This window comes from Numenius arquata, chromosome 2 (genome assembly GCF_964106895.1).
Source record: "Numenius arquata chromosome 2, bNumArq3.hap1.1, whole genome shotgun sequence".
NCBI classification, from domain to species: domain Eukaryota; kingdom Metazoa; phylum Chordata; class Aves; order Charadriiformes; family Scolopacidae; genus Numenius; species Numenius arquata.
In genome coordinates this window covers 69,557,614-69,701,299 of record NC_133577.1, presented here as the reverse complement: position 1 = coordinate 69,701,299, position 143,686 = coordinate 69,557,614, and the positions used below count along the sequence as shown (strand labels likewise).

At 42.4% G+C, this 143,686-nt stretch overlaps 4 protein-coding genes across 7 annotated transcripts; 2 read left to right on the top strand and 2 right to left on the bottom strand.

The window, feature by feature from the left end:
* Positions 1-24,383: 24,383 nt before the first annotated feature.
* On the top strand, positions 24,384-36,009 carry ADCK2 (aarF domain containing kinase 2). The gene is made up of 8 exons (XM_074168729.1): positions 24,384-25,301; positions 26,037-26,183; positions 27,722-27,850; positions 28,471-28,566; positions 31,101-31,352; positions 32,831-32,959; positions 33,557-33,610; positions 34,895-36,009. The coding sequence occupies exons 1-8, from the start codon at positions 24,384-24,386 to the stop codon at positions 35,036-35,038; spliced, it is 1,869 nt and encodes a 622-aa protein (XP_074024830.1). The 3' UTR covers positions 35,039-36,009.
* A 1,795-nt stretch (positions 36,010-37,804) lies between these two features.
* LOC141478378 (uncharacterized) lies at positions 37,805-49,118 on the bottom strand. The gene is made up of 8 exons (XM_074167473.1): positions 48,946-49,118; positions 48,582-48,765; positions 44,745-44,973; positions 43,601-44,169; positions 42,557-42,692; positions 39,309-39,472; positions 38,347-38,596; positions 37,805-38,045 (listed from the first exon to the last, which is right to left on the bottom strand). Exons 1-6 carry the CDS (start codon positions 49,116-49,118, stop codon positions 39,459-39,461), a joined length of 1,305 nt encoding a protein of 434 aa, XP_074023574.1. The 3' UTR covers positions 37,805-38,045; positions 38,347-38,596; positions 39,309-39,458.
* A 557-nt stretch (positions 49,119-49,675) lies between these two features.
* NDUFB2 (NADH:ubiquinone oxidoreductase subunit B2) lies at positions 49,676-51,729 on the top strand. The gene is made up of 4 exons (XM_074168867.1): positions 49,676-49,780; positions 49,857-50,001; positions 50,088-50,203; positions 50,934-51,729. Exons 1-3 carry the CDS (start codon positions 49,710-49,712, stop codon positions 50,160-50,162), a joined length of 291 nt encoding a protein of 96 aa, XP_074024968.1. The 5' UTR covers positions 49,676-49,709; the 3' UTR covers positions 50,163-50,203; positions 50,934-51,729.
* An 8,099-nt stretch (positions 51,730-59,828) lies between these two features.
* Positions 59,829-139,310, bottom strand: BRAF (B-Raf proto-oncogene, serine/threonine kinase). Of its 4 annotated transcripts, XM_074144488.1 has the most exons (20): positions 139,174-139,310; positions 124,114-124,215; positions 113,363-113,626; positions 95,647-95,750; positions 94,812-94,914; positions 93,382-93,530; positions 92,094-92,213; positions 84,093-84,252; positions 82,399-82,435; positions 80,865-80,984; positions 78,042-78,178; positions 77,229-77,346; positions 76,423-76,507; positions 73,496-73,672; positions 71,956-72,002; positions 71,259-71,377; positions 70,348-70,479; positions 67,569-67,703; positions 66,536-66,689; positions 59,829-59,851 (listed from the first exon to the last, which is right to left on the bottom strand). In XM_074144488.1, exons 1-20 carry the CDS (start codon positions 139,306-139,308, stop codon positions 59,829-59,831), a joined length of 2,421 nt encoding a protein of 806 aa, XP_074000589.1. In that variant the 5' UTR covers positions 139,309-139,310. The 4 variants fall into 4 exon arrangements, with proteins under 4 accessions (XP_074000589.1, XP_074000590.1, XP_074000591.1 ...); XM_074144489.1 differs by lacking the exon at positions 80,865-80,984; XM_074144490.1 differs by lacking the exons at positions 80,865-80,984; positions 139,174-139,310 and having other exon boundaries at positions 95,638-95,750; positions 124,114-124,209.
* Positions 139,311-143,686: the final 4,376 nt, after the last annotated feature.

The following is a 143,686-nucleotide window of genomic DNA, read 5'->3' as shown; positions in this document are numbered from 1 at the left end:
AGCTCTCAAACCTGTCGACCAGACCCCTGGGAAGGATATGAAGTCTCCCAGCAGAAGACTCTCAGCCTATCTCCCACACGCACCCGGCCTCACGATTCCCAGGGCCATGTGATAGGGGCTTCCTGCTACCAAGCAAAGTGAGACCTACCCCGACCTCTCTCTTCCAAACAGAGTTCCTGCCTGCTTTGTGTTCGCAAAGAGGCGTTTGTTTACTGATCTATCATTGGCATGCAGGAAACAGCCTTGAAATGAGCTGTAATCATCTGTCTCCAGCAATAGCTGTTTGGCTTTCTTCTAATTTAAGTTTTCCTCCCCCCCCCTCCACCCCCATGCTCTCTTCCCCACTTCGATCAAAACGCTGGTTGGAGTGCGCACATCTGGTTCAGGGCACTAGATACAATGCGATGCTTCCAAAGCAACCGGTGAATAAAAAAGGGGCGCTGACAGTAGGCAGGCTCCCACCCCCAAAGGACAGAGAAGTCTTCCAGAGGAATATGAGCTAAACTCCTTCAGGGAGAGGAAAAAACCAGCTTTGCTCACAGAATCACAGAATGATACGGGGTTGGAAGGGACCTCCGGAGATCATCTAGTCCAACCCCCCCGCCAAAGCAGGTCCTCCTAGAGCAGGTTACACAGGAACTTGTCCAGGCAGGTTTTTAACGTCTCTAGAGATGGAGACTCCACCACCTCTCTGGGCAGCCTCTGGCACCCTCAAAGCGAAGAAGTTCCTCCTCATGTTTAGATAGAACTTCTTATGTACAAGTTTGTGCTCCTTTCCTCTTGGAAATGGGCTCACTGCACTTGGTGTAGCCATCAGATGATGACAAAAGCCAGAGGAGCACCCAATGCCCTGCAGCCCACATCCTCAGAAACGTATGCAGACAGCGTGTGGGTCACACACATGGAGTCTTGCCTCCACTAAGGTTAGACAGTGATGTCAGCAAGTCCCAGGCCTCCCTTCTTTGCTATTTCGTTTGTGGGGAATAAACCAAGGATACCTCAAAGGAGCTTGTGCTTTGGGGATGGGTATCACCATTGCCACATGCTGGAGGCCCTGTCTCAAGATTTTCTTTGCTCTGTTTACTTTGCACCTCGCACAAAAATCGGGTCCAAGTCTGTAACTGCATACTAGCTAGCCACACTGCTGGTGCATATAAACAATACAGTTTCACATCACCAGGAGCGACCCACAGCTGGTCAAACTCTTCTCCAAGAAGAAAAAAAAGACACGCTGCGTTTAAAGCCCATGCATGCTTTCTTCTCCTTGGTGGTCACAGAAATGGCCTCTCCAGTTACTTTCACGAGTAACCCTCAGCAGCCAGACAAAGCCTGCGAGTAACACCTCTCCACTCCCGTGCTTTACAGAACAAAGGATGCAACATACAGACAGCAACAATATATAACATATATATATAAAGAACAGGAAGGATGCCAAGAAGACAAAACAGTAACAGGAAAATCGTGAGTAAGGGGAAGCCAACAGTTAAAAACGTCAAGGCTCCCTCCCCCAGCCCTTGCTCTGTTTGGAGCCTGTTTCCCTTTGGGGGAAGAAGCAGGCACGAGGACGCCTGCTTGTGCACGAACGCACACGCACAGGCCACCGCGTGGGCTCCTGGGCACAGTCCCAGCACCAGTCAGCGTCCCCTGGGCCTGGGTATGAGCAAGCTGCCTTCCTGAGGTCCCCGGCAGGAGCACAACCTCAGGGGGTGAGTCCCCACAGAGTGAGGAGGACACCAGCCAAGTGGGGAAGAAGGGCAACAGGACCCAAGAGCAGGTTTCCTCGGTGAAACAAGGTGTTTGCAGTGGGGGGAGTCACTGACTTGAGGTGCCCAATGCCAGCCAAGCAGCAAGGCAAGGGTTTTCTGAAACTTGAGCTCAGGGTGTTGGACCCAAAGCTCCATGCCACGAGCCTTCCCTAGCTGACCACAGCAACAGTTTCTCCTCAGAGGACTTAGGCGCAGTCCACTTCTTTCCTGTCCCAGTCAGCCCTGTAGGTGAGCGTACCCCAAGCTCTGGGAGGACTGGCCACCTCCGCAACAGTAGGGCTTCTCAGTGACGTCCAGTGACAGGACAACTCAGCCTACGTGTAAGAAAAAACTTTTTTACCAAGAGGGTGACTAGGCACTAGAGAGGATGCGGAGGCTCTGCCCTTGGAGATGCTCAAAGCCTGACTGGACAATGTCCTGAGCAAGCTGCTCTACGTGACCCCATTCTGAGCCGGGGGCTGGACTTGCCCACCTCCAGAGGTGTCGTCCCACCTTAGCTACTCTGCCATTCTGTGCTGGGCACAGGTAGTTTGGGGCAAGGTGAGCTGTTACCTCTTTGCAGGCACTGATTGTCCTGGCCACACGAATCCCCGGCGGGCCATGGAGACTGACGACACTAACAGTAGGATTGTTCAGTTCATCGCACTAGTAATGGGATCCTAATTGTAGACAGTCAGGCCCAAGTCATTTATTAAAGAAAAAAAAGCAGGATAAACTTACGTAAACATATCCATGAAGAACCAATGACTGGGAAGCGATACGCTCCTATATTATCTTTTAGAGCCAGATCCCACACAGCCTCCTACCCTGCTTGCCCCACTCCATCCTAACTTTTCCCTTTGATCTATCATATCTTACACTACAGGGCTTACAAGAGGTTCAGGAGAATCCCATGTGTCAAAACAGACTGTATTTTCAAAAACCCCAAGTGGAATCAACGTACCGCAACCTCTTTCTTTGTGCGTGCGCCCCATGTCAAGAGGGACAACGCCGCAATGCAAGGAATGCAGAAACTCGCAGTGTCGGCGTTCAGCCTCCGTGCAGAAAAGCTGCGTTGTGTGTTATGATATGTCATTAATTTTATGATATAATTCATTCTGCTGACCTCCACAGAACAAACTCTGCCCCGCTTATATGTCACTAAACTGATTTGAAAGATTCCTATGGTTAAAGGGACTGCCCTGCTCCTCCCTTGGCTGCCTGCAACATGGTCTCATCCCTGTCCTCAATAAAAGACAGGCCTCATCAGATCTAGCAGTTGCCATTGACTAAGGATGTGCCTACTTTTTCCTCCCTTCTTGCTCCTGCTTCCTTTGTATCAGCTCCAATTCTTGTAAAGCACTTCCTTAGCTAGCAAGGACTAGCAAGCTAGCTAGTTAAATTCGTTAAACCAGTAAAGAAAGAAGGGAAAAGCAAAAAGTTGTCTGCTTGGATAATGATATCAGTCACCTGTTACGGAAAACCTGATGAGCACTGAAGTACATGGAAGGGAAGGGATGAAATCATATTGCTGGGACAGATTCATTGAATATTTTGCTTCCTCCTCACTGCTTTCCTTCAAGGACATTTGTTGCTCACCATATAACCATATAAATGGCAAACTGGGTTGTACAGACTACAGGCAAAATTACAATTTACTCTTAGGGCAAGACTTGATTTTTCAGGCTGTTCCAACTGCAAACCCCACTGCCTTCACAAGCAGATGTGAGGCCAGCGCCACCAGTCCAGGGAACACACAGCTGGCTGCAGCTGGCAAAAACTCTGCTTTCAGGGTTTGTCCGACACAGCAGCGAGCTCTGGGAAAGGCAGGTGAGGAAGTTCCTAACCATTTCTTCTTCATTACCTGTGAAATTAAGCAAGGAACCCCTGCAGGCACCCATTTCACTTGCTACATTACCCTGACTCGCCTCAGGAGCAGGCCCCTTCTGCTGTACTAAAGGAAACCACAGATGGACCAAACAGACACTTGTGACCACCCAGCTAAGCCTGACCACTGCAGCACACATGTGGAAGACACAACCGAAACTGCCTGGACAACCCCAAATGTGATGCTTCTCAGTTTTTGAGTGCTCCATTTCACACATACAGAAACTGCATTTGGAGAACACAAACCAAGTTTCAGTTTTGGGTTGGTTGGTTTGGTTTAAGGGCAAACTGAAAAAAAGAAAAAAAACCCACTGGAGTCCAACGGTGTGGGACAGTACAGTTACCAGTACAGCTGGATGCTTTGGCTCCACCACAGGGACCTCTGGCACCCGAGTTAGGGGAATAGCTGGTAACAGCAGCACCTCCTGGAAGAAGATGGGACAAATGTTCTACCAGGGATTTTGCACACACTTGGTGGGGCACAGGGACCTCCAGGAACCACAGGTTCCATTCCAGGCTTTGGAAGTAGAGCAGGTTTTGGGGGCATGTCGTTATTTTTAAGTTTGTTCTCTGTCCTTTCACCTCCTCACACTAGAACCTTATTACATACAGTCTTCCTCATCTACTCAATAGCAGACCCTGCTTCCCAGGTCTCCCCTTACCCAGATAGCCCAGGTTTAACTCTGAGGTCACTACTCCCCTCCCCACTTCCAGCTTCAGGGAGACTTCACCATTCAACCTATTACCTTAAAAGCTGCTTCCCTACAACTTCCAGGTTTTTGGGTTCTTTTTAGCTGCCCCCAGGTCTAGTCTTACCAAAACAAAGCCACCTGACACCAGATTGGCTTAAGCACCTCCTTTCTTGGCAAAACTTGAGAAGCTTGCACATTTCCCCAGGTTTTACATCCACTACAGCACTCTCCTGGCTACGAAACATCCCAAACTCCTGGATCCATGGTGCTTATCTGAGACAATGCTTACCCTACGTGGACAGTCTGCACCTACACATTGAAGACGCTGGACTCCATACGTGCATTTCCACTGTCAATATCCTGAGTGGGTCCCACATCTCTCCCTCGCTGCATACCCACACATGAACAGTGGAGCAATTATTTCTTTAGAAGCAGAATGACTGCATCTTTATGTCCAAATCATTGACCTTGACTAGGATGGAGGATCTTTTCCTTCCTTCCTGGTCCAGGCCTTGCCTCTTCTGGATACTCGTAAATCAAGATGTTTCTGCCTCTTTTCTGCTATGGTGCCAGTCGGATAATCAATGGTACAGGAGAGAAAAACTCCTGGTAGTTTAGTCCACTGTTCCTAGGCAGAGATTTACAGGGAAGTCCTACTAAACCCCAGAAATGTACTCTGTACCTCTGGTTAGAGGCAAGGCTTTGGCTCTGGGATGCAGATGGCACGAACCTCCCAGGCTGCGGCTTTATTATAGGAGCAGTATTAGGACTGGGCTGGCAACAAGGCTCTGCTTGGAAAGAAGCTAACCCTCAGCAACAAGAAGAGGGGAGACAGCAGGACCTGCCGTGGGAAACATTTGTGGGCCACCCCGAGTCACAATTACATCCTTAAGCTATCCTTGTTCTGTAGTAAAGCCACTGAAACTACTTTGAGAAACTACCCTCACCTCCTGTCCATTAATTTCCTCCACCACCCATTTGCTGAAGGTTGCAGGTGAAACTCCAGAGAGTCATACCAAGGTCACCTACCTGGCACAGGGAGCTGGAAGGACAGCCCATTCGGTAACAAGGTAACTACTGAAGATTTTAGCTACTAAAAATAAAAACCTCTGCTGAAGGTGTGCCAGCTGGAATTTTCTTCCCACAAGACCTTGGAAGAGTTAAGTTAGAGATGACACAGGAGTGGCAAAGGACAAATTTCCAGTCCAAACAGCACGCAACACTTCTGTTTCACAGCATAAGGTTAGTCTTAGCAAAAAATAAAAGCCTGATGCGCTTTCTAATGCAGGGGAAACAGCACATTTTTCTCCCCTAGCTTTGCTCTTTGAAACAGCTGAAACATTTTGGCTGAAGGCTTTCAAAAGTAATTCAGCCAGAGGCAAAAGCTCAGCATGGAAAACTGCAGACTGAAACAAAAAACATTTGACCTGAAGGCAGAAATCGAAAACAGGGTCTTCACAATGTGAATTGTCTTCTGTTAAAGGTGGGGCTCGCTGCACCCACTATTATTAAGCTTGTCCCATATTTCCCATTGTCTTATTTTCCCTTTGTTCCTCCCTCTAAACACATAACAAACAGCAGAAAAGCTCAACAACTCAAAGGGTATTCGACATCCCTCCAGTTTCCTTCAGGCAACCACACCCTCAGCTGAAAAACAGCATTTCCAGGGTTAGCGGTGGGATGTTACATGACCCTGTCAAACAAAACAGCGGGGCTCTTTTTCTAATTCACTGCTCATAAGCACAGATTAAGCCTTGCATGTACAGAAGGTAAATACTGTTATTCTTTGTGGTGGCAAGTATGGTTTGCATTACTGCTTAGGGACGTGATGAGTCTTCACTTCTGCAGGTAGGTTAACATATATTAAGAAAAAATTCACATGGGAAGGAAGAGAAAGATTCAGTATTTCCCAATCTGGCTGCTAAAATGAAGTCTAATTACAATGTTTAGTGGAATGACATGTTTCAGGCTAAACTTTCTACAAGGAAGTCATGAACAAAAGATTACAAAAACAATAATTCCAGATGGAGAAACCAAGACCCTGGGAAGTGAAGGTAGGAGCAGAGGATAGCTCTTCTTTGACGGTTCTTGGCAATACTAGATGATCTCCTTGTGCTTTACATCTTGCATTAGCGCATGTGTGCACACAGCGGGGTTGCTCAGCCCCTTTCAAAGTGGGATAATATTTACTTATGCTCTGCAGCCTAATAAATGAAAATTCAGTTACTTTAAGTCAAGGCTGAAGAAGACATTAGTGGTGAATCTTGCATTACTGAAGCGAACATGAGCTTGCTGATGACATCAGTGGAGTCGGCGCTTCATACCTGTTTTCTTTGGCTTTGAAACTACCCACATACAAGACGACTGTAGTCAATATGGAATAAAACAAAAGAAATATGGACCAGTTTTACACGAGCAGACATTTGCCTGAACATCGCAGATCCGTCTACCAGCCACACGAAGAGGCAGAATTCCTAGCAGATGCAGTGGAACTGGCTTCAGTCCCCAACAAAGGTGAAGCTACACTAGCAAATACGCATTTCTACCAGTGTAGCCAACTGGTGTAGATACTTTCCTTCCTTTGACAGGAATGCTGTATTACAAATATACCAGTCCTCCTACAACAGTAAATCACTTCCAGTGTAAAAAGAATTGGAAAGAATTCAGGGTTATTATTATGTTCATAAGAAACTCAAACATTTGACAGCATAGGAAACAACCTGCCACTAAAATATAGTGTTCAGCCCATGAACCACAATGGAATTCATTTTCAATGTGGTGAGATAACCTCTGCTATTCTAGCATAAACGGGACCCAAAGAGGTCCCTTCGAGGAGCAACTCTGCAAAGAGTTTCCTGGCAGGAAAACAAATTGTCTCACATTCAGAAAGGAAATGAAAGCATTGAAATGAAGAACCTCAACTTCTTCCAAAATAAGTTATCATCAGGGAAGACAAATGGAGCCTCAGCAAATCTCTCTTTTGGTGGCCTTCACCCTGCAGGATGCTGACTCTTACCCCTCCTGATGAGGATTTAGCACAGAGTTTCCTGAAGTGTCCATCACCACAACTTGGGGGCACCATCTGCCGAGCCCTGGTCACTGTGTGCTCCAGGAGGCCTTCCTGTACCAGCTCTGAGTCCATGACCTGTTGCTATATTCAGTCTCTATTAAGCATCATCTGAGTTCAAGCAAAAAGTCAGCTGTAGACTGCTGTTTTGGTTGCGGAGACCCCATTTCCCCCTACCTCGCTCAACCTCCTCTTTCCTCCCATCCTCACTCTTCCACATATCTCGGCCATCACAAATGCAGAATCTGCTTATTGCAGGTCTTATTTCTTATCAAAAATCTTTCAACCACAGTGCAGCACACCACCCTCTCCTTCAACCTTCCTCAGCAGAGAGGCAGGGCCAGGCAGCATGTAAGCTGCCAGAGATTTACCCACCACAAGGAGGGAACCCGCACAGCTCCAATGAAGAAAAAAACTCTGCAAAGAGGGTTTGCTTTTATTTATTTTTCCAGGAGAAAAGTTACTCTTCTGTGGGTGTGTGCGTGCGTGTGTTTGTCAGGACAATAGGAAAAAGGACACTGGAGCAGAGCTGCCAGGAAACAGTCGGCCATCTGCCCGCGGAGAGAGAAGTTTTTCCTTTTCTTTTGTACTAAGAGGAATGTAGCCGAGAGCCGCCATCCGCCCGCGCTGGGAGGAAATCTGAGAGTCTCTGCTCTGCCAGGGAGAGGAAGTGTGGGGGAGGGAGTGCGCCCAGTCCATGTGGTTAAGCGGTCATTACACTCACGGCCAATAAAAGTGGGAAAAAAACCACCACCCTAACCAAAAACCCCAAATCTTGGGGAAAAATCGCTCTTCCTCCTCCGCCCTTTCACTCTCACGTGCGGTTCAATACTCTCTCCCCTCCCGGGGTGATCCCCAGTGCAGGAACCGCTGAAGGGGCTCAGCAGAGGAGGGTGTCGGGATGGCAACGGCCTGGCCAAACGCAAGGGTTTCCCCTGTGCTGACACTGGCACCCCCGGACAAGAAAGCAACACAAACAGAAAATCACCTCGTGTCGCCGGGTTGCTCAGCTGCCCGCATCCCTCTCCGTAACCAGGCATTTAGCAACGCAAGTGCAAAACAGCTTGGGGAAGGAGCCTTTCCCTGACCCACCAGACAAGGGTGGAGTGTAAGGAGCAAGCCTGCTGCTTGTAACCATCCGTACATTCTTCCCCAGGGCCTTTGGTGTCACTTCCAACTATAAAAGAAACTACGTAACAGGAGAGGAAAAAGATCTGATCTTCTGGTACCATCAGGCAAAAATGCTGGCACAACCCCATGATGGCTTGGTAGCACATTCTTCTGTCACTTTGGTGGCAGAAAAGCCCCAAAAAATTAAGAACAGTAAAATTTTTAGAAGCGGCTACACAGCTTTGAAGTTTAAGACCCATTTTCAAAACCAACTGAGGATGAGATTTTTTTTTTAAACAAACATTGTAAAGGCAGCTAACATTTTCAAAGAATTGTATTCTTTTTCACTGGTTGCAACAGGAGACATTGTCTAGGTGTTGCTGGGAAACCTGAGAAACCACCTATCTTCATCTTCCTGCACCTACGTACCTTGCAAACTCTGGCACTTACCAGGTGCCAGATCCAGCTCCAGAGAGCCAGCAGAACTTGCTAATGTGGGAGATGACGGAGATAACAGGTCACAGTCCTGAAAAAGGTACTTCCTGAAGATGTGATTCATCCAGACATGGTCTAAAGAGCTTCCTCATGTCCTGGCAGCTCAGAAGATGGACAGACTGACCCATTGACGCTCTGCACCTAACCGTGTCCAAGTCAGATCTGGACTGCCACCCACACATCCCAGTTCCTTTCAGAAACGAGACTCAGGTTTCCACATTCTGTCATGACTTTTTGAACATTTTACTTCTTGTAAAAAGAAAGCCATTGGTGTAGCACATGTGACCTGAAGCCACTTCCTTGGATGCTTCTCTCTTCAGTGGATGAGAGACAACAGGAACAAGTATAAACAACATAGAGACTTGATATAAGGAATTTTATTTTTTTACCATAAGGATAATACAGCTCGGGAACATTGGTGGAGGTTTTCAAAACAAAGCCCTGAGCAACCTGGTCTGAGCTCAGACCTGAATCTCTCTGAGCAGGAGGCTGGAGTAGAGACCTCCTGCAATCCCTTCCAACCTGGATTATACCATGATGACCTGTTATTAATTACTCTAAAAGAGAGAATTCACTCTGATTTTCTCTGTGGAAAACAAAACAAAAACCCAAAAATCTGCAAAAAAAACCCCCAACCCTTTCAAAACACTGGTACTAAGTGGCTTTTCCTCCCCAAGAGGAATTTTTTGCCTTTCTCCAACTGACCAGCAAGAAAGCAGTAAAAAATGGCTGCTAAACCAAGATACACAATTATGCTACCCCTATCACACTTCCACAGTCTTTTGTCCCTAGTAATTCTGTAGTGCCTAACAAACTTCAACAGTTCGGTGGAAGCTATTAGGGAGGCCATGAATCCACCAGTAAGTCTGCCTTGGCAAATACTGATGAGTGCTGTAAATTCTCACTATGAGAAAAAGAAAATATGATCTTCCCAAATTCATTCCACTTTCAGAGATCAGGGTACAATTTCTTGGAAAGCTTAAAGTTATTTCATAACTAAATTAGAAAAAACAAAACAAAACAAAAACCCTGAGAAATGCTGAAAACATTTATTTGGGAGATTTGGGGTTTTTCTTTGCTGAAGCATTTCTTTGGGCTTCTTATGGCAGAAAACCTAGAAACCGGAGTTTCTAGGAGCACATATTGTTCACTACTCTCTTCCAAGGGATGCGATAAAGGCAATACGTACTCTAGAGGACTTTAATGTCCATTATTTACTTTCTTTCATATACATTGAACTGTCTGATAACAGAGCATCCATGTACAATTTCCTCTATCAAGCCCTTATCTCATGACCGAAGCAGAGCTATTCTAACAGAAGCTTCCAACCCAGAGAACATACATCCAAGTTTTGTATTCCAGGGTAACCACAAGGGCATACTCCACCCAAGATGTTTGAATCTTGTCCTGGACTGGGCCCCAATACTGTTTATTGTGCACAGGAAAAACTCATTACTACAAAGCAGCCGGCACTGAATGCATTTCACAAAGGCACATTTTACAGGACCCACAACAAAATATCAAAGTAGGAGTCTTCTGGAGTCAAACCCTTTGCGGAAGCCTCTATTCCCTGAATTATTCAATAAATATCATCCCCTTTCATGTTAAATGCTCATAAACATCTCATTTCCAGCCTGATGCTAGGTGAAATCCTAGCTCTACTGAAGCTATTGATTTGACTCCAGTGATTATGGTGTGGCTTACATTTCACCCTACAACCCCTCCACATTCACCTCCTTTCTGCTCCTCACCAACACAGGTCTACCTACAGAAACGCAAACATAGCCCCCTCAGTTCAAGTCCGTAAAACCTCTCTGGAGGGGACAGTTTTACAGGTTCTCATGTGACACTAAAAGAATACAAAGGTTTTCCGCAGGGTGAGAGATGAGATCTCCCTCAGCAGATGACCAGCACTAGGAGACAGGTGACCTACCCAATACAACACCCTGATGATGTGCAGGTTCCTCTGTGAAGTTCTCATCCCCCTGTCCCAAAAATATCATCATTACACACTCAGCTCTAAAGGTCTGGCTCAGGGAAGAGGCTCCCCATAAATGTTTTTCTCCCTGAAGAGGATGGTTATGTTAACAAATGCACATGTTCTCTAGATCAGATGTCCTATGAACAGGCCAGTTAGATATTCCTCACCAGAACCACCTTCTTTATGCAAACATAGAAGCTGCACTATGTTGCTTCAATTATCCATGGCTGAACACAATGGATCTTTTGATAACAACCAGATTTTCTTTATTGAAAAGGGAATATCTCCAGACATTACTGGCAAACTAAACCTAAACTCGATCTTTTAGGGGAAATTCCCCAAAACATTTTCTTCAATTAGAAGAGGCACAAGAAGAGCTTATGTAATGCTATACTTGATTTACTTCTTGGCTGGTAAGAAAAATGTTTGGCATTCCAGTAGGCATTCTTCTTCCCATCTCTTCCACATGCAATAACTCAAACATTCAGATTGGATAGCATTTACTTAATAAAAATCTGTCATCCACTTCTCCAAGTGGGTTCACTGCATTCATATTAAAAAGAAAAATAAGTCAGAAGAGAAATTACAACACTAGAAATAGGTTAGCAAGAAGCTATCTCTGATTATATGCCTTCCCAAGCAAAAGGCATATTAGAGATGCATAGAGTTTGTAAATACAGTTATCATATAAAACTAAGAAATCACTTTTCTTTAGACTTTCTTCACAGGAATTTGACTTTTGATGACAGGTAAAAATGATGATGAATAACAAATCAGTCCTAGTTCAGGTCATATGTTTGGCAGGAGTGACTTTTCAAAATATTGTACACTGAGATAAGAGTAAGCAGTTTATACAGCACATATGCTCCCAGATACCTCAGATTAATATAAGTTTATATGGAGGAACTACACTGGAACAATGGGCCAATCCATCTCAGCTAACTCAGCTAGCCTGTAAGCTACTCTTTTAGCCTCTTTAATACTTGCCCTTTTAATACTCACAAAGTCTGAACCATACTGTAAAAGTACCTGTTTCTTCTCTTATGTGATCAGAAAGGGTCCAGAAACTACATTATCTGGGCAAGATGCACTCATCTGAAATACAGCTGCATGGTCTCAGCAATTCTATTTGCATAAATCACAAACAGGTTTAAGTGTTTCTGGATGAGTAAATTAAGGTTTCTGATCAACTGAAAAAATTTTTTGCCAAGTTTTATCTAAATTCAGTATTCCAAAAAACCCCAACAGAGAGAGAAACTTTCAAGAAAATGCTTGATGTAATATGAAGGAAGCTTACAAGAGTCAGGTTCTTTATTGTGAAATGATATTACCTATCAAAATTTAGCTACATTGGATATGTGCGTGTTAAAACCTTCCCTTCAAAAGGAGCCAAAACTCTTTGTTTAGGCTTCCCCTCCTTCTCACCAAATTAGTTTTCTGGAGGGGAGAAAAGGGAAGAGATAGGGCTACCTGCCATCTTTCTCCAAATAGTCATTTATATATTTTTTTTATTCAACTACGAAACTGAAAAAGAAATACCACAAAATTTCCTCCAAAGCACCAAAAAGCCCCGAGCCTCGCTTCCAGGCCATTGCTCAGCTGAAGTTAACGGAGCAATGACAGTTGACATCATCTTGTTTTTCTGGTGATCTCATCCACATATGCTGATGAAGCAGAGTGAGATGTATCACCAAGTTATGCTGATCCTGTGAAGCAACTGCTTAAGAAAAGTTGCATTATACAATCTTCTGCTTAATTCTGCATTCAGGGATTTCATGGTAAGTCATACCAAAATCTCCTCTAGCACAAAACATTGCTCAAAAGTTTAAAAAAAGAAAAAAGAAAAAAGTTATATGTGTAACAGAGACAGGGAGCTGGCTGAACTTCTTAAATCCTTCAGGAAAAAAGACTGGGTTGGTGACTACCCATTTCCAGGCCTTTTTGAAAATTTATTTTTACTTCAAAATAAAAAGAAAGAAAAATCTATGTAATCCAAGGTCAGGATTGGTTTTTCAAAAATCAGATCTTTACCAGGAGCCTGAAATAAAAATAAAATGCTACTACTGAACGCATCCAGAGGAGGGCAACAAAGCTGGTGAAAGGGCTGGAAGGCATGTCCTATGAGGACTTTGGGCTTGTCTAGTTTGGAGACAAGGAGGCTGAGAGGTGACCTTATTGCTCTCTACAGCTTCCTGAGGAGAGGAAGTGGGGAGGGAAGTGCTGAGCTCTTCTCCCTGGTACCCAGTGATAGGACACAGAGGAACGGTTCAAAGGTGCGCCAGGGGTGGTTCAGACAGAACCCTTAACACGCTTTAACTTTTGGTCAGCCTTGAGTTGGTCAGGCAGTTGGACTAAATGATCATTGTAGGTCCCTTCCAATTGAAACAGTCTAGTCTATTCTACTAACAATAATAATAATAAAAATCTAATGGCAGGCTGTCTTGAGCATGAATGAGCAGACAGACTGAGATCAGCATATATGAAGTTTGGTTTAAAAAACAGAAAAGCTAGATTTTTTAATCCTGCAGTGAATGCTGGTCAGAGTTAAGCCCTTCATTGCTCTGACAGGGCAAGTTCTCCGTTTCTGATGTTTCCAGATTTCTTTGGATCAGAAAAATAATTTTTGCCCATGCAAGCAAACATTAAGCAAGAGGGACACAAAACAATATATTACATGTAAGAATAGGTTAGCTTAAAAATAATAACCTCATCAAAGTCTGACAACATTCTATGAAATTTGTACCTTTTAGAGGCAATACTATTTTTCCTTGAAACACACCCAAAAGTGTCTTTCTCTGACTAGTGGAGGAATTTAGGAATTTAACAGGGGAAACCTTGGTTTCCCACTGAATTTGTGCACGCTAAACCATCCTACAAGAAATGTTTCCTACTGTGCAAGCAAGAGGATACCGATGGGGTAAGCTTTAGCACAAACTAAGCAGCAATAGCCATCAGTATCCTTCACCAACACAAGTACAGGACTGTTGTATGTGAGCAAAACTTCATGGCAAGACTTCAACTTGGAGTCACTCATCATAATCTCAGGGGACAGAGACAGAAATTTGATGCAAAAAACAGTTACCATGTGTTGGTTTCCCAGTAGGAAACCTCTCAGTCCTCTCTCTGAGTTTGACAAAGCTGAAAAATGGCAGCCAAGCTAGATCAAGGCTTCTTACATCATTTGGAAAGAGCTCAATATCTTACACATCTCTTTTCAGTAAGAAATTCTCTTGCAGAATTTGACTGCAGATTGCTGCACATACAGCCTTGCACGTCAAGGCAGGGAAAAACAGATTCTCAATTACAGCCTGATCCCTAGCTCCCTGAATTCATGCAAAAGCTCCCATGGACTTCAGTGGACTGTGGAGGATGCTTCAGGGTCTGGTTTTGGCTAGATGTTGATTTCTGAAGTGCTACATGTGCTGGAGAAGACACCCTTCTCAACTTTAGTGAGAGGCATTTACTTCCTTTTGCTACTATGCTACTCTGAGCTCTGGATAACGCAAGACTCAATTCTTACCTAAAAGAAAATGGGAAGTCTGTAATATTCACAGCATGCTTTGCAGCTGAAACATGTCACATTTTTGTATGTGGAAAACATATCCATCTTTGGGGGGGGGGGAGGGCGGGGAGGTTAACGTTTTTAAAGAAAGAGCTCCAATAGTCTGAAAACTCTCTGGAAGCTCTTTCCTTTTCAATTTAGCAAGGTGGTGTTTGGCTGACACTGGCAAGCAAACTCCTATTTATGAAGTGCCCTCACAGTGCCCTGTGAAATTTGCCATTTCCCTCTATGACAGTCAGCGCAATCTATCACGAGAACATAATCCCCTAGGACAGGAGACCCAAGCCCCTTCACTGCTCTCCTCTGCAAACAGATGTGTGCATGTTCCCCAGCTCTGTAAGTCACGGCCGGCTTTTGGCAAAGAACTTCAGCAGCTGCACATCTGCAGAAGGGAAAAGCTTTCAGCAAAAAAATACAGAGGGGGGATCTCATCCTCCCCCCTGCCTGCAAAGCAAGCTCAGCATTTGTTTCTTTCCAGATGACACCCTGATGGGTTGATTTAATCATTCACATATGCATGCCTATTCACAGTGCTAGCAAAATACCAGGGCTGTGACAGCATCTCACCTGAACTGCTCACAGTAACACGGCTCGTCAGCACGTGCTTGGCAAGAAGTCTCGCAGGATATTAAGAGGAAAGCAACGTTCAAGGACATAGCTAATATATAAAAATGATTCTGCCGAACATAACTGGGGGTGTGAGAGACCACTTGTGATGAGGAAAACACCTCAGCAGGTGTTTAATAATTTTAAGCCGATGCTCAAAGCCCACTATCTTCAATTAGATTTAAGCTCGCGTTGCATGAACTCCAATCCAGACTTTCCTGAGCAGGAATGATGTACTGCACTGGGAGCCAAAGTGCTCTGCTGGGTGGATTTAAGCATGCGCTTAGACCTACAAGTCTGCTTAAACGATCTGCCAAACTGGGGGCACTGTTCAGAATATTTAACTGTAGCAGGATCACAGAAACACTTCACCACTTTGATTCCCAAAGGGAAATTTAATTAAAACACAGTGTATCTAGCCATTTAAAATTCTTCTGGTTACAAAGAGTCGTAAGTCCTTACCCCCTGAAATAGTCTCTCTGGTGGAATGCCAGAGGCCCCAGTAAGTTTCTGGAAACACAACTTACGTGCCTGAACTTGGTAAGGAGCCATCTGCTCTCACAGATCTGCAGGACCAGGAGTCTCAGTGCCTGGCAGGGTCCCACCCAGCACTTTTTCGTCCGCTTCCAAGTGAGGTGGCACCTTTCCCCACTCAAGCTGCCCCTAACCATCATCAGCTCTTGACGTTTTAAGTGTCTGGGCCAGATTTTCAAATGACCTCAGAGCCAAGCTTCTCTGACTGCTTCTCCAAAACCAGATTTTTCTCCCAGGCAGTCTCCTGCACACATATCTAACCAAGGCAAGACCCTTCCAAGCAAGGTCAGCACCTGATATGCCAAACTGTTCAGTAAATCTGATTACTTACCGTGATGCCTAATGAGGAGCTGGGCATAGGAAAATAGAGCTGCCAGCATCTACTTGCAGAACCTGTCTTTACACTAGTCTGAATCCAGATTGATAGCTCTCTGCTGTACAGGTGCTAGAAGGAACAAGACCAGTAAAACAAACCTCCATCAGCATTAGCAATACCATTTTACAGAGGAGACAAGGCTTGCTTCAGTTAAAGGATGCCACAGTTGAAAACAAAGTAATGCCCCTCCAACTGCTCATGCAGCAGCATCTACCTTTTCAGTGGCACAGCACCAGTAGCAACTCACAAACCCCACACCAGGCACCACAGATAGAGCCGAACAACAGCTAACTTACCCGTCTAGCTTCCTTCCTTTTGCCTTTTACTCTGATCTTCCATCACACATCTCAAAATGATCCAAGTCCCATACCCACACTCCTAGATGAAACCTCATCAGGACTGCACGTGAAGCCAACTGCGTGAAGGACCCAGGGGACAGCCAGGCCCATCTGTTAAGAGGTTTTTCTCTGCACGGGTTAGTGCTTTTATTTTAACTCCCTCTGCTTCTGGGCCCCTCTCTGTCTCTCGCCCCTCCCATCTCCCTCTCTCTGCTCATGAGGAGAGAGTTTCCATCCTGGCTCTGGGCCAACACATGTATGGGCAAAAGCAGTGCTCAGGAAAAGCCATCTTCTGCTCCCTTTCATCACATAAACACTGCCGGTTCCCAGCCCAGGAACACAGGGCTGAGCGAGAGCTTTGGCTGCAGCACGGGGTCTGAGGACCAGCGACTCCTGCCCAGGCTGAACATGGCAGCCTGACCACAGGGTAATCACCTCCTGTCCTGGCCCCCCTGCTCCCGATGAGCAATGCAAGGCTTTATCCCAGCCACCTATGAGTTGCTCGTCAGATGGCCAACATAGACTTACCTCATATTCAGCAAAGGACCACGTGTAACAGCACATAAAGATAACAGGTAACATTCAAGCCAAATTCTCGTTCACACAAGCAATTAAAAAAAGAAAACCAGAAGACCCCAAGCAAACCTGGCTGGCAGTGTCCCAGTGCCAGGATGATGACCTCACCCAAAATGTACAAGAAGGCCTCAAAGATGTACAAACTCCTAACAAGCTTAATTAGTAAAAACTGACCTTCAATCACTGCTGTAACTATTGAATCTGCCCTGCTAAATCCCTGGAACTAATAGTATGCCAGCTGCAGCTTCTTTCCCTAACCTGGGGACAAGACGAAGCACTGAAACAAAGGACAAAGATTATACCAGCACTCACAGAGCTCATTCCAACAGGACATTACTCTTTCGAGCCTCTGTCTTTCCAACTACGTTTGACTTCCTCTCAGCTTTACTGTGGGACAGTACTATTTGCAGAAAAGAGAGAAATAAGGTCCTCAATACACGTCACCTGATTTAAAGAAAGAAGTCCCAATGTTTCAAACTTCTTGCAAGGAAGATTTCGTGTGAACCCCCTTTTGTGGTCTATGTTGCACATACATGGCACCCCACACTTGACTAGCAAATGTTTAGGCAATGTATTTACCTTGGAGCAGTACAAACCCAGGAGGTTCACAATAGGAGTACCCTGGCCATCACACCAGGATTATCCCAAGAGCAACTTGTTAGCAACTGCAACAGTGACAGGCAGGAACTGATATGGTTTAGAGTTGCTCAGAGCCATGTTGAGACAGGAGGGACAGGACCATCATGATGGCAGAGCACTAAAGATGTTTCACAGAACAGTCTATGCTGTGAGTTGCCACTGAGCTCGTGGTTCACTGAAAGACATGAACTGGTGAAGACTCACGAGCAGCAGACAAGTATCCATTGATCTGATCAGGAACCGGACTGAGGACTTACGACTTTCACCTTATCAGTCCTATGTCTACAGACACAGAGTACCTTGACGAAGCTAGGTGGTGAACCACACAAAGGCTGGGACAGATCTTGAATAAGACTGACCTATAGGACCGTAAGTATTTACTTATGTAAGATAGTGATGATGCCTTCTAGTGCCATACTGACAATAGTGACCTTGAACTAATCCTCAGCCTGTTCTGTGCCAGGTTTCCACCCAAGGACACGGCCCTCAGTTGAAAAACCAGGTTGTAGAGGGTCAGCAGCTCCAGGGGCTCTAGCTTCTTTCTCTTGGGCACCCAACTTCAAGATCACCCATGGCCCCTGCAGAAGCCTACATTTCAAAAACACAGCCTTCACGAAGCCAGGAGCCTGGAGTTCAATCATATGGCGTACACATGGCTGACCACGGACACAGAGAATTAAAGCCTTGCTCTTTATTAGAACCTGTGCTGAAACCACCACAAAAGGGTATGCATATTCACAGATTTCAGCCTGTGCTTTCATTTCCAGTAGTTGGTAAAGCTGCTGACATGAAAGCCAGAGAAAAATCCCATAAGCAAGATAAGCATGCTATTGTCTTTTCCATTGCACTTCAGAGCTACAACCAAGAAAACATTGTCTCTTCTCCAGCCTTGTCTGGGTAAAACAGTGCTTACAGGTCGGTACCCCTCAGATGCAATGTTATTTGAGCTGTATCTAGGCAAATCCGGGCTCACTCATTTACTATCAGAACTCGGAAGGCAAAAAGGAATTTCTTTCTAGCTACATCCCACTCCCTTCTTCCCTGTGGAAAGTCTTCTCAGTCCTTTAGGAACTGCTATGCAAGTTCATTAAAAGTCCTATTTCAGCATTTCCTTCATAGTAGAGGCCTCTTCCAGCCAGCTCTTGGGATCCTGCCAAAAGACATATCAGCCACTAGTACTTAAATCCTTCCGCTAAAAAATGCTTCCCTAAAGAGCTTATACCCCAGTTCTGGATGCCTAAGAGAGCTGATCATCAAAATTAACCAGCCTCAACAAGAGCTTAAGAGAGGTTTTTCTCCACTCTCACAGGCTTAATGGTGCAGTACAGAGCCTTTTCTCCCCTTGGTCTGGCCTCCACTTAAGAAGGAGGAGCAACTTCAGCTCAGTTCCAATCAGGAAATAAATGTCAGGTGCCACAAAAGGAAGAGAGAACCCACTGCCTTGGATGATGCATTCAGGGGGATCCAAAAGAACACAACACTTATCGGGCACTTCTGAAATGCTGAGCATCTCTCCATGTTTAACACTGACTCTGTTTGAGTGAAGATCTGATTGGAGAATTTCTTTAACCTAGCGTACGGATTGCCTTTGCCTCTGTGTCCCCAGGGTGCCCAGCACAATAGAGGTTTTAATTACTGTCCATATGAATTAGTTGTTATGGCTGATATTCAGAAAAACTCAGTGGAAAAGCTCCTATTGAGCTAAGATGACCTCTGAAGACCACAGCCTTGCAGCTTATGTGGTCTTTATCATCTCCTTGTCAAAACGAACATTTCTAACACATAAACATACCAGGCATGGGAGAAAGACAAGCATATTGTAAGCAGTTGACAAAGGATCTAAATGCCCTTCTTGTTTTTGAAGACCAGAAAGCATCATGTGGTTGTGTCTGCAGACAAAATGTCCTAAAAGATTTCCCAAGGCAGTGAGCTGGGGACACTACTGAAAGCAGCACTTTGGGACACTCCACATGCACTTGTGGTCTACAAGGAGAATAGTGCTTGGGAATGTGAGCTGATGAACAGGGAGCGCTTCTGTGCTGCCTGTCAGGACAGGGAACATGCCAAAGGACAACCCAGGCTTCAGTACACAACCTTCTCACCCAGAGGCAGAGAGAGGTCCCAGCTGAGCCATAAATCTTTAGCCTGCTTTTTACATCCCGGGTCGCTCCAGTGCCCTTTGTTTTCAGTGCTTTCTCTTCCGTTTCTCAAAGAGACACTGTATTACCCTGGGAAATCCTGTGGCTTTCCTCTCTTTTCCATGCTTAAAAGAGTTTTCAGTTGTTTCCAAGTCTGTCCCAACACGGCAGATGTCCATTCTCACACGCAGAAACACTGTTTGTATTATTTAAAAAACCCCAACTAAACAACAACAACAACAAAAAACCAAAAAAACCCACCAACAAAAAAAAACCAAACCAATAACCACCAAACCCCACAAGCACTACCCCGATTACAACAATTCAGAATACAACACAAGGGTCGAGGAAACACATTCCTTTCCTCTGGCAGGATGCAGTAACAACTCCCTTTCTGGTGGTTCAGAAACAGAGCCAGTACACTTTATTGAACTTTGCTACCACACACCAAGAATGAGCAGTCAGTAAGGTGGTAGTAAACACAGAAAACAGGTTTTTAATCCACCAACACCAGCAGCTCCCCTCTCAGTAGCAAATGAAAGCCCTATGGAAATCTCTCTGCCCCTCTCTTTATCCTCCCTTCTGAGTTGCAGGCCAGAGACACTCCTCTCCAAAAGCAACAACCGTGCTTAAATGGAAAGAGCAAAGGTGGTTAGAAACACCTCAGGGTCAGGAACAGCTCCCATACAACTTGCTGACCTGTCCAGGAAACAAATTGTGGTCTTGTAAAGAGCAGGATTAACCACCCCATGCTTAGCACTTACTACCTGCTCCTGTGAGGCTCCAGTGCAGCCCTAAGCAGCCAGAAAGCCTCAATCTTCCCTAAACCATCCCTTTTCCAGCACCGACCATCAACAGCCAGGCTCCTTGGAGACTCAAAACCAAAACCTCTGAAAGTATCCCAAATACACCTTGCACAGCTTACCCTCCAGTTTGCATTTGATGCTCTGGGACCACGGCAGCAGACAGCTGTAAATTCTTCCTCGTGCCCTTCCCAACCACTGTTCCCCTTCCACCAACTCTATGCCTAATGCATCAGCACTCATCATCCCTAGGTACCACAGTGGGAAGGCAAGCTGGCGTTTTCCCAGTACAGGGGAATACTCTTATGGGTCCCAAGTGGGAGTCAGAAATGCCACTCTGTTAGCTATGGGCTGCACCCAAATGCAGATGTTTCCTCCTGCTGAAGGCAAAGCAAGAGAAAAGCAGGCTATCCAGGGCAAAAAGAGAGAAATGCAGCGCAGCGATCACAGAGGGAATCTGGGTTTTACTGAAATTGAGGGGGACTCTGCTGTTTGCTCCAGTAAGGGCCCGGGCTTTCCCCAGATAATTTACTCAGCGTTTCTTCATCTTCTCTGTTGCGGGAGACCGAGGCAGGGCTGAGTCCACCCAGGGGCCTCACGGTGGGCGGCTGGGCTGCCTCCGCTCCCCCGCCCCATCGCACCCGAACCACTTGGGCCGGCTGTTCAGCAGCGGGGCCGACGACCTCTCCGCATCCCCACGGCTCTTCTCCCACCCGCCCCCGGTCGAGAGCCGCTCCGGCAGCCGACCCGGCTCACTCGCAGCCGGTGGGGACGGAGGGAGCAGCAGCGCTCCCCGTCCCGGCGGGAAAGCAGCGGTGGCGAGCGCCGAGTACCCTCAGCGGCCGGCAGGGCTCAAGGGGGTTCGGCTCACGCTCCCCGGTTTTCTCCTCTGCAGCCAAACGCATTACGGGAGAAAGAAAAGCCAATTTGGGGGCTAAAGGGAAATAAAAGAGCTAGAGATTTTTTTGGAGCAGCACCGATCCCCCGCCGCGACAGACGACGGGCGGCGGAGGCTGCTTCCCGGTCCCTCTGCCCGCTCTCCCCCACCCCGCCACGGGCCCCTCCGCGCCCCCTTACCTTCCTCGGCGGCGGCAGGGGTGGGGGGCCGTGCCCCGGCATGGCGGTAGCGGCGGCGGCGCCCGGCGCCGGGCTGGCGGCGTGCGGACGCGCGGCTGGGGGCTCCCCGCCCGCCGCGCCATGCAGCGCAGCGCCGCTGCCGCCGCCCCCCGCCGGCACCAGCCCCGGCCCCGGCCCCGGCCGCCCTCCGGCGGGAGCACCGCCCCGCCCCACCGCCACGGCAACCGCGTCCGCCCCTCACGCCCGGGGGTGGGGCGGGAATACGGCGTTCTGTGCCGCGGCCGGCCCGGGCGGAGGGGCTGGGGTGCCCGGCGGGGAAGGGGTACACGGATGGGGAGGGCCTGCTGGTGGCAGGGCCAGAAATTAAAAAAAAAAAAAAAAAAAAAAAAAAAAAAAAGATGTGGTGCACAAGTCGCCTTTCTGGCTGCAAACAGGAATATCCGAGGGAAAGTAAAAAAGTCCTCACTTGCGGCCTAAACGGCACCGGGTACTCCCAGCAGCTTTCCGTCGTCGCTGGAGGAGTCTGTCGTCATATGGGAGCAGCTCCGGGACAGGCTTTCACGGGAAAGCGGCCGGCCAGGAAAGCCTCAAGCCCACAAGAGGTTTTCCATCGGCTGATCTGTTCACCTGCGTGGGGCCGAAATCCTGTTGGCACAGAGATTTGCTTGGTCAGACCCGAGCCACCCGTTAAAGCAAGGGAGGGATCTAGATTGGAAATGGGATTAATTCTTCCTACAGACATTTGGTTTAATTTAAAAATCTCAGAAAGGGGTTTTCTCCTGCGAGTTGAAATCCGCAGTTAGTAATGTACACTCAAAGCTGGGAAACAACCAAATTCCCAGTGTGAAAGGCCACAGCTGCCAACCCAAAGCCTCCCGGCACAAGACCGTAGCTTCGCTGAGCAGCCGTGACGGCAACACAACGTGCTGCATCACCTTTGAGGTAGCTGTCCCCTAAAACACAGTCTTTGATGAGTTGTGGTCACATACACAAAAGCTCCTGAAAGGGAGAGACGGATAATGTCGTCCTCAGCTGCATCCTCGGCAGTGGGTTCATTGGTTTCAATTTATAGAAGGCACACATCCTGTGCAAAGGAAAGGAGCAATCCCCTGTAGCCATTCAATTACAAATTAATACATTGCTGGTTGACTTGGGAATAAGCAGGAGACCCAGCGCTGCTGTCAGAGCAGAAAGCCCAAGGTTCAGAGCGAGCCTGGAAGATGAAACAACTCAGTAGCTCTACTGAAACACCATCATCACCTCAGAAGAATCGTAATTTTGATTTCTTTTACCAGCTGTCATGTGCCTTCAGATACTTCTATTACTCAAAGCACTAACTGTTTCATTAATACCCCACTAAGGAAGTCACTAATAATCACAACACTTCAACTGCCACAGTCAGGCTACCGCCAGAAAGCCTGGGCTTTTGTTTAAAAATAAAACCAGCACCACCAGCTTCTCTCACATCATGGAAACAGAGAAGGGGCAGCTGCCCCTGCAATGGCTGAAGTTCCTCCCACATGTGTCAGCCCCTCACATATCACCTGTAGCTTGATTCACCACACCGCTCCAAACCAAGGCGGGCTCAAAACCAAGACGGCAAGAGCCCATCTCAACTGTTGTCCCGGTTTGAAGTAAAACTGAACCAATTTTCTGTTCTGTAACTTTACATCCCAGCTAGGCCTCTTCTAACTCTCTGAAATTAACGGCATATTGTGGAGAAAACTGCTCGTTCTCAGAATGATAAGCCCAACGTTTGTGCTCCATGCCAAGGAATGGTATGCAGGGAGGCCCTTGCTTATACTTATTGCTATAACAACCAAGGTCAGCCAATTTCGTTATTTGCCCCCTTAGAGGGTCGGAAACGGAAAAAACGTAGAGGGGTCACATCGGTGGGGAGGAGTGGACAGGACAGGTGACCCAAACCTGACCAACAGGGGTATTCCATCCCATCTGCCCCATGCTCAGTATAAAAGCTGAGGGATCAAAGGGTCAGCCCCCTTCCTGCGATGGCCGACGTCCAGAGAGGACTCTGTCTGTTCATCTGCCTTTGATCCCGATCCGTGTGTTCCTGACTCCAGAGCTGGAATCCAGTTCCCATCCGTCGCTGAGTCCAGTCTGGGACTTCCCCAGTGCCTGCCCGTGATGTGACTGTCATCCTGGGAGCTTGATAAGGTTTTGTATATATTGTATCTATTTCATTATTTTCTTCTTTATTTTTATTTTGATATTATTTCTTCATTAAAGTAGTTTAGTTCATCCTAAACTTCTGAATCTCCTTATCTCTTTCTCCTCTTCTCTCCTCTTTTTGGGGGGGAGAAGGGGGGGGAAGGGCCATCTGTCGGTCTGGTTTTGGTAAATTCGGCCGAAACCACGACAACTGTCAAAATGGACCAAGACGCAAAGGCCCCCACCCAAGCGTGGGTCCCTTCCTTCTTGTCACTGGGCTCCCACAGGGCCACAGGTACCCAGTGACAAGAGGGAAGGTGCCTCTCATCCTCCTCCAACATGGCCCAAACCTGAGGGGACGCTCCTCCTCAGGAGGCTACCACTCGGCCAAGGGCTTGCCCTCACAGCACCCAGGTGCCATCCTTGAGGCGGAAAGAATCACCTCACCTTCCTTCCAGGCTCCCGCTCCTGCGCCTTTAAGGGGCGGGCCGCCATGGTTCGCCGACGCTGATTGGCTGGTTCCGCCCGCCTCCTCCCCCCCCCCTCCCCGGGCGGCCGTTAGAGGCCGTTAACGGCGGCGGGCGGGAGATGGTTGCGGGCGGCGCCGTGCGGTTGTTGCCGCTCCCGCGTCCCCTCCTCGGGCGGGCCGCCGGGGCGAGGGGTGTGCTGGCCGGTTGGGCGGTCACGGGGCGTGGCGGGCTGCGTACCGGACGCTGGGTCGCGGTGGCCTTGGCGGTGCCCGCTGGGACCGGTTGGAAGGAGAGGCCGGGACAGCGGGGGCCGGTGTGGGTAGGGGAGCGCGGCTTAGAGCGGCCGCCCCGGGGGCTGCTCCGGCGTTTGGGTCTGGTGTTCCGGTTGGGTCTGCGGGCCTGCGGGTTGCTGCTGCGCTTCGGTCCCCTGCTGCTGCTCTACCCGCTGAGCCGGCTATGGCCTGGCCTGGAAGCCTTGTGGTTGCGGCTGCTGCGGAGGGCGGCCGAGGCCGCTGGCCCCACCTGCGTCAAGCTGGGCCAGTGGGCCAGCACCCGGAGGGACCTTTTCTCTGAGGCCTTCTGTGATGAGTTTTCTAAGCTGCACGTTGAGGTGAGCCCGCACCCATGGGGCCACACTGATGAACTCCTGAGGAAGGCCTTCGGTGAGAACTGGACAAGGATCCTCAAGTTCCAAAGCCAGGAGCCGGTTGGCTCGGGCTGCGTTGCCCAGGTGTATAAAGCCTATGCTGACCTCACAGCTATCACTGGCTCCGAGGCCAAGGAGCTAGTGCAACGCTCGGAGTTACAGTCTGCTTTTGAAGCATGGGAAGTGTCAGGCTTTAGAGGCCTCCTCAGGTGGCTGAGGAAGAGGAAGAGCAAGAAGATGTGGGATGAGAGGAGCAGGGAGGAGCTGAGCCCAGCAGACTGTTCCTGGGGAAGCCCTTTGAGTGGGACACCCCTTATGGAGCAGATGGCCAAACCACTCCTGAATGCAAATCCTTCATCAGCCAGACATCTCACACCTGTAGCCATTAAAGTAAGTCATGCATCTGGCCAGTAGATGTATGAAAATGGAGGGTGCTGGACAAGGCCAACCAGATTTTGATTCCCAAAGAGATGAGTAGCTGGTGTGGGCCAGGTAGAGTAAGAGAAGTGATGTTTACCTCCCTCTGTGTCTTTTCTCAGTGCTTTGGTTCCAGCCAGCTGCAATCCAGGCTTGTGGTGGTCACAGCTCTTCCCAGCCCAGAGAGCCTGAGTACACTTACTGCCTATGGCACCTTTGATGTGGCACGCGGATACCAGAAATGCCTGCAAAGGCCCAGTTTTTATTTAAATAATGAGCATTAAGTTTGGTTTCACCTTCCAGAAAATGAAACCCCTTCTCTCCTCAAATGAAGAAATCTGGAATGGATAAGTTCTTTCCAGCAAAGTTTATTTAAAGAAATCTTACGTTTGAGCTGTTCCAAATACTAGTCAGTACTGCATGGCAGAAAGAGGGTGGGAGTGCAAAAGCAATGGAAAATGGCACTGGGTGAGACTGTAGGCTCCAGCACAGATCTATTCCATTTGAAGATTATAATGTATTTCTTTACAGCTTATTCCATGGCAAAATGTGAATTTTTCTGTGGACTAGCTGGGGAAGCCTTGATGGCTCCCAGTTTTACAGGCTGGTTTCTGTCTATTTGGAATACATCACTTTAGCTGATTGAAATGGACCGTCCTTTTTACAACGTCTGGAGAGTTGATCTTGCCCCTGTTCGTTCTTACACAGGTTCTGCACCCTGGGCTAGTCCACCAAGTCCAGATGGATCTCTTTCTCATGAAGATGGGTAGCCACATCATTGGACTTCTCCCTGGATTCAAGTGGCTCAGTTTGACAGAGATTGTGGATGAGTTTGAGAAGCTTATGATTCAGCAGGTGCGTGCCATGCCATGCTCCCCATGTACTGAAAAAAACCTGCCCTTTGTTTTGCTACTGGCTGGCTCTAACTCTGTTCATACTGCTACTTTTTAAAGGGTTAGATGAAGGCTTACTTGTTCTTTATTCTAATCAGTCACATAATGTACTGTAGGAAAGCTTATATGCTCACACAGTAAAAAAGCAAAGTGATTAAAAAATTTAACAATGTAGATATTTATTAGATTTAAAAATCTCTTCTAGACTTTGAGTTCGTTTTCTAGTGAACAGCCTGAACAGCTAGCTAGCCATAGTTGCAGTCCTTTTTGCAGCATTGTGAAAGACGACCACTGGTGAGAGATCTCTCCTTAGAAAAGAATCTCTCCAAACAAGTCCTCAGGCATGTGTTTTTTCTCTTTAATCCTACACATATGTTTGCAATCTGTACTCGCTGGTCATGTTTGTTAGCACTGAGGTATATATTTTGGCATAACTAATATACTTTCACATAAGTTAATAATACATTCTATATTGTATTATCATCAGACTCATAGTATTGGTGAAGTTAAGCTTTGTAAATTGATCTGAAAACATGTCCTGATTCACTGTCTTCTAAAGACATTGTTCTGAGATGTCCTTACTACCAAACTTGCGAAGATTCCACTACAGGCTTAATTAGGCTTATGTTTCTATTAAAACGAACCATTATCTGTGCATTTCATTTTTGTGTCTAGATTGCAGAGTCTGAAGTCTGTTACAAGCTCTTTGAAAGCCCTTTATTTTCTACTATTGTAAGAAAAAAAAAAAATCTACACAGTAAATCCATGTTGTAAACTGTTGACTGTATTCAGATGTGACTTGAGGTCATTAGTACCAGTTTCGTCTGGCAAGGCTTTGGGCGGATGTGCTGAAGACCAAGTATAAGGAGAGCATCTGATAGGCTTGTTGCAATTTCTTTTCATGTCTCTTTGAAAGAACAAGAAGTATTCCTGGGATATTTCCCATTGCCCGATGAGGGATGTGAGGCAAGGTTGTCCTGCCTCCTTGAGCAGCACAGTGGGCAGGAGAGATGCCCTTGTGTCAAGGCACTGGATCACTGAAGAGCTAGGGTCAGGACTTTGCATGGTGGATTATTTTGTACATGTTACATTAAGATTTTTCCTGCTATGGCTGCCTATCTGCAAAGTGAGGCTGGGGCTGCAGTTCTTCTACCCTGTCTGCCTGCCTTGCTATTTGGACAGTAAGCTTTGCTTCAGCATCTGTCTTACCCTTGAAAATAATGCAGTCCTGGTCTTCTTTGAGACACCGTGCCTATAGTAAGAGTCAGCCATGTTTTGAACGTGCTGGGTTGTGGACCATCCATTGCCTAGACTGTTCTACTCTTCCATCAGGAAAGCTATAAGCATATAAGAAACACCACCATTTTGTTTTCATTTTGGCTGACTAGTTTTGTTGGTATCAAGTATTGTACCATACAGTCATATCCTCTTACAGGATCCTGAAGATCTAATTCTAATTGAATCTAATTTCCAACATGCTTTTTCTTTTTCTCCCTTGAGATTGACTTGCGCTACGAAGCCAGAAATCTGGAACGCTTCCGACAAAATTTCCTAGATGTCGATTTTGTAAAGTTTCCAACTCCCCTTCGGCCTTTGGTAACGACAGATGTTCTAGTGGAAACATTTGAGGTAAGAATTGCAGGGTCTGGGAGTGATGGTAGCAGTGAGAAGACCCTTAAGAGAACATGCCAAGGAGGTGGTTTTTTTGAGGAGTGACCAGAGGCAGGAAGATGCTTTTCTCTTAATTGCTTAAAGAGGTCGGTGTCCTTCCTCAGTGTCTCTTCCACTCTCTTCGTTTGTAAGCAGTGCATCCCAGAAGACAGGTGGCAGGCAACTCCATATAGAAACGAACGCTTGGCCTGAAACCAAGCAGACCAGCAGTGTGTCCGTCCACCATGTGCTTGCCTGTGCTTTGCAAACCAACACCACGCTTCAACTCTCCTCTGTGTTGGGTCAAAGCAAGGAGCTTAGCAAACGGACACTTTCTGATGCCTCACTTCCCTTGTGGATGTTTGAGTTGCAGACCAAAGCTACTCTCAGCCTTATTTTTTGTGCATGTGATCCTGGCAAGAGTATTTCTACCAGAGGCTATATCACACCCTCCTTCCAAAGGAAAAACCCTTGTTTCTCTTATGTTCTCCATCACATTAGATACAGTCTCTACTGAGCAGGTCCTTTCTAGGGTATTCTCATTGCCTTCCCTGAGCTCTCAGTACCTGTGTTTGACTCCAGCTCCATCTTTATTTCAGGAGAGTGAGCCTATTTCGCACTACCTGCATGCAGAGATTGCTACAGAGCTGAGGCAGAGACTTGCAAAGATGGGCATGGACATGCTGCTAAAAATGGTAGGCACTTGGCTGAGGCTGGAAGTGAAGGTGGTTTTCCTGCAGAAGCTATTCAGTTGGGGTAATAAGACAATATGGCTAAAGAGAGAACCTGTTTGCTTCCCATGTCTCCTACCCTACTCCCCATGGACTCAAAGATACAGCTGTGCCTTTTGGAACCAGCCTGTGGATGCCAGGTATCTGCAGTAACCCAGGACTTGGGCTGCTAGGCCACTGTGCAGCTCCTCAGCTGGCAGAGGGAGGGTCTGTACTTCACGTGCAACGTAACACAAGGCCTGAGTAAAGCCTGGCTAGATACACCACTGCTATAGACTCTGACATGGAGCCTCTTCCACTGCAGAAGGGTGATCTGTTTACACAAAGTAGGGTCCTCCCATGCAAATTGATCAGTGTATTGCTTCAGAAACCTACTAATCCATTTAGTGAATATTCACATATTGCTCAAGTGCTATAAAGTGCAATGTAATTAGCAAATATCATGCCCTCTGCAGAGACTGTGGATGTGACTCATAGGGAATGCAGCTAGCTAGTTTCTTCATTTATTGACCTCTCCTCCAAAACTGCTTTTTTTTTAAAGGAAGAATTAAATACAGAGTAAAGAAAACAAACCTGGCCAGATTCAGCTTAATGAATCAGCTTCTGGGCATCTAGTTCTTTTGTGGGTGCAATGATCACAAATTATCTGGAAAAGAGTGTTGAGAAGTGACACAACTGGCTTGTGAGGAGCTGTGAGAACTAGCAGGGAAGAGTTGCAAAAGAACCTCACAGTAATGAGTGCGTGGGCAGTAAGTGTTAGATGCAATTCAGTTGATAACTGCAACACCATGTTAGGGTGGTGGCAAGGCCTGCAGTTTTGACTCCGTGTAATATGACAGACTCTGAAATACCTTCTACCACTCAGAAAAACAATGGTGGAACTAGAGTAGTTTTATGCTAACATTGGATTCAATGGTTAGGAGCAAAGCAAAAAGCCCAAATTTTAGGAGTAGAAAAGAATTAAAGAGCAAAGAAACAACATTATGGCTGTAAGTAAAACCAATACCTGTTTCTTTGGTACTCTGTGCAGTTCTAGTCCCTCGCTGTCTAGGACCCTCTGTTTCAAAGGCTGTAACAGAACTAGAAGAGGTGCAAAGGAAGGTAGCCGGGATGATTACTGGTGTGGAATAGCTTCCATACCCATACCAGAATGGTGAAATAGTTTAGACTCTTAACTCTGGAAAGCAGAGAAATGAGTAGCTTATGACAAAGATATATGCAGTCATGAGTGCATGAGTGCAAATATGGATCTACTGTGTTTGGTTTCTCAAAAGAGAACATAAAAATATCGGGTAATTTTTTCAGGCAATGCCTAAAAATCCCTTTTTTTTTCCACACAGCTCTAATTTTTTTATGTGGCAATTGCACAAATTTGTAGGAGAAATCCATGAAATACAAAGTAACCTCCTTGGGGCAGGAAGTCCTGCAGTCCCAGGTGGCCAGAAGGGTTAGTGGGGAAATACTGTCCTGTGCTTGCCCTCTTGCTGGTCCTTTCTGTTGCTAACTCCTAGCAGAGGCAGAGAAGTGCTACATACAATTGTTTCCTTTTCTCTTAACTTGTTTTCCTTGCTTTTCAATATAGTTGTAATGTGGGTTGATGTCCCAGCCTAGATAAACCTAAGCCATTACTATAACCCATGGTACTGAATGGCAAATGGCCTATTCTTCACAGAATCTTCATGGTTGGAAGGGACCTTTGAGTCCAACCATACACAAAAAAAACCCCAAAACAACAACAAAAACAAACAAACAAAAAAACCACACCACCAACACAACACCAACCAAAACACCCAACCCAACAATCTCGGGCACTAGAGCATGCCCTGAAGTACCACGTCTACGCGTTTCTTAAATACCTCCAGGGATGGCAACTCCACCACCTCCCTGGGCAGGCTGTTCCAGTCCTGATCACCCTCTCAGTAAAGTAATTCATTCTAATATCTAATCTAAACCTCCCCTGCTGCAACTTCATACCATTTCCTCTGGTCCTGTCATTATTCACTTGGGAGAAGAGGCCAACACCCACTTCTCTAAAACCTCCTTTCAGGTAGTTGTAGAGGGCAATGAGATCTCCCCTCAGCCTCCTCCAAACTAAACATACCTAGTTCCCTCAGCCTCTCCTCATATGACTTGTTCTTACTGCATTACTCTTTACCAGGGCCCACCAGTGCGCCCCCAGTTTAGGGTTAATTGCCAGAGAGTACTACTGTTCCATGTGGGGACTTCAGGTTGTCTTAAATGAACTCTATGAAACATGGGATTGCTTCACACAGCTCTGCTGACTCTGCTTCACTCTGCTGGCTAGAGTGAGTAGCACCCATGCCACTTCAGCACAGCTGGTCTCCAGCAGAAGCTATTTGCTGTGTTGCTGCCTAGGGTGATGCACATTAGTAATGACAGCAAACAGACCAGTAACAAACCTCTGCTGTTTGCCTTGGGGTTTTGGTGTCGGCAGATTTGCTTGGAACGAGCTGCTCTAAGACTTGCGTGTCCTCTAGGTCTTTGTTGACAACTTTGTCCATGCTGATCTACACCCTGGGAACATCCTGGTTCAAGGCACAGCCCACATCAGCACCAGCTGCAAGGAGCAGACAGCCATCGTGGACCTGTGTGACACGCTTGTGGTGGAAGTGCAGCCACCCCTCAGGCGGCTCTGCCTGGTGCTGCTGGACGCAGGGATCGTGGCAGAGCTGCAGAGAGCTGACATGCAGAACTTCCGGGCGGTTTTCACAGCTGTGGTCCAGGGGCAGGTGAGGCCTCTGTCATGGGGCTGGGGAGCTAAGGGTGGGGAAGAGAGGCAGCTGGAGAGTCTGATGGCCAAAGTGATGGTTTTTTCTCTATTTCCCCTTACAACCCTCCCTAACTGGGGAGAGGGGACTTGCTAGCGTGGAAGCTGTACCAGACACAGCTGGTGTCTGGATGTTCAGGGATAAGATGTTCAGCTACAGCAAAGAGGCTGCCGGAGTGGAGTGATTTCAGTGGCCCAAGAAACAGAAGGTGTTAAATGGGAAGCAGTGGCTGCCAATCCCTGGTTAGAAGTTCTTCTGATGGAATTTAGGACTACCTGGGAGCCACCTGTGTTTGACACTGTTGCAGAATCTGCCAGGTTTTGCTACAGAAGAGGAGGGAATGCATTAACATCTTGGTCTTCCACACGTGTTCCCTTCTGCAGCCTTGCTGCTGGAAAGCCCGTATGCCATCCTCTATTTTGCTGTTGTGTCAGTGTCTGCAGAGAAGAGGAAGCAAAATGGGTTGGGGTGGGTCTGACCTCTGCCAGGTTCCTCTGTATAAGGGGAACTACTCTATCCTCCTTCCCACTTACTTAAAACACACTCTCAGATGGACTGAAGAATCCAGTGCTGATGTCTCCTGTTCATTTCAAGAACAAGTATCTGCGCTCATACTTGCATGTTGCTGTTTCTCAGCTGTGGGTTGGATGGCTCACCTCCTGAGCATATCTCAGGAGGGATACATTTTAACTTGGTTAGTTTAATCTGCAGAGCATACTGAGAAGTCAGTGCTAAACTTTGTATTCAGGTGCCCGTCCTGTGCTGCCAAACTTACTTCTCAGCTACCAAGCAAGAAGGATAAACATTTGATTGCAAGTCCTTCATGGCTCAGGCTGGGTGAAGATCATCACCATGATCTACAGGTGAAAAACTTACACAGCAAGTCTTATTGCCAAACCTGTGGCCTCTGTTTCTGTACACTGCTGTCAGACGTGTCTTCCAAGAAAAGCTATAAAGGCTTTCACAAGTGAAGCTTGGGTATGGCACCCCTCCCAATTCTCACCAAGTATCTTGTAGTGTAGAATCAATCATCTTTCTCTTCCCCTGCAGCTTGCAAATGGAAGGTTGGACTTAGCCCTTAAGGGAGGTTACATGCCAGTCCTGTGGGTTTTATTTTTCCCCCTGAAACTTCTCCTCTCTGAGAGATGTCTTTGTTGTGCTCTACCCTACAAGGCCTGCAAGAAAAATAAGCAGGGTTTTGCCAAATACCAGCTAAGACTTTTGGACCAGTTCTGCTCTTTCTGCACCTGCTTCTGTTCATTTGTTGGGTCTCCATTACTGGAACGGGAAAACGTGGCCCTGGGAGTTCTCCCTACAGTATGCCTTCTCCAGTGAGGAGGAGCAGCAGAGGCCTTCCAGGGACAATGATGTACAGCTCCCTGTAGGCCTGCTGCCACCAGAGATCAAGTTCTGATTCTCCTTTTCAACTTGTTTCACAGGGGGAGAGAGTGGCAGAACTGATCCTTCATCACGCCCGTGCTAACCAGTGCCAGGACATCGAGCGATTCAAAGCTGAGATGGCGGAACTTGTGACCAAGGTCCGGGGGAACACCATTGCCCTAGGAAAGGCAAGTGCTCAAACAATGTCCCACCCTCACTTGCCTGTAATTCAGTGCAAACTGGCTTTCAGAATGATCCATGTGGAAAGGCCAGCTCTGATCTCATCCACACCACCAGCCAGTAATGGGCACTTTTAGTCTCTCAGGTGCAGCAAAAGTCCATAAAATCCTTTCACATTTCCTTCCAATTAAGAAACCATGTGTTTGGTTGTGGGGCTTTTTGGGGAGTTTCTTGTTGTGAGGAGTTGCTGAACCTGATGTTACAACTTGCATCCTGTTAGCCAAGGCCAGCCTGGCACTTCAGAGGGTGTAGTATGGTGCTATTGAGCAAATTAGTGCATGTTGTGTACTGCTGTAAGGTCAGACATTCTCAGTCTTCCTGGGCTGGCAGGGAAGCAGAACCATGGGTCACAGCTGAACTCCTTATCCTGGATAGAGTTGGGGGGACCATACCTTGATGTTGGCTGTTTTCAGCCCAATAATCTTGTCCCACCACCAGAACCAAATGCTAACAAACGCTGAGAAGAATCCTGCCTGTCGCTCACATGGCTCAGTCTTCTTGACCACAGTTTTTTTGATCAGTTGTTAACTTCTTTTGTATTCCAGCTTCAGGTGGCAAATCTCCTCTCGAATGTCTTTAAACTATTGATGACCCATAAGGTGAGGTCCTGTCACTGTCTGCCTTCAGTAGCTGGAAGTTCATTTTGGGAGGGAGAACTACCGGGGGACATGGAGGGCTGACAAGGAGGGGGACACTGACTTCTGAAATGAGCTGCTAGGAGGGGACTGCAGGAATGTATCCAGGTGCTGCAAGCATACTGTTTCTCAGGCCTTGATACGCACCCTACCAAGACTAATTTCTGTTTTGTTGAGTTTTGTCTTAATACTCCATTTAATGGTTCATATTCTTTACTAAAAGGAATTTTTATTTATTTACTAAAATGAATGTTGCTGTAACACATAGTTTTTTCTCTATCTTTTTTTTTTATAATCCCTTAGAAGCAGAAAATGAAATCTGTGTTCCCCTTGTGTCTCATTGCATGCTTTTGTCCCTGGACCTCTTTCTTAATACATGGCTATGTAACAGCACTAGGCCACTTTACTGCTTTGTCAGAGTCCTCAAAAATGAGGAGTTGCTCACAGAACAGAGATTCCTTCTTATAACTGATAGTATTTTGGGGGACAACTTTCCACTGTTGCAAACAACTTTGGAAATCAACAGATCTGTGGTGGCCTGAACTAAAGGAGATGAGAAAGTTGTCAGCCACCGGGCTGCCCAGCCTGCAAAGGGTCCCCCTAAACATTCCTTAGCTAGAGGTTTTTCTCATTAAGCCTCATTAAACGGGCTTCTAATAACATGAAATGTAATTTAGGCCCTTACAAAGCAAGTCCTCCCAACTTCATGAATTCTTAATGCCCTGGTATGCCTTGAAACAATCCTCGTGCCTGGTTGGGAACTGGGGAGTAGTTTCTTCACATGCAGAACAGGGGATCATTTCCTCTGTGATCTGTGGGGGTCTTTCGTGGCCATTTAGAAAGTGTGTTCCCCCTTACACAAGTGCATGCGTTCAAGGACATTGGATACTATTGCAACTTAAAACTACACTAGCAATAGTGAGCACTTCTAAGCTCCTGCTATTCCAATATGGAAGGAAAAAAAATAAATCCCATTCCCCATCTTGGAACTGAAAAACAACAAACTCTTGGGTTCCCTTGGGGCACTTACCCTGAAACTGTTGCCTTATTTCTGGGTCTGCTGCTGGATTTCAGTGTGTTCTGAAACTCAAGTGATGGAGTTGCAGTATGGTTTCAGATGTGTATATGCTCTCCCCAGCTTCTTCCCTTCCCTCTCAGCTTAGCTAGAGCTGGTACCTCTCTGGAATGGGCTCAAAAAAAAAAAAAAAAAGAGGTCCATTGAGTTGATTCAGTCACTTGTTGTTCTAGGTGAAGCTCGAGAGCAATTTTGCTTCCATCATCTTTGCCATCATGGTTCTGGAAGGTCTTGGTCGTTCACTGGACCCCGAACTGGACATCCTAGAGGCAGCTAAACCACTGCTCATTAAAACTGCAGCTTCCATCCTTGAATAGACTCTTGTGGCTGCTGCCCTCTCGCTGTGCAGGGTTACCTATGCCATCTGCGAGCTGACAAGCTGAAGGTGGGAAGTCACATGTATCTCAGGCAAGTTCCATGCAGTGGTTACTCTCCATGAATGTTGCCTTCAGTCATTTCAGCCAAGCACCAGGCATGGGATGATTAGGAGGTTTGTTCCAGAAACCAGGAAGACTTTGCACAGTTGGAGAATTCTGACTCATTACACTGTTCTAAGAGCTAACGTGCTCTGGCGGCTTTTAAACTGACATATCATGTAGTTTAGGTGCACAAGATCATTGCAGCCTGATGAGAAAAACAGTCTTACTTGTCTAAAAGTCTTTTAAAAGATGTTCATTGATCAAGTCTGTTTTGAAATATATCAGGGTAAATATTTAAAGTTAATTTACTGACTTACCTGTCACTGTGGTATGAGAAATGATGTTCTAACACCACTTAAGCAACTAATTCATGCTGAAAAAAGCCAATAAATCTTCTTGTCTTTTCTACTTTTAACTTCTGCTTTTATTGTAGAAGTGTCCCAAGATCCTGCGTGGAATGGTCTGTTCTTAGTCATTTTGGGTGATAAAAACAGACGAGTCAACCTGATTTTTCAAACTTCCATACTCTAGCACAATACTACAGGAGTTTGGATTACAAACAGCAAAAGAAAATATTTGCCTAGGCAGAAAAGCTAAATCCATAATAAAAACAACTTTTGAGAATATTTGTACTAGTTTATCTTTGGGTTTTTTTGAACCTTAAAAAAAGTTATCTTTTTTTTTTCTCTGCGTGTTTCCTTCCTACCACCTAGTCTCACTCTCGTCAACTCAAAACCTTAACTAATATGCAAATGCTTGGGTTTTGTTTCCAGTAGTTTGTAAAACAAAGAGTCCAAGCATTTTCCTAATGGATGGAAAATACATTGTGAATGTTTAAAATTAAATAAAGCCAGCAAATGCTTTAGATCATGCATGGCTTTTACCGTCAGTTATTTTAATAGTAGTATTAAAATGATTTTATGGCTGTTTTTAAGTAGTGAGAAACAGTCTATCAATATTTGGAAATACTGTAATATTAAATATATTCCCAGATATACTGTATGTGAAATGGCAGCAGCACAGGGTGTCTGCAGTGGTTTGGTTTCAGATGGTTAAGCAATGAAGAGAAAGTACATAAGCAGACAATGTGCTATTTTATGGTGATTATAAAATAATGATTAATGATACATAAATGAAGTCTGAAAAATAAGTTTAGATTCCGCTCAATGTATTTCATGTACTTTCCTTTAATCATTATGTATTCCATTTCCAAATGCTTAAGGATGAAAGCAGCAGTAGAGTTTAACATCTTTTAAGTTTTAGGCTTGTTTCTGCAAGTCTAGTTAGACTTGAACTCGTAACTAGGTACACCGTTGTCTTAACTAGCACATGATTTAAACAAACAAACAAACTGTAGAGCCTTCACGTTATATATAGGTTCACCAAAGAAACATCTTCCTTTTTGCATTTTGGGCTTCTACAAGTCATTCTTCCTCTAGGCAAGTGGCCTGTGTATTCCAAGCAGTACATACACCCTCACAGCAGAAGATCTACACTTAACCTGAGGCCCAAGCTGAAAGGTTTTCTGAAGCACTGCTCCTGTCAGTGGATCTCTATCCTGCCCCTGCAGCAGTTTTGGCTGGAAGTAGCACAACTGTGTCATGGATGGGGCCTACTTTCCTATGGAGCTCTGCAACTTGTGCAATGGGACACTTGCAAGAGTCAGTTTTTAATAACGGAAACTTCAGCAGATAATATACATTGTATTTTAGCATGTACATTTTCATTGCTGCAGGTTTGGGTTTTTTTAACATCCAGCTGGTGTCCAGCTCTCCTTCCCCATATTTCATATAACATTAATATAGCAAGGTAAGTCATATTAACAGCATTGCACAGCTACACTTCCTATTTTATGTGGTCCTTGACCTTAAAAAAAAAAAGTGCTTTTCTGGCATTGCTCTGGAAGAAACACAGCAGGGCAGAAAGTTCCTGGAATTCAGCAGCAGAAGCCTTTTCAGGCCTGTATTTAATTTCCCTGCAGGCTTGTATTAACAGGACATGACTTGTGCCTGCGCTTGCACCACTTTACTTGAGGGACTCGTTCCCAGGGCATTTCTCCTGGCCTTCATTCTCGTTCTTCACCTCCTGCTCTATTGTATGACCCATGCCCTCACTTAACTAATTCCTTTCTCTGTCACTGGCACCTTCAAAGCAGCTACAACCTGATGCCCCTCTGCCAGGCTCTAGATCTTGTGCCCTTGAATGACTTTTGTTATCTCCCAGGTCCTCTGGTGCTCCACTCTGGATTGCCCCGTGACACTTTCACCAGCCTCAGACTACAACACTCAGCACTATGGCTGCTGACTCCTTGGAGTCCTGTGGAAAGAGCTGGCCCCCTTCGGATGCCTTTGAGGCAGAAACTCAGAGCTGTGGCTGTGTTTCGTATTAAATACCAAGATAGCTCTTGGTTGCGGAGCTGGGTCTGTCAGTAGGGTCACAGAACAGTTTGGCAGAGGTGGACTAGAATAATAACCCCAGAAAGAAAGGCATGTAAAGGACAGAGCAGTGAAAATGCACTCTGGCTGCAATGAAAAGGACATTAAAGACTTCTCCAGGAATCGTAATTCCAATCGTCACAACTGCACTCAAGCACCCAAGCTCCAGCATGGACTCACACCTACAAGATACAGAGCAGACCTGTGAACTGCTCAAGGGCCTGCTTACCCACGCTGCAGCTTCCTTACGCTAGCAGTGATGCCCGGAGCATCAAAAGATTCTGTTCTCTGAGGTACTGCTGGAGGTCACAGAGTTTTTGGCCTTCTTTTTCCATCTTCCGGCATGAACGGTCTCTGCTCTGGAACACTCTCACTTTGGCAGCCTTGTCCTTTTTTTGTTTCCTGTCCTGCTCCTGTGATTCTTGTTCCAGCATTTCCTGCCGTGACTGCATTCTGCTCTTGAGGGAATCCTACATAAAAATAAAGACATTTACAGTTTTCCAGCCACAATTATCACTGGCAGAAGTCAGAAAAGGGTATAATCTATGGAAATTTATTCTTTGCACGCAGAAAGACTCTTGCCACAGAGATGGAGAATTTTACTTCCCATCTTTCATCTTTATACATGTTAAAAAATGTTACTCTTCATTTATTTATCTCTAAGTGATATAATTATATTGGATATAAAACAGGTGAAAGACAAATACTCTGGATGGTGTCACTGCTGGAAACATGGTAGTACAGGAGAAACATTTCTGGAATTGCCCTTACCAGCCGTTCTTTCTCTTGTTCAAAGCTCCTTTCATTGCGTTCTGCCTGCAACTCCTCTCTCTGCAAACGCTGTGTCTTTAAGAACTGCAGCCTCTCACTTGCTTTCCTCTTCTCCTCCTCTGACAAGAAGGATTCCTTCCTGCTCCTCTCTGCCCCAGCAGCCTGGAGCAGTGCCATGTGCTGCAAAGCTCTGTCTTTGTTCTCCAGCTGTTTCTCCAGCCCTTGCAATGTTCTCTGACGCAACCGCTGCCTGTTTCCAAAACAAAATTTCTCAAATTTCTCAGAAAGAAAGAGCAATAAAAGAAAAAGATGGTGCATAAGACACAAAGCAGATATTCTGGCAGTCTGTGCTCAGTTAATATCCCAGGACTCTTTGTTAGGTTACAAGGGTTAAACTTGTGTCCTACACAGAGGTGGCAAAACCCCCAACATGGGTTGGTGCCTGATCTCAGTGAATTGCAGTCATCTGTTCACCTAACTACATAACCCAATGCAGCTGTGGCCCTGAAGACCAGGAACCAAAGAAATTAATCATGTGGGCAGGGCTGTAGGACTAATCTGGAAAACTGGGTGGCTATGTGTATTGATGGTGGAGCCACAGGAGCAACAGAAGAGATGGAAGAAGGTAGATCATGGGGGCAAGGACCTGCTAAGCTTAAGTGGACTGTAGGACCAGAGGTAGGGAACAGGGATCTGGGAGGCAAAAGGACTTTGGGTCTGAGGAAAGACTGAAGGGAATTTGCCCTTGGAGGTAATGCTAAAAGCTACAGGTCCATGTATACCCACTTGCCCATACCCCAAGCATCAATTTTATTCCCATTAGTAAACCACCATGACCACTCTGCAGAGACAAGCATGAGGCACGATGTGTGATGTTCAGAGGCTGAATGAGAGCACTAGGGAGTAGACACTACCAATCTTCTGACATTTACTACAAAAACCAGTTAGGTTGTGGACATCACCTCTGGTTGTCCCGGCGCAGCTGGTGTCGGATGCCATCTGCCTCTTGCTGTTGCTCCCTCTTCAGCTGCCTCTGTTCCTCTTGCCGCCTTTTGTGCTCAATCTTAGCTCTGTTGAAGTCCACCTCTTTCCATCTCTCTTGAGATGCACCATTAAGGATTGATTTCTAAGAGAAAAAAACCAAACTGAACCCTTAATCTCATCAGTATATTTTTCTAATGCAAACTGTAAACCTACAAATCCAGAACAGCTTAGCCTTTTAATGTCACTCCTGAGCTCTGGAAGCCACACTGGCTCATGAATACTATAGTGTCACTTCCCATCCATGAAAACGCTGAGTAGGATGCTAAAACCTGTACAAAAGACTAGGCTTAACCAACAAAGGGGTGCCTGAAAATCCAATTTTAAGGGTTCTTCATAGAAGAACAGTAGGCCGTTCTGTTCTTGTTGTTCTGGTGTTGAGCCAGTGCTTAAAACTGCCTAATCTTTGTGTCAGCTTCTGGATTGGATGGAAAGTACAGGTTCTGACCACAAATAGTACTACAGATTTCTTACTAGATTTTATTAGAAAGAGAAATATCTGCCTCCCTCTGGTCAAACACAAAATTTTCCTGGAGTTCTGTGCAGGTGTACTAACTCTTCACTTCCTGTTGTCTGAGGTTTCTACCCATGATCGAGCAGTCTTTGTGTTTTCCTCAGTAGTAGCTGCATTTCAATGCTGGGCACTGTTCTTAATCTGCATTTTTAAGTGCACTGTGCTGTGTAAAGAGATGAAGGAGCACCTACAAGGCTTCTTTGCACAGCCATAGTGAAATATTTCTTTCTTTTGTACTCCTTACAGTGCCCTGTATGAGGGAAGGAGCAAGGAAACATCACCAAAACTTAAGACATGCATTCCAGTTTACATTGCCAGAGGTGTCTGGGGCTGGAACAGAGCTTCCACAAAATATTTTCCACTCAAATGAACTCTCCCTTCTCCTATTTCCAGCTGCAATTAGCACATTCCTGCTGTTAGCTGTTCCTCTGCAACCAGAATGTCTCCTTCCGGTCCTTTCCTGAGGACAGCTCTAATACCACAAGCTGGAAAACACTACAGGACCTTCAAATAATGTCCCTGCCGGTCTCATGTAGCATTTTGACTGATGTGTCTCAACACATTGATTTGTATGGCTTCCTAGGGGCAGTAAACACCTTTGTTCTCCAGTGTATTGCTATTCTTTGAAAAAAATGGACCTTGTGGGTGATTTGTGTTTAATGAAATACACTGGGAGAGATCAAAGAAAGAACTGAAGGTGTTTTATAGGTGGAAGGTGAACAAATGGTGTTTTCCAGCAGGCAAAGGACTGGCTTAAGAATTAGGAGACCTGAAGTTCCATCCCATCCCTGAAGTGCACTCTCTGCAATGGGATTCAGGTGACTACCTAGACTTTCTCTTTTTTACCTTCAGTATCTGTGAAAGAGGAATAATTTTTTTTTTTTTTTTTTTTGCTATCTGGTAGGGCTAGCTGAGAGGATTATTTAGAAAATATTAGATCTGAAATAAAAAACTCCATCAAAAGTGCTGAGTAAAAATACCAGAAGTGCCTTGTTCCTGTACAACACTGATTCCCAAGTGGAAACCTTACATTTCTATTTATGCATAGCCATTATTCTACATAGGCATAATTTTTGTTGCAGTAAAAACCTCTGAGAAAGAGATCAAAGGAGAGTATATTCTCACACGACATTAAAAAATCGCTTGACATTATAACTAACTCTGGTTTGGACCAAACACTTACTGTAATGCTTTTGTCTTTTAGAAGATTTAGGAGATTAGTGGATCTCCTAGCCTGCACATTGGAAGTACTGTGTGGTCTCTGTACACGTAGAGCTGATTTGATGGTCAGGCTGTCTTTCTCTAGTGATTGATTCACTCGATCAAAGAAGCTTTGGCGCCTGAAAGGAACCAAAGCACTGGTTCTCAGGGAAGGGCTCCTTTGGGAATGCTGGGTTGGAGCTTCTGCCACTCCGGACTCAAAAAGACCTTTCAAATAAATTAGGGCAGGGACATAAGAGGTTATAGACAGCTTATAAAAAAGAAAGCAAATTAAAAAGAAAAAAAAAAAAAAGAGGTCTTCTCATAAAATATTTTCAAGCAAGACTTTTATAACTTAGTACCAACATTTTCCTCTGAGGAAGTGGGACATTTTTTAGTCTCCACAAAACAGGTCCCAGCTTTCAAAAAACAAGCCCGTCATTGCAGTCAAGCAAGAGTTTTGCCCGGTAACACAAGATCACTGACTGCACTTAGGGCTACTCAGGCTAAGGGATTGTTTACATGGTATTTCGCAGGCAGACAGGAACTACTTCTGCCAATGCTCTGAGACAAGCAATAATTATAAATTTCTTGATAGTGCAAAGCCTGAGCTATACATCCTGCTGAGAGGCAGGATGAATTAGCTTGGACAAAACACTGTGCTAAGACAGCTTTTGGATAACTGAGAACATGGGCAGAGCTTGCTTGCACCTTTCTGCTAAAGACAGTGTGGATCTGAGTGGCAGTTGTTTCATGGAATGATGTTGGAACACCAGCTGGGAAGAAATGCGCACTTCTGTTTGACTTTTCATTCTCCCTCTACCGGCAGTGACACAGAGCAAAGCAGTAACACCTGGAGAAAGCTTTAGGCTTTCAGACTGCTCACTTAAATGGCTGCAATTGTCACAAAACTAGCTTAACTGAGAACAGCAACAATTTGATTAAAATAATGATCCAGCCCCTTTTGGACAATAAGGAAAAAAAAAAGTTTACCCTGTGACATTATGCAGCAATCCTTTCCAGCACAGATAAGAGAAGGAGTGTTCTGCAGACCAGTCCTGGTGAAATTTTTTTGCTCTAGGCAGTCATAGTTAATGTTATAGATTAATTTTTAAAGTAAGGAAATTTTAGAATAAATAATATTTATAGTAAGTATTATGATAAAGGTTAAGAAAACCCAAGGCTTCTACTGCAGTAGCTGTAAAAGCCAAAAAACCCCAGCTTCCATCTCAAAATACTTTGACCTTGAGAAGACTAACAGCTTCTCAAGCCTTGCTACCATTAATACCTACATACAATGATACTATATTATAGTGGCTATATTCAGCATGGCATTATGGCATTTTCTTTTGAAATGTCAAGAACTATGGCACCAGATCTTAGACATGATGACTTGCTGCACTGATATTGTGTGGCAAATCTTATGTTTGGATAAAACAGCTACAATTTCAATACCATGTTTGTGTTTAGCCTCAGTTTCAGCATCCTGCTGTCTGCTGTCTGCTTCTTCCTTGTGGACTGTCTCCATTAACCAGTGGTCTGTGTTGACAGCAGTATCGACCACAGCATGAGCCATCTCCCTCTGAGGACTCTAGAAATAACAAGAAATGCAATCATAATCCAGGCCTGATAAGGAAAAGAATAGGTTAGTTTCATGAATTTATAGTGTAAAATCTTAAGTTGCAACTGAAGTTTGAGAAAGATTAAAAAAAAAAACAACCTCTGGGGGAGTTCTTTACTGAAGAAACAACTCTTAAGTAGAGTAATTTCTAATCGCTTTGTGGGTTTCTCTACATCTTTAAATGACCTAAAACTGGCAGTACTTCTGCCTGGAAGGGTCCAAACTGGTACAAAAGAGATTAGGCCAGAGGAGCTCTGGCTGAAAGACAGTAGCTTTTCTGGCACATGCCAGAAATTAGGGTTCTAACCTTTGCAGAGCAATGGAGAAAAGTTTGGCAGTAGCTGGTGCCCATTAACTTCCTCCTTACTAGTCCTCGTCCAGTGCCCTGTTTACAAGCACCAAATCAACTACCAAGGATCACAAAAGTCTCTTTTGGTCTTTGGGAGGTGACGCCTCTACCATGGGTGGAGAAATACCTTAATAGCATTATGCCAGGGACTGCCTTGGTATGGAGCAATCCTTACTGTAACCCTTATCTGGTGTAAAGTCTTCTGACTGACACTTTTTCCTGCCTTTACTGCCTTCAAGCAGAGGCAGGATGAAGAGGAACTGGACTATGCGACATTTCTCATGTTTTCCATCTGTGGTAGAGGTTCTAGGAGTCAGCACCAGCTAGTGACAATGACAGCTTCTAGCTCCTTCCCAGGTCAAAGGAGCAGGAAGATAGTGCAGAGAAAAGTCTCTCCATTCTTTAGCCAGGCCTAAAACCTCTAGTAATTTTTTGGTACCAAGAGCAGAAAACTTAGGGTACCAAAGCAGACATTATGCAAATAGCAGACCACATGTTAACAGAAGAGCCAGAGTAAAGCATTTTTTACCTTCTTTGGTTCTATAACCTCATTGTCCTCTTCCAAACAAGACTGAACATCTTTTGGAGTGTTTTCTGTCTTCAATCTCTTATCTTCCTTTTTCTCTTCCTCTCTGGGAACACTTTCTGAAGAGGAAATCCTCACTTCAGACAGTTGCTCTTCTATTTTCTTGCTGAGCTCTTCTTTAGTTGAGCTTGTTCCTGGGATGAAGGCATCTTCCTGCTGCACTTCACACCCTGTAGGCCGTGTGGCTTCCCAGGCTGCAAGGCAGCAATGGGGAAACGAGGGGCACCTACAGCTGCACTTAGTGCATGGCTGAGTCAAATGCAGACCCCTTGGCCAGTAGTCCAGGTTTGAGTGACCCTCTCTGTAATAGCCTGAGGCTCTATAACCCGGCGTCACGATGTATGGGTAATCCAAGCTTGAATCTACCACCATCTGCCTGGCTGCTAAAGGCATCTGCAGTTCTAGGATGATGCGTTCACTTAAGGGCAGAGGGATCCGCAGAGCTTGGTCAGAAGACACCTCCTTAGTCTGCCCATTCCAGAAATTCACAAGCACTCCCCTTCTGTTGTGTGCTGTGCATATTAAAAAAAAAAAAAAAAAGGCAAAGAATATATTAGAAGCATATCAACTTGTGTGATTTATCTCTTAGAAAGCAGGAGACAAAAGTAACAGGTTGTCTTTCAGACAATTTTGTAACAACTTCCATGATTTTTTCTTTATAGGTTTAAAATTTGAACTTCTTTTGAACTTCCTCTGAAGACAGACCAGATTGCAAAATTCTCACTTGTCACAGTGAGCAGGGGTTTTACCCTGCGAAAGCTAGAAACTGAACTAACAGATAATCAGGTGAATACTCATGAGGGCCAGGAACATTTTTCTCCTCCTGTTAGGAGGATGTCCATGCCCCTGCCATTTTTAGGAAGTTTCCGCTCACAGAACAAAACAAAGGCTAATTCTGGGAGCTGCATTAATTCTGGCACTGAAAAAGAACAGGCTGCTTAGTATGAACAACAACAAAAAAAAAGATGATGAAGAGAACCCAAGCAGCAGGTGGTGAATTCTCCATGGTTGAGACCGTTCTCTTTTCTGTACAGTGACCAGCAACCGTGGCGAGTCTCTCGCTATTAAGAAATCCAATAGCCAGTACCTAAACGCGCCTCCTTGTTCTCCATAACCTTTAGCACAGTGGCTGGGCCAAAACGTTCAGCTCTAGCCTCCCATGGTGCCAAGACCCTGTCTCCTGGAGCAAGAGGCTGTTGCCTGGCATCTTCGTAGTGGAGAATGTCGTAGAGAGGTGTTTCCTGAATGCGAAGCTGTACCTTGCCTTTCTGAGTGCGACTTTTGTCAAACTCAATTAAAAAGCGTTCCCTGGAGCCCTACAAGAGTAAAACATGCGGTTTGCAAGACAGACATCTGGGTCCAATTAACAGCCAAACATAAGTGCTAAGAGGGAAGTGGCAGAAATCCCAGGAAGTGGAACATGATCTGTGAATGTAACTTTCCTATTCTACCAGCTTTTACGCTGTACCGTGTCCATATTAGACTTTAAAAGTCATTAAAAAGCTGGGGCTTAAGGACCTGACAGCCTTTCTCTTCCTTTCATTTTGAACTTAGATTTTAGTAGGCTCATCTGGCTCAGAAGAACACAATTAGCGTGCTAAGGCAGAACTTTACCAGGAAAACCTCCCATCAGAAAAAGAGTAGCCAAAAGAAACTGCTGTGTATGATGTGGTTTGTTATACAGCAATCAAAAGGATAACAAACCAGTAAAACGTCATAACTCTCATAAATTTAAATGCTTTAATTTAAGCCTCCAGCAATGGGCATGGGGCAGATCTAGTACTGAAATCTCAGCCTTCTCTGCAGATCTATGATTGCACTTACACAAATAATGCTGTCAGCCCCAAATCCAGCTAGTCACTCTTGCCTTTAGCTGTCCCCATCTGTTCCACCCTACGCTGGACTTACAGCCATCCTCAGCTATACTAGCATCATTATTTATTTAACTAACCTGTGAACTGGAAAATGCATTGGAGTTCTAAAGAAAGCCCGCAGAGAGGGATTTTCTGTCTGGCATCCAAAATTCCAGAAACACAGAAGGAAGAGAACAAGGAAAGCTCTCAGTTTGGTAAGGAGGAGGTGGTCCCTGGAGGCATTTTGGATGACTACTACTAATGCTGTTTAGCTAATTGACTTTGCTGCTGGACTGGGCGGAAGCAGACAACAGGGATAAGGGACCTGGTTTGATTGTCTCTGAATAACAACTTATCTTAACTACTAAAATGGACTGATTTCCAGGCTGCTTCTGCTTGCAGGACTCCTCACAGCATACAGCCAGTCATTATCAGGAAACGGATGAAAATAGGATGTGGGGAGAGAACAGTGGTTATGAAGTGCACTCTGTCACAGCAGAGCCACCCCACAGCCAGGGCATGGGTCTGATGGGGCATGGGAAAAACAGGGAAAAGACACACAGCTCCTCTTACAGCATACTTCCCAATTGATAGCTACCTTCACCTCTTGGGCAACGTGGCCCAGGTAGTAATAGCCATCAGCTTCTCTCCTGGCCAGCACACGAGTACCCCTCACAAAACTGGAAGCCACTGGGGATAAATCAATGAAATTCCTTTTTGCTGAGGATATCAAGGGCATACAAAGGCAATCTGGGTTCCATGCACAAACAGGAAAGCTGTAGAAAACAAAACCACAAGAAGTAATGAAGACCTTGGCAAGAGAACTTTTGCAACGAAAACAAAATAAATCCACGTGGGACACCCACCCACCCCGCAGGAACTGTCTTGTTTCTTAGCTTTTTTCTTCTCTGCATTTCCAGTGACCCAGCTAAAGACTTTGAACTTACTATGTTACTGGACATCTCGGCAGCAGAGAGCCAAAGGGATCTTTATTAGCTCTGTGACAACACTGGACATGCGAGATGGACATGGAGCTTCCCTGGAGGGGGAAGGAGGAGATAGAAGCAGAGGATGAGCATGATTTTTGAACATTTAAATACTTAAACAGGAATATTATTATGAAATTTACTTTCCAGTATATGCTCTCTTTGTTTTAATTCTTCCATCATATCTATGGTGCTATGCTATTTATCTATAAGCTCATCACAAATGGCTTTGATTTTAAGAAATCAAACTCGGAAAGAAGAAATTAAAAAAATAAAATATAAGAACTATATGATAAAAAATCCTTTGTGTTTCCCCTGCCTTCTATTTAGCTGTTAGATATGTAGCAGGTGTATCACCATTTCTTTGATCATGATGAGATGTGTTCTTCAAAGGACATGTCATTTCAAGTATACACAAAGCTACAGCAGATATCCATTTTGGTCCATCTCAGAACCTATCACAACTTTATTCTACTGTGAAGGAAGCACTATGCATATGATTCTTAAATCAGGACAGTTTTTCTTTCTTACTAATTCTTATGCCTTTTAGTTAATTGATTATTGATTTTAGTAAAGAGCTTTGAACCTGGAAAATGCACCAATTTCTCAGGACGAAGCACAGCTTGGAGACAGGCAGATGGAGGCAGGGTGGGGTTTCTGGAGCTGCCTCTCCCATCCCCAGGAGGAATGCAGGCCTATCAGCCCTGCTGGCTTCCTCCCACTCTGTCTGCCCCTGGTTCTCAAACGGTAGCTTATGGGCAGCCAGCAGCCCTGTGTGCATTGCCTCCTCTGGGACCATGTTTCTTACACAGCCATCCAAACTCTCCAAGCAAGGAAGAGCTAGCTGTAAGGTCAATGAAAGGAGCTGAAGTCAAGGAAGAATAAGGAAGGTGGGAACTGAGTGTAGAAGACAAAGTTGCCTTTGCAGGCCAAAGCCAGCAGTGGAGCCATCTGGCCTGAGCAGGAGGGAAAAAGTGAAACGTTTGAGAACAATGACACAGGGAACGATATGCGAGAGACCACAAGAAGGGAGAAAGACAAAATGCAAGGCAGTTGGGAGTCAACAACAAAACTATGAACCTTATATTAACGCATTCAGATTTTATGGAAAAAGATAAACTCAAGTTGCATTTATCGTGTGTTAAGTAAAAACAACAGTTGAGTAGTTTGCTGATATTCCCCATAAACTGTTGTTGAAAATGCATTAGGGCTGTTATGAGACCCAGAAGAGCAGGGAACTTAAAATCCCTTAACTACAAGGACATCCACAGGGTAGATATTGAAAACCTGTGCTGTTTCAACTGAGGACATCAGCTGTTTGGGGTGTTAACAGATTTAGAAGATAATGTTATTTATTTAAAAGACAGGTATTTGACCATCCTCGTCTAAGAGTAAAACAACATTGAATTCTGTCAATCAGGATACACTGGCTGTAGGCAAAGGTGTACAGTCACCTAGCAAAGAAAAAGTAAAATCAAAGTAAGGCATTTGTTCTTTTCTCCAGGATCTTCACCTGTCAGAGACACGTCTTTTCAAGTGCTGGTCTGTGGAGTTCAATGAAATCACTTTACAGGGAAAGTCTTTCCCTGCTAAAGTAAATGGAGCTAGACCAAGATGTTCCTGAACTTGACCCCAGGTGTTGGCGATGATGCCTTTTGCTCAGGGGCTATGTGAAGTGCTCTTTCATCACAAGCAAGAAAAGAATTAGTGAGTGTACGCTTAGGATGGTGGTTATGCCAGCTCGGGGTGTCAGGTACAGCCTGTACCAGAAATGCCAAAGCTATTTTAAATCTTTGTCCACAGATTGCTTTGCTTATAAGCTGCCAGGCAAAACAAGGTTACTCTTCCAGAGGATCACAGAAACTCTTCCCCAGTTCTACTTTGTGAAACATCATCCAATAAAGATTCAGGAGGAACTAATTAGTATGCACTAATCTTATATTAGTGGCATACCTTTTCAGAAGCAGTAGAAGGGGTTTGGATCACTTGAAAGGACCTCCCTGATTGTCTAGCTGCTTTCTCCATTATTTTTTGTTTGCTTCTTTCATTACCATCTGAATCTCTCAGCAGGCACAGAGCACGTACTGGATGCAACTTGTTCTCCATACGAAGTTGGCAGATTTCCTCTGACTCTTGCTCTGGGAGTTTGGCAGTGAACAGAGACACTGACTGGCAGGCCGGGTCCTCAAACGCTGCAGCCAAGCCACCCGCAGCATTTGTGCCGTTCCCAAACCGCAGGGATTGAATCCAGGCTGCTGCTTCAGTGACACTACCAAGAGAATATCCGACTGGGCAGCTGCAACATTTTAACACCTGTGGGGGGAAAAAAAAAAAACAAAACCAAAACCAAAGCCCACTCACACATGTAGGTGAGACAGGTGTGAGACTCTTTATCGGGTATTTCTGCGCTCAGGCGTCCCTGCCTTCCCGCCTCAGCAGCCGGCCTTACAGAGAGGGCCCTGCTGGCCCCCGGAAGCTGGCGCCCTCCTCCTCGCCCCCCTGCCCGCTCTCCGCCTCTCCGGAGAAAGCCACGACATTGAAGAGGGCGTCGGTATGGCCGCCGGAGGAGGCTCCGCACCAGCCGCTCCCACAGGAACGCCGCGGCGGAAGCCGCTCCCGCATCCCAACTAACCAAGGCCCGGCCCGGGGCCCGCCATGACCCTTCCCGGGCGCGTGCCCCGTTGCTACGCAACCGGACACTGCGGGCTGGACCAAGAGGGCCGCCCATAGGGGGGAGGAGAAGAGGGACAGGTTATTTCTGTAGCCCCTTCCTAAACGATGCAGCCGGCGTCGCTTTCTGCCCCAACTCCATAATGAACGTTTTGGCTGGTGAGATCTCCCCGCTCCCTCCCCCGCGGGCGACAGCAACTTTCGGGACTCAGGAAGAACCCCCCACGGGTGCGTTGGTGCCGTCCCGCTGCTCCCAAGTGCCGGAGGAGGGGGGGGGGCAGGGTTGCCCTCACAGTCACAGCGGGCCCCGCCGCGGGGCAGACGGCGGAGGCAGCGGCGTGGCGGTGCGCAGATACATCCGTGCGACGACGACGCCCGGGGCGGGCCGCTTTCCTTCGCTCCGGCCCACAGCTCCCTCACCCCTCCGCACCCGGAGTTGGTAGGCGCCGGGGCGGGCCAATCGCCGCCGCTGTTGTTGGGGAGGTGGCAGGGGTGACATTGGGGGAGAGGGGCGGGGTGGGGGAAGGCGGCGGAGCTGCCACCATGCTGGCCTCGCTGGGGCGGTCGGCGGGACGGCTGCTGCGGGCCGGGAGCGGCGCCACCGGGCTGCGGCAGTGAGTGGGGCGGGCGAGGGGGGGCGGGTGCCGGCCGGCGGTGCCGGGAGTATAAGCGGTGCCGGTGTCGTTGCAGCGCGGGCGGCGGGGTGCACATCCCGCCGCGGTACCGGCAGTTCCCGCAGCTGACGCGGAAGCAGGTGATCCAGAGCGAAATCCTCAGTGGCTTCATGTGGTTCTGGATCCTCTGGCATTTCTGGCACAGCTCGGACATGGTGCTGGTGAGGCCGGCGCGGCGGCGGGCGAATGGGCGGGCCAGGGGGGCGGCCGGGGCCTAGTCCGGGCTCTGACCGTCCCTCTCTGCCAGGGCCACTTCCCCTACCCCGACCCTGCGGCCTGGACGGACGAGGAGCTGGGGATCCCTCCGGACGACGCGGAATAGGCGCCTCCAGCCCTGGGTGCCGGCGCTGCGGCAGCACAGCGGTACGCCCCCCGCCCCTCCTGGCACCGGCCCGGCGGCCCCCGGGGTCTGCAGCCGGGCTGGGCTTTGCTTTGAACAGCGATAAACCCAGTCGGCAGCAGCTTACACCCAGCCTGGGGCGTGCTTTTAGCTTTGCTTCAAAGCTCCCGGCTGTGGTACAGTGCCAGGGCATCCTTCCTGGCTCTGCTTACTGGCCCTCTTCTCTGGGTATCACTACAAGTACCCTCTTTCCAGACATTATTTGAGCACTTCCAGAGGTAGATGTGCCTGATCTCTGTTGTACAGAATGCAAATATCTGCACTGTTTATTGCCTTCACACACTCTCTTCTTGGGTGCTTGAGTGCAGGTAGTCTACTTCTGGCAATATAAGCCTGCAGTGTAACAGTTTATTTTTTGATGAGTTGTAGCTTAAGTGCTACCAGTTCAAAATTATTTTCTTCATGCTGTTCTGTAGACCCAGCATTACCATATTAAGGATATGCTCTCTCTGTAACTAGAGAGACCTGTCCAATCCACCCCTTAAAGGTTTGGGGCTTTCCGCTTGTTTCCAGTTCCTTTAAATGCCGTGACCCAGCAGCTTAATAGAGAAACGTTATGGTTCTGTAAAACTGACAGCGTCAACTACTGCTGAAGGCAGCACAGAAACTTATTGAGGAGGTCCTTCCCCTCTTGTCAGTGGTGGGAAGAGGACGGGTGAAAAAGTTCTCAGGATTCTCTTCTGTTACTTGCAGGTCCCTGGAACTAAAGAGGCCCCTGGAAGCAAAGCTTTGGCTCCTTGGTCCTTATTTCAATAAAAGTTAACTGCAAACAACAACCTCTAAGGTGAATTGTACTTTTATTTTTGAGTGCTGTAGGATTTCTGGAGAATGAACATTACAGCTTTAGAGGTGGGGGATATTTGAGTCCACATGAGCTTCTGTAATGTTTGCTCTATATATAATGTGCTGCCCTTCAATAAATAAGGTGATGTATCCATGTTCAAAGAGTGATTTGAAACTTCCATGAATGTATAGTGGGTAAGAATCCCATCATTAAAGCTCCACCAAGTAACTGCTAAAGGAGGGGTGAGAATAAAACTTGTCCGTGTTAGAGCTACAGAAAGGCTAACTTAAAGACATGTTACTGAAGTCTTGTCGCCAAATAACAGTTGCCATAGAAGCAGGGGAAGTTACCCTGAAGGGAACCCACGCCAACTGGTGCCAAACTTTCCCTGGGGCGAGGGGCATCTCCCTTGGATATTATCAAAGTCCAGAATAATCCCTGTGAAGCGAAACCCTTTGCAGAGGTAAAAAATGCCTTAATGCTAAGCACAGCAGTCAAGTCCAGCAAAAGGAAGATGAAGGGAAGATGCTCCAGGCATCCCTCAGTTGGTTTTTTTGGGTTTTTTTTTTTTTTTTCCCTTCCAGTTGCATTCTAAAGCAACATCATCAAAGTAAATTTTTTGCTCCCATTAAACCACCGTAACTTGTACCTCTGGAACTTCATGGAGAGAAAGAGCTGTGAATTACACAATAAACAATCGCCTTCAGACTTTTCCATGCAGTCAATCTTTATTATAGCAGTATTCTCATATTCACATCAAGTACATAGAACTTTTTGCCTTTTATATAATACAGAGTTCTTTAAATAACTTTACACAGAAATAGTTTTCTTCAATCTGAATTCAGCTATCAAATTTTAATATGTTTTAAGTCTCCATGCTCTCTAACCAAACTGGACAATATTTCCCATTGTACAAATTTACATGAGAAAAAACTCCGAAGTACAAATGAAGGGACAACAAAATTAAAGGGGGAAGGAACAAACGAGAACAAAAAAAAAAGTTGTATTGGCAATTACAGGGGAAACTTGAGAAGGAAAGAAGGGGAGTTGCCATGACCTATGTAACAGGAAACCGAAAATAAACATTTTGTTATGAGTTAAAAAATAAATACAAGTTTCAAAACAATTACTCCATTGTAGATTTTAAAAAGCAGCTATGGAAATCTACTAACACAATTGTTTGTTTGTTTGTTTGTTTTAAGTAACCAGACTGGACCATCTACTTTGCAGTCATAAGCCCCTCGCAAACCTCTGGTGGTCAAAAAAAAAAAAAATTAGAGCTGAAAGGAATGTTGTGTTAGCACAGAGTTTAAATTGGTGGGACATACATTTCATTGCACTAAGGAACAAACGAACGAACAAAAAGAAATCAAATCTGTATATAAATTTCCCTTTCCTCTCCTTACTAGATACTTTGCCTCTCATAAACAAGCCTCTGTATTATGAGGTAATGCCATTGTCTTGACTATATATAAAAATAATCAAGTTTAAAGGATATAGATCTGCGTATCTATAAACTTTAAACAAGCCAGTCCTCTCTTACTCCCCCACAGGGTCCAACTACTGGGTGCTACACCTTCCATCACTTTTTAATGAAACGTATGAGTTGCGCCTTTGGTGGAAACTCGCCCCCAAGAGACCGGTGCGCCTTTCCTAATCTAGGAAAAGCAGCCTGCGCTCAAGTAAGAAAGAGACAGTGCAAGTAATGCACGGCAGATTACAAACACATATTCCTGCTCCTTCGAAACAAGGCAGCGTCACAGAAGGCAACAGTGGCCAGCCTGCATGTGTCTTTCGACGAAGGGTAAAAGGGATCCAGTTAGGCAGCTGATGACCGATTTGCGATTGCTTAAGAAAAAAACATCACCTGAAATGAGGCCGGGAGGGAAGTTACAACCTCAGGAGGACGAAGGGCCAGGAGGAGCACTGTGCTCGCCGTCAGGGCGACCGCAGCACAGGCGGGCTGGCTTCGTGCTTCCCGGAGAGCGGTAGACCCGGCTCTAGCGGCACAGGTCAGCACTGGATCCCAAAGGGATTCCACGGGTGGCAAGAAGTAGGGGGGCAGGACTTTCCCCAATCCCAACAAACAAGATGGGAAGAAAAGCAACGTTAATTTGGGTTGCCAACACATGCAAGTTGGCCACTGTCAGGTTTCTGTCAGTTGAGAAGTGTGGAGAGGGGGCAGGGAAGGGGAGGCAGGTAGGACACAAGGCTCATGAAGGAATGATGTGCATTTTTTTTTGTTGATTTTTTTTTGTGTTTTTTTTTTCTTTCTTTCCTAAAGGTTCACAGCTTTGAATAAAAAAAGCACATTTATTGCACTTACATTTTATTTTAGACAGAGTTAATTTAAATTATGCCCTCGGAACCCCCCACCGTCCCAAAATAACCCTACACCCAATTTTGGTCCATTTTGCCCGCTAGACCCAACATCCATGCCCAGAAGGTGGGCTTCATTTCTCCTCCTAACGTTCCACTGAACTCCCAAACACACAGACAGATTTTCTTTTCAACTAGGGTGAATACACAAATGCAACACAGAATGACATTTATCAAAACAAAAACCCAACCATTTCCCAAACCCAAACGAAAAAGAAAAGAAAAAATAGGGTGTTTTTTTGTGTTTTACTCACTCAAAAGTAAATGTCACACAAGGCTTATTCTAAAGTACAGCTGCTGCAAACGTGACAAACCAGACAAAATGACCGGAGGGGCCGCTGTTGGCTCTTAAGGAGACTGGATGAGCTGAACACGCTGCTGCTGTGATGGGATGAAGCAAATGCCTACGTGGTTCAGAAGTTTCTGAACACCCTCCATCAGGTCCCTTCTCTTAGGGAAATAGTTTCTTTGTGATTTTGTTTAAAACCAGACAAAACGCCACTTTCTCACATGTACTTTTAGTGCAGAATTTGGGGTAGGTAGAAAGATTCCAGATAGTTCCTGGTCCTGGAACATTCGTGAAAAGTTTTTTTACACTTTGCTTTCTAAAAGGAACAAAACCAAATGAAAATTGGTCTGATATTTTGTATGAACCGTGCATTTAGACATAACTTTACAATTATGCTCAAAAGTCTTGCCCCAAAGAAGAAAAGGAAAAGATCTGAAAAAGCACTAATTCCGAAACCCATTATTTTGTCCTTTATGGACAAGAAGGTTAAATATGACACTGGTACGTAGGTACTGCCAGAAGTCTACATAACTGGTTTGAAATTTGAACAAATCAAATTCAAACACGCTGGTTGTCCCTCAGCTGACAAGACACCTACCACCTCCCATGGTTCACGTGCAGTGACAGTGTGTGACCACTGAAGAGTAACTGCAGTGTTGGGAAAATGCAAGAGGCCTGAGGAGAACTAAGGAAACCTGCTGATATTGCAGAAAACAAAATTAATTGTGCTTTCTGGGCCAGGGAATTAATTGTATGCTCTGACAGATGTGGACTTCGATTACATGAGTACGAGACATCAATTTCTCCTCATCCAGCTCTCATTTTTCATCTACTGTCTCATTCCAAGATGCTGTGACAGTGTAACTTTGGGCCTCTTCGGAGCTTTCTATTCCCTTTCTTTAACAAGATCTTTGTGTCTTTCGAGGGGGAGGAGGGCTTATTTATTTTTAAATTAAATGAACCTCATTAAAGTTGCGATAGAGCAGATTTCAAGCAGCAGGTTTAACATGACCAAATTGGGTATCCTTCAATTCCTAGCTTTGAAATGATGGTAGGTATTTTGGGGAATGCTCTCTGCCCTCCTTTACAGAAGTTTACCAACTCCACACTACCTATTCTATAGTAATAGCTATATACAAAACTACTGCATCAGAAGTAAACCAAAGCCACTGCTCCAGTTACAAAGCACCTGGTTTACATTCTGTTGTACTTTTTAAGGTTGCGAAGGCACATGATCATTTGGCAAACTGCAAAGACTGTTTTGGGAGATCCCTATGTAACCCATTTAAGAGAGGGTCTTGGTAGCTCTCTTTTCTACAGAAAAGATATATGCGAGTTTTCACTGGAATTCACCCTTGGTGTACTCTATATTCTGCAGTTTGTTTTTTAAACAGTTTCCTCCTCCCACCGTTTCGTAGTTATTTACCGCTGTGTCACGGTGCCGACTTAGTAGCTTCTGTGTTAGGTAGCATCCTTCAACTTAAATGCAAGAAAAAGTTGTAACAACTTATCTCTGCTCTGCTCTCTTGATGATTTTATTTACTAGGTAAGAAGTAACGCAGCGACGAAGAAAGATATCTAAAATGCATGCCAAAACAAATACGAAGTGCAAACGCGTATTAAGGAGGCTGCAGTAAACAGAAAGTTCATTTCCTGAAGTTCTAGGTCAAATGCGTAACAGAAAACCAGAACACCCAGCACCTCCCGAGTGACACCGTAACAGTCCACTCATGCAACTGCTTTTGAACTGAACTCGACTGTACCTAGAAGCTTTGCCTGTCGCATTGTGCTACTGGTGATACTCTTTCCAACAGACAGAAGACGGGGTTGTCTACAGTACTATGAATAGTTTGTGCTACACATGCTGCACTCACAGTCCAGAAGGGAATGAAATCTATAGGCTGCGAAAGCGCGAAATGTCTACATGCTTCTTGCCTAAATTTAGCCCCTTCACCTACCAAAACTTCAACTTGTACTTGTTTGTGAGGTTTCTGGGGATCTGGCTTCCCCAAACGTTCTGCTGGATGCATTTACATCACCAGGCAAACACAGAAGAAAACCTATTTATGTGTGATCTTCAGCGTATTTTTTCCCCCCAATTTGGGCATTTGTGGAAAGACATGGTACTTATCAACAGTCAGCATTTCATTCTTTTTATGTCATGAAGGCCAAATTCTGCCTCTAATGAGCACATACTAATCAAAGTGATGTTGAGAGGCCACAATAAGATGGCAGTATTTGGCCTCAAACATTCTGCATCATCATCAGCTGCTAGAGCATTCAAGAAAAGATGATTTTAGATAAGCATAAAAAAGCAGAAGTGGATTCATTTAATGACCTGCATGAGTTTAGCAAAAAATGAAATGACTGAGTAATTGTATCTGGGGCCATGTAGGAGTTAATTCACACAGAAATTACTTTCAAAATAACTGGGTCTCTATGCTCATACCATTTGGTTTAAGCTCCACTACAATGTTCCAAGTTCCAGCAAATACGCTGCAGGAAAGAATCACGTACTGACAGGGAAGATGTAACAGGTAACAGGGTCTCGTCTAACTGTATGGAACAGGAAAGACAGAGGTGAAGGTGTATGTGTGGTTAATAAAGACATGAACAGTTGGGACTGGATACTGGTAGTTGTGAAAATAATAGTAGATGCTAGATACTGCAGAGCTAAAAGCAGTAAGACTCTCTGGATGTTTGTCCCAACACACGCAAACACACATAACATATGTACTAACATTTCCATACTATGGCATGTGCTTGTAGTTGGGACATCACAGCGAAGAAGCTTAAGAAATTTGGTGTAACGGACATGAATGTTATTGGTCATTTGAGTTCACTTCCTTCATCCCACTGCTATACAGGGCACTCAGTTCTCGACTACTCTTACCTCCCCCATTCACTAAACATCTACAGGGCACCTTGAAGACTGATTCTGATGGCATGCAAGACATCCAGAAAAACTGAAGATTAAAAAAAAAATAATAATCCCAATTATTTACAAACGAAATTTCTTCCAAAGTTTTGCATGAGTATTATGTGCGAGCTCTTAAAGACAAACACACATCACTACAGCTATCTGGAGGGAAACAAACAAATGTGAAAACCAGTAGAAATGCATCCTGAAAAGACTTCTCTAACAGCAGCCAAACAACTTGCACATTCCTCAGGGAAAAAAACAAAACAAAAACAAAACAGAAAAACAAAACTACAAACAAACAAACCCCAATAAAAAAAAAACCAACCCAACCCACCCCGAAGATCACATGTTACTTATAAAGTGCTTTGCATGGACAAGGATAGTAATTTTCCTTGTGCTTTTCCTATGGGCTCAAGAAGCATATCGTAGACTAATGGGTAATGAATCTTCACAAAAATAAGTTCATTTTAAGCAAAGATAGAATGAAATTCCTAACAGTTACATTTTAGCAGACAATCTTCTGCCAGCATGACCTTGTGGAAGGAAACTAGGGCTTTTAACAAGCTCTGTGAACAAATGACTGTTGAACCACCTGTACATACTTGCTCCGGTAACAGTTTCTTTCAAGAGAATATTAATTTCCAGTATGCCCGACATGTACAAATTCAGCCACAGCCCATACAAGGTCTGGAGCAACGCGAGGGGTGGAAGGAGAATGAGCAGTGACCACTTCACACCCCCTCTGGGAGTCTGTATCTGTAAATGGTCTCACCTGCCCGCTGGCCCCAGTGGCCCCAGGCTCCTTCCACCTCTCGGGGACTGGCCTCAGATGATCGCCACCGCCTGGTGCTCCATCAGCCGGGAGGCTATGATTTCACCGGTCTGCGCGCCACCGCTCGCTCACTGGCTTCTCCGCACTGGGAAGTGGCTATTGCTACTATTTTAACATTCCTGCCAACCTCAATAAGGAGAAAAACCTCACAGCATCTGAAGACCCACAGCAGACAAGAAAAAATTTGTGCTTTTTTTTTTTGTTTTGTTTTTAAAATGCATCCTGTACACAGAATCAATTCTATTCATGTACCAACATGAATCACTTCATTCTTGTAGTGACTATTAAGTCATTCACTATTGCTGTCTTGCTAATGTTTGCGGAATTAATATGAATACACAGTATTTCAGTTATAATTCCCACTTCAGATTAGTCCGGTCCCTATGACCCCAGTAAATATTTACTGACACACATAACAGACTACCAGCAACACCGCAGGACTCCAGGGTTTTAAAAGCATGTTCCACTACCGATGTGCGTTTCTCCCTTCACCTGGGAGCAACCTTCTGCAGACAGAAACAGTCCGACTCTCCTAGAGAGGGAAGGACAGTGTCCTCACCCAATACACCCATGTTTAGCACGGACATCACATTCACACACACTTAACTCCTTCATTTATTTGTCATGGTTTTGTTTAACAGCCCACCCCCCACCCCCCCTCCCACCCTCCAGCAAGAACCTTCCTGTTCCAGAGGGGTCAGTTCTCCTGCCTCACCTGGGGTTGCACAGGGCAGATAACAAATCGAATTCTGAAAACTTCTGCCTGAGCTTGAATCTCTCTCTAATGTGGTCTGACCTGCCTCTGTACAAATAATTTACATGTAATACCACATACCAGAGAACTCTGCAAACAGATCACATCACAAGATATTCTACTAGAGGTAAACAATGTGCAGAACTTTACGAGTTGTTTTGTCCCTGACTGGGTAGCTCGTCAAAACGCTACCAACCATTTGAAAACCAGGACTGGAGGACAGGAAAACAAAGCACTTTAATGGAGATACCGCCACCTTCATCCTAGTTTGCAAAGTGTACAAAAGGGAAAGACAAACGGAAGGGAAGAGATGACAGGGAAGAAAGCAATGGGAGGAGAAGTAGTCAGCGTGGATCCAGCAAGTACCGTTTTGTTTTGATCTAGCAACTTGCCGCTAGGACAAGATGCTCCACATTTACACACACACTTATCAGAGGATGTTCAGTTAACAGGATAAAAATCCTTTAAAAAAAGCTCTTGAAAGTACCAAAACATAATTTTCGGAATGTCTAATTCTAGGGGGGGGTTTGTATTTGTATTCAATTCAACCTGAGAACTTTTTTCCTCATTTATGAAAACATTACATATTGGTAAGGTACCTGGCATTAACCTGCACCCTCGTTTAAAATAAAACTTTTAAAGTAGGTACATACACCATTCACAGTCTGCATCAGGAATTCTACAGACTTCAGATGCTGTGGTAGCATCTTTGATAAATACATTGTATCAGATGATACAAAAGAAAAAAAAATAAAAGAGAGGACAATCTCGCTACATTTTTTTTTTTTAAAACTTCAGTTTGTTGCTGGACCAACAAAAGAAGAATCTACCTAATCCTTCTAAAAGATGTTGTATATGAACACACCAAGAAAATATGGGAAAAGGAAAAGGTTAAGGTTGGTGGTTGGTGGTTGATTTTTGAAGAAGTGATAAAGTAAATCTGAAAAAAGGTGCAGCAGCATCCCCTTTTCCTTCAGCTTCACCTCTTTGCCTTCAGAGTAACATCTTCTCCAGCTCCCATCACCCCATACTTTGAATTTTTCTGGAATAAAACCCAATAATAGAGACAAATTTAGGTGTTTGACGTTGTAATAGAGTGAAAAGGGGATACTGCATTGTCCATAAATCAGTGAGTACACCAGGAAAAAAAAAAAAAGGTCAGAACGGAGGACGATTCTTTTAAATTAGCACCCATCAGAGGTTCAGCCTCTGATGGCACATTGTTAGAAGGAGAAAGCCCACCGGCAGACCATCCAAAGCAAGTCTCCTAAGTTGCAGCAGCAGTTCCATCCCCTCATGCCCGAGCACCACAGTCAAACCACGAGCGCCCTCTCCTCTCTCCTGGGAATGATGCCAACGGCACAGGCAGCCACTGCGGGTCTCCGAATGCACGTGGTGTGGTTTGTGTTGAAGGAGAAACACTGGCAGCAGAGGATTCTGGTTCCCAAAAAGGTACTTTTTCCCATTTGTGTTGGACTGGCAGTTCCATTCTGCTCCACTTTTAAGCTTATGGATATCTTTTTCTAAATTACTTTAGGTTTTGCGGAGCAGAATAGAGTTTTGATGTTAATAAACTGTAGGAACACAAGACTTAAATAACAGAGTGGGTGCTGCCATGGTGCTGTGGCTACTTGAACGCTGCAAATTCTCCTGTAGAGGGAGGACAAGAGCTTGGTTTAAATAGGTGATTTCAGTTACTAGGTGGTCAGAGATTTTCTTCAGACTAGTTGAACATTAGGTTGAATATAAAAGATGTTAAAAAATGCAAACTGTTAAAATTAAAGCACAAAAGAATATACAGTGTAAGAACATTGCATACAGACCCAGCGTATTTTACCGAAAAAGAATTTCTTGAAAGCAAGCTGTACCCATTCTTCCCAAGACAGAGGTATGAAAGTTCAAGCAAAGTTTAATTCATCATGCATTTGAAAATAAAACGTGTCAGTTTAATTTCACTTTAAACTCCTTATTGCACATATATCCTCCTGAAAAGCAACAATTGCAAATAATGCATCAGATTGCAAACTAATTTCTATTCTGGTGTAAAACCGGTTTAATAGCAAAGAACTATTTGACACACCCGTTAACCTTAAAGACTATATACCGTAAAGTGCCTGAATATTGAACCAGTATTAAAGAATGCCAGAATCTGGTTTAGAGACCAACGTAGCAACCTACTCTGAGAAAAGTAAGAATGGTGAGATTGTCTACTCACTCCCAGACCAGAAATTAGTCCTCACTGTTAGGGAGCACAACAAATAAAGCAACCCCATGCTTCCTTCGGAATGACTGGATAAACAACAATCCTATGCAATGCTTTCACATGCAGCGATCTCCTGAAATTCTACCTAGTTTATTTAGTGTCAGCATATTGGAAATAATATTGGAAAAAACCCAGAAATATCCCTGCAAAGAGAATTTTAGGCTGATGGCATTAATTCCATGGAGTGTCTTGCTCTATAAAGAAGAGAACCAAGGAGAGTGATCAGCAGTCTCCACGGGGAAGAGGAAGAAAAGGCATCTTCAGGACCTGGTAGGAATAGCTGATCCAACTGATCTAAGGGAACATAAAGAAAGCGGGGAGAGGGCTCTGTGTGTCATAGGAAATGAGAAGGGAGCACACCTGAGGTCTAAAGGAAGGGTGGCTGGCACAGGGGGCTGTGACAGACCCTCAAGCTCTATGTGTCTTCATAGACTGTAATGGTAGGTTTAAGTTGTAACAACAAAAGAATAAAAACTTTACAATGGATCTAATTGCCTATTTTGCTAGTTCTACCAACAGAGAAAACCCTTGCTCCAAAACACTCTATAAATATTTGGTAATTTTTCTTGCTTCTCTCTGGCACATTTCACCAATTTCATAGATTCATAGGTTAGTCCAGGCCAGAAGGGACCTCCAAAGGTCATCTAGCCCGACCTCCCCGCAGTCAGCAGGGACACCCCCAACTAGACCAGGTTGCCCAGGGCCTCGTCGAGCTTCACCTTGAATATCTCAAGGGAAGGGGCCTCAACCACCTCCCTGGGCAACCTGTTCCAGTGTTCCACCACCCTCATGGTAAAGAACTTTTTCCTAATATCCAATCTAAATCTCCCCTTCTCCAACTTAAAACCATTGCCCCTCGTCCTGTCACTGCAGGCCTTTGTAAACAGACCCTCCCCAGCCTTCCTGTAGGCCCCCCTCAGGTACTGGAAGGCCGCTATTAGGTCTCCTCGGAGCCTCCTCTTCTCCAGGCTGAACAACCCCAGCTCCCTCAGCCTGTCCTCATAGCAGAGGTGCTCCAGCCCCCTGATCATTTTAGTGGCCCTCCTCTGGACCCGCTCCATCAAGTCCATGTCCTTTCTATATTGAGGGCTCCAGACCTGCACACAGTACTCCAGGTGAGGTCTCACCAGAGCAGAGTAAAGTGGCAGAATCACCTCTCTGGATCTGCTGATTTCTGATTTCCCAACTGATTTCCCAATCTGATTTCCCAACTCTATTCACAGTATCTTCTAGAAACACCTAAATTTTTGTACTTTTTTTTTTTTCTTTTAAGAGAAGGACAAAAAAGTCATCAAGTATTGCCTGCGAGGCTAATTTTTAAGAATGACATTCATGCTTAGCTACACTTTCAAAACATGCTCTACTTAATTTATTTCTCAGTCTGCTTTCCTAAACTGCTGATTAAAGATCAATTTATAAACAAGAGATTGCTCCCTCATTACTCATCTTGTCCTTCTGCCCATTTCTGGTAATAATTCAGCTTTTAATAGTCGTACAGGGATTTTGGAAGATAAAAGATGAACCATTAATTGGGAAAGGGCAATGGAAAAACAGGATCAGAAGCTAAGAAGCGTTTCAGATAGAATGGCAGCTATAAAAAGGCGATTTTTCAGACTTTTCTGCCATTTAAATAAAACCTTAGCAAAGACATTTTCTTTGACAAGCTAATGCTAAATCTCCCCTTTCAAAATTCAGGTGCTAATCTGATCTGATATCAACGAGAGACCAAAATAGTTAACATGTTCATCTAATAACAGGATTATGCTGACTGAACACATATAAAATGCGGTTACCAGTAACAGCTTTCCCTACATGAGGAACGTAGACAACTACACCTATCCACACACAGGAATCCTCCATCCTGCTAGGTGTTGACTAGACTTCCCGAGGAGTAGCTAAAAAGCTTTCTGTCGCCCTTTCTTCTGAAGATGCAAAATATCTGTAGCTGGTTCTTTTATCTTCTGAAAGAAACCCCATTTGTAGGGGAGGGAGAGAGAACACTGGCGACCTCTTCCTGAGGCTTAGATGCATACAGGTAAGTGAAGTAACCTGAAATGTGAATTCATTGTAGCAACGTTTTGTAGAATTCAATGTAGAATTGTTTTGTAGCAAGACAAGAAGGTCTTGCCTGAGAGCAATGAACGGACAAAACAAAGACAGTTTTTAGGAATTTGCTCTGATATGCCCTGTCCTGCAGGAACAGGATCACCCTGATTCTGCCCTGCTAAGTCTTTGGATGCCATTCTATAACAGCCAATGCTAATCTAAACTGGGACTATTGCAGTGCCACTCTCCCTCCTGACCGGAGCTGTAGAACAATGACCTGCCCGTTGTGCCACACCAGCACTACCTGGCCCTGAGGCAAGGTGGCTCAAGGAGCTGACCTAGCAAATGCTAGCTCAGGCTGGTGGGCAAGGAGAGATTTCTAACCAGGTTTTGGAGAGATGATTTGCTGGTAGTGGGAGGAACCCACCCAACTGCTTGGAACAGACTCGTGGAACTGGAGAGCACCTGCCAGTGGCAGGGTAAGGAGATGGGCCATGGCTGCTCCAAATGAGATCATCTTACCATGAAGCTATGAAAGCACGTACTTAGTGATTTGGGATGTGAAAAAAAACAACAGACATTTTTATTCATTGTGAGCCAGATATCTGACGTGCTTTTCACCAAGTAAAACTTCAGATACTTGCTTTGACTGAAAGAATCAAATCATCCTTTTCAAAGGATGGACAACGTTTGAAAATCTACACTTCTTACAGAACCCTTTCAAGTTAGTTGCTACTGTCTTTTCACGCTTGTCACATGCAAAGCAAGAGGAAACTATGTGAAATGCACACTTTCAAAAAATCTGTACTAAAAAGATGATCCCGTTCTTTCATGTTGTGTCCAAATAATATATTATGAGGGCATGTTCTGAGTGAACCTGCTGCCCCTGATTCCTGGAAGGATTTAAGATGAAGTTACCAATCTCTGCTCTCACAAATTTATAAATTATCTGGATTCACAAGGTTACTAAGGTATATACACAACATCTTAACTCTACTCCTTATCCTGGGGTAGATGCCATGTTTCTCAGAAGAATTGTAAGGAGAAGAATGGCTCCCTCCCAGGTCTGTGCCAGCCTTGTCTACTGAAGTAGAGAGTAACAGACTTGTCAAAGGGAAACACCAAATTCCAACACCTTGCCTGGATTACATTCACAGACACAGAAAAAAGTATGACAAAGAAGCAGTCTTCTGTTGGATCTTGTGCTGATCTTTTAGTATGGATACCACCCATTGGCTCAATAACAATTTGGAACATACACTGATGTGGATAATTAATATCCTTAGAAGAATATACAGCAGCATTTATGAGGATCTGGTCCTTCCAGAAGGTACCAAGACTGAAGGTACCAAGATTGAAGGTACCAAGATTTTGTTTCTATACTGAGATGCAGGGAAGTAAAGAAAAAATGAATCTCACCTAGTATAAACTCCCTCTGCAGAAAAAGCCTGGGATTCTACAGACCTGTTTTCAGGACCAGTAGGTATCTGCTTCTAAACAATATAGCTGAGTTGCACTTTTGAGAACACTGACCCAAATCCACAGGTGTATTTAGACATCTTCTTCTGACATATGTTCCCAAATCTCATTTGAAGCAGCAATTACAAACTACAGAAGTTAAACCCCTAAATGCCTTTGTGCCAGATAAAGTTAATGATCCACAAAAACCAGCCTCCTTGTAGGCTTCATAAAATGTTTAGTGAGAAGCTAAGCTCACGTTATGGCCATAGATCCCAAACTGTGCTCGACATAAGAACAGGCGACATAGGAAGAATTCTAATGCGCTGACCATACAGCAGGAAATGGGGCCAAATGTGTCTAAGAATGGCAGCATTTTTTCCTTCCCATAACTGTAGTTCCTATAGCACAGAAGAACAATCTTAACAACAAGGAGGATAACACTACTCCTGGGAAAAACTTGTTTGAACTGATCTGGCAGACCTGGAAAAGAGTAAGCCTGGGCAGGGCAGTGATGATGGTTCTGCACTCTCTGTAACTCCCTGTGTGGTTAAGCCTTTTCCGCCTGGGATGGAGCATTTCTAGATTCTGCAGGAGACCCAGCAGCATCCTCTTGCTCTTACTGAGATGGGCATTGTAGCCTGTACTGAATACCATACCCCAGGGCTTAAGAAGCATTCCTCATCACTAACTAGAATAAAAAAAAAAAAAAACAAACAACAAATAAGAGGGGAAAAAAAACACTTAAACCCTGTTTTCATTTCAAGACAAGCCTGCCAAAATGAGGTGAAGCTACCAGAAAGATGGGAAACAGATTTTTCTAAAACAGTAACAACTTTTGTCCTCCATAACTATTTCCATAGAGATAGATTTCAACAACTGAATTTTCTTGACTAACAAAAAGAGAAGTTAGTTTCCAAACTGTTCTAACAGCAGAAGTCAAAAAGACCATTAGAATCTGGCCAGAAAATGTAGAAATTACCTACATCTCTTCACGTCCTCTAACTCTGCTTCCTGTTTTAAAAGGCTCAGTTGCCAGACAGCAGAAACCAAAACCCTTTTTGAATCCTGATCTATTTCAAAAACCTATCACTAGCAACATACAAACTTCTCTATAAGTATGAAAATCAGAAGCCACTAAGAACACTCCTGGCCCTTGAAGTCCTAACAAGAGCAGCAATGTCTTGTTTCCGATGCAGAAGAATCTGTGGAAATTAATAGCTTAGCAGTTTAAAATGAACAAAACCACATAACTAGTTCCAAAATATGCCAGAACACAGCCAATGACATTACTGTTTTCATATCTGACACCAAAGACTGATATAACCTGAACGACTACTCTAATTCACCTGTTCCAGAAGAATGCTCCAGAGAAAAATACCATCTTTAAAGTGAGCTGACAGGATCTTAGTAAGGTGTCTAGGTTTCTCAGTTAGACATCTAGTCTAACTGATTCACTTCTAGTCAAACTAGCAGCTTTTATATGAAAGAGAAAAAAACCAATTCGTCACTGAATAGAAGCATGTTTAGTAGTATTCTTAACAATATTAAAGTAAGTTAAACATTTTATCTCAACAGAATTCATGGTATAATACTGATTTCCATGAAAACAACTGCTTTTTCAAATCCTCTTTTCCTATTATGGGTGCTAGCAGCCTTTTTCTCTTAAACTATTTGGTTACGCTCGAGATCCAAAATGTGTTTTTTTTTTTTAAATTTTTAAATCCCTGCTAACTGAAAGATACAGGCACCGTCACTAGTAATATTGTTGCAGTTCAACAAAAGCAGATTCAGAATTTCTTTTCTGTTGCATTGTAATAGAGTATTTTCAGATGGTCTAAATTGTAGCAGGTCAGAGTATGTAGGCGAAAAAAAAACAAAACACGGCACCACTCCTCTGTAGGAAGAGATGTTCTCTAAACAGCACTATTTTAAACTTCAACTTTCAAAGTAAGAGTCACACGTCACAAAGGTCTTTTTTTTTGGATTCTGTGTTGTATCTGCTCACTTCTGCTGACCACAAGAAGTTTTGACTGTGCTCAGCCTTGAAGCTCAGTTTATTTTTCCAGTTCTTTCCCATATATGAGTAGCATTACTAACTGAGGAATCTAAAGCCTATTGCTCAAATATAATGACCTCAACCGAAGTAAAAACCAGACCAAATCAAAACACCATAGCTTGAGTAGATTAAAATCAAATACGCCCCTGAGTAACTAAATCCAATCAATAAACTAGGCAAAAATGACACAGGCAAGCAAAAATGACACCCAATGACCTTAAGAGGATTTTTGCTTGTTCTGAAGTGGCTTTTCCCATTTCTCTTATGTGACCTTATAATTCTTCTTGTGCCAGCTGTTCCCAGAGCATTCCTTACCAACACGGACTTTGTGCTCGGGATATTCAATGCCCAGTGTTAGGAAGCGAGTCTTCATTCCCTCAGTAAACCTTAAAAACGTAGCTGGTAGGAACCGAGAACGTACACGTGTGTTGCACACACAGGAACACACCAGCACACAGACACACAGGCACATGCTTTCACACTTCTTTTCAGTGTACTGGAAACCCACCGTATCCCCCTGCTTGGATGGGTGTTTTTGGAGAAGCACAAGCATATAGACTAAAATCCTCTGTCTGGAAGCCAGCCCGGTTTAACGAGGGTTCAGATGCACTGCGGTGAATTTTTGGCAATGACCGGGCCAGAAGCTCAATGGAGGCAAGAATCTAAAACCAAGTAGAAAATAAGTGATCAAATCTGTTGTTCCAAAGTTGTAACAGTCGCTTAAAACCAAAGGTAGAACATCAATTAACTACAGAAAAATATTTATACACCAATTTAAACAGAAACGTTTAAAAATAGATTACTGCATTGCACTCTGATGTTTATATCCTCAAAAAGCTGAAAAGGACATTTTGGGAAGAAACTGTCTCATTTTCCCCTTTAAGACGGCATACTGATTTCCCTCTGTGAGCACAATGAATATAGTTGCCTTTTATTTATCTCCTTGTTTATGCACTAGAATCTATACCTACTGTCGCTGCAAATAAACACAGCTTGGCAGCAGTTTGCTTAATACCATTTACCATAGAGCCAGCAGGGGGAGCTCTTTATTTTTCTTGAAAATGCTTTGGTTATATTCAAAATGAAAAAAAATAAGGCTGGCCTCCCCTCCAAGTTTATAGAATCCAGACCAGGAGGCATGATAAATCAAGTTTTGTAACAAAACTATCAGTTTCCCTTCATAAAGCTTGGGGGAGAGCAAGGAGGGGAGGTATAAAGATTTCTGAGAGCATACACAGCAAGTTCTAATTTGTGTGTCTAATCACAATTATTAATTTCACTGTCTTCCACTTGAAACTTTCTCCAACACATAAATGCTTTTCCAACTACACAAGTCATATTAATACCTGCTTTTGGAATTGAAAACAACCACTTTATTTAATTAAACAACACTAATCAGGTACCAAGCTGGTACTCTCACGAAATCATGCTATAGCACTAATCAAAAAATTTTTGAACTGGCTCGTGAGTTCATAACTGATCTTTATTTTTAATATTCAAATTGTAAAGTCTACTAAGAACTAAAGGGGAACACTTCTCACCTGTGGAAAAAGGGGTCTCTCATCTCTCTTCTTTTTTAAGCATTCGGCCATTAATCTCTTCATAGCTTTTGGACAGTTGCTCCGTACTTTGCTGAGGTCTGGAGATAGGTATCCTCGTCCCACCATAAAAATTATCTTTATTTAAAGGGAAAAAAGATGAAAGGGGAAGAAGATGAGTCCATAAAACAAAGAGTAACAAAAGATGAACACTTTGCTAGACACTTTTGGTCCCAGCAGCAAGTTTTCTGCTCCCTGGAAACACTATCTGGTATTGAAACTGCCAGGTTTCTTGGAGTAATGCTTGCTAACCTATTCAGTACAAAGAAAAAAATAGATTTTTCCTCCTCCTAAGAGAGATTTCTGTGAAACTTGAACATGAGTAAATGGTTATCATTTGTAGCAATGACCATCAAAGAAATAGTTCTTCGGTGTCAAAAACTGTTATAAAACCAAGAATAAGCAACCTTGTGGCATTAATAGAATGCCTAAAAATAAATATTCTGTTTTATATTATAAGTCAACAGAAAGTTCACACTGAAAGGTATTTTAAGAACCACATGGACTTCAGATACTAAAAACCTTTACCTTTCAAGAACAAATTCCTTCATGTACTTTTCCACCACAAAAGCTTATTCTTGCCATTTGACCACTTTTCCCACCCCACAAAAAAACCTCACCAAAGCAAAAGAGAAACTAACACTCCTCTGTAGAAGAGGAGACAGGCAGGCTTTGTATTTTCACAGTAATTCCTTTAACATGGAAGGCTTTTATTTCACCTAAGAATAAAACTTAGGCATAAACCAAAGTAAAGTAATAGAAAGCAGGAAAGCAAAGCATAAATATGGTTAATGTTCTCTTGGATATATAAAAAACCTCATCAAACATCATCATGTCAGGCCAAGGTCAAATGCAATGTGGTTTGAGTACTGCAGTTGCGCTGCCACTAAAAAGCCCTTTCAAACTAGCTAATCAAAGATTCATTCATGCTGCAGCGGATAATCGCTACCTTTTCTGAATACTCAGACAGACACAGCAGGTGTATCCTACCTTATATTTAATGAAGTGTAACTATTTCGTATCTGGACACTGGCAAAAAAAACCCAACAAACCAAAACAACAGAAAGACCCCACATCTCAAGCAAGCTATATACGTTATTTATACTAACACAATCCTGGTCCTTTTTCAACTTTCTGATTCAGTCGCATCTGTGTTGGCATCAAGGACTATAAAACTCCCATATGGTTTCTTTAGAAATCCCCATGTGCCAGAGCAGCATTTCATAGTAAAGACCTGCCTACCCTGTCCCCTACCTCTGCCGAAATGAGACTTAGCATCATCTAGAAGTTACCCTTTTCTAAACAACTGCACTGCCTAAGTTGAAACTACCCAAAACTTGTTATTATTTATGTTTCCAGTACTCTCTTTGCAAATGATATTATGAATAATAAATAATTAAACTTTGATTTTAACTAGAGAAAAGAGAATATCAGTACAAGAACAGTCCTAGTGTGTCTAGAAAAACAATCTGAAGAATGATGCCTTGCTCACTAAGATTCTTAGTTATGTCATAGCAACAGATATAGATGCACCAACACAGAGCAAGCAATATTTCTGTCTTTTTGGACTGGGAATGTTAAAACTAAAGACATTAGAACACATTTTATATGTTGGCTTCACTTGCAATTCAAAATTTGTTTCAGCACTCAATCGTGAGCACCCACATCACTGGGTCCATCTTTCAAATCTCAAAAGGTAAAAACAAAACAACGTCGGAATAGTCCTTTTAGAAGGCTACATCCATCTGGCCAAAAACCTGGACATTTCCCATCTTTCAAAAAGGCAAAAACAATTAAAAATAAAAATTATAATAAAAAAAAGGAGTGACTCCAAATTTGATGAATTGGGATGAAGTGTTCTGACAAATACGGAAGCAGCCTTATAAAATGGCATTCACAGATGAAGGTTGCTATGGTTGCAATTCTCAAGTACTGACAGTGAAAAAACAAGGGATGCAGACACAGAAACAACATAAATATATCACCACCCAGACATGGAATAGTTTACACCAAAGATCTTGATGCATAGATACTATTTTCTGATTAGACAGAGAAATAATGAATCAGATATGCCTTCGCGAATGTGCCTACCCTGTGGAGATATATTACAGGCGTGCGGTATCATTAGACTTAGGGAATATTTGTTCACAATTAAGTAATCTTCTTAAAGGATTCACACACTCTGGAAAGTCATATACTCCATCAAGCAGGATTTGAGAAATGCTGATATCCTGAAATTCAATTAGATGGTGCATGCATTTCTCAAGACTGAAATGAATATAAAACATTCAGCGAGATGATTGCTGTTCCATTCTGTCGATCCTGCTGCTGAACCATTTTTCAGCGCGGGGCAGGGCTGGGGGGAAGAGGAATAACTGAACATATGGAGGATCATTTTGCCTTTGCAGAACTGTTCTAAACTAGATTCCTATTAAGTAACCTTCTCTCTCCCTAATAAGTATCCTGGCAACCAGATCAGAAGCTGAAAATCTATTCTTAAATTAAAAAAAAAAAAAAAACAAAACTAAAATACCTCAAGAGAAGTAAGTAAATCGGTGCTACGTGGCTGAGGCAGATCTAAAAAAATGTAGAAACGTCATCTCGTAACATCAGAATCAGAAACACAAAATCAAACACACAAAACATCAGAATGTGCACTTCACAAGGCTGAATCGATCTCTGTTTCAGGCCACAGCTGCCTGAAGTCAATCCCTTCCCTTACCTGGTCCCTGTTGTTGATGTTTGAGTATGGTAACTGCCCAGTCATCAGTTCATAAAGAACAATCCCAAACGCATATACATCCGACTGAAAGCTATACGGGTTTTTATCTTGCATCCTAATAACTTCTGGCGCCTGTACCATAAAAGAAAAGAATTCGCTTTTATTTCACCACATCAGGCTGCGCCTCACACACCAGAAACAAAACATGGACTTGTCCAGAGTATAAGAGGTGCAAGGCCCACCCTCGCCTGCAGATGTTACTGGGTCCTAATATAGAGTGGATGTTGACATGAATCTCAAAATCCATTGGCTCTTTTTAGCTTGGTGATCCCTTTATTCCTCTGCGATGAAACAGACTGACCTTGTCAAGACCAAGAAGCTATTTTGAAACTAGAATTATAACAACACTGAAAATAATGCCAACTAACAGAGCCTTCAGATTTTTTCAGGGAGAAAAGGAGAAAGCAGAGTTGCACAGGAGGTCATAACTATACTTCTTATTAAGACTCAAACGAGTTGTACAACCTCTTGAGAGTAACCATGCTTAAATCCTTAAAACTTAATACCATCTTACTTTTGGCTGAGCTAGTTCCTTTGCAGGATATTTTTCATGGCTTTTCTCACCTTTTCCTCAAGCCTGAATTAATCATACCCTTTTCCCTTAGCCATCATTTTCTTTTCAGTTTAAGTGTCAGAATAAGGGATGAAGACACTAAAGTTTTCCTGACCACTGGAAAACTTATGCTTGAGGAAGAACTGAAAAGCCTTGAATTAGTACTTCATATTACTGCTTTTTTTTTCCAGCTTAAGACAGTTTGTATAAGCCAGCGTGCTGGAGGGGCTGTCTTAGAAACTTTGGCCAAAGGCAATTAAATTTGTTGAAACAAACACACCACTTCCCCCTTGCTTACCATCCATAGAATAGATCCAGACAACTGTTCAAACTGATGGGATCCACTCCATCGTGATTTCACTGTGGCTAGACCAAAATCACCTATTTTTACTGTGAGGTCTTCATGAAGAAAAATATCTAAGGGGAAAATGTTAAGGGAAAACAAACAAACGGTACTGGTCCTCTCCTACAAGAACAATAAACAGCTACAAATTTGCAATATTAGACATAAAAGTTTTAATCAACCAGCACCACTGAAGAAGGTCTTCATGTAATATAGATTCTAAGCAGCCAGCATATTGAATTATGGTACCTAAGGGTTACATAAATAATGACTGGGCCAGTGCCAAACAGACCACGGCCCAGGTGGCTGTCTTGAAATGCCAAGTACTTTCTTGAAATGCCAAGGATAAGAAGCTGAAAACATTCCATGAGTGAACTGGCATAATCTTTCATTACATGTAGAAACCAAATAATTCAAAAATCTTTGTGATACCACAACAAAACTTGCTACGTTATTGCAATCACCTTAATAAGACACAGTAAGTATTCCTTACTTTGCTACTAGTGATATTATCACTTCTTAACAAAATTTCAACTCAGCAAATATTGACACATGAACAGCCTTTCACATCAGTAAGTACTTTTCTGGCAATAAAAGAAATCCAGCCAGGAATGCTGTCACGTTCCACAATGACATCTCCGGGGAAGGATACTATTACTCTTGAGGTCCCTGTGGATGATTGACTTGGCATGCAAATAACTGAAAAGAAAAATCATAGATTAGAAGGGTTAAATGATATTTCACTAACCAACAACTCAAAATTCACTGTATTACCGAAACACAAATTCTGTAGATATTCAAACTGCACATATTTATCAAGGTGATAAAACTTCAGTTACCCATGACAGTTCCTGTAACAGTCACAGGAAAAAAAACCAAAAAATAAAATAAAGCTTAGATTTCCAGCTCAAACCTGATGCTACTAAAGAATGTAATAACAATTATGCATCAACTTCCACTTTTCAGTTGTAACTCAATATTCAGAATAAAAATTAAAAAACTTCAGAAGTTTTTGACACGCCATTCAGTGCTGAAGGTTCTGCCACCCAGCCTTAATGGTGACTGTCAAGACACTTTGTCACAGCTTTAGGTAACGTGTTCCTAAATTGCGGGAGCTAAACGTGCTTCCCAGTCTCAGTGTGTACTCAAGTATGCTGAATGCTTTTTAATATGAGACTGGAAAGAAAGATCCCCTGATTGCAGACTGGCTAAACAGATCGCGAGGAATACAGAAGGGAGTACTTGCCCCACAGCACATATATAGAGCCTAAATTAGGCAACTAGTCTCCCATGGCTCTTTGTTTAGTCAATGAGATTGGCACAGACCTGCTGGAAAAGCCCCAATTTATGTCTCTGCTTTGAGTGACGCTCATAAAACAGCTTCTGCATCTCCACTACCTACGGAGGGAGCCTGGGGAGATGAGCAGGCTAACAGAAGGCTGAGGCTGGTTGCTGCAAACACCTCCCTCCCCACCTCTTGACTGAAAGTGTAATAGAATACTTAGTAGAAAAATGGCACAAATAACTGCAATCATCTTAGTGGTTTTCCAGCTGGAGGGCGATTTCTCTGATCTTACATCAGTGTTCCAATTTTGACACACAATATTGGGCTAGTTTTGTAAATTCTAACTCACTCAATTGCCCTCTATGGGAGTAAGGATTGCTTACAGTCCTTAGAACAAAATAGGTATGTTTTCTTCAAATGCTGAAATCTATTATTTAGAGAGCTACAATACTTATAAGAAAAGAAAAAAAAAATCAATTCTTTTTGCTAACAGGGCTGTCTGTCTTCTGCATTATCTTACATGATCGTGTTCTTTTGTTCACAGTGTGTTTCATTTTAAACTATGTTTTACCTCCTACCGTAAGATGATCTGCACTGTGAAGATCATAAAGCCTGGAACAGAAATCTTCGTGCACAAGACTAAAAGTTTAACTACACTGTAATTATCCTTATTCTACTATCTAAGACTATATTTCCTCGATGATTTGTATTTCCCTACATTCCAAAAAAAGAACACAAAGTCTATTTTACTAATTAAAACAATAAAGACTTCACCCAATGCTTTTATCATCAAGGCAGGACCCTTGGGCTTGGCAAAGTGAGCAGAGAGCTGGCTGTCAGTCTGTGTGGAGGGGATAAGTAAACATTGCCCCAGTACTCATCTGCAGACAAGTAATACAATACTTACTCCATGCCTTGTGCAGTCTGTCGTGCAATATCAATTAGTTTGATCATTTCAAATTTGGTCTCAATGATGTGTAGATGGTGATATAAACTGGACCCCTCACACCATTGCGTAACAATAGCCAACTGGGGTTTTGTTGAATAACCCATGAAAAGCAGGATATTCACATGTCGTGTTTTCCTGTTGAAAAAAACCAAAAACATCAGGAGGAAATCAGGAAGATCAGGAAATCAAGAAAAACCCAGGCAGGACTATCACAGTCTAAATATGTATTTCCAAACAGAAGTTGTTGGGTCAATCTCAACTTTTACTAAGATAAGGTATCTGGAGAACAAGTCCTATGAGGAGCAGCTGAGGGAGCTGGGATTGTTTAGCCTGGAGAAAAGGAGGCTGAGGGGAGACCTTATCACTCTCTGAAAGGAGGCTGTAGTGAGGTGGGAGTCGGTCTCTTCTCCCAAGTAACAAGTGATAGGAAAAGAGGAAATGGCCCCAACTTGCACCAGGGAAGGTTTAGATTAGATATTAGGAACATTTTTTACATGGAAAGGGTTATATTAAGCATTGGAATAGGCTGCCCAGAGAAGCGGTGGAATCCTCATCCCTGGAGGTACTTAAAAGATGGGTAGACGTAGCGCTTAGCAACATGGTTTAGTGATGGTTTTTGTCAGTATTACGTTGATGGTTGGACTTGATGATCTTAAAGGTCCCTTCCAACCTGGACAATTCTATGATTCTATGACAACCTGTTGATAGATTTAATATAATGAATTATTCCAGCAGTTAGCCTCTCTTATCATAATGACATGGAATAGCTATTCTGGGGTAATCACCACTTCTTCTTGCTTTTGCAAGCAACTTGGCACAGGACTGCTCAGAAGATGCTGTTACCACTAGGTCCCCACAGGATAGTGATGGTTTGCAGGCAGGTCTGCTGTTGTGTAAGCCCAGTCCAGCTATAAGATGTAGATGTTGACGCCCATAAGGAGGACTTCCAAAATGAAATTCCAGTCTCAGAGGCTTCCAGAAAGGACAATCCTTTCATTCAGAAACCATCAATACATTTCCTTGGCAAGGCTTCAGTTTTTCTTAGTGCTTTATGTGACGAGAATTTTGTAGTCTCCATGGAGCCAGCACACAAGAAAGGATGGGAACAGGTATGAAAACTGTACTTCTAAAAGGCTATGATATGAACTTGCTCCCAAACAGCACAGGGAGAGACTGGAGTTCACGACAGAGATTTGGCCAGATTAAATCAAACCTATTTCAAAGATGGAGCAACTCCAGACAGAAAAACTTCACAACAAACAAGGCAGAGAAGATTATCTCAGTAGATACACCCATAGATTCAAGGCCTGAAAGAATCTACTGACACACTGTGAAATCTGAAAGATTCTCCTCAGCCTCCAGGAAAAGTCAATCACATTCTTACTGTCATCAAATGGACAAGAAGAACTAGATACTTCCAAACATATCAATTATATATTAAGAAGACGAGGCACCTAAGAATTGTGGAGTATTTCCTAGCTCTCCCATGGGCTGAGGAAAAATTAAGGCAATCGTTTTCCAACACAGCTTGGTACCGAAGGCAGTCAGCTCACTGTTGATGAAACCTGACACACGAAGCTTAAAACCCACAGTAGCTTCTTAAACCTATGCTGTTGCTGAAGATGGCAGAGCTCTTTATGTTTTCTTATATTAAAAAACTAACCTGGTAGCCTAGAGCGTGAACCCCTCTGTCCTCTCAGCAATGCAGACTAGGACAGTTCTACACTATGCGACTCTGCCTTTTTCAGGTTCAAGGATTTGTCAAGTAATGCTGAGAGTAACTGCTGAGTGAACAAAAAAATAAGTGGTTTCTTGCAAATTCTACCTCAAAGCTATGAAAGTAATGATGAAGCATAATGGAAAAGGCACAACTACAGGTAAATCTGGCTTGTCTGTGTCAAAGGATAGGACAATTGACTATTTACTATAAGTGCTGCAACGATCAACAACAGAGAAAGGCCAGACTCCAGCTATGGGACTGCTAGCAGAAATACAAGATTTTTGATTTCATTAAGTTCTCCTGAGTAGGTATGCCAAAAATATGAAGAGATACACAAAGTAGCATACCCCAGAAAGCCTCTACCTCCACAACTATGGGCTCAGAGTTTTCAGAACTAACATATTCTGGGGAAAAAGGCTGACCATCCCCTTTTCACCGTGGAGCTTATTGGAGATGCTCCTCCAGCACAGGTGCCCAGCTCAACACATTACATTTCCAGAGGCAAATCCCTTCTTTCTATTTTTTTTCTTAAAACAGAATTATGCTTGAGACTGCTCAAGATTGTACTTGGATGCTAATGGTCTTCTCCAATAAATATTCTATTGTATTGTGTTGATGGGTCCTCTTTTAAGAGCTGAGCCCAAGACAAATACTTCCTCTGAGAAAGTACAAGCAATAGACATGAGAAAAGGAAATCAAGAAGTGACTTTATGAGAAATATATTTAAAAATAAATCTCAAAGAGAAGTCAGTGCTACTGAACAGAAACTATTAAACAATTGATAATACGAGCAGTGCTGCCGCTCAAAATGAACAATTAATCATGCTCTCCTTCAATCTTAAAACATGGATGAGAGGAAAGAAAGTCCTACAGTTCCCACTTAGGCTTGACTGTGCCCTGGGGGTAGTATAATAGCAAAACCCAGACCCATCTTGAGCGTTTGGACCATGTATTCACAACATAGGTGTATAGACAAACACATTCAGGGGAAGGAAGAAGTAGCAGTGGGTATAAAGAAATATTTTTAAACAGCAAGTTATATTTTCTACCCAAAGTATCGTCATGAAGGAATAAGAAAAATGTGTTATAATAGAAATCTAAAATTAAATTATTAATAAAGCATAAATCTACACGCATTATTTTATGCCAGTAAAAATATTCTTACCTGAGCACTCCTACTTCATTTTTGAAAGCCTGTAGCTGTTGAGGTGTGGGTGCCGTAACATTCAACATTTTCACTGCCACATCACCTTTAAAATAGAACTTTTTAGTAAGTGTCATTGATACATATTCCTCTATTGAGAAAATGCTCTATAGAGCATCAGAAATATTAAGATACCCTATTTTCTAGCTTTCATGAAATAAACCACTACAATATTAAAATAAGTAAATATTCTGTAAAATGTATAAACACTATTCTTATTTTACTGTGAGAAATCTTAGCTAGGTCAAAGCTTTTCAAATACACATTTGAAATCCTCATTCGTCAACATGAATACTTCAGCCTTTCTAGTAACTATGTTTCATCTTTATCCTAATAATTAGAATCCAGAATTCAGAAGAACATACAAGAGTTAAGTTTCTAAATAGTCTGAAGTTCTAACATTACCTATTTAGCACAATACTAATTAATTTAAAAATCATCTTTATGGCCCTTCAGTGGACTCTCCCCAGTGTGTCAATGTCTCTCTTATACTGAGGAGTCCAGAACTGGAACCAGCACTCCAGGTGTGGCCTCACCAGCGCTGAGGGGAAGGATCACCTCTCTTAACCTGCTGGCAATGCTTTGCCTATTAATGCAGGATATCATTAGCCTTCTTTGAGGCACGGGCACACTGCTGGGTCATGTTCAACTTGGTGTCCAACCAGAACCCCCAGGCGCTTTTCTGTGAAGCTGCTTTCCAGCTGGGTGGCCCCCAGCAGGCAACGTTACTTGCTTAAGAATAACTGTTTGACATGACAGCCACATACCGTGCCACTTTCCTTTGTAGACTGTTCCAAATGATCCAGATCCTATCCTTTGTCCAACTGTGATCTGTCCATCTGGTATCTCCCAATCATCACTTGAATCCCGTCGACCAAGGGTTTTCTTTATATATACACATAAACAATAAAAAGGAAGAAAGCAAGTGCATTAGTGCCTGTGAAAACCACTCCTTTGTTATAGATTTGGTATCAGCATTTCATATCATTAAAGTCCTAAAAGAACTTTCTTTTTCAGATACTGTATTTGACTTTTCAAGCCAGCCATATGCAAAACCTTTAGTATACTAAATTATTTCCTGATATGAAATAGTTGCCACAGGTTTTGGCAGTATTAAAACCAGTAAATATTAAGAAACTCTTACCAAAAAGAAAGTCTCATTTATTTTTCAATTCTTACTCAATGATAATGCTAAATTGTGAAATAAGAAAAAACTGCACACATTTTGATGTATTTTTACATTTGAGAATCACTAGAGAACTTTCCAAGTTCATGAATCGTGGTGGGAACAGTTAAGCTGTTATTTGAAAGGAAACTGGCATTATAATATGAAGCACACCAAAATATTTGGGTGCAATGGAGTAAGAGTATAGTGAATTATTTAAATGATTTATGTATCAGTCCCACCATTTCAATATTCCATTATTAATTGGTTTAAAGCCCTTGATCATTACCATACTTATCTCCAAAATAATTCAGAAGGCTTTGATGAAAGACAAGTGAGAGGAACACGGTTGTGCAGTATTTCTATACTATGAATACACCATAATACGAATGAAAATAGCCGATCTTTTTCTTACCATTCTATTTCTGTCTTCTGAGGATGAGGATGATTTCCTTTCCCGCTGGGGTCCTGGTGATTTCTGTAACGCTTTCACATTGGTGAGTGACCCAGGCAAAGAGGCGGGAGGTGTTGCAGACAAACCTGCAGTTGAACCTAGATTTCAGAAACAGGATAATTTTATCTATAAGAAGCCAGCTTACAGGAATGTATTGATATTAGGTGCAAGAATTGTGTTTAAGATGCAGTATCTCCAAACATCAATGTAAATGTTAAAAGGGGACAAACATATACCAGGAATATTGTCCTAATATTACATTAGTGTTCGTCTTGGATTTCAGGAAGAGACAAGTCTATAGCAAACATCCCTGTACACCAGATAGTTCCCGGTCTCTTGTTCATGAATTACCAGAAGGACAACGTCTCTTTAAATAGAAATATTTTTTTAAAGTATTTTTTAATTCCACCAGTTTCTTGGAGAAGAAAAGTAGTAGCATTTTAGTCAGCAGTAGCTATCTCTCAGATTTCTTGTAGCTGACCTTTTAGGGACTCAATAAATAGCCAAAATAGTGTACTTTAGAATCAAAATAGACTAAACGCAAAAAAATTAAAATATTTTCTAGTTGAGTCTCCAAGTGCCACCTGAAAACCATTTGGCTGTTTTAAAGCTATCTGTTAGCAGAGAGCTCTTATTTAAAGGTAAATATTAGACTGCAGAAAGGATTAAAAAAGCATAAATGCTTTAGTTAGCTATTTGAAGCATATTCTATTAAATACAAAAAGAACAGTACATCTGTAGCCTATACATTATCTAAACAAATCGATGCAGGAAAATGTCACTAACAGAGCTGTGTTTCAGAGCCCCAATGGCTCTTTACAAATAGAGCACTTCAACTAGACACTGCTTTTAAAATACACCGTAATTATTTGTAACAAGGTTATGCTGACCTTCCCAATGCAAAGGACATGAAATAGGGTCAACTGTTAATTAAATTCATGCTGCTTTGCTAAACAATGTATGTCACTGTACAAGACCTCCAACATTCCAACGCTTTCTCTCCCATCAGTGCTCTGAGAAGTGGTAGAAGACAATATCCCTCCTCATACTCCTTCAGAAGCCCCCTGCTTACCAAAAAAGTATCTCCTAAGGCCAACTTGACTTGAAAAAATTGACTTTGTGACTTTTAAAACTGTTGCTCAGGTTCAGTCACTCAGTGTGTGCTAATTTATCCATCACTGCCTGTCCTCACTGAGCTAAAATCCATACGTTTACAAGTGGAAGCTCAAAATAATGCCACACCAACATCCCAAATGGGACGCAGCACCCATAAACTTTGTCCCACCTGCTAAAGTAACAATAATGATGCATATTGGGCAACATAACTACATTTACAAGCAGCTGGAGGCCAGTGACCTGACGGATGGACTTTTGTTCATATTCCTGTTAATGGTCACTATGCTGTCATTTATTTATTATATTATTTGTCTGAAATCACACATATATGGAATTAAGTACATGATGTTCCCAGAACATGAGCAATTTTCCAGAAAAATTACTGGATTACAGACTTACTCTGTAATAGCAAAGCTCTGCTAAAATGCATTTTCTTTAGAGGTAACTAAAGTCTCCTATTTAGAATTTAATACCACGATATAGAAACACTAGCACAATATTCACCCTTCGCCAAGAATGCTTACAGATCGTGGTAGAACATTACAGTTAATCTGTTCATAATAATGCCAGATGGCCTGTTTTCCAAGTTATTACAGTAATGTAATGTTCAGGTGATGTTGGCCGTAAGTCATTAGCTTGGACTCTGAAGCTGTACATAACATATTCCATTCTGTAGCCAGTTCGCTTGTTGGGAACACCTATCTTCTTACAAAGACTTCTGGAAGAACTTTACAAGTTCCTAAGGTGAACTGCTCTTGATATATTCTGAAACAAAAAGTCTTTGAAACAGCCAAGATGGTAGCATTTGAAAACCACACTACATGCACTGAACTACCGATTCGTACATGTACATGTATAGACATAAATATCGACATTTCATGCTATTGCTCAATAGTTGGGTTTCTCCAGCATATGAAATCCCACAGAGTTTTGGGGGATTTTGTGCAATACAACAGATCCATTGACAGCTTTAGGCCCGAGTTATCCCCAGAGTCAATGACATGAAAATGAGTCTTATTTTACATGGTACAGGGCACAAACAAATACTGTTGTTTCACTGGAAATTTACTAACTAAATAAAAACTACAGGGTCTAAAGCATCTAGGGCCCCAATGTGGTATCAACAGCACATTCTCGAAATGAAGTATTTGTTGAAAGCTGACATGACACATTACTTGAAAAGCTTGAGACCTAACAAGGTATCAATGGAAATGTTTGTAATTTACATTTGATTTCCTAGATTACTTTTCAAAACAAAGAATATTCAATATAGAAAACTGTTAAAGCACTGAACTGACTTAAACTGACCAGTCAAGGAAATTCTAAGTTAAGGGCATCACTTTTTCTTTAAAATCACTGCAATGCAATCCAAGGACCTTTGCTTACAAAAGCTATGCTAAGGTCCACATTAAAACCTCAACTATGAAATTCCTTGCTTTTGAAGATTTAAGTCAGACTTTATTTATAGTCATTTTCAAGCGTGTAAAGGTGAAAGTGAGTATGTGTGAAAAGCACATTCAAAGCATTCCAGCCAGGCCAAGCAAAAAACAGAGGTGTTCTGATAAACTCACACACTTACATACACACGGTGTGAGGGTGAGGCACAAACAGCATCTGTGGTTTTACTTATTTTGTTTGGGTGAAAACAAGAAAGAAGAGCCCAACTACCTCTGAACACTGGGCCAGGCTCAAAATCAAACACTATTTCACTGGGGACAGAATGAAGGAGGGGACTGGGAGTCCGGGATTGGTATTTCCGAAGACAGCGCATCAGCTGGTTCAAAGGGGCTGTTAGAGAGAAAGAGACGGGCAGGCAGAGACAGAAAGACAGACACATAGAAGAAATGAAAGAAGTCATGGGAAATAACTAGGATGCTTTGACTCCTATTCATAGATTGCTTCTGTACTTTGAAGGAAAAAAAAAAAGTCAATTACTAATAACACTGTGTCAGGACTGGGAATAGCCAATTGTTTTCAGATGCCAAGCAGACAGTTTATGATCAAAAGTTAAAACCAACATGATAGCACAACATTTAAATGCTGGACAAAATGGGCAAAACTGTGGAGAGCCACACCTATCAACACATACAAAAATAGCTAAAACTGGCAACTTCAAATTAGTCAGCTTGCAGGATTAAAGGAAATATTCTTTTTAAAAAGCATTCTATTGCTGGCATAAGAAAAAAACAGCTCCATCAAACACAATGCAGTAGATAGGTACTGTCCTACCAACTACTAGATTTGGATGGGACAAAGTCAGTGACAGCCCACAGTACAAAACCTTAGAGATCAGGGTAGAGTGCGCTAGGGTCATTCAGACTTTACTTATGGCCAAAGAAGTTATAATTAGTAGGAGACGACCGTGTTAATGATTTGGAGTTGGAAACTGTCATATGCCTGCCCTACTTACTATTTCTTTATTTCTGTTATTTCTATATTATTGATATATTCACAGGAATAAATACAGCACATAAGAAGCCCTCTCAGGGCCTTGACAGCCAGTGGGAGAAGTGACTTAACAGGCCCGTGCATAACGTGAGGAAAAATAAATCTTCTGGCACTAGTTCTGACTTAACTGTGAATTAGGGCTGTGTCTTATTGACGGAAAAAAGATCCGGCTTCAGCATAAGGTCCTAACAACCTGGTTCCAAGAGTTAGCACAGGCATGCAGTGCAGCAAAGCAGCATCTTCAGCAGGGGTAGAGGGGGAGAAGAACCGGAGCATTTCATGCTGCTTTAGGATGCAGCAGTTCGCATGGAAGTTCCATCTACCGTGTTGACGGTTTTCAATGAAAACCCCTGTTGTTTCCATGGGTGGAAAAGTAACAACAGGCATAATAAAAATCTTGGAGAGAGAGTTGGGAAGTTGTAAAATATCTGTGTGCGGCCACGTGAGTGAATGACTGTGTGCATGTGAGAGCAAAAAAAGTGACAGTGCAAAATAATTTTAAAACTAAAAAACTAGATACCACTTCAAAACTTTTTCTCCTTCTGTCTCCCCCACTCCCAGAATGACCAGCAAATGACTCTAACCTTTGTCAGACAAATATTAAGTTCATGAACAAGCAAATGCAAATTCATTTTTCGTTCTAGTCATATTTTCCTTTGTGCCTGTCTTTTTTAGAAGGAAGTAGAACAAAGGGAAGGGACAGAGCGGTTGTGTAATAAAATAGAGCACAGTAGCTGGTTTAGACCCTACTTACCTCCCTCTCCTCGTAAACCCTGGTCTCTAATCAAGTCCTACAAATAAGAAAATAAATTGTGTTTAGTTTAGGTATGATCATTTACATTCCAGAATCAATTAAGACTGATCAAATTGAGAATCCATAACCTCATATGTTGTCCATGAAATGAAAGTTGTTTGTTACCCTGGCTTACTAATAGCAGCGACTCCAACAAACCATTTATAACAACTACTAAACTTTTCAAAATTAATTGCCTTAAAACAGCATCTCTCAGTAGTAAAGTGAAATGTACAACACCCAAAATAGATGCTGACATGAAAATATTGATTTAAGCACATAGTTGGCCAAAATGCATGAAGAAATATTGAACCAAACGTTCTAGTTACAGTTTGTGGCACAAATTATTTGAACCGTCATATCAGAAGCCGGGACGCCCATTTCCTGTACTGAGGTACATCAGTCAAATGAGTTCTGCTTCATTTTATCTTGTTACAAAGCACCTCATTTGCATAGCCAGGCGCACTGTGTTCTCAGAAATGACTCACTGCAAAAGGTTTTCTTCACTTGTAACCCACTGTGAACTGAGAGTTTCTTTTACAACATACCCAGACTAAAAGCAAACTACACCAAGGATTTTTTTTCTTAACAGAAGAGAATTAGAAAATTCTAGCAATTCCCTCTGTATGTCCATTTTCATCATGAAGCTTTTTTTTTTGTTGGTTTTTTTGTTGTTGTTTTGTTTTGTTTTTTGTTTTTTTTTTTTTTACACAATTACTTTATTGCTTTATACACCTGGCACTGCTGCCGAAAGCACTGGTCCTGCCTGTCAGCTGCACCACTGCCATATACCACATGCAAATCTCTACGCAGCCCCACTCTTAATACACAGCTAACGTTTCACCTTTCACTCGGTTCACTTGCAAAACACATTTTGTGCCTCAGCGGCCAGCCAGACTTTCAAGACTGCTCACCTGTCAAATGACTAATTTCTAGAGAACAGACTTAAGGGTAAAATACAAGCTATATACGTTAGCAAAATTAGAAAGAGGTTGTTGTGACCAATATTTTGAAAGGTCCTAGCTGGCCTTGTACCTAGTATCAACTATTATTATTATTATTATTTATGATTCAGCATGCAGAAATTTCAAAAATGTGGAAAACAAGTTAAGTGTAGCCATTTCTGAGCACTACAAAAGAATGCTCAGACCAATATACACTGGGCTCTTGAAATCCTAAGGAACATTCAGTAAATCTGAACTCAGCCTACTGCAATAATTTAATTTTCTTCAATGCCAGAAATATTACTTGAATTACAAACACTAAAAATCCCTATCTTGCATGTGAAGAAATATGCTTAACACATACAATGGTTTGTGAGAGTGGCTTTCATATTCTTAACGCTGTGGTACAGCTAGCAGCATGAGCCTTGGGACGAATGGCAAAAAAAGAGAGCAGTGGTTTATGGTAGAACGTGTCTTTGAAAATGAAAGGAGAGGACTGTCAAAAGGCAGTTTCTGCTTTTGTAGAATAGGTCATTTGCATTCTTACAGCTCTCGATAGCAAAAATGTCTTACATATGAAGATTCTGACAGACCACCAAGGATTATCTTAGAAACACAGCACTCGTGTGTACACGATAAATTTAATGCACTGATACTCTTACGGGAAACATCAAATCTATTATTCCTGATCCAAACGTTATTAATACTTACATCAATATTGACTGGCTCGATTGTATTGATGTGAACATTGGGAGCTGAAGAGGATCGGTCGCGTTGCCCAAACTGATTCCGATGGTCTTCATCTGCTGGTCGGAGGGGCTGTGGGATTGGAATGGATTTTGAAGGAGAAGGACTAGGGAGAATTGGTGGTCTGAGAAACAAAGTCAAGGAAAAAGAGGATTTAGGTCTACAAATGGCTTCAAATACTGCATAGTGGGTGTGGTAAGTCCTTTTCAACTATAATAATACATATATTAAAAAAACTGATCTAAAGGCCTGCATGAAAACAATTTATAATGAACGATCTCTACTCCCCTATGATCAATTGCAACAACTCTCTGCTGCACAAACTACCTAATTACACGTCAGTGAAGTGTTCCAAGTTAAAACAAAACAAAAAACCCTAACATACCATACCAAACTAGTAATAATAAATCCTGAGCTGAAAAAGTCACGTAGCCCAACATGCACTGCAGATAACAAAATACTTTGCAGTTTCCTCACTTCGGGGTTAATGCAATACACTCTTTTTAATGGCAACCCATTGAGAACTAAAAAAGCCTAACATCTCACATCAACGTTAACAGTCAGAAGATGTCACAAAACAAATTGTATGGATGGGATTATTGTTCAATGAAGAAAGACTGAAAATTACATAGTGGTCACTCCTCATAAATGATTAATATTCTAGCCAGTGGAATATGAATTATTGAAATGAAAAATAAGCATACCACCTCTTAACCTAAACCTTTAAGAAGTAACTCTGAATACTGCAACATTTCAAATGTTATTTACAGGGCTACAGTTTGGCAATGCAATAGATTTTACTCGAAAGGTAAGTGTTCAGACTGTATACACAAGTTTTCTGAAGAAATGCAAATGCTGCCAGTGATAAACGTAAATGAAGTCTTTAATTTATGGTATCATGAATCATATATTTAAAATACAAAACATCTAAACGCTTGCTTTTTCATTTGTAAAAAGGCCAAATGTCACTTCTTTGGCTATCCATTTCTTTTGTTAAAGTATAATATATTGGCACTTATCTCTTACTCAAGTCAGATCAGTCACTGTAGAGTCTAATGATCAATTTAATGGAGATAAGGGAAAGGGTCAATGAGAAACATTTGCCACCTTTGTCAAATAAAACTTTATGTTAAAATACACAAGATATCTGACAACAAGGTTTCTAGAACTTACAGAAAACACAACCTCTGTTGTTTTTTCTCAGAGAGGGGGGTAGTGCAGTTACTCATGGGTTAGTTACCATGCCCACAAAGGCAACGTCCACAGGGAGAAGCTTCAGAAATAAACCATACAGGAAGCAGCATATAGCTGCAATAGGTCCTGATGCCACCTCCCGTACGCGAATGTTCCTTGGCCTCTCCAAAGATCTTCAGCGGCAACTAACATTTTCAACAGGATCTCTTGACATTTTTTCAGAAACAGGTCTGCTTTAAAGGCTATTATATTACCCTACCTTTCATTGAAGAGTTTATACAGTTTGGCACCCGTCCCAGAACTCAGTGCTATCTGTATCCTAAGTACCTGTCATCTTTTCCTTCCTGGCCAACAGACTCACAATTGAGAACAGAGCACTCACAAATTAATTCAAATAACAGTCTATTAAGTCCTGTAATAAAATACAAAAATTATGTTTGGGACGTTAGGGGCAAGAATAGGTAGGGGGCTTAACTTCTGGGAAGAAACAAACTGAAACTGTCAATAGACAAATCTCCAAGAAAGGGCTTAGAACAGCCTAGGATCTCAGAAGATGATCAGAATTTCAGAAACATTTTTTAAATGCAGTTGATGTACATATAGGTAAGCCAAAGTTTTCATTAATTGCTAAAAAAATGCCTTCAGGTAAAATCTTTTCTATTGTAGATGAGAAAGTTTTGAATTCCTGAAGCTTTTTGTAAGGAAATCATGCAACTAGAATCCACATCAGAAGATGGGACACTGCACAGATATGAGTGCAGGACTTGGTTGACATTCTAAGACATTGTATTTTCACATTAAAGCAAGTGTGTCAGATGCTGCACAAAAAGACTTCAGAAGAAAAGCCTAAAAAGTGTCTCACTGTCATTGTTGGGATGGCTAACTCCTGCTCAGACTTCCTGAGAGTTCACAGTAATAATAAAGTCAAGGGAAATGTGTAACGACAAACATCTCTGATCATGAGTAAGCCAAAGGAGAGAAAACCAAATTGCAGAAATATTGTTTCAATTACGTCCTCCTTTGAGTCATAAATGGTCATCTGTTAAGGGAATCTGCAAATACTTCTGTATTTCTGGTCACAGGTCATCATGCCCATCACGTTGCTAGCACAGATTGCATGCTACGTCATACTGTGTTTGAAAACAATTTGAATAGCTTTTTCTACTCATTAAATTCTAAATGGGGGAAATTCAGATCTTTAGAAAACAATTATAGGCTGATAAAGAACTCTCTTTTTTGGAGTCTCTAAGCTATTATTGGGAGGATCTCTGGGTTTTAGACACCAAACAATCCAGAGATGTGGGGATCTCATAAGCAGTTAGCCATGTGCTCCATCTATACGACCAGGATTTCATTAATGGGTGTCCTTGGGACACTTATAAAAAGGAAGGTTATTTTTGCTAAATGGGAATTTTGCTGGGAAAAGGTAACTAGTGAAGAAAAAGACAGAAGCAATTTGCTAGCCAAGATGGCCTACTGAGATCACAAGCTCAGAAGAGGTTACCACTGGCCTCTGCCTGTTTGCGGCAAAAGCTGTATCTTGATTTGCATCAAGATACTGATCTACAGAAAACATGTCACCACAAAGAATGCAGCAATCCTCTTAGCTACCCAAAGCCCAAAATTTTAATTACTCCAGGAGGGTAGAATGGACACTGGAGCAAAAAGGACCAGCCATCATCATTGGGAAGAGGATGATGTTGTCTGTTCCAGGTGAGTTACAAAACTAGTTCTGCAGGCTATGCAAACATATGGCCAAAAATAATAAAAATCAAGAAGACCAGAACACAACTGCTGCAAAGACCTGTTTGCTGTGGCAAATATGTATAGCAGGCTGGGGCTTAAAGGAGCAGCAGTTTAAATACCAGGATCTGAGCTTCTCTTGTTCCTGTGGCCTTTGTGAGCAGTGAACGGCCAACCCGAGAGGAGACCTTCTATAAATAAGAAGGTCAATATGCTGACGTATTAGAGAGGTTATATCACCTCATCTTGCACACTTTCTTCCAGTCTCTTAGATGTGGGCATTCCTTTAACAAACCATTGTCAGCTTCCCAGGCAACAAGGTGAATGAGTTGTCAAATCTTGATTTAATGTATTATAACCTTTCCTGGCAGTATGACAGAACATGCTTTTTCCTTGGACCATGTATTTGGGATGAGCACATTGTTCCCTCCTATTTTTATCAAGACAAAACAGAAAGAAGTTTTGTCAGGAGACAGGAGTAATTGCAGACAGATGTAGATTTTTACCCTTTGTCAATCACAGCAAGTGCCAACATGTCCACAGATTTACTATTCTGCAAAATTGGTCCATGGGAAAGAGGAAGGTAACTCAGAAAAGTGCCCGCACATGCTACCATATATATAATCAAACAATTTTATAAAAATCATATACAGTACCTCCACCAGATCTCAGAAATTGCAATGATACAAGTTAGTTTACTTTACAAATACAAACGAAAATTTTAATACAGATTTTCCTGAATTTACTTTAATTCACCAATGTGATGTTTCAAATATTTAAGAGCTGGTCTACTCAGGAAAGATTTTTCTTAAAACACATTTGTCTGGGCTTCAGGATTTTTGCTTGGATATTTATTTTGCTGTAGTGAAGCAAATACTTAAACTGAAAATTCACATTCACCTAGCTTCATGTTATAGGGTGTGTGCCACTTCCTTTTTAAAATGACAGCATCTCTACTGGACTGAGATTTTTCTTCTTCCCCTCTCAGCCTGAACAAGCGCATCTCAGCTTAACCACAGGCTCAGTGTAGTACACACTATTCACCTGGTAGACTGCATACCCATACCCAAGCCAAACCTACTGAAAGCTAAAATGCATACCGAGGCTTTTCTCTCTTTTTTTTTTTTTTTTTTTTTTTTTCATTTACACCAGAGTATGATTGGCTTTGATTTTTGGTACTGCTGCTAACGAAGGTCACAGTGCACTTCCGTTTTCAAGCAGTTGCTAAGGATCTGGGATACAATGGTATTTCAACCACACTAGCGAGCTGGTAAATGGTAAATTTTGGGAGGCCAAATATGTTCTAATTTAATTATTGTGGTACTCCATAGATATTGCCAGAAAACAAAGGGTTTTTTTCTTTCCCCACCTGTACAGCCTGGAAATAGTCAATAATCCCAAATCAAATGTTGGTTTGGAGAAAAGGATAGAAGTACAAGTTTGTAACTACAAGCTAGTGAAGATCACTCTTACAGCATCCTGTGAAGTCAGTCTAAAAGCATCACAGGACAGATCTGTAACAGTCGTAACTTCATATGGACTAGTGCTTTTCTCTATACCATGAAAACTTGTTTTCATCCATGTTGGCTTGCAAGTGTAAAACAGCTTCCAGGATTATCACAAGTGTGCATTTATACTGGCCTTTAGGCCCAGATGAAAGCTCAGCAACGCTTTCCTAAAATTTCTGACAGCTTCACAAACCAGGGGCTAATCAAGGGAAATCCCACAGCTGTCATTAGTCCTCCAAGGTTTCAGTTCACTAGCGTGTTTTTGCAAATAAGGTTTTGGGGAGCAAGAGGGCTCCCGCACCCGTTGTACAGACTAAAGATGATTCTTCTAAAAACTCTGATACCAGGCCTTTTCTGCTCAGCAAGAATGTATATCAAGTTGGATATTGTAGGAAGTTTGCTAACATACATGGAATGGTCTGGAAAAGGACTGGTGCCAGAATTTTTAGGGGGAAAGCTCATGGTTTTATGCAGTAGAACACAAAGCTTTTGCTCACTTAAACACATGGGGATCTAAATGGTGTCGTAGTACTAAATCTAATACTGTAAGACTATGTCTTTGTTTCCCTATCTTTTCTAGACATTTAAATATCTTCGGCTGAGGCAGAATGATCAGTGAACATTTGGAAGACAGAAAGGAAAGCAGAGGTGTTTAATCACGGGCTGGAGCCTACTCTAAAGCAGGGACCGGCAAGCTTCCAAGAACAGTGCACCAGACAGTCCCCCTTCCTTCCTCAAATTGAGAAGATTAAGCACATTGGGAAATGTTGTTTTTCAAAGAGCCAAGATGTTGCCAACCCGCTTACTAGCAGTGTTCTGCCTCAAGCAAAGCCGATGTTTTCACCTTCTTTGGAGTCCGACCTGTCTCTGTTGCTATTCAAAGTCTGACCAGGCGTCCCCTCACCACCCACTCCACAGGTTACTCACCCTGCTATAACATCTGCCTCATGAGTTTGCTCAGTTTTGCCCAAGATCACACCATCTGAGAGAATAGGTGGAAGTTGAAAAAGACAGCTGTGGAATATTTTCAACAGCTAATCTCTCCCCTTTTCACGTAACATTCAGGGAACTGGGTTCACAGAAATTCTGTGCTCTTATTTTACGAGCAAAGATACAGAAAATCTTTATGATAGTGCAATAAATGAAATGAATACAATGTATTACATACAGTTTATGTACTTCAATTTTATTACAAATGGCTATTATCGGGGAGACCTACACTTTAATAATTTTTTCCAGTTAAGTGCAGATTATAACTAAAATGACTGCTTTGGCACAACAGGATAGTGCACACTGAAAGATCTAAAATGGGACAAAAGACCTAAAAGTGGAGGCTGGACACATTTTTATAAGGGGTTCATAAATGTTCAAGTGGGACCACATGTGCTCCCTCATCTTTGGGAGGAACGTCTGGAGGGACTGCCTATGGCTTACAGTTGGAAGAGTGAAAGGCTACAGGACTGGACTGCTTTAGGATGTGCTTTGCTTTACACATGAGCAAAGTGCAACAAAGTTCTCCAGCATGTTTAGCAGCTTTTGCATCATGTCCAATGGTCTTTTCCTTTATGTCCCTTTCTCTTTCCAACTTCTCCATTTGATCCCTTGACAACTTCTCAGCATGCCACACACGCCTTTGCTCTTGAGCTTGTCTTGCAACACAAACTCTTCCTTTCTTTGGGCACTTTGCCTGTCGCTGGAATCCCTTCACAAGGCTAAAGATGAAGAAGGATGTTTGCCTTCTCTTTCCTCAGGTTTACCAAACGATTAGCAACATCCCTTCCTCTGTGGGCTGTGTCATACAAGATGCTAGGAGAACAGAGAAATCAAAGGAACAATTATTAAACTGATAAGTGTTAATAAAGCACTCGTTCCTCATATTTTCAATACCATTGCCTGACTCTCAAATTTCAAACCCCTACTGTCTTCCCAGACAAGATAAACTCAAATGTCAGACTTTTTTTTTTTTAATTCCAGTTGAGCTGTTGTGCCATACTGTAGCAGTACCCTTTAGTGAAACTGTGGGTAAGTATGCTTTTCTAGAGAAGGCCAGCATTTTTCAATTATATATTTAAAAAGCCTATAAGTATTACTAAAGGAAGGCAAAACGATAACTGGTGAAAAGTACGGACATTGAGAAGTAGGAAAATTTAGCATATACCAGCATTAGGATTAGGGCTATATAGTGCCTTCAGCACCCACAGGTGTTTAACACAGTTGGTATGAACAAGCCTCTTCACAGGTTAATAGTTCTAGCCTGGTTATAGTTTCAGCTGTACCATGAGAAAGGCAGAGCCTGCTTAGCTTAGAGAATCACAGCAGCTGCCTTGTCCCCAATCTGCTGTAGTAACATCCACAGGACATAAAGGCAACCTCCACTACCTGGAGTACTTTGGAAGGCAAAGAGGCACTTCCAAATTTACTTGAAACTACACCAAATAGCACAAGTAAGAACATCATCTCTTTTTGTACTTACCAAGTGAGGTTCCCTCTGCAGGGCTGTCAATCTATTTTCCTGGGAAGCATCATATTTGATCTTTCATAAAATAGTCTTGGCTGTCCAGGGAATTTCTCTTCTAGTTAAGAGTCCATAGGTGCCTGCGTAGCTTCCAGCTGTGTTTCTGCTTCAGTTTGGGCACAATGCTCACTAGTCCAAGAGAGCCTCTCTGCCAAATTCAGTTCATCTCCATGCAGCACACAAGTCCTAGGAATGTTTTCCTGAAGGCTTTTGTATTTGGTGCTCTTAATAAATCTGCATCAGGTTTTTTGACTTTATTACGCATCCTTGAGTTACTCTTTCCTGGATCTAGTGCTGGGTGGTGTCAGTGATGTCTTAGCTACTGGGAACGTAATCTAAACATGATCACTTCTCTCTTCACAGAGAGAGGGTCCAGAATCTTTGTTGAAAATACAGGGGATGGAGGCCATGGTCAGTTTTAGAACTCTAATTTTACAAAATCTGGGTCTGCAGCAAACAGATGCTATTGGTATATCCCAACATGTACATAGGAGGAAGACAGTTGATCTGGAGGATGCTAAAGCAATATGTACATGGAAAAGCTACTAAAGTAGTATTATGAACCTGGAATTGGCATCTCTTTACACTAATCTTATAGTGATGTGGCTTATTCTGAAACAGAGGTATGTCACTTCAAGGCAAATAAACTGTAGTTTGATAACACAAACTAAAAGAATTTGAGGATATAGCTTTGGTTTGTATTAATTTTAAGTATAAAATCTTTCCAGTTTAGACCAGGTCTAATCTACCATGCAGAAGAAATCAGTTTAACAGGTAAGGCCCCAATTCTACAGACACTTACACACACGTTAAACTTGGGTTCCTTGTTAATTTATATCATTCGCGTGAATGAAAACATTAACTTCTTTGAAGTTAAGCATAGGTGGATATATTTGTATGAGGAGGCAGACTACAAAAATGTAGATAGAGTTGCAAAGCAGTATTTTGAGTGTTTCTAAGCATACAGTACTGAAATGTTATTAAACAGCAGGAATGAGGTCATACCCAACAGAATCTGAGGGGGGCACTGAGGGGTACGATCCAGATGCTGGGGTGGTCTCTCCTAAGGAGGCCTCTTCCTGCGGTATGGGGTGATGTTCAAAGAACTTGGAGACAAACAGCAAACTGTGAGGCAAGAACAAAACAAAAACAGCCTAACTTGTGCAAAACCCAGAAGCTTCACATTATAACACTCAATGATTGAACACACCCCCCACACATCCCAAAAAAACCACCCAAACCCCCTCACTGATCAAATTCTAAATTTTAAAATAAAGACTACACTAACACACTAATCTGCAAGATATGTTAGAAATAGTATTTACCTGACAAAGCATCAAAAAGATCATGCCTTAAACATAGCTTAAATGTTTAAGGTGATTTCTTAATCTTTTATTTCATATTAGAAACATCTGGTTCCTCAAGAATGCACAAATTATAACTATATGTTGAGTACATGAACTTATTTTAATGTTTGCACTGATGCAATGATAAAATCCAAACGCCAAGTGGATAGAACTATGTTATCCATAAGCCCTGAGCACAAACTCTAAAGTTGCCCAAGGAAACAGTTACAAATACCAACATAAGCAGGAATCAAATTTATCCTTGGGGGAAAACCTAGCATTTTAAATGATTCCTTAAGTGAAAGTCTATTTAAAAAGACTTAATAACATCCGCTTAAACTGATCAAATAGAACACAGAGCCAGTTTACACCAGATCCTTAACCTACATCAAAGACTTACACAAATAGATCAATAATCAAATTCAAGAACACATGACTGTTTAGGGCATTCTCTTTTATGTTTCTTACCTAGGCGTCAAACTCACTAATGGATTTGTTTTCAATCACTGTAAAACCAACTGCAATTTCACTGTACTAAACTAGTGTTTCTTTTCATTTTTTTCAGGTTGAAGAGAATAAATCCACATCTAAACATTTGAACAGGGTCCTAGCCATCACATAATAAAGAACTAGTTTTGATTAAGAATAATAACTCTGAACAATGAGAAGCCTGTCTGGTAACAGTCAAGTGCTCAGCCACCCCATTCATGCTTCAAAGAAAGCATTTCATAGTCCAGAAAAAAAAATAAAAATAAAAATAATGAACTGGTTGTCTGAGCTAGCACAGAGAGAATATGAATTACGCATTCTCATAAGAACAGCTGAGCTCCTGTATTTTTTTCAGGCAGCACCTCTGACTTCCTGCATTACAGATTTAACATAAGAAACCACCAACAGCTGTAAGCTTAATAAAAGGCTCAACTTTAAAAAGAATTGTGATGACTTACTCAAGTTGGTCATAATTAACACACATCAGTGGCACTTCTGTACTACAGCGCTGGTGAAATTTGTAGCCACATGTCTGGCACCGGAATCCCTGGAAAAGCAGCTTTCGACAAAAGTCGCAGAAAGCTAACGTGAAGAATGTTTTTCGTACCTACATTGTCAAAAATAATCATAATTAAATACAGCCCTTCTGCAAACCTAAGATAGGCTATTTGCTTTTACCTCCCTCAAATACACTTACAAGCCTCTTTTTTGATGGTGGAGCTACAGTTTTATATCAAACAGACTGACATAAAAGATTGTCTCCTTTTTGAAATAGTCTTCATACATTAAAATTTTCTTTCAACTATTTATTGAAATCAATGCTTCACTTCATTAGCAGTGAGAAAAACAGCAACAAATCTGAAGCAAAACAGTGCACTGTTATAATGCTAGAGACAAACATTCAGAATTTAATTGGATCCAATCTATAAAAACAAAAGGTGCTGAAAGATTATCTTCTAATTTCTCCAGGAGCCAAATGAAATTTCTAACCAATGCTCATAGGATTGGACATACAGATATGGTTTGTATACATGGCTTCTATGTATGGTTACATATATAGTTGTAATTTTGATTACTGAAACTCAGAAACACCTTTTGTGTGAACATATATTATCCCCATATTCTAAGGGGGGAAAATTATTTAGTTTCATTTTCAAATTTAGCAATACTTGGCATAAAAAACACATTCTAGTTGTATTACTACATGTAATAATCAAAATTTCAGGCGGCTATCAAAAAGTGTTAAGTCTACTAGACTTTCATCTAACTAGCCATAGCCAAACTAGCTTGAGTAAAATAGTTTAAACAGCTTGCAAATAGAATTTGGGGCTTTTATTTAAATAAAAGGTCTTTCTTCTCAATGTGAAGAACGTTATTTCCAGGATTTTGTATGTAGCTGCAGCCATTTAGATGGATTCTGTTTAGCAGCTTCCATTTACTTGGTGCCTTATCAGGTCAAAACATATTTGTGCACTAGCATCATTGATGATGTCAGCAGTGCTCTGGGAATAGTTAGTTCATTAGTTAATTGCTGCTGCAGAGCCAGCAGGGAGGCCCAGAATACATTTTATAGATACAGCAATACAAAAATAGTAGATTATTATTACAGCTCTGCAATGCGGTGCTGATTTAAACCCCCTCCATTTATAGATTTTAGAGGGTGTATTCCATCCAAATGTGAAAGTTTTAAGGGCGATCAAGTACTCTAACATCACTTACTTCAATTACAATTCTAACTAATTCACTTAAGCTATTGTGATTAAAAACTTCTTTTGCAACCCCCACCACATCCCACAGACACAAAATATTATTCAAAGTTGTTAATTTGAATTTGAAAGTACAAAGTTGACTTAACCCTACTCAACATTGCATAAAACCCAGTACGTACAAAATTGTGTGTCGTGAGTGGTACATTCTCCAAGACTTCCACATGCAACTCCTCTCCCGTGAGCCAGGAAATGTCAGTGTCCCAGCCAATTGGCTTCTTCTCTCTGAAGTGTAAATAAACCTTTCATTAGCACCAGCGCACAAACCCCTGCAGGTCTTCTGCTGAAGATGTGAGATCAGGTAGAAAGCTGCACTGTGGGGGTTTGCTACCCAGGTCTCCAACTGCAGGAAACTTTAAAGGTAAGACATTAAGCTCAGCACATACAAGCAGAGCACACCTTCCCTGGACAAACAGCATGAAAGAAATGTACTTTTTCAATCAGCTCCAGTAGTGGCCGATTCCTTGGTTCCAAGGTGACAGATACTTTTCTGATCAAATAAAGTGCTTATGAAAATACCTGTTCCATAGGAGATCCAAAGAGATGGCTAATTTCATGCAGTAAGAAAATCTACAAACTTTCTAGGGCTGACCTCCCCGCCCCAGGAACTCTATATTCACTTAGGAAAGCACTATAACCAAGTAAAATTAAACGCCAAAAAGTTAACGAAACATATTTAATACTTTTTTGGTTAGCACGAGTTTGATTAACTAGTGTTTTGCCAGCAGTCTATAAGCTCGTATTACCCTATATTATGACCATTCTTGAAGTGATTAAATCTTTTTCTAGGAGTTTGTCATTCTTTTTAGATGTCTTCAAGACACAAATTGTTTTAGTGCAAAGTATCAGATCATTCTGAACTTGGAAACAACTTCTACAATGTTGTATAGAATCGGCCACACTGTGTAACTCCAAGAAGAGATTCTAAGAGCAAAAAGCATCACACACAAACCATACCCATCTTGTATTCTGTAAACAGCACAGCATTCTGGAATAAGACCTCTCATCATCAGAGCTTTCTTTAGGCTGTCTCGGACTGTCACTCCACATCTGGCTGGAACCTAGAGGTCAAACATAAAAGAAATTCATTAAAACACATTCCAATTTAACCCCCCAAATCAATACAAATATTTTGACCCTCAACTGCTGAAACTCACTTTTCATGATGCCTTACAGAATGCTAGGTAAGTTTTTTGGAATTTTTTTGTACTGTGGAAAATTTTCTTGGTGAATAGTAGATAAGCAATCTAGCTCAGCTAGAAGAGAGAACAAGCTCTACATTTCTATTAACACTTGGAATGAAGTCTTGACCCAACTCCAGAAGTGACATTCCAACTCTTCTCAACTTGAAGAGTGGATAGACAGCACACAGACAGCTAATAACTATATACATCTATAAAAAGTTAGGCCAAGCTGTAAAATTAAGTGGGGCAACGTGCCAAGTGGAATTAAAATGAAAGAACTAACTTGGAGTGCACTCAAAAAAACATTATGATAAAATGTAAACATTTTATTTTCTATTTCTAAAATAGAAGATAAGCATGCAAACAAGTAAATTAAACAATCATCTGAGTCAGACATACCATCACCTCTCACTTTAACCTATATTTGCAACTCTACAGACAGTTCCTATTTGAAAAACATCTCTCTTCTGCTTCACTATTTGAAAACTTTAAATATCTAACAGGATGGAAAGAACGGAGAAGCACACTAAAACTAGCCAAACAAAGAACTGCAAACTATGCAAAGTAAAGATTTTCCTTGCCTCTATTCTAGCTGTAGGCATATTTCATAGGAAGAAGTATATTATCTGTAGGTATACCTGTGATTTAACTGTATAGTGACAAGCAATAAAAACAGAACAATACATAATCTGGTGATAAGTGTAGTTAAGGTGTTGAGTATTACCCACTTAATATTTCTAGAACTAAGTAGTGAAAAGATGTAACACTTTAGGTAGCACACACACTGGGACATCCCCTATAATCACAGACAGCACCTCAAACATGAATCAAAAGGAAAACCCACAAACTAACCAAAGTCTGTCTGAACACCTGAGACCCAATTCTAGCTTGCTGGTGGCCTAAGCCAGAGCCCTTGGTAGCCAAAAGCAGTCTCTTAATCAGCTTCAACTGGCTTTGGATCAGAGCCTAGTTTTTGCTCCTTGCACTTAAATTTCCATGGGTATTTAGGGGCCCTATGTCCTACTTAAGGATGACAGTGAAAAGTAGCAGTCTATTTCAAGGAGCTTTGTGAACACCACTTGAGGTTACGCTATATATTGCATTTCTAGAACTCACACATATGGTCTCTCAGAAGAGACAAATTAAAGGACTATTTTGCTTCACAATCTTCCTCCCATTAACATGAAAGTGCTTCTTAGAGGATATTTGTGCATTCCATTTGATCAACATGTAAACATTTAAAAAAGAGAATTTCTACTAATTCCTTGGAAAAAACTTCCTATAGCGTACTGCTTTATAATCTTGATGTTCAGCCTTAAGTGACTTTGTTTTACACATTCCATTACTTCTTAATGCATCTTTTTATTAATCTAAGTAACTTCTTCCCATCCTAGAAGTTAACACTATGGCTTTCAATCACTTGTAGGTCAATGCTCCAGCATAAAACATCCTTGATGGTTCCTAATACCCGTCACTGATATTAAGAGCAAGCCTGGGAAAGCATATTATCATCAAACTCATCAACAACATTGTAAAACTCAGCCCTCTGTTGCTTAAGTCTCTACAAAACTAATTGTTCACACCGAAACCAACTGTCCACAGGGTCGCTCTGTGACTGGTACCCCCTGTTCCCAACCCCAGCAATGTGGTTAGCATAACTAACACCACTTTATGAGGCAAGCAGCCATTCTTAGTGACCAAGCAGGTCACGTATTTGTTCCCTCTCCCCTCATTATCAGGCCCTGAAGGTCCTGTGAACCAAGTAGACAAACCAAACAGATCTCTTCTTCCCCTCCCTACTGACCTCAAGGTTCCTGGGCGCCAGGCTGATTAGTCCCTTCCTTGCAGACCTTGATGGTCCAAGGCAACCAAGGCCACCAGGTGGTGGTGATGGCACCATCACAGAACAGGGAAGCATGATAGCACCCAGAGCACTGTCTAGAAAATCAAGCAGTTTTAAGTCCTAAGGGAGGAACTTGGACCAGATCTGCTGCTGGACAGTGAGACCCAGGGCCTCCCGTGGCCAGGGATGCCTCCACTGTCCTCCACTTCCTCCAAGGATTGAGGGAGTGACTCGTATTCTTTTATATAGATTATGACTGCTGTATTGATACGGCAAACCATGTGTTAAGATTTGACCCAATTTGCAGAGAGTCCAGGTGCTTAGAAATTAAAAGTTAAGTTGCATTATAGATTCTCTATTATGCTACTAATAAATTGTACTATACTGATTCTGCTTGTAGAAATTCTGTGCCATTCCAACAATAAATTCTGTGCTATACTGATCATAACACCATGTTAAGAAAATAAAGCTTTAATTGTAATTACAATCTAGGGCCATCATCTTTCTGCAAAGGATGCCTAAAAGAACTTATCTGTCCCCTCAGTGTCAGGTCTCAAGTTCTCCCTGCCACCAACATATTTATTTACGAATAGAGAGCATATGCTTTGAAGAATTTGACTAAAATCTCTGGAGGATTTCAGGGGTGTGTTCCAACATCCCATACAGATCAAGTCCCACCATGAGCCATTTCAATGGAGCGAATGTTCTTTGGCTCAAGGCTATTTGCCCTGTAAGTGCAGCTCCTGCTGGATTGAGGTAGAGCCCCCACAGACACTTCAGGTCTACCCTTCCAGCAACCTCAGCTACTTCACCACTGATAGCCACAGTGGAAGATGACATTCAAATGCTGAGCGGGTGACAGACAGACCCAGGGTGGGGGGGGAACAGGAATGAAGAGAGCCAGGAAAGTGGCTGGGTCTGAAGGAGAAATGGGAGGAGAGAGGCAGGACAAACTGAAGAACAAAGCACGTGTATACAGAGAGAGGGCATTGCCGTGAGCAGGTCGGTGGGAAACAGCCAAGCAGGACAGCGGGAAGACAGAACTAAGAGCTAAATGAGGCAGAGGGCAGGAAACACAGATACGATGAACTACCACCAGTTGAAACAGCAGGGGAGGCAATGGAAGCACATCTGAACAGGAAGCTTTCATGCTGTGATTAGTAGAAAAGACAGCTCATTTTGGACAAGGAGCACCAGAGGAAAGGGAGTGCTACAAGATGTGTTAGAACTGAGCATAGAGTGGGGAGAGGTTCTAGCTTAGGCAGAAAACTTCAAGGCAGTAAGTACTAAGAGAAACCAGGGTAGTAAAATCTAGACCTGGGTGAGGGAACAGAACAGGACAAGGAGGAAGAGCCAAGCAGTGGAAAGGTGACTAACATTAAAAAAAGAGATGAAGGGAAAAAGGGAAGGAGCCTTGTCCTCACTGGAAGACATTTTCTTCATCCAGCACTGATCCTCCATAAAGGGTGATACCATCCTCCAGTACCTCATGAAGCAAAGATCTGCATCAGGAACCTAAAAGTTTCAACTCCATTAATTAATTGCACTGGTGTAAATAATGACACTTAGGTGACTTTTAATTTAATTTTTTTCTTTTTAATTTTGCTGAAAACAAGACTTAGGAAGTTACAGTCTTCCTATTAAGAAATCAATGAAGTCAGAAAGGCAAGCTCCAAAACTTGGGAAGTATCAAGATGAAGGTTGCCTACAGCAATGCAAGTGCAATAGAACTATGAAAAATGTGCATTAAGCATCTCGCTCACTTATCATTTCCTGTATTACTTCCCCAAGTCCCCTTCATTAAAATCTGAGCTATATTTATGCAACTTGCAATTAGAAACATGGATAGAACATTTGTTCTCTTCACTGCCATTTGCAAAAAGATCCAGCTAAAAAACAGTTGGGGAACTGTTTTGATTACTTTCAAAAATCATCAGGATCCTGTATCAGCATCACATTTAGAACATTCTCTTACAGAACTCCTGAGCAGAGAAACAGAAGGCTAAATTAAAAGAAATAAATACCAGAATAAATCCCTGTAGTATTGATTAATCATTTTCCCTGACTGGTACAGTACGGTCTATCACCATCTGTGCATGTAGCCCCCTCCTTCAGTCCCTACCAGCACCTGCTGTAAAGCAGAAATCTCACCCTGCAAAGCATTCCCACTAAAACCTCTCTTTTTCCCCCCTCATCCTCTTCTCACATACAAATCATAGCAAAGCTAAAGAAAAATCCTGAAAGCGAGTTGGAGAGCAACTCAATCTCAAGAAAAAACCCAAACAAATTCCCTTTTTTTGGCTAACAGAGAATCTCCCCAAAGCAGAAGTTTCAGAACAGGTTCCTAACTCATCCCCAGCTGGAGGGAAGGAGGAAGGGAAGGTGACCCCGCAGCCTGAGAGCGCAGGGAGCAGGAGCCCCAGCAATGCGTAGCCACCCCGGCTGCCTGCCAGGAGCCGGCAGCTCCACCACAGCAGGCAGGCAGGCACCAAAGTGGCTTTATCAATTCCATCAAGAGTTTTGACAGGATTCCCACAGAGCATTTTAAATGAATCACATCAGCATTTTTTGACAAAAAAAAAAATCGGTTCCTCATGAGAAGATTTCTGGTCTACTCCAAAATACGCACCCTTATGACTGTAATCCAGGAAACTGAACAAAGTCTGCATTTTATTGAAACAAAGAATGCTTAATATTATCTCAAACCCATTTTGTCTGCATCCATCCATTATCTTTTGATCCCTCTGTTTTGTAACTAAGAGAATCTTAATATGTTTCACAACAGTTACCACCTAGAAATTCACATTACTGAATTAGGGAATCTGTTTCCAAGTTCTACTTGCTAAAGCTTTTCTTTTTAAGTTACTTACGTACCTCAGATTTGCAGATCAGAAAAGGTTTAGGTTTTTATAACAATTTGCAAGTTGATTCAGCCAACAATTTTCAAAAGCGAAGAGCATGAAAGAGTATGGGCTATACAGTCCTAAGGAGTAGCACAGAAGCTGCCAATACAAACCACAAGCTGTGTTCAGCACGTAGCTTAATAATATACCAGAGAAAGTAATTTACTTGTGCATCTTGAATCGGGCAAGTAGTGATTCAGAAAGACACCAAAACACATGCTCAACTTTGCAAAGCTGAAGTCCCAAGGAAACAAATTAAAATTATTCTCGGCTCCAAAAATTCTCAAAGCAGAGCCTTACTACCTAGACAAATTAAATAGAACTATAGCACTTAATTTTCTCATTTCTTTTACTCATGTAAACTACTTATATGGACAGTAAGCATTCATAACAACATTGCTGATATATACTTAGTACTGCAGCCACAAGCATTTAAGCAATGCATAATAAATCATTTATTTCTGTAAACCAGGTCATTCCTGATTCAGTAAGAAATTCAGGGCTACATCCCTAAATAACTCTTACATCACTTTTCTAACATCACAGCAGAAACTGGCATAGTCTCAGTAAGTTAAAAATGCTTCCTTACACCAGTGCAGTTTCCAATATTTTACAGCAATAAAGAGGCTGAAGAGACTGAGAAGCACTTCCAAAAAAATCACTGTAAAGGTATTCTCTGAAAGTGGAGAGGCTGGACAGCTCTGAATATCTAGTACTATACTTCTCAAAACTAGTTATCTGGTTCTATTTGTTTCTCAGCCTAGCACTGTAGTTCAGCTCACTTTAGCCAAGCATCATGTATGTGTGTAAAGTATGTGTAACAACCTTAGAGCTTCAGAAAAATTCTAAACAGGAAAACAGAGTACTGGGTACAACAGCAAAAATATGCCAAGTAGTATGGATTTTGAAATATCACTTCAAAGTACTGATTTACTTACCTCAACAGATACACCTTGAAAGATCATACTTTTTTCCCCTCCGGTACCTACATGACTAAAAAATGCCAGCAACGTGCTCAAAGAATTACGACATGATAGGGGTTTTTTTGTTAAAAATCCAAACATGAGATCCACATTTAGTTTCTCATCTTAGGTATGAAGGACAAACGTTTAACCAAATCAGCCAGCCACTTTTTACAGCACTAACTGATAAAATTAGCCCCTTCTGTGGCAAAAAGGGCATAGGATTAAACTGAACATCACAACCTCTATAAAATGAAGAACAAGGCTTTCAGACACACCTGTTCTGGATTTCAGGGCATGAAGCTCTGACCAGCTTCCAGGAGAAAGCAGCATTTAAGAATATACATTCTTAACGCAGCACATTAGTAAGACAAATGGGAGACAATTCCATTGCATTAAATCTTGTTTCCAAGGGAAGCTGAACAGAATTTACCCATTTGACAAAGCTGGTACCGTTCCATCAAATGCATCCCATTTAACTTGCAAAGACATCGGTTATCAGCACCCACTTGCACCTCCAACGCAATTAAGGGGTACTCATTTGTAGAACACAATGGACTGATTTATGTGAATACAGAACATTTGCTCAAGAGTATACCATCACTAAAGCACACTGGATCAAACCTGCTGTGCCTAGTCAACAGCAGGCTCCACACTCTCATTTTTCAAGCTTTTGAGGGACAGCACCCAAACCACGTTCAGAAGAGCACTGCTCGTTTGCAATAGTAGATAGCAGGATTTGCCATCTTAAAATTTTATTTAGGGTCAATATCAGTGTCAGAAGTTGTGAGGACTGACAGTGACCCACTAATAAAAAATGTTTGGAAAATACGGCTTCAGACTTTAGAGAAAAGCTCATCTAGAAAAATATCCATAGCCATTATATGGGAATCAAAACCCAGAACCTTGAGGTTTCTGTTCAAGCGACAAAAAAAAGTCAGCTGGCTGCTCTCCAAACCAAAACCCAAACACATTAGAAATGTAAGTTACAAAATAGCTGAAATAAATTTTTCTAATAGGTCAGCCCCAGAGTCCACTTCCGTAGTATCCTGCCTCAGATGATCACACTCCAAACGCTTTAAACGCAGGGGGACAAGAAACTGCTTGACATCCCTTTCTAAACTGTTGCAACTGATCCTAAAAACAAACTGGTACTTTCATCTCCAGGTAGTATACACATTCTCTACAAATATTAAAGCTTTGGTTGGTTAGTTTGCTTAAGCAACACAAGAAGCCATGAATTTAAGCATGACATACTAGACATGGAATTAAAACATTTCTTCCAATTATTTTCAGATTTGTGACTTGTGTTCCATTTCATCGAGTGCCTGCCTCACACACCATGAGGTAAAGGAAACCCACTCCAAACAATATTTTCCTCTATCATTCATTACTTTCTGCAGACTTTCCATCTCTTCGGAAATCGTTAAGCTCTCCTTACTTGAGGGATATTCTTAAAAAGCAGTGATCGATGTTGCATGAGGCATTCCAGATGACAAGCCACCAATTTTATAATGGCAAGTATTCAATATTGTTTGACTTTGCAATCTAAGATTGTGTGTCAATAAAATGGAAGTAGATTCAAGTCACTCTTTCCAACACGTGATACTTTGAATACAACCAACATTGAGGTTGGGCTGTGTGGTGGCAGGTGGGTAAGCACCACCCAACTGCTTGCTCACTCCCCTCTCAGTGGGATGGAGGAAGAGAATTGGAAGGACAAAAGCAAGAGATGTCCTGGGTCGCAATAAAGAGAATTTAATAAGTAAAGGAAAAAAAGAAGGGAAAGAAGTTTCCTAGTGATGCAGAAGTAATCAGCTCACCAAGCTGATACCCAACCAGTCCATGAGCAACCGCAACTTTGGAAAAAAACTCCCCTCCATTTTATTGTAGAGGATGATGTTACATGGTGTGGAATATCCCTTTGGTCAGTTGGGGTCAGCTGTCCTGGCTGTGTCTCCTCCTTGGCCTATTCACTGAGGAGGGCAGTAGGAAACAGAGAAGGCCTTGACCCTGTGCAAGCATTGCTCAGCAATAGCTAACAAACTGCTGTGTTGTCAGCGTGGTTTTGATCACCAGTCTAAACCACAGCGCTGTATGTGCTGATGTGCAGAAAGTTAACTCCACTCAAACCAGACCCCAGTACAGTCTGCTCTAGCACCGCTGCTCACCTCGCTTCACTAAACACCTCCCAAAGACACATTCTTCAGGCTTTCCTAGGCATGAAGCACTTTACTGTAAAGTTTATTTCACTGTACAATTCCTGTGATGTAAAACTTTTGCTTATTGACAGCCTAAAAGAGGTCTTCCATAGTTAAACTTCCTCCCAACAAAAACCGATAACTTAATCTCTAATTTGATTTTGCCGTTCAGCAATAGGATAGGTACGCAGATAGCTCTCCCAGATGATCCAAGTATTTAAAAAAAAAATAATAAAAAAATCAAGTGATGTTTACTTGAAAGGAAAACCACTGCTTAATTCATTCTACCAGTCTGTTCATATGATGCATAGAATTCCAAAGCAGATACATTCAGCAAGCATCCATTGGCTTAGGCTAAAAATAAAGTCCATTTCTGCTGCATGTTTAATATGACATGGGAATTTTTAAGTGGTTTTGATTAGAAAAACCCAATCATGTTAAAGCAGGTGTGTAATTAAAAGCAAGAAACTAGTTTATTCACCTGCCTGAACATCCTTTCTCTAAATTTTCCTTATACTTGACAGGTGGAACTGGTAGGGCAGCTTGAATGCCTATAGAAATCCAGTGCTCACTACTCAGTAGGCTTGAGGCACAAACTCACAGCATAAACCACAGAAAGTAAGATGCAAATCTTAAGTCAAAAGAAATGCATTGAGTACCAGATTTAAAACCCGAACATTGGAAGGATCTCAGTTGTGCATGCATGATGAATTAATTTATGCTAAGAATTTAGGTAGGGTAAAAATACCTGATTCTTCAAGTCTTCATGACTGCAGAGAAGACCACATGATTGCCTGTCTAATTAAAAGGTAGATGTATGCTAATTAACCAAGGTGTGACAAGAGTCAGAAACCTGAAATAAGAGTTGTCCCCATGCACAGCATTCACAATCCTGTTAAGTTTCTCTAAGTCTTAAAAATACAAATTTTCCCTTCTAAAAACTCAGTCTCACATTGCATTTTGAGAACTTTCATTAACTTTCTAATGTGTAACTATGACACTTACACGAAGCATACCAACACACAAAGTGGAAAGGAGCTTTACTGCCCCAAATTTATGCTGAGTTTTTACACAAATCAACTCTAATTACTCTTAAACTTAAAAAAGGCAAAACAAAGAACAACCAAAAAACAGACAACAGTTGAACATAGAAGAAAGGGAAACTTTTTCCTTTCCCAAAGTACTACTTGTGGTTTAGAAGATGCCATAGGAAGTTTTGAGACCTCATGGTGGGTGAAAACACACAATGATTTGATCCTATCCAGAACCTGCAGACAGCTGAAGTACCTGGAGGCCACCAAGCTTTCCCCAAGCAGGAACAGTATCTGCTACTTACTCTTCCCCCCTTCCAGCTTCACTCAGACCACTATGAAATGAAATTCAAAATTAACAAATCCATTCCTAGTTCATGCTCACAGAAAGAGATCAGGCACTGGAGCTGCAAGAGGACCCCCTATAAACTCACTAAGCAGAGGCTCCTTTACAGCCATTCCACCAAGAAGGCCAGAAGACCCGAAGCAAACATTTCCTCTGGAAGCTACCAGCCTGCAGCAGTCAGCAACAGGCTACACACAGATTAAGAGAAGAACCATCACCACCTGATGCCTATCAACTGCCCATCATTTCTTAAACCTAAACATTATTTTTTTCTAACTTTCCACTCTCCAGCATACCATCATTCCGTACTGCTTATATGCTTTCAGAGTGTTTCTTCCCACACTGTAAGTACTTGGCTGGAAGAGATTTTTTGGGTAATCAAAATCATTCAGGGCTGCTAATATAAGCAAGTTATATGATCCTGTTCATAAAGTATTTGAGCTAGAAGCTCCTTCTTTCTACTCCCCCCCCCGCCATTCTCTTCTTCCCTGCAAGACTTCACTTCAATATCAGAAACCTCCTAATATTGTTCCTCTGCTCAGTTATGACTAGTTTTAGCTATTTGGGTTTGTATCAGGCCTTGTATTAAATGGCTTTGCTCAGAAGCCTTTATTTCTTTTGGTATAAAGTATAGAGAGCTAGCACGTGACAGATTTAAAGACCAACATAGAATAGAATTTCTCACACCACATATAACCATGCCTGTGGAATTCCTTACCACAAGACAAAAAGTTCTAGTATCCATAGCATGTGTTTAAAGAAGACTGGACAGAGGGTTTCCAAATAGAAAACTTTTAAACTCGTAAAATTCTTGAGTGAGGAGTAGCTTCAATTTGGAAGATGACTCAGGGAAAATATCACACATGCCTGCCCTGTTCTTGTTCTCTTTCATCACAACAGAGAGATACTCCAGGTTCGTCCATAAAATGTTTATTCCATTCATGTCTCGGAACACTTTCCTGCAAGGGACCAGCCACAACTGATGTGCCACAGGAAACCTGTCTAAAAAGTCTTACTAATAGTTTTATGGTCTACAGTAACCAAGCAATCTAATAGGTGAAATTCCTAAGTAATTTTAACTGCTTGCTTGGTCAACTTTTACAGAGGAAGGCAAAACCTGGAACAGTCCTTGCAATTGGGAACGGGAATTTTTTTCCTCATCCCAAGCCTACCAAGTTTAAAATTGGCACTCCCGAAGACATGCAAAAGATACTTTACCCAGGTGCTCAAAAAACAAAACCCACCCTCCAAAACCCTCAAAGAAAAATAAGTAAATCACACAACTAGAAGCAATCACAAAAAATGCTTAAATCTTGTCCTGTATTCAAATACCATATTCCCGTAATCTTTACACTCATAGAAAGCTGTTCATGCTCATTGCCCAGAACTCCTTCAAATAATTTTAAATTTTTTTACTGTCTTCTGCCTCTTAGATTAAACTGAAGTTAATCCATTGAGATCTTTAATGACTTCTTCCCATACCTCTGGGATCAGTTGTTAATCATTCTCCTTGAATTACTGCCCCTTCCCAACAACCAGCTATGTGTCTCCTTCCATTCATTTGCATGAGTGTCATCTTCTGTTTCATTTCTCTCTCTGCTTGCACCTTCAATCATACAATTTGGAAAAAAAATAATCATCCTAATCCACAACACAAATATCTAAGGACCCCACAAGGCTGTGTCTGCCTTCTGGCTCCATGTGTTCTCTCAGAAATCTCATCAGTAAAAGTAACCTATACTTTTCTGCTGACACACTATCATTCACTTCCCACTCAAGACTACCTCCCTTCCACCAAAACCAAGTCTCACCATCTAACATAATCTCTCAGACTTCTAGCAGCCAGCTCAAGGTCAGAGTTCTTACCTCTCAGTCCCATCCAAAAGCTCTCTCCCTTCATTAGCAGCTTTGTTACTATCCACCCCACCGCCATTTAGATTCCTAACCCAAACATACTTCAAACTGATTTTTCTCTGAAGTCTCCCACCCGCAGTTTGGATAAGCCTCATCAATTTGTTCTGCAAAACAATTGACAATCTCAGGTAGACTTTTACCATCTTGCACACTTTCTTTATTTCAACATCCTTCTCTCTGCCCTAGAACAAAACAAAACAAACCCATCCGCACACACTTATCCTGGTCACATCTATGCAGAATGCTTCTCCAAAGGCCATTTAACTTGCCAGTTGAACCATGCTGCTGAGGGAAGAGGAAGTGGATGTATTTCAGATGTTTATCTCTCTGCATTATAGGGAATAAACATTCCCCCTCCCCGCCTCCAGAGAGCAGCAAACAATCTTTTATTTTTTTTTTCCTAGGACGTTGTTCAGAGAAGGAAACTTCATGCCTTTCCAGGCAGACTACAGAGGAAAACAATCTTCTATTTCTGACACTACTTATTCATTGATTCCTCTCCAACTAACCAAGCCAGCTACTTGGGTTTGCTTTCAAGAGAAGTTACATTCTAAGCCTGCTGTGTGGACAGCTGAATCAAAATGCTGACTTTAACTCCCAGTTGCTCAGTAGGCAGTAGGCTCTACCGCATACCAGCTAGACTTTCAAGGAAGCACCTTCACATTTTTTCCCACATTGGGAAAAACTTTGTCCAACCCTCTGCTTTATCATGACACACACAAAGAACCTTGACATCAGCTCCACTAGCTGTGCACCGAAATCACTCACACTGATCAACATGGTCTCATTTCTTTGTACTCCATCGGTTTCCTCGCATTATATTTCCAATTGAAGCCAACTCAAACAGATGTATTTGCATGATCCCACACACAAACAATACCACTAATAAACAAGAAATGTAGACAACTCTCAAGTAACAAGGCAGTTGCTAGTCAAAAACGTAAGCATCCCCCTGCCATTTCCTGCATTTTTAACAGCTCTAAACAAATAGCAGAAGGCTGTTGTAAGTGCTTGGGACCGCTTCAGAGTACGATCAAAGATAAATAAGGAGTTGGTTCTCCATTACCAACTTAATTTCAGTTTAGTCAGTTTAAGAACTCTCATTGCATCCCCAGATAAAAATAAACAAAGGCTCCCTAGTATCTGACAAGTTTTCTCCCCTCCTGAAGCAGGTCTGTGGTTGGAGGTAGAGACTGAAAATATTATTGTGATATTAAAAAGATTTCTTTCAGAAGCAGATATTAACTGAAAGCAGTTAAGGTCGGGGTGGGGAGAAGCTTGTTCCAACAGTGCAACTTTTAACAGCATCTTGCCTCTCCCAGCTATGTGCTTGGTTGCAGGACACAATTTATCCTTACTTCAACAGCCAGACCCAGGAATAGGGATTTGGGCGAGGAGGCGGCCCTAAAGGCAGGTACCATGTATTTTCACAAAGAATCTCCTTCCTGCTTCAACCCATCACACCAGAAGCTACCTGGTATAGTCGAAAACCCTACGCTCCCACCATGGCTACATCAGCAAATGGCTCAGTTAATGGTCTGTTTTAAAACAGGTCTGTTTCTAAAGTCACATGTTATGGAGCAAGACTAAGATGTGTGCGACACTCCTCTATCCATTGAGAGAATGAAGGAAGCTCACTGAAAACTGCTGGGTGTTCTTTAGGCTAGTAGCCTGACTACTGGCAGTTAAAAACTGCACCGTAAGCTGCAACTCCTTCTGAATTGCGTTTTCTTCTAGAATTTCCTTCGTTTTCAACAGACTACCTGTAGGATCAATAAACATTGAAAACAGAGTAACTACACTGAGAGTCGCCACACGAGAAATTCCTGACTTTCTCAACAACATAAGCACTGTTTCAAGTTTCAGAGAAATGAACTTCAGCTCCAAGGCCAATAACCCGAGCACTCGGAGTTCCTATAAGCACCATTTCCCAGCTCTAAAACAGAGATAATTTACTAGGTCTATAAAAAAAAAGTTCAACTTAGGAAGACAACTAGATCCAAGCAGCATGTAAAACAGAAGTAAAAAAAAGTCAGCTCTCTCCCCGAGCCAAAGCCAAACCATTAATTTGCAGTACCTGCTGACGAGACCCGAGTATGTATTTCCAATTGCTTATTTAGTATGACAATTTCAACCAAAACCAGGTCTCTCCTAGCAGAACTGGAGCTCATCTCTACCACGCTATACAGTATATGAAGCCGAATCCTGTCAACCTGAGCTCCCAGCCAGCAATTCCACACCTACAGCTTGCGTCCCTGCACCTGCAGGCATCTGTCTGTTCCTTTATTTAAGTGCATCTACAGACACGTTTATACCAGATTTGAGACTAAAGGGACTTCATAAAATCATAGAATGGTTTGGGTTTAAAGGACCGTAAAAATCATCGAGTTCCAACTCCCTCTGCCATGGGCAGGGACACCTCCCACTAGACCAGGTTGCTCAAAGCACCATCCAGCCTGGCCTTGAACACTTCCAGGGATGGGGCATCCACAACTTGTTTGGGCAACCTGTTCCAGTGTCTCACCACCCTCACAGTAAAGAATTTCCTCCTGATATCTAATCTAAATTTTCCCTTTCTCAGTTTAAAACCTTTACCCCTCGCCCTATCACTATACTCCCTGATAAAAAGTCCCTCCCCATCTCTCCTGTAGGTGCCCTTTAGGTACTGGAAGGCCGCTATAAGGACTCCCTGGAGCCTTCTCTTCTCCAGACTGAACCACCTCAACCCTCTCAGCCTGTCTTCATAGGAGAGGTGCAACAGCCCTTTCATCATCTTTGTGGTCCTCCTCTGGATTTGCTCCAACAGGTCCATGTCCTTCCTGTGTTGAGGACTCCCAAGCTGGACACAGTACTCCAGGTGGGGTCTCACAAGAGCAGAGGAGCAGAATCACCTCCCTCGACCTGCTGGCCATGCTTCTTTTGACACAGCCAAAGATGTGGTTGGCTTTCTGGGATGCCAGCACGCATCACTGGCTCATGTTGAGTTTCTCATCCACGAACACTCCCAAATCCTTCTCTCCTCAGGGCTCAATTTGTTCTCCATCCAGCCTGTATTTGTGCTTGGGTTTGCCCTGACACACTTGAAGGACCTTGCACTTGGCTTGGTTGAACTTCATGAGGTTTGCATGGGCCCACCTCTCAAGCCTGTCCAGGTCCCTCCGGATGGCATCCAGCACATCGATCGCACCACACGGCTTGGTGTCATCAGCAAACTTGCTGAGGGTGCACCCAATCCCGCTGTCCATGTCGCCAGCACAGTTATTAAACAGCACTAGTCCCAATACTAACCCCTGAGGAATGCCACTCGTCACTGGTCTCCACTTGGACATTGAGCTGTTGACCGCAACTCTTTCAGTGTGGCCATCCAGCCAATTCCTTATCCACCAAGTGGTCCATCCATCAAATCCATGTCTCTCCAATTTAGACACACAGATGTCATGAGGGACAGTGACAAATGCTTTGCACAAGTCCAGGCAGATGATGTCAGTTGCTCTTCCCTTATCCACCAATTCTGTAACATGGTTGTAGAAGGCCAACAAATTTTTCAGACATGATTTGCCTTTAGTGAAGCCAGGTTGGTTGTCACTGATCACCACCTTATTTTCCATGTGCATTAGCATAATTTCTTGCACCTTTCCTCCACCACTAGCCTGTCTACTACTCTTTTTTTGGTACCACTGCTTGGTTTTGGTTTGTTAGGTCAGGTTTTTTTGTTTATTTTAATTGCTACAGCACAAGGCTACAGCTTTTCCTGAAGCTCTACTCTTAGTGTCCCACATTTAGCAACCTGCAAACATGCTGCAAGGCTAGACTGGTAAGGCAAACGGTGTTTAAACTGCAGTAGAGAGCTGGGGACAGGAGCAAGAGCCTCTCCCTGACTACACCCAAGTTAAACCATATTTGTCTCCCACAGCCAGGAAAGAGCATCTAGATTCAGTGCTGGAAAAAACTCCTGTTGCCCTGCTGCCAGCCACTGAGTACTACTGCTAAGAGCTACCATCCCCTCATCAAACGACAGCATGTTCTCAAGCTACAAAGTTAACTCTTAGTGAAGGCATTGCAACAGACAAGCTGGTACTCTTGAACTTAATCTCTCTAGTTAAATCTGCAAGCTCCTAGAGAGCATGACTGATACCACCGAATCATAATATTCGCCAAAAACCCCAAAGCTTAGGGATAAAAACTGAGAAGAAATACTAGTCCAAGAAAGCAGTCTTATACATGTTTTTGAGCCTGTCAAACTGATCTGTTGCTGTTACTTAGGAACTTAAAGACATGTTGGGTGAAGACAACCTGTTTGACTAGAATGGACCAGCAACATGCACAAAGCCATGTCTCAGACAAGGCAAGACAGCTCTGTATTGGCCCAAAATTGTATCACCTGGTTCACACTGAAATTCAGTTGCCTCTTTTTCCTAACTTGTAATCACATTTGCATATTGAGAAATAACTCAAACTTATAAACGTAAAAAAAATTCATTCTTGCCTGCAAGTTTCATGTAGTATATTTCATAATGATAAACTATTCTTCATATAAAACGACTCCTTCAAAAGCAAAACAGAGCTCAGACTAGAGAAAAATCTTACAACACCTCTGATAAAAGGATTGAAGAGGAGGTGAAAAAGAGGAGAGGGGAAGGAGCAGAAAGGTAATATTGCAGATGAGGAAAAAAGAAGAGTAGAAATATATTATATTGCTTAGAGAAGAGAACAAGATAACACATAGGAGAGACAGCAAAGGAAATGCACAGACCAATGCGTGAAGCCATATACTGTGAAGCCATTGCAGGAAAGAAACAAAAACAACTTGTGGGACAGCCCATGACAGGGGCTGCAGCTGAAACAGCCAGACAGGGTGGGACAGAACACAAGAAGAAACCAGAGTCTCACCAAAATCCAGCACCTTCTCTTCAAACTTCATAGTGTGGGTAGTACTATGTGCTTAGCCATACCTCACAGGCAGATGACAAAATCACCTTGATTAACACTATACATCTGCACAGTGGTCAGTTTACATTAAACCCCCATTCTCTAGTTGAAAACCAAGTACTACTTTCAACCTTTAACAATTAAGCAATATCAAAAAAAAAAAAGTAAATCAGGTGAAAACAACTGCCCTTTAATCTATTGTTCCCACTATAAATCCTATGATCTCTTTTATTTGGTGGGGCAGTCGGAGGGAGGGATGGAAGCAAAGGGGCATGGGAAGGGAGAGCGTATGTTCCTAATGCCCAGTGCTACTCAGTTTATGTTTTCCTCTTTTTGCCAGCAACTCAATTTTCACAGGCAGTCACAGCCCAGTGACAGCCAACACCTGACTGACCGCTACGAAAAGCGCTGGCTTCACATGGACACTGGCTGTGCCATCCACTCATTTCCACTTTCTCTGGAACCACAGCTCCCCTTCTAAGAGAGGAGTATGCACCGCCTTGCAAAATAGAGCCTAGACCATGGCTTGTCAGTAATTTAATGTATCACAGTTTGCAGTGTATTATTCTAAAGTATATATCAAGGCTCTTCAGTTGGCAGCTTTTAATTGATAAAAAAATCCTGCCTATAATGGACAATTAAATAGTCAGCAAAAAGTCATCTCTTCTTCCATGACTCCAGAAATCACTGTAACATTGTCAAAACTGATAAACACTATTTTTTGAGCAGTCTGCAGGCAACAATTCCTGCCCCTCCTAATAGCAGCTAGTCCCTTCTCTAGCCAGTTCTTTACACAGGGCCTGATAGCATCAGGGTCCCAACACGAAACACTCACCACAGTGAGTGGGGAGGAAAAAAAAACAAAACCCCAAGCGATTCTGCGCAGCCCTCCATAGCTGCGGGCGGCTGGTACTTGCACTGAAGCATTCACTGCTGCCAGTAGCTCTGACAACATGAAAAACACTTAAGTTTCCCAATCTTGCCCTGTTAAACCAATCAATAATTTTGTATAATACAAGAAACAGAGCTTCATGACCCCTCCTAACCATTGTAAAATGGTAATTACTATTTATCCAAGAAAGCTGACTTGAGAAAAATATTTCTTGAGGTATCTTCATTGTTAAAAAACTCCTGAAAGTTTTGTATTCTGTATTACTATTATAATGGACACCTTTGTGTTAATCCTGTAGAAAACATTGAACATATCCAAACAACTGAGTGTCGCAGAGTGCAAATACTGATCGTGCAACCTCTTTGACCTCCACACAGGTATTTTTTCAGCTCCTAAATTAGCTTTTGCATACAGAGAGAGATACAGGAAATATTGAGGTTACGAGTATGTGAATAGAAACTGACTCACCACAGTCCTTTGCTTGTTGGGCAGGAAGACTCTAACAATAGGCTTCTGTGGAGACTTAGGGTTACTCCGTGACATATCAGCAGGGTTTTGATAAACCGAAAGGGATGAAGGTGCTACAGAGAGGCTAGAAGAGGAAGATGATGCAACCGTGTCTGTTGAAGCTGAACTGGAGACAGAGAAATCTGTTCCGTTCCCCATGGATTCCAATAACTGCTGTTCTCTCTGCTGTAGAGCATCTAGTTTGCTGGTGTACTCTTCATAGGCCTGTGAAGGAAGAGCAGCTGTTTTAATGATGTAGTAGCCTCAGACAGAAACAGAAATCTAAATTCAGAAGGAACATGAAACAAAACACATTCTAAATTAATCCAAATTTCCCAGGAATATGAACAAAATGGTCTGGTCAAATTTTCCAGTAGGACACAAAGATGAAATGGCTTTCAATTCATTATATTAAACCTTCCGAATCAACAAGTAATTTTTTAATATATTAAATGGATAAATGGATAAAAGAAATCATAAGTCATAGTTTCAAAGCATCTGCACTAAATAGTCTAATTCAAAACCACTTTAAAGAAGACAGCAATTTTTATGAGATGTTGTCAGCTGCACTGCCGAATTACTGTACTACAGCTAAATTTATCATTCTGCTGGAATGGCAGCTAAATACATCTAAAGCAATAATTAAAAGAAAGCTGAAATCTGTTTTTTACCTTCTGTATCTAACAACTGGCCTAGCTCATTGTTCAACATCCTTCATCGCTGGCATTACCCTTTCATACCAGATAGTAGAAAAAACTTCATTTTGATTAGAACACAACTAAGTTTGCCCTATTACAAACTCATCCATAAACACGTAAAAGTGATCCTTCAAAAGATTTTTTTTAACATCTGTATGAGATTAATTTGATTTTCCACCAAGTTTATGTAAAACCTGATTACACACTGACCAAGTTTCTAAAACAAATTCAGTAACATTACATTTGTCCATTAAGTTTTTATTAAATGTAGCCAAGTTAAACATTATTGCCAAGCTCTATAATACAAATACTTAATTGGTATATAACTTTGTTTAAAGATTGGTATACATCTTTGTTTCCATCAACTTTGTTTGTCTTCATAACAAGAAAATTCTGACCTGTATCCAAGCATCAGAGTTATTTCTTCAGCATATAAATTAGTACAGAGTATCTTCAAAAATTTAAATCAGTTAAGGAACGTGTGTTTCATGCTACATATGCACGTCATTGTTAACCAAAGACGTGTTAGACCCTTACAGACAAGAAGAAGCAAAGATCTTACAAACCTAACATCCAAGCAGCAGGGAACACAATTTTCCACTCAGCGCTGCAAGATCTCTCCAAGACCAAGATCTATGCCAAGCCGCATAAATTTGCAATGCCACAAAGGATATTTATGGTAGGGAAAGATACTTTTTTATTTCTTTAAAGTTGTTACGCACAGAAAATTTGTGGAAAGCATGTTGCTAATTAATGTTTACAGGAGAACTGAGCTGACCAAAAAGTCCGCAGGGTCTACGTGTGGAAAAAAATCATTAAGGTTAATAGAAAAAATAACCAGCATTCAGTAGTGCTGCCACAAATACTACATTTTACCATGAATTTATTTCTCTGGGCTGCGTGTACAGGGTCACCCAACCCAGGCTGGTTTTGTTGAGTAAACAGTGATTGGCCCCTCCGTTTTCATGAAGGTTTAGCATCCCCCAGGAAGGACCTATGTTCAAAATTTGTCTCATCATCCCTACAGTGTTAACACAAATAATGATAATTTGACAGTGAGGACTAAGAAAGAAAAAGCATCTTAAAAGAATGGTGGTGAACATCACAATTTCAAATTGTAAATTTTATGGTTTCCATTTTTAATAAATGGACGTAAGTTGTAGGAAACGGAGAAATACTTATTATTTCTTTTGAAAACTGATGATGTCTAGCGTTTCACGAATAGACCCCAAATTTGGAAGCATAAAACCAAAACATTTTCACTCTAGCCTAATTCTACTGTCAAAGGTAAATTGAAAGGTTACCCAATTATAAATAATGGCATTTTTTGGCTGTACAGTAACACAAGTGTCTCTCTCCTACTTCCAGGATCAACTTTTCATGTAAATTCCAGTAAAAGCGCCATGTGTCAAGAATTATTTTCAGTAAACAAAAATTAAGAATCATAAACTGTTACTATTTCACCAATACTTTTCTAAATACTTACTTCCTTTTCTCATGAACATTGCAAAATATTATTTGAACACATGCAACATAACATTGCTTTCCGGATACTTGCGGGCTTAGCTCCTTCACAAAATTACACGCATCTTTCAAAATACTCAATCCTACAATGTTTACGCTGGCAGCTTAATCTGTCACTAATGCAAACTCACAGTCAAATGATTTATCTTAAGAGAATAAACAATGAGCATGGAAATCTGGGAGCTGCTGCTGGCTTTGGGTTCTATACCATTAAGTTCTGCAGAAAAAGCTCTCCATTTTTTTATGGAGACAAAAGCTCTCAAGTATTATACTCTTACTCAGTGTCATAGCAGAAGATCCTGTAATAAGACATAATGGAACTAGAATTGCATCAGTAGACTTTAAATACATTTTTCTCTTGTAAAAAAAGTAATTATTTTTATACAGAAGGAGCAACAGTACATGCAGCAGAACCAGAATAGCTCCAATAAAATCTCATTTTCACCAAGATTAAGTGCTTTGGTGAGACACTGGTTTCAGCCGATGACTACTACCCATAGACCTTACACAGTCAACAGCACCAAGTCAATAGAACATAGAACTATGGAGATAAATTGAAAGAGTATTACAACAGCCAAGCTGACCGATGGCAAGTATTTCTATCTATCTGAAAGAAAGATTATACCCCAAAGTTGGCCTATCTACAACAAAGACCTGCGACAGCATGGCCGTATTAGCAGACAGGCACCAAGAGCTACTCAAACCTTCAAGACAGTCAAGGCCCTCTGAGTCAGCTGTAAAGTTGATTTCTAACCTTATTTTTCAAAAACAAAAAAAATTAAAATTGTTTGTACAGCATCTTCACCATGAAGAAAATTCAGCTGAACATTCAAGCAATTCATTAAATTAAGGATTTTAAAGGGGTTTCAAGAAGGAAAATTTTATGAAACCTAGAATGAAATCCATTCAGTTTACATATTCCCATTAAGAACTGAGTAATGGTCTACAAGAAAACTTAAATCTCGCTTTCAGCTTGATATAGAATCACAGGAGGAAAAAAAGAAAAAAAAAAATATTGGAAGGTATCCCTGGAAGTCATCTAGTCCAAACACTTGTTTAACACAGAGTTACTAATTTTTAAGTTCAGTCAGGTTGCTCAGGGCCTTGCAAAAGCAAGTTTTGAAAGTCTTAAGGGATGGAGACTCCACAACCTCTGGGCAACCAGTTCCAGGGCTCAAAAACCACTCTCATGATGAAGAATCTTCTCTTATGAAACACACTCAATACTGTCTGTGATGTTGCCTCTTCTTCCCCTTTTGCTCTGCATGTCTGAAAAGGGTTGGGCCCTCTCTTTAGGTTACAAGAGCCTGCAGGTTCCTTCTTCGCCTTGTCTTCTCCATGCTAAACACCACCCCCCAATGCAGTCACACAAGCAGCGAGTAGATGGGTCCCTCTTCATGCTGCCTACACCCCTGCTAACGCTGCCCAGCCTGCAGTTTGCTGCTGTTACGGCAAGGGTGGGCTCCTGACACCTTGGCTTGTTGCTCACCAAGTCCTGTTGCCCAGTACTTTTCCTGCAGAGCCGCTGCTCAGGCAGCCCCGGCCTGTACCGATGGGCAGCCACCTTGTCCCAGGTCCAAGGTACCAAATTCGGCTTCGTCGCCATGCTGCTTCTTGTCACGAGGCTTCTGTCCTTCAACTCCCCCAGCTTGTTTATTAGTCAGCAAAAATAGACTGTCTTAAAAAACATACGCTACCCTCAACAAATGTATTCGTTTGCTGTATCGCTACAGGGCTCCCAATTTAGTGTGAATTTACCATATCTCACAAAGCTAAAGGAAAATATATACTTGAAAAGCTGACTGTTAAGACTCAAATTGGCACATCTTGTCAATCTACACATGGCTATCTAAAATAGAACAAAAAAAGTTAACTATAATTATATTGCGTACCGCTGTGAACGCACATCATATCATCGTCTCACACATGTGAGAATACTCCTCAGGCTTCAACTAAGCAAAACCTATAGAGGCGTGGAAAGCTGCCCAGTCCATCTAGAGCATTAGAAGTTGGCATGTTTATATACAACGTACATACGTTCCATAACAGAAGTGCTGCTCACTCAGGAGCAGCAGAGTCAAAGCTACTTCTTAAATGGTGCAACCTATTGACAATAAAAAAACTGACCTCAGAAGTCAACAGAATTTGCATGATGTTACGCAGACGTGCCAAAAAAGTTCTGTTGACAAGATGATGACATAGGATTTTTCTCAAAAATATGCATATTTTTGTATTACATTTTATTTACACTATATTTGAAATTTGCTTTCTTGGGCCATAACCAGGCTATACATTCTAGTAATAACATCTAAGAAACAAAAAGCAACAAGTTAAATATTTTTTTTAAAAAAAATGATCTGGGACAAAGCCAAGTAGCAAAATATGGTTTCTTCTTCTCCCTGCCCCCTACCACATCTGGTTAGAAACGCAGTCTAAACTCAAGCAGACCAACTAGTTTTACCATGCTCTCTCCCCTCCTTAGTCAATTTTAGATAATATCCACACATCACAAGACTCTTAAAAGCCTAAACTCCAGTTTCCTTGTCTTTGAAACTGAGACTGTGTTTCTATTTAAAAGATGTCTGACCTTTTAGGCTGTTGATCGAATGCAAATCCCACTAAGTTAAATGGGAGCTGAAGATAGACAGTAACGTACGTCAGGACTTCTTCATTTAGTAAGACTCCTAAATCTGTACTTAGTCTAACTTTAGACACTCCAGTTTTGGTCCAACATATTTGATCAGCATCTGTTAGGAGCCTGGTAAAAATGAATCTGAATTTCCCCAGAGAACCTTCACGTTTCCCAGTGCCTGTACGCAGAGTTAGCATTTTCCTGGAATACCACAAACAGTCTGAAACAACCTGAGATTCAGCACTAAGATCCATTTCAGACTGTATCTGCCTGCTGTTCCAATAAGCATCCTCTAGACGAGCAAAGAGGTAATCTTCTTTAATTAATTAATTTGACCTCCTGCGTGGATTCTTCAGATATACAGGAATAAGGAATGAAATACTCTCCTGAAATTCAACAGCCAAACTCTCAAAAATGGCAACAGCAAGGCCTCTGAATAAAATACATTTAATATCCCAGGAAAAGAGAAAAATAGGGAGGGAAAAAAAGAATACAACCACCGTGGTTGTGGACAAGCATACCTCTACCCCCCAATTCTCATTTTAAACTGCTTCCAAGAGTGGGAAAGATGATTCCTTTAGAAATACTAGAAAGCTGACTGAGTTTTAAAACTTACTTTGATACCACTATCATTCTATCTATGCATTTGTATACTGTTTTATTTTGTGAGGAGTCCAAATAAAAAAAAAAAGCAGGCAGCTAAGTCATGTACTGTTAACTGAAGTAACCTACAGCTCCAGGACGCAACTTCACACCACGCGAAGAACTACTTACACGCAAATGGCCTAATACTTTTCAATTAACTTCTCACAGATTAAGTGTTCATAGATAATACTGTACACAGAACTGTGAGGCAAGAAGGACACACAATGCATTTTTGGAAGTTTAAATAGGTAAGGCCTCCCTGGACAGTCATTAAGAGTCTACAAAGGCTAACAAATCTGATTAAGTCATTTAAGCATGCTCTCTCCTTTCTAAGTTTGAGCTAACTGCTTTTGACCAGTCTGGACCTGGACAACCCCTTTCAGTTCGTGTACAGCATTTCTTCCCCAATGCTAAGTTGAAATGCACAGATTTTTATTGTCCTTTCCCTAACTTAGGTTCATCAGTACTTTGCTGGTAGAGACAAAAAAAAATTAATTTTGATGGCCGTTACAGAAGAATACACAGCTGCATTTTTTTAACCATTTTTGCCAACTGAATCCCAGCTTTTCCCAGTATCATAATATTAGGCTTCTTTGCAGTAAAGATTTCCAATATTTACAATGCTTAGACAAACCCTTAAGAAAAGGGTTTTTCCACAGTGAACCACGAACTGCGTATTTTGGGAAACAGCACTTCAAGGACAGATGTAACACACTCAGAAATTATGTGGGAAGATAAAAATCATTGATGTTTTCAGCTGCTGTGATACAGAGTGCTTCCAAAAAGTGTGGTAGAACCTACCGAGGATCTCCTGCAGCCTCTTTGCCAGAAGAAAAGAAAAATGCTATTAGTGATATTTCTACATCTACTGAGTCAAGCAGTTATTTCACATATTTGACAGTGATTTCCAGGAGTCTGTTAGATCTGAGATACATGTTCACACAAAGGTGATGGAAGAACTTAAAAACTAGGATTACCTAAGAAAGAATTTTAGCTGTAAGCCATTTTTAGATTTTAATACAGCCATTGCTTCCTACATTTATTATTGCTTCCCACTGGAACAAAGAGAAAAGTTTTCTTTGTGATCATATTAGAGAACATTGATAAGATTCTTGAAGCTATTACTAATTATAACAATTAGCAAAAAATTGTGTGGTTAATGACAAACGTTCTTTTATTCCTTCTGTTGCTTCCTACCCCTGTATCTTATACACACCCTCAGAAGTCTCTCTGCAGCTTTGGTCTCTTCCCTCAGGCCCTACTTTCCTGCCCAGAGAGGAGAGAGACAAGCCACCCGCTGCCCTCCAGCTTCATGCTACATTTTCCACTCCTGGTCATCCTGGGCAGGCTCTCAGGCCCTACTCCTCATGCTCTACAGTCACCTTCTTAAGGCTGTCACTGAGGAGTGATGGATCAAGGCAGGAAGATACCCCCGAATCCAAGTTCCCCTTCTTACAGGCATAATTAAATATATGCTGAATTCAACATAGCGCATGTCAATCACTTTCGGTATTTCAAGAAATCCATTCCTCTTTCATAGTCAATTGATGAATCCTGAAATGATGGATGCGACAACAGCTGTCAGTTTTAAAGTTCTTTTGATGTAAAATGCATTGAACCCCCTCCAGAATTAAAAAAGTCTGCCACAAAAAGACCCACTTTGTCGTCTTACTCAGATGAGCACAGAAACAAAAGCTTGTTAGCTTCTATTCTCTTGACCAGTTGAAACTAAGGCATAAACCCTTTTCATTTTTAAATGAGGTGTATGTTTTATATTCAGTGCACAAATTATTTTACTACAACCTTTGAATGCTCAATTTTCACAATGAATTTCTTTGTTCAATTCTTCAGCTTTCCTTTGCACACTTCCAGTCCCCCAACCCCTTCCTTTCCACTTTCAATTGAAATGCAGTTTTGTCACCAGGTTCAACCACAACTTTACTTAACAGGTCTACAAGGAAGCTCCAGCACAGGCCAGGAGCCAGCGCAAGGGGTGCTGTAAGTTCTGTGAACATGAGCAGTTAGTTAGATGCGTAAGAAATGAAGGATATAAAGCCAGGCAGGAGTACAAAAGGACTGAACAAACCCCATTGTACTGAAACTCAACACTCCAGAAGATGGATGGATAGCTGTCAAGCTTTTCATAGGTAGACAAAAAGGCATGGCTTTGCAGAAAGCCTTACAATAGCAAACTAGATATTTACAAGAGTGAAAGACAACCTGGGTGAAAGCAAAAGTGTTCATTTGCAGGTACTTAGCTAGCAATTGGCTAGCTTTGGCTAATTCCAACTTTTGCCAAGAGAAACAGACAACAAGCTTACTGATAGCACTCGAGATGGTCAACAGGCACAATTTACAGAAGTCTTTAAAAGTTGCTCACATTTTATGGAAGATGCAAAGAGATCACAGCAGTGGAAGGAAACAAAGGGAAGGGTGATGCAATTCAAGTAACAGACTACCAAAATTACGCATACAGATTCTGGAAAGCAGGGCAATGTTGCACTTTTCAGCCAGAAACGACACTTCACCAAAATGATTGAAACATAAAAGTCAGAAGACCATGGCCAGAGCATAAGTTACATTCACTTCCTGTTCAAGCACTTTGTGGGTACACAGACCACAGCACCAAGACCTAGACAACAGCCCAGGTGTGAAAGCTTGGGGGTGAAAGAGGGGTCATGCATAGGAGTCAGTGATGATGCACAGGTACAGAACTGAGCAACAGGCCCAATGCTGCACAGCGGCTCTCTACATAGAGAATTTGCTATTTCTAATGCATGTTAGAAGGATGAGTTATCTGTTGAACCACTTAAGCTACCCAGATGTACTCTATGTACTCTCCTGTTCTTCTTGTTCATATCAAAACTACTGTATTTCCTTAGTTCCACATTTCCTAGAAGAACATGTGTTATTCCATACTTAACCACAGTACATTCAGAGCTTTTTACATACAGCTTTGTCCTTTCATGCTGCAAACAGGGTTGTTCTGGCCCTTTTTCTGACAGGTGGAGGAATACAGAAAGTCAAAACATTCGCTCTAGCACTCACAGATTAGATTCAGGTAAATTGCTGCACAGCAAATTCTGACAATAGAAACCAACCCCTGTTCTTGACCAAGCCAAAAGCAGCCAAAAAAGCGGGAAATACGCAGAAAGGATGCACCAGACAACTGCTGCTGGGTTGAAATGAACAGTCAAGGGTAGACAGTAATCTTGTTTCTGACTGTACCAGGTACTCTGTAATACATTTCTTCTTTTTCTTTCCCTCATGCTTTAGTTCTACCACAGGAAATCTACACACTAAACAAAGTACAGTTTTGCAGGATTTAATTCTATTCACTTCAATCAATCCATCTGAGGATGATCTAATCTAAGATAACAATCATCCAAAAAGAAAGTTCCCTTCCTCTTTCACCCCATTTTCTAGATTCTTGGCTCACAGCTGCAAGCTCTTCCTCTTCCCTAACCTTAACAGCAGCCTTGGGGCTTGCTAGACTTCATCATGACTAAGTTCAATCTACTAACTGGATGGCAAACTAATGCAACACACCCAGAATATTTTCCTTCCAGGTTAATGATTGGAAATGTCTTAGCAATTACTGGTACTGCAAGTACCTAAACAAAGGTAGTGGAGGAACCACATAGCAAAGAGCCAGGAAAAGCAAGGCTTTTCATTTCAACGATGGTGGGCTCTTTTGATACGACTTGCTCTCTCACGGGATAATTCAACTGCAAAAGCAGAATTCCTGTCACTCTCACCTTCCTCCCAATGGCTTACTACTCCCTAGTCTGCACCAGCACTACTTGTCACAAGACTGACATCATGACCCAGCAGAGGAACACCCTGCTCCATCTTGCAGGGCTTCCCTACCATGTTGATGAGCCAGAGTTGCAGTTTCATCTCAGCGGCACATGGAACCATCAAACTACTTTAAGCTCCAACTATTTCAGACTTACCATACTCTTTACACTATCATAATAATTTCCTAGTACACGTTCACAACTGCAAATGCCCTCTTCCCTACCAATGAAGAACTGGAGAATAATCTAAAAACTTCTAGCACTGGGATCTCAGTTTCAATTTAGATACAAGCAAGGGAAAAATGGTTATAACGAACTACAGATTTCACTGCTTGAAATCCAGACTTAGAACAGATTAAGCTCATTATTATTGCTACTTGATACACAATCTGATGAAACCAACACACATGTGGCAATATTAAATCCAGACATATGAAATGAACCGGTTCATGTGAAAACAGAGGTGTGTTTATATACCATCGAGTGGTTAAAATAGTGATTAGCACTCACTCAATACTCCCATTTCACATTAGCAATAAGTAAAGCAACGACAGAGGGCCTCATTTGACCTTAACTGTTAAGGACGTTATGTCAACATTTGTATAATCAAGCTAGTGCCCTCCTCTGACATACTAAGATAAAAGATAGAGGTACCTCAAATAATGAGATCTTTATTTTTAATTACGCAGTGCCTTTAGGCAGCAATCACAATTTAAAAAACTACAAAAGAGGTCTAGTTGACCTCCAGTTATTTCAATACTTGAGAGAACCAAGAATAGGACAGGGTTTGGAGCAAGTGATACCCATTCAATTCCTAATAGATGCATGCAGTCCTTATTTATGCTCTTAATGGTCCTATGTCAATGCAGCTTTATGAATCTGGAGTGACGAAATAATACAGAAATTTAATTTGTAATTAGTTTAAAATTAGCTTAAAAATATTACACCACACTACAATTTTATGTATTACTTTAAGAAGTTCCCTTCTACTAATAGCATTTTTTGGACGGTACATGATTATTTGTCAAAGAGAAAAGAAAAAAGTTAACTGCTGTAGAGGCAATGTTAGTCTTGTAAGATGTTTTCATGTGCAGATGTATATATTTTCTTTAAACAACACAGCATGCCTTTTTCTGTTATACACGCACAATCTCCCTCGCCCCCCGCCCCCAAAAAAGCTATAACCACACCAACATAATTATTAGACCATGCCACTGATCTCCCCCTACTAATGCATACCACAAATCCCATACAGTTCCTTTCTATCCCCAGGGAAACAGTTCTAAGTTTCTAATACACAAGTAGAATATTCTCTTTTACTACAGATATTCTCAGTTTTAACATAAGATGCTTCATATAAGATTAAGATAACACACCATTAATCTAACCACATTCATTTGAATGTAAACTTACCTCTAAATATATCGATGGTGGGTTATGCTCTCCTCCAAATTTGTCTAGCAGTGCCTCTATATGTTCTTGTGTTAATTTAATCATCTGTTTGATATTCCACACCTAAAACAGAAAATTAAAAATTTTTATAATCCAAAGCCTAGAGAATTTGTCCTAAACCAAACAAATTACATTTTCTTGATACCTAATAACAGAAGTCCCTAATAAAAATATTTCAATTATCAGTAAAAGAGTACACAAAGCTATCCCGTTCATCCCCTGTCAGTAAGACACAGCTTGCTTCTGAGATAAACACAGAAAAATTCTATATGGTTTTAAAATTCAGGAACCATCGAATAAACAACTTTTAAGAATGGTTTATCTTTCATGTTTACCAAAACCATATTAAGTATTTCCTTGCAAGACTTTGCAGCCCAATTTCTACAGTACTACGAAGTTTAGTGAAGGAGTTCTTCCATCAAACCTTAAGTAATCTGTGTAAACAACATTCACAAAACCTAGACCTAGTCTTCTATTTGCATGGTGCTTCCTGATGTTCACAGGGATCCTCCTGTGTTTCAGTCTGTACCCATCGCCTCTGGGTCCCATCACTGGGCTCCACTGAAAAGAGACTGGCTCCGTCTTCCTTTCACTGACCCTTAATCATCTTTGTGGCCCTTCACTGGAGTGTCCCCAGTATGGCCACGTCTCTCTTTTACCGGGGAGCCCAAAACTGGACACAGTACTTCAGGTATGGCCTCGCCAGTGCTCAGTAAAATGAACCCACCAGATGAGTTTCCAAATACTGTTTTTGAAGATTGATAACGAATAACTTCCTTGCTCATATGTTATTTTCTGTTTTGTGCCATAACCACAATCTTGGTTCTCTCTTCTCTTACAGTAAAGATATAGAATAACAAATATAACTGAGCAACAGCAATATGCACAATGGAAGTGTGTTATTTAGGAGATGTTGGCAAGAGAATCAAACAGCCTCTAACAAGGGCAGAAATCTTCCTGCTAAGTTAATATCATGACAAGAGCAAAAACTGACTAATGAAGAAAATGAAAAATTTTGAAACTTGCTGCCAGGCTATGGCAAAAAATGTCTCTCGCAGAAGCTGAAGTTAAAGTCTACTGGAAGACAACATTGCTCAGAGGAGCTGAAAACAGTGCCCTGAACTACCTACTATACATCTGTGCACTAAACCAAGAACCTTTCCACAAGTGAGTCTTACAGGCAAACTTTATATGGATTTCTATCATCTTCGAAAGGCCATTCACACAGTTAAAAGTATGCTGAAGGCAGAAGGAAATTTATCAAAGTCAACCATAGCAACAAATCATTACTTGTTGCTCACAGAAATTGAAAACCTATTTTGTGTGCCATATTCATCAAAAGCCTTCTGACAAGCTGAAAAAACTTCCACAAATCTAGTATTGACTAGCATATTCTATCCCTAATCGAGTAGGCACAAGAACACATATGCCATGGCAAATTTCCAAGCTTCACAATTTCCCTTTAAGTGGCAAATTCTACTTATTTTTTACTTAAAAAAACCCTTACCTTCTGGCTTCCCATATTAGTGAATATGCTTATGCACAGATTTTTGTGGTCCAGAGCATCCCTTAACTAGATAGCTCCTTGAGAATCAACCCCTGTGCAAGCGTATTGCATCCTACTAGGCAGGATCTACGACTACTTCCAATTCAATTGAAGGAACTAGCCTTTTCCTAACTGGAATTAAGAACAAGTGCTCTGTGCAAGTGACCTCATGTGATTCAAAAAATATCTCTTTCTACACACCACAGTACTCACAGCTTTTACCTCACAAAAAAAAACAACCCACCAACCCATACTTGTTGCACTTACATAGCCAGCAGAGCCAGCAACTTCAGCCTTTCTTTTCTCCTCTCAAACTCGCTTGTTCAAATAAGTTACCTCAGCTAAATTCGCATCATGTGTGCTAGCCCAGCCTTCTAGACTTTGAGCCAAGACACATCCCTGCCATCTCTGTGGAAAAACATTTGGCTCTTAAGAATTAAATCTGAGTTCAGTAGCACTCACAGATGTATGAGTTTCTTGCAAATAAGACCTAAGCATACAGAAAATTGACTTGGATTTTAAGTAAGCATCTCATTTCCGATAAACACGCACATTCCAGGACAGCAGCAAAGAACTACCTAACAACAGAGAGAGTGAAAACATTAAATACAGAATCCTTTTAGCAATCAGTTCTGGACCAAAGAACTTTTTCCTAGACAACAGAATAAACCCAAGTTTTTCCAAGCTAAATGCATACACACTGATATTATTCTTTCCTTGAGATCTCACAGTAATCCCTTTATTCACACTTTCTCTAGAAGTAAAAGGAGACTGCAGAAGACTGCTGGTCATTAAGAAGGAACAGACTTATTTTCTGTTACTCTTATGGGCACTGCACTACACTTAACGAAACTCCACACCTATAGGAGTGTGGAAACCATAAAACCACCACTGCCAAGTATCTTGAAGAAATACAAAAATCAATGCCAGCCTAAGAGACAGTTGCTAGAAAGCTTAATGTACTCTGAAGTAAACTGCAGTACACCTTGTACTGTCCACATGCAAGTCCAGTCCCTTCCCAAAGGAAACAGCACAGTTATTTGAGTCACGCTGTTTCACTGTAGTTCCACGAAAAAGTAATGAATTCTTTAGAGCTTCGATAACCTTATCGTTTTTCCAAAAAAAGTATCAAATAAATTTATCTGTCTTATCCGGTAGCATTAGGTTAAGGTTATTCTCTATCACATGAGATTAGATTTGATTCTCCTTTTAGTGCTGCTGACACAGGGAAGCTGACGCAGGCTAACGTGGACACAGACAGCCACAAGACTGGAAATATTCCAGACACACTGGAATATATCAACTTGTATCTGCCTATTGTGGATAATTGTGCATTAATTTTGCAAGCAAGCACTCCCTTGCAATGTAATAAAGATGATGACCTATTTCAAGCCAGAGGCAAGTCAGATATGGTAGAAGCCTAAATCCATTCTATTCAGGGAAGACTATGGCTCCACAAATGTGAGGCTATAAGCCACAAGGTTATTTTTGCAGCCTTTGCTGCTTTCAAAACACACAGTGCCTGAGACAGCACAAAGCAAACTATCTTTTATACTTTTTGCACCTGCCATCAGTACTCAAGTCTTGCAGCACAACCCACCTCTAAGGTCTATGATTCACACTTGGTAGAAGACACCTGAGAGTTCAAATCTATTCTGTAAAGGAAAAAAAAACAACAACATTATTTGTGCAGGCACATTATGTCCTGCACTTGGATTATCACACTTGGTGATGATGGAGAATACTTTGATAGAACCAACTATGTAATTAATTAAATAAATAAATAAATAAGCATTTGATTTGGAAACGGTTTTATAAGGAGGACAAAATCATCAATAACTATCCAATACTATTCTAATCAGTCCCTTCAGGCTTCTTTCTTACAGAATCAATTCAATTGTTTGGTCCACTGAGCTAGGATCCACTTTGTCAGAAAACACTTTAGAAAGCCGTCATATGTGAGGTTGTTCTTAGCTGGACTAATGTCTGAACTAACTTGAAATTGAAGTATTAGAGCGAAAGAGAGGCAAGAGGACATATGAATGGGGTTAATAACTCAGAACCCCACCTCAGCATTTGCACATCAAGATGCAGAGTTTGCATCTTCCCAGTTTCTTTGCTGAAAAAATCAGTTACCTTTTCCTCACATTTTGATATCTTTTCCTAAGATACTTTCCCTCCTTATCAGCCTTGAATGGTGCTAGATCTCTTCTTGCCTCTTAAAAAGCTTGCTTTTCATTTTCTGCTGTCATCTGCTGGAACATGCACATAGAGTGGGAAGAACAGCCCTTTCCTTCTTCCCAGACTTCAGGCTCTAGCTCTTCTCCATCTCTGAGTGGAAGCTTCTCTCAACTTGCACACCCACTGTGTGAGTTTCTATATTGTTCCTACTCTCTGCTGGCTCTTCACACTTACCACACTTTCAAGAGTGCAGTTAAAATTTTTTGTTAAACAAGTATGAATAAAGAGTAACAGCTGAAAAATTTTATTGACTTGAAAACCAGCTTGCAATGGGTTTCAAGTAAGAGTTCACACAAGTGACATGAACGTCAACATGGAGGCTGCCTTTCCTAGTTTATCTTCCTCAACTGTTCATTAATGTCGGTGAATCATTTTTATCGCAGCTCCTTTTCAATGTCTGACATAGGAAATTTGACAGTGTGTTTTCATTGTTGGCTAGCTAAACAGTTCAGAATGAGTATGGTAAAATTTACAATCACAAATTAGTAAATAAAATACGGACAACAATACCTACAGAAGTTACTGCAGCAAAGAGAAAAACAATCTGGTATCTCTTTTTCCACAAAAGTCTATGAATGTATCTTTCTAGACTGATGAAGAAAGGCCTTGGAAAAAGATGTATAATAGTAGGTTCAAGAAGGAAAATCATCAAGAAAAGGTACAACATTTTTTATACCATCCAGTCTGATGACTAGGATCATAACTAGGTCAGCTAATACAGTGATGTGATCAGTAGGCATCTGCTGTAAGCACAGCAGATAGTAAAATATTAAAAAGGCTTCAAGATGAAAGCTATTTTCCGTTTCACAGGTAACATTTTTTAGGAAGGAAAGGCCAATTCTTAATCCCCCGTAACCAGCAACACAAGTTTTCAACTATGTCCATTGTGACACTGTTCCTGTTAAGGGAAAAAAAAAAACCAAAACCAAAAACCCCACACCAAAAAAACCCCACCACCAAAACCAAACACCCAACAACTCCCTCCCTACTCCAAAAAAACGTAGGAAACGTCTGACCAAGTTAACACTCAAGTATCAGAGTATCATCTTTGAGGAGTTGGTAGCAGAAACTGTATTGCAAAAACTCAGTGGCAGACTAACTCTGCGATTCTAAGACAAACACATTCAATAAAAATCTTGCTTTCTTTACCAGAGGACTTCCAGCACACGAAATCCTGGTATTACTTAGTTTTTCCACTCTCATTTATTTGCAAACCATCAGTTGCAACTGAGACTAATCTATGTTTTTTCCTTTAATTCTAAACACAAATTGATTTGCTCATCTTTCAGCCCTAACCTAAAAGCGGAATAAATAGCCTTTCGGTCTGTTGGGCCTTTGCCTCTTGTCTCCTCTTTAACAAAAGGAATTCAGACTTCAAATGTTCCTTACTTCTTGTAAGCGTCTAAAAATATTTTTTTTAAATACCATGACAAATTGTAAAGGATAAAGCTCAATAAAGTCTGCCCTTGTAACATAACCAAGCAGTTTCTCTATAAAGACAAAGCCACCAAGAGTCTTAGCTAGTGGTTGCTCTGCAGCTTACACCAACCTAGAAGGTGGGGGCAATTATTGTATTGTCCTTGGCTATCTACCCCTGCTCTCTTCCTTACTTTTTCTCCAGAACTTAAATCTTTGGCTGAACAATTCCCGTACGCTAAACAAGCACAAAATTGCTCTCTTTGTCAAGGTTAGTTTTCTGCCAGCCTCCTGTGCTGAAACAGCTTGGCGAAGGACCCAGTGACCACCTGAGCCAGTGCAAAAGTCACCTTTCCTCTCTACAGCCCACAGTTAGATGGGTTCAGACTACCACGAAGCAGCGGCCTTCCTGTTCAAGTGTCAATTCTCTTTCATTCCCCGACTTTTTCCATCATCTGCCATCTTTGCTGCTTGCTGCTAAGGAGAATTTGCCCCCCGGCACTATAAAAAGGAAAGTTAACAAGTGTTTTCTTCCACAGTAGAACAGCAGAGTGTGAAAAATAAGAGGTGTCTGTATCCACCATTTAAATCATTAACCACCAGTTGCACGGCTTTCTTTGATCTAACTAAATCTTTAATTCCACATTCCTCGAGGCTTTTGCGTTGCATTACTTCTCGTCTCTTATTCACTTTGGTACTAATTCAGTAGTCATGAGGATCATGCAGAGATCAAGTTCTTGTACAATTCACTGTATTTACATGTATGAATTTAACAACTTGTCTCTAGACTGTGACGGGTTTAAAAGAAAAAGAAAAGGGAGAAAAAAATATCTATCCAGATTTCCTAATTTATTTTTGCTTTAGAGAGGTAACTACCACAGACTCTCAACATGTTAAATCCATACAGCAGTGAAATTTTAAAAAATACTATCATGCATACACCAGACTATTTCTCTGCACACCTTAAGCTGAAGACAAGTCATATTTGTAATGGAAAGAAAGCAGCCAACCAGCTCATTACAATAATTGCCTATAAGAAGCAAATGCTAGTAGGGGAGAGCTCTCACAGAGCTTGGGTCACGTTAATTAAAATGACAAAACAAATAAACTCAGTCTCGGCTGAACTACAGAACTTGTTCTGCTCTCTCCTTGCCAGAACAAACAATTACTTAGACTATCCAGAAAAGACAGTCAGCACCTATTTAAAAGTTCATGTTACCAATCCATAAAATAATTTGTTAGACACTTTGCAACATTCCACCACTAAACTACTACTACACCGTGCATGTGTTTTCTACCAACCAGGTAGAAAATGTAATAGACAGATGGAATTGTTAGTCAAATATAAATATATTTTGTTTGTTCAGAAATATCTGTGATCCAACGAAGTAATTGAGATATCCCATTTTTATCACAAACAGGTCTCAAAATCTGAAACAGAGCAAATGTACTTTTTTTTTTTTTAATTGTATAACACAAGTAATTTGCTCCCAATCACAGAAAGCAGCCACAAATAGAAACTGCCACAGAAACCACATTCTCCTAAGTTGCATTTTGTGTTCTACTCAGCAGATCATGCTGCCTTAGTAACCCTAGTACCAACATGAAAAATGAAATAATTTAAAAGGCAGAATTGGCTCCTTGCCACCCATTGTAGAGTTAGAAGATTTAAAAAAAAAAAAACCCAAACCAACATACAACAGCTACTATGAAATGATGTTGAAAACAACCATCTTGTTTAGAAAACTTAAAAAAAAAGAAAACCAAACATTGAAAAAGGTATTTTCATTTGATTCAGTCAAACTTCAGCTGATCAAACTGGAGAACTATTTAGTACATAAAACCTTCTGCACAACTTACAACCTATAACCACTGTATCAAGAGACTGGAAAAAGTTACATCAATTTTCAATGACGTACATAAGCTTAAAAACATCACAAGAGACTTTATTAGCACTTACAAATTGTAGCAAAATTATGAGAATGCTTAAAGAAATCCTTTCTGAAAGCTACCTCAGATGATGCTAGACTTATCTTTAAATCTACATTACTTACAACTAATTAGAGAGAATGTTTGACCTATTAAGATTTAATGAATAAATTTACAAAACCAGTTCAAAGATTGAAGCACCAATATATAACCATCCAGTTTCAAACACCTAGATACTACCAACTTCTTTAAGTCATAATGATGCATTTTATTTCATGTTGCTTTTATAGCGCTCTTCAAACACCATTAGTGAGTAACTAGTACTAGAGATTAAAAAAAACTATAGACACACTACTGAGACTTCAGAGATGTGCAGCCTCAAAACAATCCCTTCATCTGAAATAAAGTTTAAAATAATAATTAAAAGTTACCAAGTCTGTGTTCCGAGTGACAGAAAATGCTGACTGAACACAACGTAACCCCATTTGAAAAGTATTTACTAATCTTGTGCATTTAACAACAGCTTTACTAACGACTATACTGTTTAAGGGGACCCACTACGTAACAAGTATTATTTTAGAGCTCGTATCCTCCTTTTTGTGGTAAAAAAAATAAAATCCTACCCACTTAGTTATGCACCACATTTTTAAACAGTACGTATATTTTGCCATTAACAACTTTACTTGTTTGCCTTCTAGGAGAGAGATTTTAAAGAAAGTTGATACCCTTTATGTAGAAATTGAATTGCCTCTCCATACTAAATTTTGTGCAGGTATACTGGGAGAACCCACAAAAATATTTCACTTGCTCAGAACTTTAGAAAAATAAAAGCTTCCTTCAGTGCCCAAACACACTCCTATGATCTCCTGAATTCAGTATCGACAGTGTGGAGGATTCATTTGATACCGAGCACTCTACCTGCACTGCAGAACAAGCTCCATTTTGATAAGAGCACGGGTTCTATTTTCTGATCTTTAATGTTCACGTTGTTTGGGGAGCATTCCGGTGGGATGATAACTGGCAGCACCCTTCCCTGAGAACTCCTGCCTGAACTGACAGCACCTTCGGACAATGGGAATGGTTAAAAATTAGACCTTTGCCTGTTTCACCCTTTTTTTTTTTTTTGCAAGGGTGAAACATAATATGTTTCATTTTTAATGAAATCAAAAACTGTTATCAGAAACAGAATAAAGAAAGGCACTGTTGCTGCCATGCAAAAGCTAAAAAGGTGGAGTAACAAGCCAGACACTTGCAGCAAAGGGTTTAAACAGGAAAAAATGAAGAAAAGGCACGTAATTCTGCATCAAGAAGCCTTGTTTAACTTTAGCACTGACCACAGAAGAGGAAATCAGTTGCATAAATACGTATTTCATCGTTTTGGAAAGAAGCTGTGCGCAGGAGGGAAGACTAAGAGCATTCCATATCACGCCCAAAAAGCTCAAGAGCAACTGGAATAAAAAAGCTGAAGCAAAGAAGCACATATATTGCATACCGACTCCTGTACCCTGCACTAGCTATGAGAAAGTAGCTGTGTTCACACACACTGATGTGTGAACAGTTGAAAAATTACGAAAACCATCTCACACCTCAAAAACCTAAATACTGTACCTAGAACTCTCACATGGTTAAAGCTGTTAGAAAATTATACTTACTGTACGAGAAGCTCATAGAGGACTTCCAAGTCCCTGGCGCACTGGCAAAACTATGGCACGTAATCATATTTCTGTGCAAAGTATGCTGAGAAGCAATGCAGAGATACCAAGTAAGATTGTTACAACGGAGCATGGGAAAAGCTCAAGACCATAAAGATCTAACGTGTCAGGATCTAAAACCTGGCAAGTCCAGCTAAGGAAGCTTCAGCTGATCAAGACTTCTCATTCAAATTTAAAAAATATTAAAAAAAGGAGGATGGAGCCAGACTCTTTTCAGTGGTTCCCAGTGACAGGACGAAGGGCAATGGGCACAAGCTGGAACATAGGAAGTTCCATTCAAATATGAGGAAAAACTTCTTTATGGCAAGGGTGACAGAGCACTGGAACAGGCTGCCCAGGGAGGTCGTGGAGTCCCCTTCTCTACAGATCTTCAAGACCAGCCTGGCTGCAGTCCCGAGTAATGTGCTCTAGGCAATCCTGCTTTGGCAGAGGAGTTGGACTAGATGATCTCTAGAGGTCCCTTCCTACTCTGACAATTCCGTGATTCCATGAAATGAAGGCCAGTGCAGTTCCAAAAGAGAGGGGTGGGACCATCATATAACCACTACTTCCCCTACCCACATTCCTTTTGTCTCCTACCTCACAAGAGTTTTGGAGCTCTTTGGGTGCCATGTTGAGGAGACCCAGTTCACTAAGCTTGGAGGAAAGTAACCCAGCAAAAGCGATGCCAATTTTCTTCCGCGTTACTGAGTTGAATCAACTTGGGAAAGGACCTATGTGGCACTAAAGTGGCACAAGGGAGCCAATCTGGCTGAGTGGCCCAACGCAGGCACAGGCAACAGCCAAACCTCCCCTCTGGGTGGCAGAGCATCACGTGATGGACTTCAGTGTAACTGCAGTGATAGGGATCAGCATCAACACTTAGGGACTAGTTATGACAGAGTATTTCTACTATAGTAGTATACATTACACCCCCCTTCAGAAGTGACTTGTTCAAGTTGAAAAGAAAACCTTACATAAAACTTACACTTGGCCAAAAAGCATCTCCAAAAAAACCCTTAAACCTGAAGCAGCTTCTAGGTACAACTGGACTGGAAGAAAAACAGCGATTTCACAATCATTTGAAACTTTTTCTTTTTCCCTTGGAAGTAAAAAGAAAATTATGTTTCCTTCTAACCGAAATTCTCACCAGAATATTTCGTGCAGCCAACTTTTCTACAGAAATAGTAACTAATAAAACTGAACTACAGATTTGTTACAAAATAACATAACAAAGTGAAATATTGGAGCTTAAAGGAAATCTGAGGTTTTTTTCAGCTTGTTTTAAAAAAAAATAGTTACCATCAGAAGATTGCCCCATATTAAAAAACAAAACACAAATCTCGTTTGGTCTACAGTATTTTTAACTGCATGCAACAAAAGAATTGCCTTTCGTGGCTAAACCAGTGTCAAGAAGGATATAATTAGAACAGCTTTAAAAATAAGAGGTCTTTGAGTTTAACAACTACAACAAAATACAAATGGGAATAGCATTAGTGGCTTAAGTAACCACATAAATTAACAAAAAACTCAGTACCAAACACTTCGTATCCAACCAGTTTGCGGATATTCCCGCAGACCTGCAACCAACAGAGACAAGAAACAAGCCTCCAGAGACAAAAACTTTTCATAAAAAAGTTACTACTCTATTAAGCAAGTTTTGTGTAATCAAACAAGCTACCACAGGACAGAGGTGTTAATCCTATTGTCTTTGGGGAAAAACATCATAAACAGAAATTTCTTTCATATCCCCACTAAACTCAAGCATTCCAAGGTTGTGTTCTAGTGTTCGAACTACCTTGCCACAAATACATCATAAAAAGCCAAAGGAAAAAAACAGATGAGAGGTTATCAAAGTCATTGCCTTTTCCACACCTTGATCAACTCTCCTCCATCACTCCTGACACAGGTTTGCCTGTGGAGGTGACAAAACCTACTAATGGACATTTTATAAATAAGTTAAGAAAAATTATTTTCATGCTTCACTATACCTAGTCATAAAGAAAAAGGTCTAAATGCAATGTGAAACCATCTCCTCTGCTACCATTTAAGCTCACTTCTTCTGGCAGTAATTGCTACAAGCCTGGAGAACAAGTTATTTGCATTCTTCTTTGCATCAGATTTGACAATTTCCATTTCTTTTTTAAACAACCTCGGGGTTTTTTTTCAGTCTTTCCTCAAAGCTCTGACCTTCTAGACTTCAGATGACTGTAATTATTCTTCTCTAGACTCTCTTCAGCTAGACCATGTATTTCTTGAAGCTGTGACCTGAAGTCAGACATAGTATTTGGCTAAGGCCTTTCCCATGCTGTGCAAAACAAAAGAATTACTTCACTTATCTTTTGAGATACCTCATATCCAGCTAATATTCTGCAGGAGTGTATCTTGCAGCTAAAGTTTAACTTGTCCTCACTATTAAATAGGATGTCATTCACAGACTATAAAGTTAGCTCAATCACTGAACACACATGCAATGAAACATAATTGAGATTCAACATAAAACGCATTCCCAAAACTACAAAAGCAACAAAGTTAAAAAATTGTTCTCTCTTTTCAACTTTTCAAATAAGTAGCATGTTTAATTGTAAACTTTACAAAGAAATAGAAACTTAAAAGGAAAGTTATTCTAATTCTCAGCACCATAGTTCCCTAAATGTTCCTGCAACAATAACAACCCCAGTTTTTCTTGGTGCACCTACAGTACTTTATGAGAACCCACCACTTACTTCATATTATAAGGTTAGAGGCGCCTTTTCATTCTGTGCATTTTCTTCTTCTTCTTAAATCTGTTTTATAAGATTATAGTTTCTAAATATATAACTAATATGCATGCAGGATAAATTCCAGCATTGCCTCCTAGAAAACGATCGACCATCCAACAGCTCAGGCCCACACTTCACAACCCTTCAAAGCCTTTTTTTCATCTTCCAAAGAGCAGTTCAGGGCACGAAGCTCCGAGTACAGAAAATCCCACTTGAATTATTTAATATTGGTGTAAATAATCTCTAGCAACAAGAACAGGGCCTTTCCTCCCAGCTGTCACACACTCTACTATATCAACAACCCTGTAATGCTCTGAAAACCTTCCATCCAAACAATTTCTTGTCCCGAGAATTCATCCCTGGGGTAGAAGCCAACCTACACGCCTCCAGACGCCAGCACTCATCCTGGACCTCCCAACACCAGCAACTGAATGGTGAGCGGAAGAGGAAAGTTTCTGCTAAATTAATTTACCCCTACCCTTTTCAAATCCTTATGCCTCCAAGTATCTATTTCCTAAACGTACTATATGAGTGCAGGTGCAACTCTTTGTACTAATCTTGAATTGTAATGTGGAAGAAAAAAAAGCTTTAGCTTATGTAATGACTTCATTATTAGAAGATGATTTTTCATATCAGCAGTTAGGCTACTGAGGCAACTTCTGAAGAACTGAATTTAATATTTAATTAAAAACTGCCCACATGCTGAACGCTATGGCTTAAATTTGTTTTTCAAAACCCCAACCCTCAAACTCGTAAGCAGCGCCGATGTAGTTGTAACCAGCACAGCAGCACTCAATTACGATCTTGATGCAGAATACCTTCTTTACCAAAGGGCTCCAGCTTATAAGTTTGTATAAGACTGCTTCAAGGTCTGTCATAGATTCTGCTTCTCCACCCCTCTTTTAAAACTAGAAACTGAGTCTAGACCTAAAGGCTTTCCTTCTGGAAATCAGGACAGCTGTTCCCGAAAGATTATAGGGATCTAAAACTTTTCCAGGTTCTCTTTCCTCAAAATAAGTGAGGTTATGCTCCTTAATGGGCTTCCACAGCAAGGTTACTCTTAAAGCTTAGATTTACGTTGTCTTGAAGGAACGAACCACTGGGACATGTACTTACATTAGAGCCATGAGTCACTTAGAAGCACTTCAGTATTTTTCTAACTTATGTCACTTTGACTTTGCTTTATGCTTTACGTTGGCTTGTTTTTGTATTAGGGATAGTTTCCATTTCACCCATATCAGCAATTTTTTGGTCTTGAACTTTATTAAAAGTACAGGTTTAGATGAAGTAATAGGCGCACTTATATAGTAAACAAAATGTAATTAGAACTAGTTAAACTAAAAAACAAAACCACATCAGAAAAAGTTGCTAGCACCAGCTCTGCCTTAGACCTGCGTGTTTCAGTATTTCCAATGTGTAAAACATTTCCTTTTAAATAATACAAAAATACCCCTACACACTTCCTAACCGTGAATATATGCACCCATACTCGTGAATTACCAACCTCTCTGTTTGGCAGACACCAGACTGCTTCTTTCCCTTCTCTGTCATACAGAGCTGTAAGGTATTCAGAGGAGGGGGAAAAAGCTACACTGTGCAGTTTGGCATTTGGAGTCAGATCTAATGACCGACACAGGCTAAAACAGTTTTGAAGTTCAAGTGACTTACAGCAGTTTCACAAACAACCCCCTTGGTATGAAAACTGATTTTTAAAAAAAGTCTTGCCTCCTGGCAGTGCTTTCCCCTCTCCTCTCTCTTGCACTGCAGTTTACCTACCCAACTCAGCTGTATTGATATTACTGTTTCCAGGACCACAACATAAACCAGTTATTGAAATGATTCCACAGAGATCTGGGTTTCTTTTTATGGCAGAAATAACTGAGAAATTCAGTTCTGTGTACAGTTGTGCCAGCTCAATTGGGGTGACAGAAGTCAGTGAGAAGCTTTTTAACTTCATTTTGCTGCTGAAAGGAAACATTTGTCAAACCCCACTCTTTTAGGTATTTAGGTTTCTCAACTAGTTGAGAGTTTCTCCTTACTCAGGAAAGTTAAGACTAGACTTGCATTACTCAAAGCACTTAATCGTCCTGCTGGTTAGGTGTTAAATACATGGATACTGCTGAGTTTTGCCTCCCTCAGCAAGTAAGCCAGTAGCTTCTTAGGATGAGGGAATCAATCTCACCTCTCACTAGCATCAATGGGAGAAAACACCTTCCCTATTTCTCCTTTCCAGCCACCTGCCTGGCACAAGCTCTAGTACTCGTCAAACTGTTCAACTCAGTAATTCCACTATAATCCGCTATGCTATTAAAAAAAAAAAAAAAGGATAAAAAGATAGCCTTTTTCTGGTGAGCTGGGAGTCAAACTGGACCATTCCATGAGCTGATGATCCAAGCTAGCTCATTTTCCCTGCTGGAGGCTCTCCCCCCAGAGCAGCAAGGAGCCGTTACCTGGTGGGCTTGGCACCTCATGGGGCAACAAGAGGTCCTGTACCAATTACACACACGCTCGGGAAAGCTGAGCTGAAATAATCTTCAGCAACTAACGCTCAGAACGAGGCAGCAGAGCTTCTGGCATCTGTATTTACCTCCAGAACAGACTTGATGCATGGCATCTGCAGCAACTCCTTCTGACTTCGATGCCTACAGTACGCGAATCTGCAAAATACCTCCTGTTGTTACGGCACGTTTTATTCCACCTTCTGCAAACGTTTCGGAAGCGTTAGCAACTTGCTTTAACCCTAGCAAAACAGGTAGTACCGCTCCGTGCTCTGTGGGATTGGGAAGTTAAGTAATATGCCCCCAAAACACAGGAAGTGTGTAAGGGAGACACAGACTAGAGGCCCGACACCCCCCTGTTCCTCAGCGCTTCCTCACACCCCTCCTGCAGACACAACGAGCCAGGCCGACACCCACACGGGGAACCGTACCCCGACCCTGGTTTTAAAATATATTTCAGTTGTTTCAAAACCACCGCCGGGGGAAACCGATTATAAAACCTCCGCCCGGCCGCAGCCGCCCGGTACCAGCACGCCTGACAGCCGGGGCACGCCGGTGGGCTCGTCTGAAACCAGACCCCGACCCGACACCCCTCCCCGGCCGGGGGAAGCCCCGGCCCCCGCGGGCGCAGCACGGCCCGCCCCCGGCAGAGAGCGGGCCCCGGCGCCGGGGGGTGCGCGGCGGCAGCGAGGCCGCGGCCCGGCGCGGAGCCTCCCCGCCCCAGCACTGCATCACCGGCGGCGGCAGGAGCCGGCGGCGCCCCCGGCCGCCGGAGGAGGGGGAGGAGGCCGGGGCCTCCCCGCAGCGGGGATCCCCGCCGCCGCCGGCCCTGCGCCGCCGCCCCGGCCGGGCCGGGACCGCCGGCAGCCCCCGGGAGCGGGCCGGGAGGAGGGGGCGGGATGGGCGGCGGGTGGCTGCCGCCGTGCGTGTGGCCTCACCTCCTCCGGGATGGCCGGGTCGCCGCTGCCCGCCGCGTAGCAGGCGCCGAGGGCGGGCGGCGGCGGCTCGGGCTCCATGTCCCCGTTGAAGAGCGAGGCCCCCTCCGCGCTGCTGCCGCTGCTCAGCGCCGCCATCTTGGATCGAAGCGCCGGGGCGAGGGCGGGGGAGGGGGGAGCCGCGTCCCCGCCGCCGGGACGCCCCCAGCCGCGACCCGTAGTGGGAAGGGGGAGGGGAGGGGAGGGGGGGGGCGAGCGCAGATGCCGGCCAGCTCCCAGCGGCCCGCGCCACCGGCACGTCACGCCCGGCCCGTGACGTCACCCAGAATCGCCGCACGCCGGCCACTGCGCATGGGCCGCCTGACGTCACCGGGAAACACCCTGGCGTCACGGCGCGACCACCCCGGTCGCCCTGGGAACTCGAACGTGGGGCTTCGGTCACGCCCCCTCGGCGCGGCCACGCCCCCCCCACGCGGCGCCCCCTAGCGGCGCGGAAGCGCAGCGGGCGGCGGAGGGCGCTTCCCCCCGCGGGACCGGTCCCACTCTCGGTCCCGATCCCTGCGCGCTGGGAGCCGGCGGGGCTGGCGGCGGCGGCGGAGGGGTCGAACACCAAATGCCGGGGGTTCTGCGGCAGGGTCGCAGCACCGCCCGGCCCCCGGGTGCTGCCGTGCAGCGGCGGCGGTGGCAGCGTGGGGAGCCCCGCCAACCACAGGTGGAACGAACACGGGGCTGAGGTGCCGGCGGGGTTCAGATTAGGAACAAATGGGATCTGTGATCCTTGACCTGCTGGAAAGCAGCTCTGCAGAGAGGGACCTGGGAGTCCTGATGGGCAACAAGTTGACCAGGAGCCAGCAATGTGCCCTTGTGGCCAAGAAGGCCAATGGGTCTCCTGGGGTGCAACAAAAAGAGCATGGTCGGCAGGTCGAGGGAGGTCATCCTCCCCCTCTACTCTGCCCTGGTGAGGCCACATCTGCAGTACTGTGTCCAGTTCTGGGCCCCCCAGTTCAAGAAGGACAGGGAACTGTGGGAGAGAGTCCAGCGGAGGGCTACAGAGATGATCAAGGGACTGGAGCACCTCTCTTATGAGGAAAGGCTGAGAGACCTGGGTCTGTTTAGCCTAGAGAAGTCTGAGAGGGGATCTCACCAATGCTTATAAATATCTAAAGGCCAGGTGTCAAGAGGATGGGGCCAGACTCTTTTCAGTGGTGGCCCAGCAACAGGACAAGAGAGAACAGACACAAACTGGAACATGGGAAATTCTATCTCAACATGAGGAACAACTTCTTTACTTAAAAGTGCCAGACCACTGGAAGAGGCAGCCCAGAGAGGCTGTGGAGTCTCCCCCTCTGGAGATATTCAAAACTCGCCTGGACACATTCCTGTCCGACGTGCTCTGGGTGAACCTGCTCTGGCAGGGGAGTTGGACTAGATGATCTGCAGAGGCCCCTTCCAACCTCTACCATTCTGTGATTCTTCCATACCACATGAGCGAATCGTGTGCTGGGACAGGAATGCAGTGAGAGTGGTGACCAGGCAAGGGAGGACAAAGACTGCCAGACCCTCAGCCAGTGTGACATCGTTTGACAAAAAATACTGTTGTGACTTTGAGGTAAATCTTTATAAATATGTACCGTGCGACAATGACAGAGATACTTCCAAAAATCACATTTTCATCTGGAATTGCTGCCCCTACTCTGGTTATAACTAAAATAATTGAATTGATAAAACATCCTTATTTTTTCCATTGATGGCATTTAGGCCTTAAGCTGCCACAAGCTGGTGATTTATTTACATACAGGGCTTCAAGCAAGAGAAGGGTCTGGCCATGAGCTCAGCAGAATCGGGACCCCTTCCTTCTCCTTGGTAACACCCGTCTCTCATCCTCTGGCCAGCTTTGTCCAATCTGGAGGTCTGGGAGCAGATCCCAGTTTCCGAATACTGAAAGGCTGAGAGAGCTGGGACTCTTTAGCCTGGAGAAGAGAAGGCTGAGGGGAGACCTTGTCTATGTTTACAAGTATCTAAAGGGTGGGTTGAAGGAGGATGGAGCCAGACTCTTTTCAGTGGTTCCCAGTGACAGGACGAGGGGCAATGGGCACAAGCTGGAACATAGGAAGTTCCATTCAAATATGAGGAAAAACTTCTTTATGGCAAGGGTGACAGAGCACTGGAACAGGCTGCCCAGGGAGGTCGTGGAGTCCCCTTCTCTACAGATCTTCAAGACCAGCCTGGCTGCAGTCCTGAGTAATGTGCTCTAGGCAATCCTGCTTTGGCAGGGGAGTTGGACTAGATGATCTCTAGAGGTCCCTTCCAACTCTGACAGTTCCTTGATTCTGTAAATACGAGTGTCCGTCCTGTCTGCACCTTGTCTGCGTGATGGGATGTGCACGGCCTGTCCGGCTCACCAGGGAAAAAACATGGGCTCACGCAGCAGGAGGTGCAGTGGGCTTTGGTCCTCTGGTGTGGACAGAGGAACCGGGGTGGAAGGTAGGGTGCACTGGGAAACACCGCTCCCTCTGGCTCAGAAATTAGGGGGAGCTGGAGCCGGCAGCCACCGCTGCCCCCCAAAGCCTGCTGCTCCCCTGATGTCCCCAGTGTGTCAGAGCGCTCTTGTTTAAAGTAAAAAAATTGACTTGTGTCATATCCCTGCCTGCCACACCCATGGAAAAGCCGCTTACACACATAAAACGTTCACTAAATCCAGTGTTTTAAGTTGCTTTCTTGCTGAAAAGCTCTTTATGATGAACACCAAATCGGTAACAGTATTTTAATGCGTTGCAAAGAAAAGCTAACAGAAGAGCAGCAGGATTTTGAAGAAGGTGTGGTGCTCTATCACAACCTGGTGTATTTTATGGTAGTCAATTAAAATACTAAGTTGAAACACGCAAGTGCAAACATCCTTATCTTTGTTTATCTATCTCGAATTGTGAATACGTAACCATACAACCTCTTAATGTAATAATCCTGACGATAGATTTGAGGTTTACATTTCACCTTTCACGCTGGGGCCATTGGTGTGTGGAAACGTTTCCCGTGCAGTTCGATGCTGGCAGCGCTGTAACTGGTAAATAAACGCAACACCAATTTAGTGGACAAACACAGCAAAAACCACGATGGCGTCAGGAACAACACACCCCAGGGGGTATGGAACCCATTAATTTAGCTGAGGGTCTTTCCTGTAGAAAGCTACACAGTATTAAACACCTCCTGAACACTAATGAGAAATAAGCAAAATGATCTGGCTAATATTTTAAATGTATTTTAATTGATTATCTGACAGGCTACGCTTTCCTGAGGTAGATAGGAGCCTAGGTTTTCCTGTGACTGGTGGCCTGCAGTGCAGTCAACAAAAAGGCTCTACAGATGTGTAAGAATCAAATGTACAAACTAAGCAGCTCACCGAGTTTGGAAATGTCTCTCTAATAGCCACGTTAATGAAGAGGATAATTATCAGCAATTCCTGCTATGCGATGGGAATGCATTAACGGCAGTGAAAAGTGCACACAGACTCTGGAAAATGACACACATGCCGAGGACAAATAGCTGGGACAAATTTCTCTGGTGTTTGAAGGAAAAGGCAGCAGAGGTAACATGAGATGGCTCTCCCAGCACACAGCCTGTTGGTGTTAATGGAAAAGCCAACAGAGTAATATGGGTTAATTAACAGAGTAAGTCCATTTGTTTAAATGATTTTTATACCAAGGGATAATTCAGTCTCAAGGTACAGAACATAGTGAGAGCCCTTGTTTTATTCCCCAAGCAATTTATGTCCAGGGCATAACTAGCAGTGGAATTAGTAGGCTACCATCACCCTGTAACTTGTAATGCCTTTCCCAATGTGTTTAGTAATCTTGCATGCCTTTGCTCCTGAGCTTCTGATTTTTTCAGAACGTTTGCATTCACATAAAATATGTTTGCTAGACTTTGTTGTTACGTTTGATGTACCACCTGAAGGGTTGCAATTCGAAACCCTAAGATTGACAACTGATGACCAAAATGGGGAACACAGCAGTTACCACCCAAAATACATTAAACAGGTGGTACACTGTTTTGTTGTGGGTTTTTTGTTTTTTTTTTTTTGTTTTAATAAGGAACAGAATACTATTTTAAAAGATACTTGTGTAGGAAGGAGACAGAAATGTACTATTTATGCTATACTTTCCTTTTGTCTGGAGGGAATCCACACCTAGTGATAAATGGAATTTTTTGCTCCTTCACGTGGTAGCATCTTCGACCTCTCTACTTAATCTATCATGATGGAAGAGAAATCATTATTAACTGTAACTATTCCTTGGTGATACGGGATCCTATCTACTAAGAACTGATACCATTGACATCTTTTACAGAGACTAGTTTTCATTATCAACATAGGGCAAAGTCAAACTTATAACCCAGGTGTGAAAGGCTGGTTTCTGCTATCGAATCTGTAGGTGACTCGGGGCACTGGCTGGTTGATTCCTACAATGCAGCACAGCCAGTTTATCTGGTATTGCAGCAGGTAATGCATACTTGTAAATAC

Excerpts from the sequence above, each read along its gene's own strand:
- ADCK2 (XM_074168729.1), top strand. The coding sequence starts at position 24,384 with ATGGTTGCGGGCGGCGCCGTGCGGTTGTTGCCGCTCCCGCGTCCCCTC. Across the intron at positions 31,353-32,830 it reads CAGCTGTGGTCCAGGGGCAG|GGGGAGAGAGTGGCAGAACT; the intron begins GTGAGGCCTCTG and ends CTTGTTTCACAG. Across the intron at positions 33,611-34,894 it reads AACTATTGATGACCCATAAG|GTGAAGCTCGAGAGCAATTT; the intron begins GTGAGGTCCTGT and ends TTGTTGTTCTAG.
- LOC141478378 (XM_074167473.1), bottom strand. The coding sequence starts at position 49,118 with ATGCGGGAGCGGCTTCCGCCGCGGCGTTCCTGTGGGAGCGGCTGGTGC. Across the intron at positions 44,974-48,581 it reads TGGAGAACAAGTTGCATCCA|GGCTCCAGGGAACGCTTTTT; the intron begins GTACGTGCTCTG and ends TTACTCTTGTAG. Across the intron at positions 44,170-44,744 it reads GAACAAGGAGGCGCGTTTAG|CACACAACAGAAGGGGAGTG; the intron begins GTACTGGCTATT and ends TAATATGCACAG.
- NDUFB2 (XM_074168867.1), top strand. The coding sequence starts at position 49,710 with ATGCTGGCCTCGCTGGGGCGGTCGGCGGGACGGCTGCTGCGGGCCGGG. Across the intron at positions 49,781-49,856 it reads GGCGCCACCGGGCTGCGGCA|CGCGGGCGGCGGGGTGCACA; the intron begins GTGAGTGGGGCG and ends GTGTCGTTGCAG. Across the intron at positions 50,002-50,087 it reads ACAGCTCGGACATGGTGCTG|GGCCACTTCCCCTACCCCGA; the intron begins GTGAGGCCGGCG and ends CCTCTCTGCCAG.
- BRAF (XM_074144488.1), bottom strand. The coding sequence starts at position 139,308 with ATGGCGGCGCTGAGCAGCGGCAGCAGCGCGGAGGGGGCCTCGCTCTTC. Across the intron at positions 78,179-80,864 it reads GCCTGGCCCAGTGTTCAGAG|GTTCAACTGCAGGTTTGTCT; the intron begins GTAGTTGGGCTC and ends TCTGAAATCTAG. Across the intron at positions 59,852-66,535 it reads CATCCAAGCAGGGGGATACG|GAGAATTTGCAGCGTTCAAG; the intron begins GTGGGTTTCCAG and ends CTCCCTCTACAG.